This window comes from Mus caroli, unplaced genomic scaffold (assembly GCF_978045245.1).
Source record: "Mus caroli unplaced genomic scaffold, Mus_caroli_1 scaffold_19, whole genome shotgun sequence".
NCBI lineage: Eukaryota > Metazoa > Chordata > Mammalia > Rodentia > Muridae > Mus > Mus caroli.
The window spans coordinates 87,191,228-87,335,406 of record NW_028227274.1 but is presented as its reverse complement, the minus strand read 5'-3'; the positions used below and the strand labels follow the sequence as shown (position 1 = coordinate 87,335,406).

Genomic DNA, 144,179 nt, shown 5'->3' with positions numbered 1-144,179 from the left:
AAAATTAAAGGTGAAAGGACATGAGAAACAATACCTGAGGTGTTTATTCTGACTTCCATATGCATAAACACACACACACACACACACAACACACCTACACACAAACAAAATTGTATAGCTCCACCTGGGATTCTTTTTTCAAATAAAAATGATTATAATTTTTCAAATAAAATTTAAATTAAAGACAACAGAACTTACAGAAGAAATGTTCTCCATTAGCTATTGTCAAGGAATATTATAAATAAGACAAGCAGAGAATTCCATAGCCAGATCCCATCTTTGAAACTATATCCTATCTAGACCACCTTCATTAATACGGAAGTTAATAAACAAGTTTCAGGTCTGTCTGTTTCTCACTGTGAACCACTACCATGGTCTGCGTATACCATAGGATCTTTCCTGACACCCACGTCTATCCTTTCTCTCCATTTTACAGCCACATTATGCTTAATATAGACATATATCTGCCTATATACATCTGCAAGTATGCCCTGCCAACTTCTACACTAGACTACAATTCTCAGAGGCTAGTAATCTTGTACTTTTTTTCCCTTTGTAAAGCTGACTTCTAACAAATACTTGTTATGCTGTGTACCTAGTGCCTAATTTCTATGGAAAATTATCTATTTAAATAAAATTAAAATAGAATTACTTCCCACATACATTTAAAATAATGAAAGTAGAGTCTTCCTCGAGAAACTTCTTTGCTCTTATTATTAAGAACATTTTGTCAAGAGTATATCATTAGTTTCTGTCAAAAATGCATTAAATATAGGTTAAAATTCCATCAGAAAAAAATTTAAAATAAAGGTCTATTAGTAAAAGTTGTCTTACTTTACATTGTCTATGATATTGTAATGATTTATTTAACTATAAAGACTTCCTGTCTCCTAACACTCACAACATTATTGACTGTGTTGCTAAATAACCTTTGACTGTCAAAGGAGTACCTTGACAAATAAAATTTTCTACAGTGTATCATATAATGTTGGTGACTACATTAATGTAGTTTTGAAATGCTACCTTCTTAGGAATATAATTGCTACTAATACCACACATATTTGATAATTATTTTCCAAAAATTACTAATAAACAATGGAAATGCACTGAGAAGTAAATACACTAAATGCGATAACATAGATTTAAAATGTGCAGGGAAAAATAAGAGGAATTATGTCCTTACAAAACCTGTCTGACCCTGGTCATCTGATAAAAGAAATTCCAGAAGGATTTAATGAGTAGCCAAGAGTCACAGAAATAACACTGACCCACACTTTGGAAAATAGAATGTAGAAAAGCTTGAAGGGAGATACAGAAAGATATTAGGGTATATATTATCCAAAACTCTAACAATCAAAAAAATCATCCAGCCAAATAAAAACAGAGGTAATTCAGAGAGAAGATTATTGTACTTTCCACAAAATTGCACGGGTTGTTTTTCTTATGACAGACTGCTCGAAGAGAACAAATCAAATGACCAAATCGGAGTTTTTGAGAATGTCTGTTGCTTCAGCTCTGTGAATGAAGGTCTAAGGTTCTGGGTCTAGAGTACTTTCACAGAGGCAATGAATGAGCAGACATAGCATTTCTTTATGCCAGTTCCCCACAGCAGCTTAATTAGTTTCTAAGCAAGCCGGCTGCTGATATCATTGAACTCAAGTCTACACTTTAGCAGTTTAGAAAATGTCCCTTTATTAACAGTTTAATTATGTAAACAATCTATGGGTGTGCAGGGTTTCATATTCTATAGTAAGAGTTATACATTCTTATTTATTCCTTTGAGTCCTGATTTTCATTAGAAACAAGGAGATTTAAAGGGGAGAGAACAAGGGATTCCTTACCCATTGATTGAACTTTCCTTGTGTTCTGTCTGCACACTGGATTGTTAGGGCCTGAACACACACAGTTGTTACTTGTTTTCATGTCATGCTTTCCTCTCATGAACCCTTAGATGAAGAATTTCTGTTGTGGTTGCTATTTCTATCTGCAACCTGTGACCACAATCACAGCATAGAGTATGAGAATTAGGACAGGACTGATTCGGCCTCCAACTCAACTACTTCTAACCCTTTCTTGAAGAATCCCAAGGCAATACGTGGACATCGTTTTGTTTTTGAGCATTTGCCTAGCATTCATGGCACTTGGGATTCCAGTCCTATCATCCCATAAAAACTTATATCAAATGTTTCCTATTAATTTAAGTGCTTGCTTATCAGACCAAGACTGCTAAAAGTTTCTGGGTGTGCATGAATCAAATTCTCTCTGGCTTTGATTCTGGTGAGTTATCTACCAAAGGGAGTATCTATAGGCTTGGATATAAAAAATTAAAATAAACCTCTACTCTGTAAATAAGGCATCCCTTTGTACTATGAAAGTTAAGGGATGCAGTATAGGATATGTGAGCAAGCTGTGATTAATATAGTTTCATGGTGAAAATGGAGTTGCATGAAGGAGAAGTTAGACACCTACTCACTAATAACTATTATGACTAAGGACCATGAGTAAGTCAGAAGCTGCACAGGACATAATGGGAAACAGCCCCTGTTCTGTAGATTATAGTATAAAGGAGACACATCTAGTGCTGCCTTTATTAAAATAATTAACCTATTAAATAACCAATGAAGACATTAAACTAGTCAACAAAAAAAGTATTTTTATCTCAGGGGGGTAAAATTTCATGAACACGTGTAAGATGGCTTTATTTTCCCTGTTCTTTAATAGAGGGTAAAATGGGAAGCACAAAGTTTGAAGGTGCTCTTGACAGCTATTGAGAGATGTCACAAAAAAATGAGTAATGACAAGCAATGACCCAAAAAATAAAATGCTGATTGAAAAGGTGAAACAAATGTAGATATTTTTTTAAAATAGCATAGCCACCTTCAAAATAACTGGTGCCTTAATTGTACTTGTACCTGTTTCTATAGGTTTGTGTTCTTCACTTAATATTCCATGAAAATATGACACTATTAAGACTTCTCATGCATAAAAGAAAAATGCAAGTCATACTGTTCCTCAACAGTTTTACCACACATAAATCCTGATGGAATATAAAACAATTTATTATCTGTGTATATTTATATAAGTATATACAAATATACATATATTTATTAGTCATCAAGTTCTCTAGAGAAACAGAGCCAATACGATGGTGTGTGTGTGTGTGTGTGTGTGTGTGTGTGTGTGTGTGTGTGTGTGTGTGTGGAGAGAGAGAAAAAGACAGACAGACAAACAGAGAATTAATAGTTCTTCCTTAAAGTATTAACAAGTTGTGTCTCATCTGAAAAGCTGAGAGCACTGTAGTTTCTCAGTCCTTGAGGCTGGGTCCTCGTCATCTGGAATAGTCCCACGGAGCCTATCTCACACTGGATGGGTATTTGCTTAGTTCACAAGGATGGGTGCTTCAGCATTCCTACACTAGCACCACAATGTGAGAGGTTTTTGAAGATCCACTGACCGTCAGGGATGGAAACTTAGAAACTCTGTTATCCTCAAAGGAAGCAGCAACAACAGGGTATGAATCATCTCAGTGGGAAGTCCCATCAGCAAGGAAGGTCAGGTTAGCAAAAAGTGAAGTGGAGAATTGCCCTTCTACCATCCCCTCCTATCTGGGCTCTTATCAGAAGGTGCCAACTACACTCTACACTCAGGGGTTGACTCTCCCACATCAATTAAAACAATAAAGATCATTCTACAGGTGAGGTTCCCTACTCCAGTGATTCTTATTTGTGACAAGTTGACATTAAAATGAACCATTGCAATATGCAAATATACAATGCTTAATAACTATCAGTTAATAATTGTCACAGTTTCCTGAAAATATTGTTATTTATTTGAAGGATTACCTGAAATTTTTACAAAATAAGCCATAAGAGAAGCAGTTATAATCATCTGACATTGCAAACAAGTTTTCTTTATTATTAAAGAAAAATTTCTGACAACTTATATTAACCTATTTGACCTTGGAGAGTACATTTTTGATATTTATGCTTTAAACATTTAAATTAATAGTAAAGAGGATATCATGTATTATGTTTTACTGCTTAGTTCTTAAAATATTTTTAATTGAAATAGTATTATATCATCGTCCCTCTTCCCTTTCTCTCTCCAGGCCCTCCCAGCTATCTTCCATCAAACCCCTCCCATATCCCCATAATTGCTACACGATAGCTGATAGCCTCTTAGATTCAATAATTTTCCGTCTATTTTAAAGTTTTAAGCTGAAATTTATTCTGCTCTTTTAGAGGTCTTTCCTATCTGGGATCATTTAATCAGCAAGTTCAGTACAGTCTCATCTAAAGATAATTATTAGCTCTGTTTACAGTTCATGGGACAATTTTTGTCATTAATGGAATCCACACAGTTTAGAAATTAGTGTTATTAGGGTGCCTAAATTCTTTCTAGAAGGCAACTGAATATTCTTTCTATTTTTTTATGTTATACAGCACAACACTTAACAATGTTGGCATATTATATTTAATAATGTAAAAGGTCAAATATTCAATGTGAATGGTCTTTGAAATAGCTATACCAAATGCCACTTGAATTCCGGTATAGTAAATTAGCTTATCTCATATTTATTAGGCAGATATGACTATCTCCTTTAAAACACAAGAGCCAAGCACAAAAACAGTTAAGAAATAAATCTTGCAACTGCTTCCTTGACAAGAAGTTCTGGTCAAATATTCACATTTTAACTTACATTTATAACAACCAGGATGTAGTATAAATCTCATTTCTAATCATGAAAGTCTTATGACCATCAACCTTAATTATCTGTATTTTACAAGGCACACTAAGTAATGATAGATTCTACCAGAATATTTTTTTATATAAAATCTTTATGTTTAGGGATAAACATATTCACAAATTGGATTGGTGTTACAGCCTTATAAATTTCTAAAATGTAAACCCTAGCTGACCAGGTCCATTATGTATTCAATTTTGAATTCCTGTAATAAATTCCTATAAGTCCTATAATGTTTTATGCAAACTTGGTCAGAAGATGCCAGGGGACATATAAAGAGTACACTCCATCTCATTGCTAATTATGAAAATTGTTAAGCTCCATAGTTTATTGGCAGTATGTTGATATGGATCATTCTCTTACTCCTGGTCACAAACCACTATAATTTATAGAAATTTAGATATTATCTAGTAAGTAGCTCTTAAACACAGTCCTCAAATTAATCTCATCAACATACCTCCACACAGCTTGTGAGAAATACCAGTTCCTGCCCTGTAAACACCCTAGCCTACTGAATCAGGAATTCTAGAAGGAGAACTAGAAAACCTGCATTTATTTATTTTTATTTGTGTTTGAATGTGTGGAGGGGGTGCATACATGCACTTGGGCAAACACTTCATGGTACATGTCAGTGAACCTTGGGTCTTGACTCTTGTCTTTTATTTTGCTTGAGACAGAGTTGCTTTGTTATTATTATTGTTTCCCACATCACTCCCTAGACTGTATCCTCCAGTTTCTAGAGATTCTCCTCTCTACTCTTCCTCTATACCTGCCATAGGTGCACTGGGATGATGGATAGATAAATATGACCAACCCAGTTTTTACATGAGGTCCTGAGACTCAAACTGAGATCTTCATGTCTATGTAACATAGACCATACCCATTGAACCATTTCTCCTTCCCAGAAGCCCATATTTTTAAAATTCTGGATGATTCTACTGTGTGTCTGAATTACAGACAACTCAGCCTTATGTTTTCCAGTTCTGTGGATGACATTAACAAAATTATAGAACATCAAAGTCAAAAGGAATCTCAGATTTCCTGGCTTTCCAAAGAAAGGTGATTCATATTTTTAATTTTTTATGAAGTCAATTTAGTCAAATTCAACACCCATGATAACGGAAGGAGAAATGAACTGCCCCATCCTACCCTATTTTATGCCACCAGAACAAAGATTCAAATGCAGTAAGTTATAGAATGGAACATACCAAGGAAAGTGTGACAAAGGTTTTGGCAGCTCTTGAAAAAGAGAGGAGGGAGGTGGGCTGGTAGCCCAAGCCTGAGAAGTATGGCTGAAGAAGTGAAAATACAAGGGAGTTAGATGCTTCAGCGAGCCTGGCTGAGAATGAACAAGGAGAACTTTATATCACCCCCAAGTACTGCACAATATTACTTGCTTCAACAGACTTGTATCCCTTGTGTCATCTGAAACTCCAACAGAGAAAACAAAATAAGAAGCAATGATATATGACAGAGAGACCTGCTACAAACTGTGGTAAAGCAATTAACTGGAACTGCAAATAAAGCATGACACACCTGCAGTGTTGTTACGCTTAGTGCTATGCAATCATTCTGTATACAAGTTCATGCTTAACAAAGAGCATGGCTGCAGGAATAAACAATTTAAATACAAGAGAGCAAAATGACAGGTGATAGAATGCCTGATACTAACTATGTTCTTCTTTATAAATGTTTCTTAGGTTAAACTCCAAATTAAATATTTATTATTCTCCAGTTGATTCTAAAGTTGAAATTTCAAAGATTACATAGACCATAGAAAGTCGGTTGATAGTAGATACTAGAATATGACAGATGATAGACAGATGATAGACTGATGATAAAAGATAGATGAAAGATGATAGATAATATATAGAGATAGATAATGATGATAGATAGATGATAGACAATAAATAGAGATAGATGATAGATGATAGGTAGATAGATAGATAGATAGATAGATAGATAGATAGATAGATAGATAGATAGAACGAACACAGAAGAGCATAATAGTCACTATTTGAATAATATTTTGTTTTGCTTTGTTTGATTGGTTGATAAAGTTATATGAAATAATTACAGTTCTAGTTTTGCATTTTATGTTTAAAATATTCTAAGGTTTAGTGAAATTCATACTAATTTGTATGGAAATAAATATATTTTGCTGAATATAAACTGTTATGACTTAAGAGAAAGGAGAGCAGTCAAATACACAGGTCCAGAGAAACATCTTCATTCAACCCCTATATTGCTATATCTTTTAAAACATTAAAGCAGGCTCATTAATCTATTAGGAAACTTTCCCCAACCCAATTGCTCTCAATTTGTACAATGTCACATTACAGACAAGAAATGCCTGAGGCTTTACCAGGCTCATTTCCAAACTTCCTGATCCTCTGAACCCTGGAAGCATAGCAGATGGTCCTGCATTCCCCTCTGCCAATAGGATCCAATCTTTAATATCTCCTGGGTGATGTGTTTATCTGTCTTCTAAATAACAGGAACTACACATGATGAACTTCTAAGTTTTCTATACGCAAACTAATAAATTAACTACAGGAACTTTAAACAGATTTTCGGTGAGAGACACTTTGTGAAGAGAAAGGATATATTTTATATTGTGCTAATGAACTTCAGTAACTAACATGCATAGAACATTTACAAGGGTAAATGTTGTGTGGAAAGTGGCCTTAGCCCTCATCTGTGATATTATCATTGGAGTTTTGATATTATAATACAATTATATCATTTATTTCCCCCTTCCCTTTCCTTCCTCCAAAAGCCTCATTTACCCTTCATTGGTCTCTTTCAAATTTATGATTTCTGAGATGGGTCAGTGGGTAAAGGCACTTGACCCAATGTCTGATGACCAGAGTTCTATCCCTGAAAACTTCATGGTAGAAGAATAGGACTGACTCCAGCAAATTTTGCTCAGACCTCCACAAGTGCTTTGTGACACTTTTCTTCACCTTTGCATAGGAGACAAGCAGGTCATAGAAAAAAAGAAACCAACCATACATCTCAGTAGTCATATTTGGAGGTTATAACTTCAAAAGAAAATATTGAGAAGGGCACAATTCAATCCAGAGCAGTCTCCTGACAGTTGACTTCATACCAGGATCCCACATACTAGATGCAAAATAAGCATTCTTTAGTCAGTTCACTGCCTACACTGGCATCTCAAAAGAAATCACAACTTTCCCCTTCAACTTGCAAAAATAAAACTTCAGTGAAATTCAGAAAAACTCTTGGGAACTCAGAAAAATAAAAAACAATACATAGGTCACCTGCCACTATGAATGTCCAAACTGAAGACTTTCCTTGACTTCAGGATCCAAGAATTCCAAGAGCCTCAAAACCACCTGAATCCTGATGCTCATAAAGACAGGAGTATCATTCGCCCTGGGCAGGGTTGTATTGCATCTGTGGTGGTCCCAGAACTCTATAATTTGTTTATCCTTTACAGATGAAATTTTACTGTATCCAGAGATATCTCTAGAACGTGGTATGCTCTATAATGGATTCGAAGATGCAGGCCAAGTAGAAGATAGGTCTGAAGAGACTTATTGCACTGAGCTCACATAAGTGTGGGAGTGGGTACTATGTAGACAATTGTCAGGTTAACATATGAGATACTATAGCAAAGTTGAGTTGCTATCCATTGGCAGAATATCTTCTTCCCAAGACTATTCAATGTTGCTCTTGGGTCATTTCAGCTAATGAAATCACAGGCATTCAGACTGTAGCACACAATCTCTAAATTATGACTTCCATCATCTATTAAAAAAAATCTTCAGAGCAATGGCCCTTTTGGTGTTTGACCAATAACTGGGGTCTATAATCTGTATTGTTCATATAACAAAGAACCATCCCTACTACATGTAATGTTTCATTATGTGGTCAAGGTCTACCAGGCAACAAGGAGAGCACTGGTACCATCTTGAAACCAGCATGTTAAAGGACCCCTGGCTACTAGCTAGGGAAGAAAAAAAAAAGGAAGAACCAAAGATAGCCATGGGCAGCTAGTATAACCTCTCAGAGTTAAATAGGTGCCAATGGGCACACCAGCATAATCTGCACAATTGTCATCTGGCTTTATCTTGCAAAGTTTTCAGTTAAATAATAAGTATAAAAATATAACAAGAGTCAGATTTTTACATGCATATAAATGACTTTTTATTTTATGTTATTATCATCACTGATAGCAAAGACACTTATTTAAAACAAAATGTGCTTGAGTATTAGGTAGCATCATTTTCTAGCACTGAGATTTTGTGGAAAGCTCTATGTGTATGGGAGGGGGTGGCATGTGCAGAATCAGAGATATGTGGTCTCTCTCTCTCTCTGTGTACAAGGGCTACCCTATATGTGTGGAGGTTAGAGGACCACAGATCCTTCCGTTCTACATTGTTTGAGACAAAGTCTATTTGTTGTTCACCACAGCATATGGTGCTTCTGGGGATGTACTTGAATTTACCTCTTATCTTAGTACATGAGCAATAGAATTACAAACACCTGCCACTGTGTCTGTTTTTTTACATGGGTTCTTGGGATTCAAACTTGTTCATCAAGGGCTCTATCTGTGAAATCATTTCTCCAACCTGTATCTGTGTTTAATAATTGTTGTAACAACACTAATAATATCAGGGTTAGGATTAGGGTTAGGGTTACCATTTTCCTGCCACATCTTTTGTATGCACATGTAATATCTAGCAGGCACAGAGTTCTATACCACAACTCTAGAACTTAGTTCATTTTCATACTGAAATGCAAGGATAGCAGGAAGTTTTAGAAATGTTAAATACTGCAGGTCATCACTTCTTTAGCAAATCGCTGGTTCTCTTTTTGTATAAACCAGAATAGTCTTCTACTACATAAATTCATTACACACACACACACACTTTCATTTTCACTATACATTCAATGGAAATTTAGGTATTCCTTTACTTTAGTATTGTGAATAATAAATCAGGCCACTCTTAAGAACTAACTAGTTTACTGTACTAATGTCTACATGGAAACCACCCCAAATCCCTGGGACCTGAATGAGCAAACTTATAAGCTTTCAAGCTGCTGCTACACAGATCTGTAAATTTATAGACTTTATTTCTCCTGCATAGATTTATATATTTATATAGATTTTATGTGAATCTTTTCAGAATAGTAATGTTGGGAATCAAGAGGCAGAATGCCTAGAAATAACAGATCATTTTTAAAAATCAACTTAATGTACTGTGTGAACAGTATTTGAAACCCATTATTACTAAACAAAATAGTGAAATTATTCAAATATTTCTAAATATCAGAATGACAGAAATATAAGTCACATAAGCATATCATCATTTTTTTTTGCATAGATAAAACCAAGGTTTGCCATGCTGTGGAAATCACACACAGTATTTAGTGATGGTCTAGAATCAGGAAGTAAGGCAGGAGATTGAACATTATGAGTCAGAAAGAAGTGACTCTCTACTTGCTGCCCCAGCCCTCTTCATCCACTTATTCAGGTGGCCACATTTATCTGCTTTTCATGGAACATTCTAAAACACTGCACCTCCAGAGCATTCATTGTCTGTGTCCTTTCAGTTCAACTTTCTGTAGCATTGCACAGAAAGAAAATTATCTCAACAATAAGTCTCTGATAGGAGATCTATTCAGCAATGAGCTGTCCTTTAAATGTTAACCATCCCAGCTTGTAGGCTACTTACCCTCCAATTACTTTATTTTCCACCTTTCAAAGGGCTTTATTGTAATAGAGCAATTGTATCTTTAAGAAACTGAGGGAAGCTGCAGATTTCTGAGAACAATTTATCAAATTCAGAATGAAAACGTGCTTCACTCTTTTTAACAATGGTTCTAACAGGATAAAATCTTGGGTCTAAAAACCATAGGAATCATTCACTTTCTCTGCTTTGTGTTTCTACTAAAGTAAATGTTTCTTTCTTCCCTGTGAAAAATCAAATGAGCTCCCTGATTTTTTCTTGTTTCATCTTTTCATTGACAGCATGCAATTTTTTTTAAAACCATCTAAAGAACAGATATTCTCTCCAACAAAACAATATCAGCAACACCAACAAAATCTATTTGCTCTATAAGAGAATAATTTGAACAACTCTTCTGAGGTACTGAGTTGTCTGTATTGGAAATTACTTGAAATTAATAATCTATTTCAATCCTGTATACTTAGGTGATAAGGATTCAACTTACCTTGTTTTATTTTTGTTTTTTTTTTTTTTTGTCCATATTCATTCATTGTATCTTGTATCATGGAGTTATTTATTTCTCTGTATGAAACCACCCAATATGTCACTGCTCTATAAATTACCTCATTGTGGTACTTATTTCAGATATAGAGAGTACTTAAGTGCAACCTTACACAGCCTTACTAAATGGTAAATGTAAAATATACCAGTTTTGAAAGTGCTTCCTTTAGAGTTAAAAATCATAAATAGTGTGATTTATTATTGTCAATGAAAATCTCTGAGATTATGCATTTACATATGATGTTGAAAATAAACTTCCCACCATTTCATGGCTGCTAGTAGAGCATCTGAGACATGTAGAGTAAAGACATCTAGCTTTTCATTAGCTATTTACGACTAGCAGTATTGTTACTAACCACTGCATCAGCATCTTTGATGGTTTTCAGAGCTCTGTTTCTTACCAGTAGCTGACATAAGAAGTGGTCAGGTGGCCTGTACACGAAGTGAAATATGTTACAGATATGTAACCCAAGTTTGGGGCATCTCTATATTTTTATATATAGCTTCATACGAGTCTCCAGGAGACATTGTTTTTCTTGTACTGTAAGAACCAAATCTAAATCTTTGAGTTCTACAAATACCTTTGAAAAGATGAATGAGAAACAAATGTCTCTGCTCATAAAACATACAGAGATACAAAAGACCCACAGAGCTGCCTGTGAGCAAGCTACAACAGCATAGGTCTTGTTTTCTCATTTTCTCACCAAATAAATTTCAATTTGCAATTTTTAAAATACTTTAAATTGCTAGCATTGCTGCAGACTTCATTATAAGAAGCGTCAAACAATCATATACTTTCTCATATTGTTATCAGAGTTGTTAGGGCCAAAGCCTGTGCCCTGTTAGCTCTAGCAGACTAGGCTTAGGCACCTATCCCCAATAGGCCAATATAAAAGAGATGGGTAATGATGAAAAGTGAAGAAAGGAAATTTATTCAATTTGACCACGTTTGAAAAATGAATGTCTAAAGAGGTCCAGTGATATCCACTCTGGTCCATGTTTGGGGGCTTAACTAAGGTTTAGATTTAAATAGAGGCCAGGAGGTGTGCACAGCTAAACAGACTTGGTCAAGGTATTGTCTTGCCTATCACTGCCCCATCATTGTGTAGACTCAAGTCTACCCTGCACAGTGGTCAGAAAAGTTGAGTTCTTCCTCTGGCTGACATCAGGTTTCATCCTGTCTTTTCCTTTTCCAGAGTGAATTTACTAGGTGTCTTGGCTAGTTTTATGTCACCCTGACACAAGCTAGAGGAAAGGAACCTCAGCTGATAAAATGTATCCATGAGATTGGGTAAGCCTGTAATGCATATTCTTGATTAATGATTGATATGGAAAGGCCCAGATTACTGTTGGCATTGCCACTCTTGGACTGCTGGTACAGGGTTCTATAAGAAATTAACCTGGGCAAGACATAAGGAGCAAGCTAATAAGCAGGATGCTTTCATGGTATCTGCATCAGTTTCTGCCTCTAGTTTTCTACTTTTGAGTTCCCTTATTGGTAGAGTTTGGCATGAGAGTTGAAAGAAACTCATGCCTTCCCAAGATGCTTCTTGTCATGGTGTTTTACAATAGCAAAAGAAACTTAAGACACTAGAGAAATTTTAATTCCTTGAATACCACTGTTTCTATAGTCTGATAGCCAAAGAAAGAACAAGTGTCTCTTTAGAATATCTTCACTTCTGTTTTGACTGCTACAATATTTATACCTATAATGCATATTAGACAATCCCATTTAGCTTTGTGTTATGGTTTAAATTTTCATTTAAAATAAGGTTGTTATTCTCCCATTAGTCAGGACCAGGTCACATCATCTAATTGCTTTGATTCAACATGTAATTTTTATGATCAAGGGTATACAAAGCAAGATGTGTACCTGCTTCAATCCCTGCATGTGCCGTTCTTCTGTGCACACAAGACGGAGCTGTCACATGCATTTTTCATGGTTTTAGTCATTAATATTTATTGAGTGCCATGTGCCTTGCATTTTAGAAGGCCGAAAAGACACAAAGATAAATAAACTTCCTCTTCACCAGCTTAAAGGAGAAGCTACATGAGAAATAAAAGATAAAATGAGGTTTGTACCAGATGCTAAAAGAATATAGGAAGGTGTGAGTGGATTCTCACTCAGGCTAGAAAGCCAGGCTTCCTAGATGATTTTGTTCTACATTCAATCTTAGCCAAAAGATGGAGAAACTATGTTCATACATACATACACACACATATACATATGTATGCATTTACTCATGTGTATGTGTGCATATGCATGGGTGTGTATGTGTGTGAGAGAAAAGAGAGAAACAGAGAAACAGAGAGAGAGAGGGAAAGAGAGAGAGAAACAGAGAGAGAAAGAGAGAGAGAGAGAGAGAGAGAGAACAGAATGTTTATTTAGGTCAAAGGATGAAATTTGTGGAGGTTTTCTCCTTTCATCATCAATGTTCAAAGGACCAAACCAAGATTGTCAGTTACTTAGTTACTGTTCTATTGTTGTGCTTCAGTGAAACACCACAAACAAGAGCAACTTTAGGAGAAAAGGGTTTATTTGGCTTAAGCTTCTACATCACTATTCATCATTAAAGGAAGTCAAGGAGAATTCAGAAAACAGAGCAGGAACATGAAGGCAGGAGCTGATAGATCCATGGACATGTGCTGCTTACTGGCTTGCTTGACCTGATTTCTTATACAATGCAGATCCAACACTCATGGATGGCCCCATCTACATTGGGATGGGCTCTCTTACATCAATCACTAATTAATTAATAAATGCCCTACAAGTCACTCTATAGCCTGATTTTATGGAAACATTTTCTCAGTTGAAGCTCTCTCCTCTCAGATAACTCTATTTTGTGTAAAGTTGACATACTACTAGCCAGCACATCAGTCTTGACAACAAGCACCTTCACCTAATGGGCCATTTTGTCAGCCCTTTATTTTGTTTTCTGAGATCGAGTCTCTCTAAGTGAACCAGGTAGGCCTTCAGTCCCTTCTTCTAAATGAATTCCTGAAGGAAGTAAGCTTGGTGAGAACTAAAGTTCAGATGACTGTAAGACAGAAACTGGAAAAAGACAGGGTACAAGCCTGACAAATACAGATGCAGATGCATGCAGCCGAACATTGGAGTGAGAACAGGGAACCCAATGGAGAATTTAGGTCAAGGACTGAAGGAGCTGAAGGGATTTGAAAACTCATAGGAAGAACAGCAATATCAACCAACCAGACACCTCCCCCACTAAAGCTCCTTGGAACTAAACCACCAACTAAAGAGTACACATGTGGGAATCCATGGCTCCAACTGGATATGTAGCAGAGAATTGCCTTATCTGGCATCATCATTGGGAGAGGAGCCCATTTGTCCTGTGGAGGCTTGATGACCCAGAGTAGGGGAATGATAGAGCACTAAGGCAAGAGTGGTTGGGCCAGTGGGGAAGCAACCTCAGAGAGGCAAGGTGGAGGGAATAGAGGGTCTGTAGAGGGGAAACTTGGAAGGGTGATAACATATGAAATGTAAATATATAAACAATAAAAATGAAAATAAAAAGAGTAAGCACATTTAAATTTATAAAGATCCCTTAGTTGATACATACATAATATATACATATACATATATATCACACACACATATAAAATATACACACACATATATACATAACACAACACATACCCATACACATATATACATACACCCACATATAAATACATGCACATATATAGACCTATACACACAACATCTCTATACATATACACATATACAGACATATGTATACATATACACAGAACACACACACAAAACACACACACACATATATATATATATATATATACACACACACACATGTACATACACAACACACACACATACACTTTATACATGTTCAGAAAAATCATGACAAAATTGGTTAAAGATAACAATTTTCTTAGAAAAGAGCCCAGACAGAATTAATGTAAATCATTAGTTCCACAGCAAATACAATATTATACAATATTTTATCATAGATTTTGCTGGAAAAGTAGAATTTATGGGTAAAAATTTTGTAACCCCCAAAGTTACAAAATTATGTTTCTGACTGTATTAAGAACCTTAAATACTATGTGAGGAAGATTTAATTCTCCCAAAACAAATACAGGAGTAGAAGTTACTTTGGCAAAAATATATTGGATATGTGGTCAGCTTGATAAGAAAAACAATTGAGGAATGGATACAGAAAATGTGGTACATTTACACAATGGAGTACTACTCAGCTATTAGAAAGAATGAATTTATGAAATTCCTAGGCAAATGGATGGACCTGGAGGGCATCATCCTGAATGAGGTAACCCAATCACAAAAGAACTCACATGATATATACTCACCGATAAGTGGATATTAGCCCAGAAACTTACAATACCCAAGATACAAGATACAATTTGTAAAACACATGAAACTCAAGAAGAATGAAGACCAAAGTGTAGACACTTTGCCCCTTCTTAGAATTGGGAACAAAACAGCTATGGAAGGAGTTACAGAGACAAAGTTTGGAGCTGAGATGAAAGAATGGACCATCTAGAGACTGCCATACCCAGGGATCCATCCTATAATCAGCCTCCAAACGCTGACACCATTGCATACACTAGCAAGATTTTGCTGAAAGGACCCTGATATAGCTGTCTCTTGTGAGACTAGGCCGGGGCCTAGCAAACACAGAAGTGTATGCTCACAGTCAGCTATTGGATGGATCACAGGGCCCCCAATGGAGGAGCTAGAGAAAGTACCCAAGGAGCTAAAGGGGTCTGCAACCCTATAGGTGGAACAACAATATGAACTAACCAGTACCCCCCACAGCTCATGTCTCTAGCTGCATATGTATCAGAAGATGGCCTAGTTGGCCATCATTGAAAAGAGAGGCTCATTGGTCTTGTAAATTTTATATGCCTCAGTACAGGGGAATGCCAGGGCTAAAAAGTGGGAGGGGGTAGGGGAGTTGGGGGGAGGGTATGGAGGACTTTTGGGATAGCATTGGAAGTGTGAATGAAGAAAATACCTAATTAAAAAAAACAGAAACAAAAAAACAAAAACAAAAAACAAAAACAAAAAACAAAAAAAGGAAAACAATTGGGTTCCTTAAATATTAGAATGAGCCAGATAATAAAATCAAGATAGAGACAACATGAAAGAAGTGTATGGATCAAGGAGATGTTAAGGAGGTAGACACCACAGGATTCAATGGCTGACAGCATGACAAGAGATGATGACAAGACCAGGAGACAGATGTCCCCCAGGCATGGGATAGAAGCTACAGGGTTAATGTATGAATTATAACCCACATCAGTGAGTGCAGAAGAAAAGGCACACAATGGAGAATAGTGATGGATACATCTGTGATATACACTTTCTTGGTAATTGCCAAGCTCTTGTTGGGCCATGCATTACTATCCCATTGATAAATGCCAAACGAAGCATGAAGATTCCCTTCATTTCAGAAACCAGGCTTACTAGTGATGTGTTTGTGTGTCAAGTTGACAAGGGGTCAATTGTACTGGCTAGTTTTGTGTCAACTTGACACAGCTGGAGTTATCACAGAGAAAGGAGCTTCAGTTGTGGAAATGCCTCCATGAGATCCAGCTGTAAGGCATTTTCTCAATTAGTGATCAAGGGGGAAAGGCCCCTTGTGGGTGGTGCCATCTCTGGGCTGGTAGACTTGGGTTCTATAAGAGAGCAGGCTGAGCAAGCCAGGGGAGGCAAGCCAGTAAAGAACATCCCTCCATGGCCTCTGCATCAGCTCCTGCTTCCTGACCTGCTTGAGTTCCAGTCCTGACTTCTTTGGTGATGAACAGCAGCATGGAAGTGTAAGCCAAATAAACCCTTTCCTCCCCAACTTGCTTCTTGGTCATGATGTTTGTGCAGGAATAGAAACCCTGACTAAGACTTCTTCGCCAGTAGGTAATAAATGAATAATATGGCTGTATGGGCTCCAACTGATAAGCTTGCCCAGTTTCCCACAGCATCTTTGCATCTTTTCTGTGTTCCTTAGAGAAAATTTTATCCAAAGCAAATCAGATACAAGAAAATAATGAAATATATCAGGTTTGGCTTTATCTACTGGTTTGTGTATGTAACCTCAGTCATCACAATTATTGAGGCACATAAGCTAAAGATATAGTTATAACAACAGGAAGCAAAATCAAATTATGGCATCTCAAATTATGTTCTGTGTCATTTTTCTGTATTTGCAATAGAGTTTCTATTAAAGTTCTTAAAAAAAATAGTGTTTTACCATCCTTATTTTATTGCTAATCCAACTTGGAACAAGTATACATGCTCTGTCAAACATTCAGAACAATACAGATGACCCATTAATTCTGATGTGTGTGTGTGTGTGTGTGTATATATATATATATATATATATATATATATATATATATATGTATGTATGTTTTTGAGACAGGTTATCATGTAGCCCAGATAGGCCATGAACTTACTGTATCATACCCATATCTGCTCTCAAGACTGCAATTACCAGTATCACTATGTATCACAATGGTTAATTAATTGATTGTGTTCTAATATATAATTTTGACTTATAAAGTTTAAAAATATATTTAAAACCCTTATGGATAGGACTCCTAGAATTATGGAATGGAAATAAAAATATAAAGAGTTCTTAGGAGGAGACATTTATATTAAAGTAGTATACAAATAATTCAGATTATTCTACAAACATTTTAGATTATGGTGTAGTTTACCTAAAAATAGCTAACATCTCTACTATGTAACTTTAACTCTAAGATATATTTTCAAAATCATGTTAATTTTTCTGGTGCTTGCTCAATGTAATTGTACTTTGTGACAGACACATGCACACACTCAAACTGACAAATAGTATATTTTTAAAATACAATGGTTATGTTAAATATTTTCAAAGTTTTGTTTTGTGATTATCACAGTATTTCCCAAATCTCAGAAAAAAATCAATCTAATAAGTTATTAAAATGTATGTCCTAACCAAGCTTCTACTCTGATAATTATTTTAATAATCATAAACTTCTAGAACCAGTGAGGTGAGTAGTCCAGGCTCAGTGTGTTACGCAAATTTTGCAGCAGGGCTTGTAAATTGTACTTAAAATCTTTAGAACTTTGTTTTCAGTCTGAGACAGAATAAAAATGTGCTGCATTGTTTGAAAATCTGAACTATTATTTGAAAAACAGCATCCTGATACTGCATTTACAATGGCGTTTTGGAAATCCATCCCTGTAAAAATTTGACATTTGACAGTTCTGGGGATAGTATTGCTGTCATAAATCAAATCTAAGCAGATATTGCATGAGATGTCTCTATCTCAGAAAAAGATGTTTATCTGCCTAATTTAAGATAAAGATTGTAGCAAACAGCATTTCTCATTACTTATTCTCATTACTTATTAATTACAGTTTTGAGAATCATTAACTAATATGAATTTTCTTGTTCTTAATTTGCATGGCTTTAATGTGATATTTCAGTAAATGCATTAAACAACCAAATATAGTGTTCAGGTCTCTATCTGAAATTGGTATATTTATAATTGTATATAATTCCTTCATTGTCAAAACTGCTAACATGCTCACAAATGAGAGCCAGTATAAAACCTAAACTTAATTTTTACTGTATTCAAGTTTTATAAACAATCCTTTGAAAATGATGATAGTATAAACTTTTGAAACCACTTTAATTTTTTGTTGTAATTTATTTGATTTTCCTTTGGTTCATCAACACCAATGGATTTTTATTGTGTTCTATACTCACGTTGTTTCAAATTAAAATATACCTTTTTAACATTCATCATTTTATTGGCTACCATAGACTGGTATAAAGCCTGCAATTATTCAAATGGATTATTTGTCTGCTAATAGTGAAGAGTTAAGCTAGCTTTCATGAAGCAATCACAGTTGTAGAAAATTAATATCCTGGTAGGTAATTATAAGAATTAGAATACAAGACAAATTAATTCCAAGCAACAGGAATAAATGGATGTTACATCAACCAGAAAATTTGTAAAACTATTTTTGTTATAAAAAATGTTATGAAATGACTATTAAAATTAATTCTATTTTTTAAAAATAGAGCATCTTTAGCAGTAATAAAACTACATTATATTGATTTGTCAGTATCTTAATGTTTTTAAATTGCCAGTCTAATTATGAACTTAGTGTTACATAAAACTATTATGCGCTTAAATATTTTATAAAATGTTTAAAGATATAAATAAAGAATATTCATTACCTGTGAGACGAATATCATAACTTCAAAGATAACAGCAACTTTAATAATATCAATAAATATTATATATCTATGTTTGTACATTAAAGACATGAAAAAAGAAAGAAAGGAGATGATACTGTTACAATTTTAAACTAGAGTGGTAAAATTTAACTATAATTCTGTTAGGTTTGGAAGTAAAGGTTAAACAAATTAAAAACCCATAACCAATTCTGGCAATAAAAATAGAATGTGAAACCAGATTCTAACATTATAAAAACGGTATTCAAGTAAATAAACAACTGAAGTTTAGGAAAAGGAAAGGGATGGAAGAGAGAGTAATTCTCAAAAATATTAAAAACACTATGAGCTGTATCTGTGACCAGTCTCACAAGACATAATCACTGGTGGAATAGGCCGTGCCTATCATATTAGTAACCAACCACTTTCTGCTTCAATCTATGGTGCACTCCACAAAGCATACTCCATATCTGGCACCATTATTGGGACCAAGAACTTGTAAACAGACAAATTCCCAGCCCTAATAAAGAACCTATTACTAACACTCAGCTAAATGAGTTTAGTATTAAACCAACCCCTAATAACAACATTTTACTCACTGATCAGTTTAGCCCTCAATCAGAGAAGTTTCTTTTTTGCCATCGATGGTAATTTACACAGAGACCTACAGCTGGTTAACATGTAGAGAATAAGAAACTGCAGAATACTCATCCCTAATGGAACATCTATAAATACTTTCTCTCACCAAGATCCAAGAACCACTGTGGAAAATGAAAGAGAGGGATTGTAAGAGCCATAGGCAGTGGAAAATAAGTGCTGTTTTCTGTACACAGCAGGGCATTCGTATATAGGAGCTCACAGCAGTTGCATAAGAATACACAACTGTGCAGTCTCAGGCCCCACAAAATCCCAACATGAGGAAGGAAGACAGGCACAAAGTTCTCCCCCTATCTAAGGAGCTGTTGGCAGTTAGTAGCTTCTGAGAGAAGGAGAATCAGTCTTTTTAAGGAGTGAAACTCCTAATGGGTTGACCATCTTCAAATTAAAGCCACACAGTCAAGCATATATGGGCTGCACAAACTATACTTAATGGGTTTAAAAAAAAAACGAAAAAGAGCCAGTATACTTACTGTCTGTGCTCTTTGTGTATTAGCATATGGTAATTAGCTATTAGACTGCACAGCATGTTAGCTTACAACATATTCTATTTAAGGAACTATTATGAACACTATCACAATTCTGAGAAACCTGAAGGGCTGGGTAGTGAGGAAACATTGGAAACACTCAAACCAAGTAGTCTTTCAAGCTCATGTCACTGAATACTACACAATATGACATATTGAATATAGAGCATTAACTGAGGTAAATCTCTCATCAGTTCAAGAGATAAAGAGAGAAAACAAATTTATGCAAATATTGGGAAAAGGTAAAGGAAGTTCTTTAATATTCTTGTAGAGAGGAGAACATATTTTATTGGTTATTTTACTTACTTACATTTCAAATGTTGTCCCCCTTCCAGTTTCCCCTCCCAAAACCCTCTCTCCTATACCCCCTCCCCCTGACTCTATGAGGGTGCTTGCACACCCACTCACTCCTCCTGCCTCAGCATCTCAGCATCCCACTGTACTGGGGCATTAAGCATCCACAGGACCAAAGGTCTCCCCTCCCATTGATGACAAATAAGGTAATCCTCTGCTACATATGCAGCTGGAACTATGAGTCCCTTCATGTGTACTCTTTGGTGGTTTAGTCCCTGGGAGCTCTGGGTAGTCTGGTTGGTTGATTTTGTTGTTCTTCCCATGGGGTTGCAAACCCCTTCAGCTCCTTCAGTCCTTTCTCTGACTCCTCCATTGGGGTCCCTATGTTCAGTCTGATGGTTGGCTGCGAGTATCCAAACCTGTATTGGTCAGGCTCTCAGAGGGCCTCTCATGGGACAGCGATACCAGACTCCTGTCCAAAACCTAGGAAACTTAAAAACAGACCTGACTTTTTTTTGTAATCTAGCTTTAGGAACTTTGTGTGACAAAAGAAAATTAACAAAACATCAATGATGGAACTACCGAAATGGTTTAGCAGTTATGAGCACTTGGTGTTCTTCCAAGGGCCCTGAAGTCAGTTCTAACATACAAACTGAGTGACTCATAAGGACCTGTAACTCCAACCTCTGGGGATCTGAATCCTCTCTGTCCTCCATAACACTCTCACACACATAGATACTCATACAGACACACACACAGAGACACACACATACACACAAATTTAAATATTTAAAAGAAAAAACTCTAAATACCATTGAGATATATGTAAGTTCTTGTACTTGAACTTTAGAAAAGTACTTTCCTATCCTGGGAGAAAGGGTGTAAATTAGTGAGAGGCATTTTGATACTTTAGGTTTAAAAAGCTTATAACCTAAGAAGCCGAAGAGTGTTTCGGTTGGTTGGTTGGCTTTATTTGGTTGGTTGGTGGGTTGGTTGGTTGGTTGGTTGGTTGATTTGTTAGTTGGTTTTAGTTCTCTGAGACAGGGTTTCACTATATAGCCTTGGATATCCTGGAGCTCACTCTATAGACCAGGCTGCCTTTGGACTCAGAAATCCACCTCACTCTGCACAGATTTATTAGGAATTAGATTGTTTGATTAAGAGGGAAATCCCTCAAGCTAGGATCTGTAAGCTGGAGACTCAGAGAAAGCAGTAACATAATTCATAAAAAAATCTGAAAGTTTGAGAATCAAGAGTTCTATATCCAAAACTAGAAAAGATGGGCACGTCAACTTAAAAAGAGAAGTTACGCTGACACCATTGCATACACTAGCAAGATTTTGCTGAAAGGACCCAGATATAGCTGTCTCTTGTGAGACTATGCCGGGGCCTAGCAAACACAGAAGTGGATGCTCACAGTCAGCTATTGGATGGATCACAGGGCTCCCAATAGAGAAGCTAGAGAAAGTACCCAAGGAGCTGAAGGGATCTGCAACCCTATAGTTGGAACAACATGATGAACTAACCAGTACCCCGGAGTTCTTGTCTCTAGCTGCATATGTATCGAAAGATGGCCTAGTCGGCCATCACTGGAAAGAGAGGCCCATTGGACTTGCAAACTTTATATGCCCCAATACAGGGGAACGCCAGGGCCAAAAGAATGGGAATGGGTGGATAGGGAATTGGGGGAGGGTATGGGGCACTTTTGGGATAGCATTGGAAATGTAATTGAGGAAAATACATAATAAAAAAATATTAAAAATTAAAAAAAAATAAAAAATACCAAATTAAAAAAAAGTGTAATATCTTTGTTGATAAATACTGAAATTCAGAAATAAAAAAAAAAGAGAAGTTACCTTTATCCTTCCATTTGCAGTATACAGATAAACTGGATGAGGTCTGGTCACATTGATGAAAGAGCTTATTTATTTAACCTACTGACTACTTTACAAAGCACCTCCAAAGATATTTGGGAAATCATTATTTTACCAGCAGGCTACGTTGTTCATCAATCCTGTCTGGATGACACATGATACATAATCTCTTCCTCTCAAGTTGGTTAGTTTTGTGTTTGTTTGTTTGGTTGGTTGGTTTGTAATTAGAATAATATCACCATGAAATTTGTACTCAATGAGCAGAAGTTTTCATAATTTTCTTTTTAACCATTCTTTATATAGATTAAGCCAATTATCATTTTCCCCAATGGATCAAATTATGCTGAACCTGATCCTTGATTAAACCCCAAAGTTTACTTAAGGTCATAAAGCTACACCATCAAATTTCCACAAGAAACTCAGAAACTCTCTAAGAATGCTAGTTTAAATTTCAACTGTTAAAAATTGAATAAAATTCAAATACAGTTTGTAGGAGAAATCTTGGCAATGCATGTTGGCATTTCAATGCATAATTAATCCCTGATGGTTAATTATTGAGATGTAATAGATCTGTGGCTGGCTAACTCTAATGTGGTTTCAACTTTCACCTACTTTAAAATTAACATTCAAGTATTAAACACAGCATAAAACCCTCCTCTGCCAACAAGATACATTGGTGAGTTCACTCAGCCAACCTAGCCCATTATTCTACTATTTCCTCTCCTATCCAGGTGCATGAGTACAGCCTGCCTACTCTTTTCGCAGCTAGTGTCTAGAAGGTACTTGTTAAAGATCTTTCCCAACTATTCAGCCTAAGCTTTTATTAATGCTTTTATTCTACGTTTTCTTCCTCACCAGGAAACTTCCTCGATTAATTTATTGTAATACTAACTTTTGTCTTATTATTTGAAGAAACAACACCCTTTTAGCTCCTCCAGATTCTGAAAAGTCATTTAAGCACAGGACTACTAAATGTCTTTATCAGGGTCATTTCCTCTTACCAGCTATTGTCCAAGAGTTTTGTTTGGGGAATCTGTTTGGCTTTTATGAAGAGTTTCCATTAGAATCTACATTATAAAGAAAATTGGTTAGTAAAAATAGAAAACCAGATGCCAGCCAGGTTGAGGGAGTTTAGCTATATGTGCTGATAACACACTTCTTAATTACTGGGAGAAGAAAATATTGTGTCTGTCTTCTTGTACCCTCTTCTTCTTGCCATCTCTATGTAAGAATCCTTGCACCCAGCACTCCAGTTTGGCTGCTGTTTTCTACTACATTTGCATTCTTTCCACTTCATCGACAGTATGGGCATTTGGGGATGGAGCAGGGAAGTTTCCCTTGAAACTAAGCATTCATTATGCTTTTATTGTTATGTGATGTTCTTCAGTTCCCTGAATAATTTTGTTAGTATAAATAAATGCACTAAATGACTATACACAGTTCTAGAGTGAAACTCTGAAGCTTAGGTTCAGTAGATGCACATAAAATTACCATGTCAGAGTGGGAACATATGGAACATGTGAACAAAATATCATTTCTACTGAAACAGACATGACTACAGCTAGGGTGGAAATACAAAATTTAAGAAGATTTTTAAAACAGACTTATTGCTGTTAACGTATTTGCAGCTTTTAATTTGTAGCATTGTGCACATGCTGTGTGAATGCATTCACCATATCTGTCTGTATGTCCAAGTGTAGAAAAACTGACAGAACATTTCACTAGACTCCTTGTCAGCAGGATGAACAAATGTATTCTACTGAGTTTTTAATTTAAGCCTCACAGTTTATTTTTGTTGTTTTTGCTTTCATCATCACTGCCTAAGGGCATGGTTCCAGTGAATGCTGAAAGGGGCTTAATTATTTTTCTCTCTTTGTTCACATTTATTGTTTTCTTGATCAAACAGCCTTCACGTATTCAGTTCTGATTGAGGTATCTTATTTTGCTGATTAGCATTAAACAGCATAATTTATGAACTGTCTGAAGTAAATGAATAGTTGAAGTAAAAGAAAGTCATAAATTAATTTCCAATTAAACCAGAAATGATTTACAGAGGAGGTGAAAAAATATACTGATGACCTTGAAAGAGAATAACATAAAAACATCATGGAAAGAAGCAGCATATTAAGGTGGTAAGGGAATGCAGGAGCTGAGCAGGGAATGATGAGCTTGTGAGCCCACTCTGCTCAGAAAAGAAATTAGGCACACACCTACAGTTTTTGCTAACAACCTTATGTGTTGATTTGTTTAATTTCCATTATACCTACAGAGAATATGATTTCCCAACATGGGATGATGAGACCACAAAAGTACAGCAAAGTCCAATTTGTTTCTGAAGCTCATTGTAGTGGTGAGATTCACTGTTCACACTCTGAAGGGATAGCGGTTTGGGGTGCTGAAGTGATATGTATGGTTTTATCACCCACCTGACCTCTGGTTCTACTCAACAAAGGTAGAGCAAACCATTCACTTGCTGTTTGTAGTTTGCTGTCCTTGCCTGACTATATTTCTTAGGGAAGCTGATCACGTCTATAAAGTCAGAGCCCCCATTTCTAAGACTCTTTCCTGGAGACTTTTGGAGTAGAAGGGTGGTAAATGTTCTTTGTATTATCTTCCAGGAGACCCAAGTTCTGTTCCAAGAACTCATAACAAGAAAATTAAAAACTGTCTGTAACTTTGTATTATCTTCCTTTTATGCTCAATATTGTAGAATTAAAATAAAAACACGATGTTTATAAGAAAAATCTTTGTTTTCAACTTAATCCTTCACTTTCAGGCCACAAATAATAAGATTTAAAGATATGTCTCACCTCTCTCTTCAGATATTTTTATATTTTAATAACAGTTGCATAAAATCAAATCCAAAAGAGTATTTTTTGAAGAATACTTAATTTTTAATTACATGCATATGTGTAGTGTGTGGGTGCACATGAGTGCAGTTGCCCATGAAGGCCTGAAGTACCTCACCAAGTCCTTTGCAACTGAAGTTACAGGCAGTTGTTAAATTTTTTTGGCATGAACTCTGGAGTCCCTTGGAAGAGCAGTACCACAACCTTAACCACAGAGCATCTCTCTAGACATAAGAGCACGTTCTTAATACTTCCAGCTGGTATATGTTAATAAACACAATGTTCCTAGTTAAAAGAATCATGAATTCTCATTAATAAATGGTAAGATAAAGGGACAGAAAGTACACACACAGACACACACACACACACACACACACACACACATCAGTAGTTTTTAACTGCATCAGTTTGTCATCAATATCATGCCAAGATGCTACCCCCTTACAGGCCTTTACTAACTGCTCTAGCTAACATTTAGGACACACTGTTATCTCAGATGTCTTCCTATGTGTTTTTTAGTTTGCACATACAGCCAACAGACAGTTTGATCTTCCCCCTAGGACAGTGAAACCCATGGAGACTACTATGGAATCACAGCCTTTTATTAGATGACAACATTTGGCACAAGCTAGCTCACTGACTTAACATTTAAAACCACAATACATGCTAAATAAAACAAAAAATTCAAGCTGAGTGCCTCTATTATCATCATCTGATTTCAGATCAATAAACCAAAAATCTCATAGCAAAACAATATCCCTTAAAGTTAACTACAAAAACCAAAATGAGAAGCAGCATGTATACATGGTGTGTCCACTTCTGAGATCCCGATTTTTAGAATTCCCTTAATTTCTATGCACTCCTTTAATTTATCTTTTCCAAAGCCCCTCTCTAACATCACCTTAGCATTGCCTTTATTGACCACCCCCCCCCAGTCTCTGACTTCTCCCTCCTTTTCCTGTTTCTCTGCTTCATTTTCATGCTTTTATATCATCAGAGTCCTCATGAAAAAGCAGAAATATTCCATTGAAATTTTTAAATAATTTAATGAAGAGACTGCATATAGACCAGTAGAAAAGCCATGGTAGCTAATGAGAAGTAAGAGAGAGATGCACAAGAGCAGAAGTAATGACATACCTCTTCCAAAGCACGAAGACACTAAGTGGGGAAAATGGGAGTAAAGAACTGTTCAGGTATCCACATTTAACTTTCAGACTGTTATAGTAACTACTGATGTATATTAACTTTGTGTATCACACCACAGCATAGATTCAGCTGTAGGGCCCTGGTCATCAAGAGAATCAGGCCAATGACAAAGTTAAAACAATTTCTTGCTAGAAAGCAAGATTTGTCTCTCATGTTTTTTTTTTAATTATTTTAACATTTAAGCAGTTCTACCAGTTTTAATTAGCCTTTAATTACACAATTCCTATGGGTTTTCTCTCTTGGATCTCAAGCTTTCTTCATGGCAAGGATATTTTTGGAGTTGTCAAGCATGTGGCAACAAAACTGGCTTTGAGCCTATGACATTGCAAAGGACAGAGCAACTGATGGGTATGACAGTGGAAGTCCCATGTTTCAGTGTTAGCAGATAGTGTTCTCTGGATTCCACACCCAGGAGATCAGCTAAAACACAAATCAAATTAAATTTATTTCATCCCTTGAGTACAGTATAAACTCTGAAGGGGAAGTGCATAGTATCAATTTTTCTTCTGTCTCTCTAAGCCTTTCCATCAGGTACAAACCATCCTCAAGCACAAAGAATAATCACTGGTTATAAAAAGTGGTGAGACAATGGCTGGAAAATCTTTCTAAAGCTTTAATATGTGCACTTCTTTCTACACATTGTAAACATCTTGGCAAATGTTAAGCAATCACTGTGCTTCGGTTCGCATTAGATGATTTTCTATCACAAGTTATCAGCAAAACAGTTAAAATCATGGGAAGAATTCTCTTGGGTTATATTTTGTATAATATTCAACCAGTAAAGCATTTTAGTGACAATTGAAGCATATCACCTTGGTGAACCCATATATGCAATCAATTATAGGGGAATTCACAAAGTTCCTGGGGAAACCAGAACCCCTAACTTATTGTAAAATATTCTTTGATAATTGGCTGTTACTGACTAGGGTAAAATTCAGTTTGCCTATTCACAAATGCTCTAAAGAAAGCATTTCATGGCATTAGAGTTGCAGAAAGTGAGTGTAACAGAAAAGAAAGAAATTATTAAGCTTTCCATCAGAAGTAGCTTTACAGAGAAAGGATTTTCTGCCTTATTTCAAAGGCTGAGGACAGGAAAGTTGAGAGTCCTAAAAATTAGCCTAGCTCTATAGATGTTCAGAATCCTAGAGAAGATATTAGTGGGGTGGGGAAAATACTCTGAATATGTTTTTACATCATCAAGGTCAAGAAATCAGGCCTGATGTGGTGCTTGGACAGTAATCAAAGCTAACTGGGAAGCTGAGGGAGGATCAGATATTCAGCATCTGCCTTGATAGCTTACTGAGACTCTGTCTCAAAATAAAAAGTAAAAGGATAGGGGGATTGGCTATCATGTGGTTGACCCTGGGTTCAGTTCCCAGTGTTGGGTAAAAGAAGTGTCAGGATACCAAACTCTAGACTCTTGCCCACTTCCTTACAAATTCGGTTTTGAGGGTTTGAAGTCTTTTGTTAGATCTATTTTCTCTCTTTGCTAAGATGTCCTTTTGTTTCTTCTGAATGTTTTTCTTAGTAAAGTTTTCCTTTCCTCTTCTTCAGGTCATGGGTTTGGTTCATCAAAGATGTCCAGGGCACAGACATTTCCCAGCTATGCTCCAGAACAGAGTGAAGAGGCTCAGCCACCGTTGTCACGGTCCAGCAGCTATGGATTCAGCTATAGCTCCAGCCTCATTCAATGACACACCGAGGCCACCACTGACCAGCAAGACAGTCTGTCTTGGACCTGCCATGGGGTCATTTCGTCCCATGCTTCCTGGAAGACCAATTGCAGTACAATTTAACATTGGTAGGGCCTAGTCCCAACTAGAAGGTTAAACACTGAAGTTCTGCTTCCTTGATTCAGTGGTTAAGTCCTTTATTTATTGAATTTCTATGGGGGAAATCTATGTTTTACCCAAAAAAAAAAATAGAATCCAATAATATGAACACTCATCTAAATGAGAAAAATTCTTTGTGTCTGACATTAGCAGAAGTTTTGGTACTGGGAAATTTTTCCACTCCAGTTTGAGCCTGGCTGTCACTAACATTTGTCCTAAGGTTAGGTGCTTTTGTTTAGACATATGGCCTGTGTTTAGACATATGATGACCTACTGCAAGCCCTGTGGCTTTTTCAGTTTTGGCAGAAAGAAGTCAAGTGAGCTCTACAGATGGCATCTTTACTCTCTATGTAAAAATATCCAGTGTTAATAATGGGGTGCAAAGTTAGAATATTCCATTAAGAAGGGCCCTGTAGCTTGAGTGTGTGTGTCTGTCTGTGTGTGTGTGTGTGTGTGTAAGTATAGCCACGGATATTGCTATATCAACCTACAGATAAGTATATATCATCAGTGCTGAGGGTGATAGGATATGCTCTCTTAAATTATTGAAAACTAATTTGTTGCGTTCAAATTGATTGTTATGTTGAATATATTGATGTTAGAATTTTTTTTTAAAAAAAAGCCCCCCTACTAGCAGCAGTATTTCTGTAGTCCACTCTGATCCTATAAGGAGTATGTGTGGAAACTCAAGAGGAAAGTGTTTTGGAAGCAGGATAACAAGCCTAGCTGTCCTGTATGTTGGTTGTCATATTGTATGTCTAGTTAGTGTTGCCTTGTTATTGATTGTTTCTTCCCTTGGCCATCCATCAGAAGTACTTGAGGAATCGGTGTAATCTCCAACTCCAAATGGAGACTCCAAAATGTTGGAGAAAGACATAAAACTGATCTTAAAGTAAACTCAGCCATCATGTAGTCAAGAGAGGAGAACAAATGTTACACAAAAATAGATGTTAGGATTTTAAATTTCACAGACGAATTTCACAAAGGCCATCATCATTGGGGCTTGGCATTCACTGTGGAATCAGAACTTACTTGGCTTTAATTTTTTCTTGTATTGAACTTACTTGGCTGGGATGAAAGGAGAAAATGTTTCACTTGTAAATTTTTTAGCTCTAAAATATGACAAACTACCAAGTTTGAGGGAAAATAGGAAATTCCACTCAAAGAGGAAAAGTCTGGCTAATTCAGGTCAAAATAGAAATGTTTGCTGGGTAAAAATATAAATTACTATGCCTGACTCACCTGATGTCATGTGCCTAAACCAGATATCTATCAAGGAGTCCAGATCATATTTAAAGAACAAACAAACAAACAAACAAAAAAACCATGATCAGGCAAGAGGAAAACCTGATTTTTTTTCCATATTAGCAAATGTTCTATCAAAGTTAGTCTGTTAAAAGGAATCTTTCTCTGATCCCCATCAGGATTTCCTTCATCCTTATCCATAGGTGAAGAGCAAACTGACAACTCATTTCAGTGAATTACTACTGAGTAAAGTGTTTATGCATCCTTCCTTGATAAATGTGCACTTACTGCAACTACCTACACTCCCCAAATAACTCAGATAGGTATGAAAACCCTATAAAGACTAATCATAAGAGTTAATGTGGCTGTGAAAAATAATTACCTTAAGTCTTCAGGGATAAAAAGAAAATTGCCCAAACTCTGCACTGTGGATTTTGCTGACACAGCAGAAGAGCAAATGACTGGGTCCTACTGAGGACAGAGGATACAGCCATCCCTGGAATCCCACTTTTCAGGGTTAATGCCTCTGAGTTTCTTTAACACATGGCATCCACTGTAGAAATGCCATTAGTAAATACACCAGAGCAACTCTGAGCTGAGACTGTTCTAGCACGGTTCCTAGTGTGGCCATCAGAGAGAGCCTCTTGCTGGCTCACTGAGTCGAGCTGTTGCTTAGACACCACAAGTTTCTACAAGGAACTTATGGGGAAAGGCCCTGAGGGGGTCTTGATTCACATCTCAGCTTTATCAATGTGCCAGAAGCACAGATAGCAAGTCCAGTAGGATTCTGCTAATTATGAGTCTGCTCTTGTGTCTCTTTGGTGGGAGACAAGTACTCACATAAAGTAGCTTCACCATTTGGTTCTGATCATTCACAATGGGTTTCATTGAGAAGGAACCAAAAGTCACACATAAGTTTAGGCCAGTAATTTTTTTCCTGAAGATAGTGTCAGAAAAGAGTGTATGAGAGACATACCTCCTTAGTCTTTTAACCAATCTCATCATACTGAGAATAATACTGTAAAATATTTCATGATAAACTTTTGGAGCTTTATTCTAGCATACTCCTCCAAGTATACTTAAAATTTTCAGCTAAGTCAAAACTACTCAGAAAAGCAGTAGGAGAATTTATAGTAGCCTAATATGCTTGACATGAGGCAGTGATTATTGTAATAAAAGAAACAAACAGATGAACCTATATAAACCAAAGATGAGAAGATACTTGTGGCAGTCTCCCGTAGCCTCATAAAACCCATTCCACCATAATTGCTAGAATGGCTGTGGGTGTGTGTTAGCTCACCTGAACCTGTAGGTTCTTGACTTAAGATGCCTCTATACTTTCTCATTTTGAGGGAGAGACTACTATGCACCAAAGACATCTTTACGCTCCTTCTGAGTGTACCTCAGTTGGGCTTCCACTCAGATTTATACAGAGCTATGAAGATGGTTACCATATCAATATCAAGTTGATGGAGACAAATGATGAAAGAGGCTGATGTGCATGAGAAAGTCTCCTCTCAAAGTCTGGAGGTATACATGTTTTCACATAAATATTTGATGAGGGAGGTTGGGGTTTTTTTTTGTACTATAGTGGTAAATTAATATACATGCAATCTGTGACACATAACATTGCATCAAATATGCAGAAAAGTGTAAATGAACTTGGACCACTGTTTTACTGTTCTGGTGGGGTGGGGATTTGGGACAAAAATCACATCTTTTGCTAAGTGATTGAACAACAACAAAAAAATTTTTTTGCACTCAGAGCTAATTTACTCAGACCAGTTGGAAATAGTTTTGAATCAGTAGCTTTTGGCCACTGCCAGAATTTGAATTTAACAAAATTTAAATAGATATCTAGAGCAAGCCTTTTGCTGGTTCAGAATGAAGCCATTGTTTCATACATTAGGGAAGATGCTGTTTGATAGTGCATGTAAAATGAAAAGAAGCATATTCATTGGAACTAAACCTTTCCTCATTCTAGTATCTAGACAATTAGTTCCAGTGTGCAATTCTTCTGCTTTCACTGGGAAATTTTGTTTGAAAATCATTCATCCTTCTTATAAAATTACCAGCCATTCATATATCTCATCTAACATAGAATCCATGGGGTGATCAATATCTACACACTGTTAGTTGTAGATTTTACAATCCAATTTATTGCATGTGGTATCCTTATAGTGGATATTAAAAATACATCATAAAGGTTAATGTCTAACTCTCATTTTTTGGCCAAGATCTCACAAAATTATGTTTTGAGAAAGCATGTATAATTTACTTCTTTGATAATCGGAATCACATACAAAATAATCATTAGTGCTACAGTGAAAGCAAACTAAGGTAATTACATTATCATTATTTTTTTTTTAAAAATGTATTCCTGTCTTGACTATTTTAATATAGCACAATAAGTGGGCAGTATACATTCAGTGGTCCTGAGGTTTAGGCCTTTACTACTTAATATTTCACAAAGTACAAATGTAATGTTAATGACTGCTCCAAATGAAAATTATATATATATATATATATATATATATATATATATATATATATATTCTCCTAATTTATTAATGTGTCTATTCATATAATGCAATTACTTCCTTTTACAGTCATTAGTTATATAATCTTTGGATTACCACCTTCTCAAAAATAGACCCCCCAAAGGGTGTTTTTAAGTATGTAATCTTGGTTTTAAAATTAAGTAATATGCTACACAAATAAATTTCTAGCCTAGGTTATAAAATCTATGGAAATTACCCATGAAAAAAGGTAGAATCAATGGAAAATGATTAGTCTGTAGGATAATTTGAGCTAAATGATAAAGAATCCATTGACACAGACAGCATGACTCTTGGACCCTACTCTTCCAAGATTTAGAATTTCTTCTGTGTGGTAGATTTTGCCTTCTTTAGTCTAGTACTATTTGCAGGTGAAAAACAATCATATTATGTCTTAACATTTGCATAGAAAACACATTACCAACAAATGTGCTTCTTTTAGTTTGCGGAAAAAAATTAACACAAAGGAAGGTATATAAACTGCAATTTTGTAATGCCAGAATTGCTTTTTGTGGGCAACTTCTTTTGGAATTTTGCCATGGTTTGTGTTATCAGTGAAAAGGACTACTTGGTCAGTATACACAGAGAAACAGAAATCCCCACATTTATGTCCTCTAAATGAATTAGAAGGGTCACCTGCCTTTTTGTGTGTGGACAGCTATGAACCCATTCTTTCTTACTCAAGAGTGTGAACCTTGAAGTATTTCTACAGTTATTCTCAGAGAAGAAGGCTTAAATAGTTTTATCAATTTTGTGCAAAAATCTTGAGATGCCAGACACATTTTTAAGATGGGATTAAACCATGGCAGCAATAGAAAGGTCAAACAGAGTGAAAGATTCCTTTTATGTTTCCCTGGGGGGAGGGGTACCTGAAACCTGAGGGCTTTGTAATTTGTTCAGAGGCAATAAATGCTGGGAAGTTTTTTCTCCTGCTCTCCATGAATGTTCCCTGGCTCCACCCATCTCTCAGCAGGAAGTGGTGGGAAATGAGAAATAGCTTATGGCTCAGAATATCTAAGCCCTTGTACCTTGAAATGCCCCCCTTTCATTCTTACATAATTTTTTTTGGTCTTAGATTCATCACCAACATACCCCAAAAAGCTTTTCTGTGAGCAACTCGTTCCGTTGATTGCTATAAACATTTTCATTTATAAATTGTCAAACAGTGCTTTATTACCTCAAATAATAAGCAACCTAAAACTTAAGGCAGTGTTTTTCTTGTTTGTTGTGTGTCTGTTTTTACCATTTTTCTTTTTGCCCACTAACAACTTATATGATAACCATGATTATTATTATTTTAGGGAACTTTATCACTTCAGAAGACATTATGGCACCATTGTCAATAACTTTTATCACAACAGCATTAGATAGCTGATGACATTGGGGTTATATTCTTTCATGGAAACTACAGTTTCCACTCTTAAAAAATATTAAAGGTTAGAATTTTATATTCAAATATCATATTCATCATATTTTTCTTTATGAATTTAAGTGGGCACTATTTAAATTATTTGAAATTTAGATGAATAAGAAAAAAGTTTAAAAATCATCTTTTAGTTGTATATTTCAGATACTTTCCTCAAGGTTAAGTATTATGATTTTGTAAATATTTGTAAAGGAAAAAACTTCTTGTAAGAGAACTATCCCCTGTAGGAATTTCACATATACAGTAAGCTTTATTTTAATGTATTTAATTTTCTCTGACATCATCCCTAATCTGAAATCCTCATGTTGATTAATACAAATAACTTACAAATGTATCACTCACACAATGGTTTTAGACTAAGCATATAAAATCAATCCTCTCTGTAAACAGAACTGTGTATTACTGGAGTAAACTACCTAGCTGTAAGCAGGGGTGCAGAAGTTGAAATCCAAACACTGTTTGAAGTCACTCAAAATGCCCGTAGTCTCAAAAGAATCAAGTATTTGAATTTTATAAACAAAAATTCTGTGAAAAAGAAAGATATGATTTAATTTTAAGCCACTGCAGGATTTCTCTCAGAAGAACCATCTTGAGGAAAACACATCTCACAGACCACAGGGTATGTGAGAAATGGACAGAATGAAGGCAACATGCAGAACAGTGATGTTTGCACTTCATAGCAATCAGAAGTGCACATAATTACTCGAGCTAGTAATCTGATCAGTCAAATCCCATTCCGCAAACTTATTGTATAGCTCAAGAAACAATGTTTGATGGAGAGAGAGAGAGAGAGAGATAGGTCTAATAGTGGATAGACAAGGAGACTAGGATTCCACACTCTGGAGATGAGCAAACATGACATAATTTACTTCTTTCCTTTTCTTAGACACTGTTACTTTAGCTGTCAGAGGCAGTACATGAACCACACCCACTCCTGGGCACAAAGACCAGTGTCACCTTCACTGCAGATGACAAAAAACATTGGTTCCCTTGCCTTCTCTCATGTGCCCCAACCAAGACACATGCTCACATTCACAGACTCACTCTTACCTTTGGTTTTTGATTCACTCTATTCTCAATGAAGTATCACTTGTCTTTTTAGAAACACAAATGTTATTTTAATATTGATCCCCTATAAATCTCAAAAATATACTAGATTATACATTATATGTTTGCTTCCTATAAATCTTTATTTAACTAATTTTATGTACTTTCCAAAGTGTTCTACTGTGCATTATAAAAGTATGGCATTTGTGGTTGTTCAAATATAATGATTATGATCATTTTGGTAAAATTCACCAGACATTGAGCTCTAAGAAATGAAATACCTATTACAAAATTGCTTCAGTTGGAGAACATATGACCTACCACATCTTATTATTTGTTATAATCTATTCCAAATAAATAATAGTCTGGGAACATCTGGACTTAAATACTATTTGAAACACAACTTCCAAATGAAATGCAAAGTAAAACATTGTCCATGGAAAGTAAATATGAATTTCTGACAGAGCATAAAATAATATTGAGACAATAATAAAATTAAGAAATTTAATTGTTTTAAAATCTGTGTGTGATTTTTACCCTTCAGTAAAAATGCATAGTTGTATTTCTTGCTCCTAAATTTTTCATTTTATATATACTTCAATCTTTAAAAGATATACATAATCTGTTGATGATGATTTCTTATAAGTCCAAGAAATTCACAAGTAGAATTACTACAAATAAGAACATGGTTGTACAACATTAAAACCTGCCTTGTCACTTTAAAAAGGGCAAAACAGCTAAAGTATTACTCTACACCACAACTCTGCATGAATGAAGTTTTGAGCTAATTCAATGACTTTACCCATAAGTTAGTTGACTTTCCTAGAACTGTAATAGTAAGTGATTTCCTTACATTTTTTTGTTATGTGATGAATGTAACTTTGTGATTTAACCAGAATTCTGACAATCATATCTTGCTAACCTATAAATGTTAACTTATTCCATCACTTATGAGCTTGCAATTTTCAAAATAAAGTGAAAGAGAGCCCTTTATAAATTGTAAGGTTACTGAGAATTTATTACACATTTCCGGTATTTCCCTAACATTATCATATTATAGTTTGAGTTTCCTTGGGTCAAATATGCTTGGAATGAATTGTAGAACATTAGTATTGATGATTTTATTAAAACCAATATGTTAACGTCTATTTTTAAGTGAAAAGACACACAGAAAGCATAAATGAGTTACACATTGTGATGTAATTAGATTTTGTGTTTTCTTCTGCCTTTGTATCCACCCATTAATGGTAATGAAAATTAGTTAAAATGCATATTTGGCAGCAAGATTTTACGTCAAAATTGAAATTTACTCAACTGTCCTGCAGTGATGTGGTCCATTTTCCGTTTGACAATTCTTCTCTGATACAGCAGTCTTTGTCATTTTAATGTAGATCTGTCTAGATAAACATTTGCTGAGCCTCTTTCTCAAAATTTGATGGTTAAATATCAACTGAGCCTTCTGGGTAGTTTACCAAATGATTTTTTTTAATGAATATTTCCCTTCCTTAAGAAAGCATACCCTTAAAAAAGAAAGGGTAAAATTTCTTAGTCCTGGAGAAAACAAACTGGATTGTAGACCCAGATCACACAGTCAGTAGGGTTAAAGTTCCCTTGATGGGGAGGTATAGCCACACAAACTTGTAAAATAAAAATAAAAATAACTAGGACCTTTTGATGCTATACAGTTTAGAAAAAAAATCTTCAAGAGTGGAGTGATAATGAAAATATTCTTTCTAAATAGTGAATGAAATAGATAATTCTGAATATCAATTTGAGCCATTGTCATAAGAAATTAATGATGTGAAATTGTGGTGTTTCTTTCCCTTTTGTCACAATTAAGATCATGCAGAATTTTTTGCTGGGAAAAGAATATTTATGAATAATGTAATGGTTTATATAAGCTTAGGGCTGACATCAAAGACAATATTTAATAAATACATGCCACAGGGCACAGCCCCAAAGCAATTACTCTGCTATTTTTGTAACATACAAACCAGCTATCTCTGTTTCCAAGTTACTCAAAAAATGTTAGACAAATTGATCTAATTTTGGTATCCATATGGTAACTTATTAAAATTAATGTTTGAGCAAGAACTGGCTAGAATATTTAACATTCATGGAAATGTGAATTGTTCTACTATTTAGGCATTTTAGGCTATCTGGCTGTTGATTGATACTGAATATGATCTCTAAGTCTAGTCAATCACTAAATGCTTAGTGAGTTCTTGCTACCTCCAACACACAAATAAAGGACATGCAATATCTTCTGATCTTTGTTCTTTCCTAGTTTTAATTCCTTTGGTGTGTGCCAATATTAGAGATCAGCTCTGATGGCAAAGTGGTACTTAGATCACAAAATGGCTAGAAATAAGGGAATAAAGAAAAGCCAGAGATATTATCATGAGCAGATTACTAAAAGTCAACTTTCTCAAAGCCATCTCTAAATGTGTTTATCTCCCTTTCTCATTTTTCCTCCTCCTTCTTATTTTTCTCTTCCTTTTCCTCCTCTTCCCTCTTCCTAACTATCCTCTTCTTCTTCTTCCAACTCCTCCACCTTTCTGCTCCTTACTTTCTTCTTTCCTCCTCCTTTTTCAGTTCCTTTCTTTCATCTTCTTTCACTTGATTTTCCTCTGCTTCCTCTCTTTCACAAAACATTGCTTTTTTCAGTCACAGATATTTGTCAGGAAACAAAATTAAGTATTAACACAAAATCATCTCTCACTATTGGAATTGTATTTTATTTCTAATTTTAGATCTTCAACTTATCCTCTGACAAGAATCATAAATGTGCTCATGAAGACCTTCCATCATCATCATCATCATCACTCTCTATATGTGTCAATTACAAATTCCTCTGAATACATGTAAATTCTAGTTTTAAGGTAATCAGTTGGGAAAAAGGTTGTTTCAAACTTCAATTTAAAAAGTCTCAATTGAGCTTTAGTAAATTTTATTTTACAAATGTGGGTGCCTTTGAATTTGGGGCACTGATGTTCAAACACAGATATTTACACCCAGCCATTGGACTGATGTCAAGTACTCCTATGGCTGAATTAGGGGAAGAATTGAAGAAGCTAAAGGAGAAGGTGGCCTCACAGGAATAGCAGTCTCAACTAACCCCAACCCCTGGGAACTCCCAGATTCTGAACCACCAACCAGGCATACAGTGGCTGGTTCTTGGCCCCTGGTACATATAGGAGAGGACTGCCTGGTCTGGCCTCAGTGAGAGAAGATAAGCCTAATCCTGGAGAGACTTGAGGGCCCAGGGAAGGAGGATAAGTGGTGAGAGGGATGAGGAGGGAGCACTCTCTTGGAGGCAAGAGGGAGGATGAATGCATGTGATGAGAGATTGTGGGAGGAGGGGCCGGGAGGGGAGGGGGGAATGGCTGAAATGTAAATAAATAAAATAATTTTAAAAATAAATAAATAAAATAAGATAAAATCTTAATTGAATCTTCTCACAGCTGGACTTGAAAAGCACAATGTGATGTCACTTTTCCAGAGCATATCACCTAGAAATCAGGAGGCAGGTAACTTACTCTGGTCTTATTCATTGGGTGTCCCTGGAGTACAGTTGGCCTTACACATTCCTTCTTTGTTCCAATATATATTAAGTGTTATTTGTGGGTACACTGCTACTTCTGAGCTTTGTAGTTCTTTTTAACAAATCTAATTACATTTCAGAGGGTGACTTATAGTATATTAAGGCCATTACCTAGAAATAGACTATTTCACTCACTCTAAGGAAATCACCTCAATTTCATGCTGTAATGGAAAAAACAATGTTACATTGAATTCATTCGGAAGGTTTTATTCAGCTTTCTTCCTTGGCTGTACTTCTCATATCTGACTTACTTCCCTCAACATTGGAGGGAGATGGTGTTTTAAATTCAAAATCTCATGGTCCTTTAAAAGGATTTTTCGGGAAATGTAACAGCAGTAAGATTTGTATATGTGTAGAATGTGAAAACAAGATGAATAATGTTGAATGCAAAAAAATGCCCATTGCTATTTTTGATATGTCCAGATATTAAGCTGTTTTTTGGTAGCTTTAAAATTCAGGTAAAATTAGTATTGCATTACATACAATATGGAATGTTCAGTTCATTTTTGAACCAAATATAACTCCATCGTTCATGTGACAGTGTCTTTCTTAACTCTCTAAGGGAAATATCAAAAGTCCTAGAGATGCCATACCCATAGAATTGTACTTTATGCTGCTTTCTGTGTTTATGAGTGAAGCAGGAATTGTAAGAAATACATTATAATTTCTAGTACACCAAAACACTACACAGTCTTAGATAGTTTAGGTCATTGCTATTGAGTAGTACACTAAAGATCATTCTTATCTGTTTGTATCCCTAGACAATATTTTCCCTCATGACATGTGATTATTACTCTGCAATTACTAATGATGCTTTCTCTTAACCTTAAAAAACAGAGTAATATGTGATGGGCAATTAAAGAACTTTGGTCTATTTGAATGTTGCTTCTGCTATGTAGGTTACAGCATTAAAAATAATTATTCAGCAGCTTGTTTATCAAGTTTTTGCAGTATACTTAGGCATGGTCATATACAGTGAAAAAGATCTCTGTCAAGTTTACAGACTTCTGTTCACATTTTAAGTTAAAATTATTTACATAAACATAAAAAGAGAGTTCTATTTACAAACAATTCACAGGGGCCACAAAAGTCCTCTACCTTCTTTCTGTTTCTTAAAAAAACTAATGTGTGTGTGCGCAAAATTATTGACCAAGCCTTTTTTGCCTCTTTTCAACTTAAAGTCTTCTATTTTTTGTTTATATTTTGGCAACTTTAAAGTTTTTTACATCAAAGCAAAACTAATGTTGAAAAACATTTTCTGACATTTAAATGCTGTTTCATTTTGACAGTTTAAACAAAAAGAGTTCTCAAAATTTGATGTCTCAGATTGATTCAGTGATGAATAAGTATGACTGACAGTTCATCTTCTCTAGTATTAGCAAATTGGGTAGACTTGACATATGATCTTTGTGTACATTGAGCCAAAATATTCCTGTAACCTTTTGCTTCTTTTGGATTTGGGAAGTTTTGTGAATCTTAAAGATTATTTAAGCATAATCAGGAAACCTGAAAGGTATGATTTAAATTGACCTTTAGATTTTCTTTCATATTTTATAGTTATTTTCTCATAATTTTATAGTTATTCTTTAAAAAGTATACGTTGAGTTAATATATACCCTACATCCTATGTCATTCACTGAAATGAGGTAAAGTGCATCATAGAATAAACAAAGTCAGACAAACAACATCAGGTCTTCCCAGTTGAACCATCATTAAGCTGTAACAAGGCAAGAAGTAAACACAGCTCAGTGGAAGAGAACTTACCTAACATACAAGTAACAAGAAAACAGTTCTAGGAATTTGCATCGAGTGTTTTCTTATTGTAGGCAAATGCCTGAGTTTGATCCTCATTACTGCACAGACTATTCAAGTATGTAGGCTAGTGTAATTCAAGTACTAAGGAGGCAGAGTCGGAAGGATCAGGTTCTCTTCATGAGAATCTGGAAATAATCCCTTCATAGCTCCAGCAATGGCTAAAAAGGACACCCAGTGAAAAGCAAGAGGAGAGCCTTCTAGGTAGCACAGGCATGTGGTCAGGAAACAACTTTATGAGACACACCCAGATCTTGCATTCACATCTTCAGATTCTGTATTCTGAAGCGAGGTGTCAGGCTCTGGAGGAAAGCAACTAGAAATGCTGCAGGCATGGTAGTTGGAGAAAGCATGGTGGAGGTAGCCAGGCAGTAATGTCTTATACCTCTGAGGACCTTGATAACTTTCTACACAGGCCCACGAAAAGCCTAATGCTTAAGTGTAAAATCATAGAACACTTCCCTTTCCCTACACCTCACCAATATATAAAGAAGTCTTCAAAATAACTAAGTTGTAGTTGAAAGAGAGAACTCCCAATCAGGGCAGTCTCCCTAAGGAGGAGAAATGACAACAGGTGCCTGAAGTCAATAAGGAAAGAAAATCAAATTTAGCAGCAACAATAAAATTCCAAGAGAAGTAAACAATTCAAATGTATTTAGCACCCACAGCTACAACAGACTTCAAACAATCCAATCCCTAGTTATATTTGGGATTAATCTACAAATCAGTAAACTGCTAACAACAACAACAACAAACAGTTTTTACAGAAGTGAAGACTGCATTTTATGGGATCTTCAAAACTTGACACAACTGATAAAAGAGTGAATGTGAATGTTAGTCATGCATATAAAGTTCCCAAAACTATGGAGGGAGACAGGACAGAACCTCAAAGGGCCAGGAGAATGAATGGAAATATGAGCTATGAGGACTGGGAGGTAGGGGGAACCTCTAGAAAGTCCCAGTGACCTGGGATGTGAGAGGCTCCCAGTACTGAATAGGGATGACCTTAGTCAAAATGCCCAATAGTGGGGAGATGGAACCTGAAGAGACTACCTCCAGTGGAAAAATGGGGTCATCAATCTACCTTCAAAAATTTTGAGCCAGACTTATTTCTGTCTAAAAGAAATTCAGGGACAAAAATGAAACAGAGATTGAAGGTAAGGCCATCCAGTGACCAGCCCAACTTGAGACCCATCTGACGGGCAGTCACCAACCCCTGACACTATTACTGATGCTATGTTGTATTTGCAGACAGGAACCTAACATGGCAGTCCTCTGAAAAGCTCTACCAGCAGCTGACTGAGGAAGATGCAGATCCTTACAGCCAACCATTGGACTAAGGTTGAGGACCCCTAAGGAAGAGTTAGGGGAAGGATTGAAGGAACTGAAGGTGATGGCAAACACATAGGAAGAACAACAGTGTCAACTAACCTCGACCCTCTGGGACCTCCTAGAGACTAAGCTACCAACCAAAGAGCATACATGGACTGGTCTGTGGCCACCGGCACATATGTAGCAGAGGACTGCTTTGTGTGGCCTCAGTGGGAGAGGATGTGCCTAATCATGTAAAGACATGATGCCCCAGGGAAGGGGGATGAGGGGTTGTGGGTGAGGTATGTGGGTGATGGGGTTCTGGGGTTAGGGGAGAGCACACTTTCAGAAGCAAAGAGGAGGGGAATAGGATAAAGAACTCTTGGATGGGAGACCAGGAAGGGGGACAACATTTGGAATGTGAATAAATGAAAACATTTTTTAAGTTCCCAAAATAAACCTAACCAGAAAAATAAACAAAAACAATATATCAAAAACAGTGAAATAATCTCACCCTGCGAAGCAAACATAATCTGTTGCTCCAAAGAAGAGAGAATAAAGAAAAAGACTCTTTGAAATAAAATTGTCTAAGAATTTTCCAAAATGACGAAAAGCTGCTAATAGAGAACCACTGAGTTCTTAGAACATTTAAATTCTATATAGAGAGAGGTTGAGGAAAATGGAAGGAAGGAGAGACACAGAAAGGAGTTCAGGGAGACCAAAACAAAGCAGAGCTAGACAGAGAAAATGAAGAAGAAAAAGAGAATAAAAGGGGGATAGAAAAAAGAAAAAGGGGTAATAATGAAAAGAAGGAACCTTGATAATCACCAGTAGATACAATAGAATTACCTAGAAATTTCCAGTTGAAACCAAAGAAAAGAATGAAGGGGGGAAGGATAAGATTTTAAAGAATCAAAGAACACACAAATACAATAGTAAAAAATAGTTGTGAGCATATATTAATACACTTACATAAATAAATCACTTTCTCTTGAGTGGTTAAAATGCCATTAAGAAAATAAAGATTGTTTCACTGTGTTTTAAAGGTGTTAATTATGTTTTGCTATAACAAAGTCTCTTTAAACACAAATGCACCAACTTCAATTTCAAGAACCATGGAAAAACATGGAATGGCAACATGATTCAAAACCAAGCTGAAATGCTTGTGCTAATTCCAAAAGAGGCCAACTTGAACCAGGAAGATTACCAGAGATGAAAGGAATATTTAATATGAGAGTCTTCCATTTTTTGACAAACCTCAGCAGTCCTAAAAGTACAGTACACTACAGACCACCAGAATGTTTCATGCAAAACTGATAAAATTGCAAGAAAATTTAGAGAAACTCACTTGACAACTGAAGACTTCAAGATCTCTGTCTGTCATTAAGGGCATGGGAGATCAAAAAGAGTACAGATGACTTGTGTAGCACTACCCATCAATGCTAACCTGTGAAGATTTATAAAATGCTACATCTAACAGCCTAATGCACAGTGTACCCAGAGCAAATGAAACATTTTTTAACATAGGCCATATTCTGAACCATGTAGCAGCACATTCAAAAGAATAAAATTATGCACATAATCATTTTCAATAAAGTAGAATTGAATTCTCAGTCTGAACTGGAACACAATAGAAAAATTTATATAAGGAGTCCTGGTGGGTCTAGGATAAAAGGGCATGTCTTAACATGATAAAAACAATATACAACAGGGCTACAGTATAATCATGTTAAGTGGAAAAAAATTTCAAAGCACTTCCACTAAAATCAAGTATTAGGCAAAGATGTCCACTGTCTCCACTCCACTTAATATAGTCAGTCTTAGCTAGAACAAAAGAGACAACAAATTAGAAAGGAAGAAGGCAAAGCATTCTTGTAGATGATAAGATACTACACATATAAACCTCAAAACACTCCACCAGAAAATACCTACAGTTGATAAACACATTCAGCAAAGTAGAAAGGTACAAAATTTAGTTGTCTTCCTTATGTAATAACGATAAACTTACTAAGAATGAAGTCCAGGAAATGCTCTCCTACACAATGGCCTCCAGACAGACAGACAGACAGACAAATGGATCTTGGACTAAATAAAATCAAAGAGTGTAAGACTTGTACAGTTAAGACATTAAGGCTCCAAAGAAACTGAAGAAGATTCCAAAAAATAGAAAGTACTACTGTGTTCATGGGTTGGTAGAATTAATATTGTGTAAATGGCCATTTCATCCAAAGCAGTCCCCATCAAAATTCCAACACAGTTCTTTGCAGAAATTGAGAAAAGTAACCCCAAAACACAAGTAAAGGTATCACTGTCCTAGACTTCAAGTTTGTACTACAGAGGTAAAATAATACAAACAGCATGGTACCGTCATAAAACTGACACATTGATTATTGAAATGGAACTGAGTGACACAGCACTCCTAGAGCTACCTGTTTTGTTTTGGTTTCTAGTGTTGTTTGTGTTGATGGTGATGGGGGAGGGAGGGTTGATGGTAATTTTTTTTTTCATTTTGGATTTGGTTTTTTATGGGTTGTTTTGTTTTGTTTTTACTAAAAAGTCAATCACAAGCATTGGAGAAAAGATATGACCTTCAACATGGATTGTTGCTCAAACTAGATAGCTTCATGTAGAAAGATGAAACTAGATCCTTTCCCTACCCTCCTCAAAAGTCAAATACAAATGGATCAAGCACTTAAACAAAGTTCAAATACTTTGAAGATGTCTAAAGAGAAAGTATGGGAAATACTTCAATGACAGGCATAGGAAGAAATTTCTGAAATTTCTTTACCAGGTGTAAAGACCAATAATTGACATAAGAGAGTTTGGGAAACTAGAAGGCTTCTGTGCAGCTTACAAGATGGAAACATCTTCACCAGTTATACATCTGACAGAGTATTGGTACCCAGGAAACACAAAAGACTCAAAGAAAGAGAGGGGGGAAACCATAAGGAAAATGAATCAACTCAATTAAAACTTGAAGTAACCCCATAGGAAAAACAACAATATCAATTAACTGGACCCCAGAGCTCTCAGAGACTAAACCACCAAAGAGTGCACATGGAGGGAATCATGGCTTCAACTATAATTGTAGCAGTGGATGGCATTATCTGGCATCAATAAGAGGGATGGACCTTGGTACCTTGGTCCTGTGGATACTAAATGCCCCAGCAAAGGGTGATGCTTGGGCAGTGATGCAGGAATGAATAGGTAGGTGGAGGAGCATCCTCATAGAAGCAAATGAGAGGGGAATAGGATAGGGGATTGTGGAGGGAGACTGAAAAGGGGGACAACAGTCAGTCATCAATAGGAGGAGAGGCCCTTGGTCCTGTGAAGGTTCTATGCCCTAGTTTAGGGTAATGCCAAGAAGCAGGAGTGGGTGGGTTGGTGAGCAGGGGGCAAGGTTAGGGGATAGGGGATTTTCATAGGGGAAACCAGGAAAAGGGATAGCATTTGAAATGTAAATAAAGAAAATATTTAATAAAAAAGTAATGTAAGTAAATAAAATAACCAATAATTAAAAAAAAAAACTGGAAGCATGGAACTAAAGTGTGAGTTTGCAAAAGAAGAAACACAAGTGACTGAGAAATATTTGTTTAAATCACTCAAAATGTTTAGCCTTCAGGGAAATGTAAGTTAGAACTTCTTAGAGATTTCCTCTTTCCCAAGTTAGAATTGCTAAGGTGTAAAAAGAGCAACAACAAAACAAATAATAACAAATAATGCCATGAATTGCTGAAAGGAGAAAGCTTACCCATTGTTGGTGGATGTGTCAACTAGTGCAGCCATATATGAATAAATATTATATATATATACCACAGGATCTGTACTATTCCAGGGTATATTCCCAAAGGACTTTCTACATATTTTTACTAAGATCCTGCCTCATCCATATTCAGCCTGCCAAGTTCACAATTGTCTGGAAATAGAAATACCCTAGATGTCTGAATGGATTGTGAAAATAGGTATACACACAATGAAATATTATTCAGCTCTAAAGAAAATTATATAATCTCAAATATACATAGAACTGGAAATAATTATTCCTAATTAAGTAATTCAGACCCAGGAAGACAAATACCACATTATCTGTTTTATATGTGGGTAGTAGCTTTGGACGTTTAGATATGTGTGTGTAAATTGGAGTAACCATAGGATGAGCAACCTAATGAGTGTCATTGTCAGCAGGAAGAATGACAGACTCAAGTGGTATAAAGAGGGAAGGGGAAAAATGGAACTGAAAAGGTTAAGTGAGGAGGATGACACAAGGAGAGGCTAGAGTAAAGAGTAGAGGGAATAAAAGCAATGTCCTTTGAAATTCCATGTGCCAACCTACCACAGAATCTTCCTCAAATACATACATTCACATATATACACACATATACATATGCTAACAATGCCTCTCCCAGACATCATAGGCTACCAAATAAAAGTCCATGTATGAGTTATCTCTTTTCCAGATGTTGATTAGTTGGTTTCTATAGACAACCCTCTACTTAAACAGTATAGGCTCCATCCATTTGCCTAAGAATTTCATAAACTCATTGTTTTTAATAGCTAAGTAGTACTTTCTTGTACAAATATACCACATTTTCTGTATCCATTACTCTGTGGAGGGACACTGGGTTCTTTCCAGCTTCGGGCTATTATAAATAAGACTACTATGAACATAGTGGAACATGTGTCCTTATTGCAAGTTGGAACATCTTTTGGGTATATGCCTAGGAGAGGTATTGCTGGATTTTATGTTAGTACTATGTCCAATTTTCTGAGGAACCACCAGAACTTAGAATACTCAAGATACAATTTGCAAAACACATGAAAATCAAGAAGAAGGAAGATCAAAATGTAGATACATCATTCCTCCTTAGAATGGGGAACAAAATACCCATGGAAGGAGTTACAAAGACAAAGTTTGGAGCTGAGACAGAAGAAAGGACCATCCAGAGACTGTCCCACTTGGATATCCATCCCATAAACAGCCACCAAACCCAGACACTATTGCATATCCCAGCAAGATTTTGCTGACAGGACCCTAATATAGCTGTCTCTTGTGAGGCTATGCCAGTGTCTGGCAAATACAGAAGTGGATGCTCATAGTCACCTATTGGATGGAACACAGGACTCCCAATGGAGGAGCTAGAGAAAGTACCCAAGGAGTTAAAGGGGTCTGCAACTCTATAGGAGGAACAACAATATGAATTAACCAGTAGCCCCTGAGCTCGTGTCTCTAGCTGCATATGTAGCAAAAGATGGCCTAGTTGGCCATCATTGGGAGGAGAGGCCCTTGGTCTTGTGAAGATTATATGCCCAAGTACAGGGGAATGCCAGGGCCAAGAAGCAGGAGTGGGTGAGTTGGGAATCAAGACAGGGGGAGGGTATAGGGGACTTTCGGGATAGCATTTGAAATGTAAATGAAGAAAATATCTCATTAAAAATAAAACAGTATAGGCTCTTGTCACAGTACATGAAGAAATCAAACTGGTGCCAACCCAAAAACATTATCCCTGCTGGCTAGCTTTCATAGTGCTAGAATATGCTATGCATGCAACTTTCAGAGAAAGAATCAACAGTATTAACCAGCTATGAATCCAAATAGTTTTTTATTGGATTTAAATCATGCTCCACAAGGTAAAACACATTCCTGGTACCATTAACTGGCTGAAAACTCAAGGCTGGCTAGAGCATAGGCCCCCCCAGGAGAATGAATAATATTCTTTGGCTGCATGAACTTCCCCTAAAGTTTCCATCATTATACACATGAAACAGTGTATTTGTCAAGCCTCAAGAAAACTTCTTTTTGCAGGAAATCTAAATTAATACAGAGATCTACAGCTGGTCAGTCTGGAGTACTCATTTCTAAATGGTATATTTATATCACATTCTCTTCCCAATACTCTGGGACCATGGATGGTGGAAACATTATGAAAGCAAGAGATAGTGGATATTTACAGGGAAAATATTTGCCAGGAATGACAGAACCCTTGTACACATAAATTCACAGTAGCTGTGATAATATGACCTATAAAGGATCAAACGTGCTAAAATCCCAGCATGGATGGGTAATGGGTTCATGAAGTCCCACCCTTTGTTGAGTAGCTATTAGCAATTGATAGATGATGATAGAGGAAGAGCCAGTTTTCTTCAAAGATGCAGGTTCTTAGAGGCTATCAACACTTCAGAAGATGTTCCTCCACCCAGACACACATAGTCAACGTTAAGAGATATCAGAGAGGGTTTACATAAAGAGCACATAAACTATGGTGGTAAATGTGGGGAAAAGAACAGGGAGGAATAGAAGAGGATGGATTCATGATTGATTTGTTCAAAACACTCTATAATTATTTATCAAATTCTTAACCAATAGAAAATAATGCACAAACGTATCAGCAATATGGTAATTGTGAATAGTTAAAAAAAAAAAAAGAAAGCTTAAAGAGTGAAATGCAAGTATGCCGTATGCTTCATTATACTGAAGAGTTTTCTCAAGTGCTATATTTTAACATGTGGATGTTTTGTTTACATAAATGTCTGTGTACTACATGCATGCTCATGGATTCCCTGAAACTGGAGTTACAGATGATTGTGAGCCACTACGTGGGTTCTTAGAATCAAACCTGTGTCCTTTGAAAGAACAGCCAGTGCTCTTAATGATGAGCCATCTCTACAGCCTCAAGTGCTATATTTTAATATTAAATTTTAAATGTTATAAATTAAATCCAATAATGTGGATAAAGAATTAAAATCACACCCAGATGTAACTAACTCCAGGTATGTAAGCTGTTTTAACATTTAAAATAATTACAAATGTAATACTCCACATTAACAACATTTTAAAAGGTCATATGATTATGCATCAAAAATACACTTGACAAAATACAACATTCACTAATTATAAAAATCTTTTGTTGCATCCAAATAAAAGAAAATGTCCTCAAGATTATAAAAAAAATCTACAAACAGTTATAGTTAGCATTGGGCTTTGTGTTGAATGACTACATACTCTCTAAAATCAGGAATAAAGCAGAAATGAAATATCTTAGAACTTAGATTATAGGAATTCAAGACTGTTTCATTAAGGCAACAGAGAAAAAGCAATAAAGGCTTAAAAGTTAAAAACTAAATTATTCACACACAACTGTCTCTGTGAAATATATCAAAAATATATGAAAGAAAATTATTTGTACTTATGAATCAGACCAAGATTTTTAAAAAGAATGTAATCACAGAAATCCTGCATGTATTTGGCTGGATGTAATTTCTTCATTTGTTTGAGTGCTATGGTAAATAGAATTGATTTTTAAATTTCAGAATCTAATCATTTATACCTAAAATTTATAGGAAACCAGATGACTTTTTTACAATTGGTAAATGAATTAGCTTTGTATCTTTTTAGACATGTGAAAGGAAGCTTGGAATAGATATCCATGAAGCCATTGTCATTGGACAGCTATTTGCATGAGTGGTTTTGCAAGTAAAGCTATAATTGGTAAACAGAGAAGTCAGTCAGGGGACACTGGGCACATACCAGAAAAGGAAAAGCTGAAACTTTCTAGGCCTTTTAAATCAGCCTATCACCACAATGACTAAAATAACCTAAAGAGAATAGTGTTCAACATTTCACATTACTCTTATAAGAAATTTTTAAAAATCTGTCTCTTACAGGAATCAATATTCTCATCTTAATCAAGTTGACAGTAGCGTCTGGCACACACCTTATTTGCATCTGTATCTTCTAAATTCTCAATTACAATAATACTATTGTTTTGGCCTGATCATGAAGTTTTGTAAAACTCCAATAAAAGCATGTAAGAAATGGTTTTAAAATTATACAACATAATAAAAATATATACTTTGTCAATTACCAAAATTTATAAGAGCTAGCTATTATTAGCTTTTGAAAGGATAATGAAGAGATTTGCAAAATTATATTTTAATGATTAATTTTGTTATTTGGCAATTGTGTACATAAAATCAGTGTATTCTAAAAAAGAAAACCTACAAGACAAATATAATTCTCTGAAGCCTACTGAATCATTACATTTTTAATGAAAGAAAGGTAAAAGAAGATTAAAACTTGCTTCAGACTACTCTCATATGCTAACAAGAAAAATGGATCAAATAAGCTGCACTAAAGCCACTTTTCTTTATTAATTATTTTATTTATTTACCTTTCAAAGTGACAACTTTGAAACCCTTCCTGGTCCTCCTTCCAAGAACCCCTTACCCCATCTTCCCTCTACTTCCCCTCTAAGAGGGTGCTCCCCCACTCATCCACTCCCACCTCATCCCTCTAGCATCCTCTTTTTCGGGGATATCAAACCTCCACAAGACCAAGTACATCCCCTCCCACTGAGGCCAGGCAGTCCTCTGCTACATATGTAGCAGGGGCCATGGACCACCCCATGTATGTTCTTTGGTTGGGCTTACTCCCTGGGAGCTGTGAGAGATTCAGTTGGTTGATACGGTTCTTACTATGAGCTTCCAATCCCCTTCAGCTCCTTAAGTCCTTACTCTAAATCTTCCATAGGGGTCCCTGGGCTTAGACCAATGGTTATTTGTAAGTATCTGTATCTGTCTCAGTCAGGTGCTGGTAGAGCCTCTCAGAGGACAACCATGCAAGCACAATATGGCATCAACAATAGTGTAGGGGTTTGACACCTGTGCATGAAATGGATCCCAAGTTGGGGCAGTCTTTGGGTAGCCTTTCCTTCAGTCTCTGCTCCATTTTTTTCCTTGCATTTCCTTTAGACAGGAACAATTCTGGGTTAAAATTTTAACATGAGTTGGCAGCCCCACCCTGCAACTGGGGATCATGTCTACTGGAGGTGGTCTCTTCAGGTTCCATCTTCTCTCTGTTGTGTTATTCCCATTGAGTCCTAGGAACCTCTCATATCCCTGTTGTGTGGGAATTTCTAGTGGTTCCCCTGTCTCCTACCCCACACTGTTACATATTTCCATTCATTCTCCTGGCCTTCTGGGCTTCTCTCCTGTCTCACCTGATACCTGATCCTTTCCCCCTTTTCCCTCCCCCTTCCCTCTCCCATTCAAGTCCCTCCCTCCCTCTGCCTCCCATGATTACTTTGTCCCCCTTCTAAATGGGATTGAAGCATACAGTTGGTTCTTCTTGTTAAGATTCATATGAACAATAAATGGACAGAGAAAGAAATTAGAGAAACAATACCCTTCATTCACAATAGCCACAAATAATATAAAATATCTTGGACTAACTTTAGTCAGGCAGGTGAAAGACCTGTATGACAAGAACATCAAGTCTCTGAAGAAATAAGTTTATGTGTCTATTAGAAGACTGAAAGATCTCCTATGCTCTTGGATTGGTAGGTTTAGCAATGAAATGGCCATCTTACCAAAACCAATCTACAGATTCAATGCAATTTCCCCTCAAAATTCCAAAACAATTCCTTACAGACTTTGAAAGAGCAATTCTCACAATCATGAAAAAAAAAAAAAAACCCCACAGGATAGCTAAAAAAATTCTGTACAATAAAAGAACTACTAAAAAAAAAAAAAAAAAAAAAAGAACTACTGAAGGTATCACCATCACTGTTCACAAGCTGTACTACATAGCAATCGTAATAAAAACTGCATGGTACTGGTATAGAAATAGACAGGTTGATCAATGGAATTAAATCAAAGATCCTGAAAGAAACCCACATACCTGTGGATACTTGATTTTGACAAAGAAGTTAAAACCATAGTCAACTAATGCTGTTGGTCTAACTGGATAACTACATGCAAAAGAATGCTAATAGATCCCTTCACAAAACTCAAGTCCAAGTGAATCAAAGACCTCATCATAAAACCTGATACACTAAATCTAATAGAAGAGAAAGTAAAGGAATAACCTTGATCTCAATGACATAGGAGACCACTTCCTGAACAGAACACCAGTGGCTCAGTCAGTTAGATCAACATGTGATAAAAGGTACCTCATGAAACCAAAAACCATCTATAAGACCAAACACATTGTCAACAGAACAATAGGCAGCCTAAAGATTGGGAAAAATCCTCACCAACCAAAATTTATATCAAAAATTTATGACGAACTCAAGAAATTAGACACCAACAAACCAAATAACCCAATTAAAAATTGAGGAACAAAGCAGAACAGGAAACTCTCCAGAGACGATTCTCAAATGTCCAAGAAGCATTGGAATGTAAATAAATAAAATAATTTAATAAAGTTTTTTAAAAAAAGAAATATTCAATGTCCCTAATCATCAAGAAAATGCAAATAAAAGCAACCCTGGGATTCCATCTTATACTTGTGAGAATGACTAAGATTAAAAACTCAAGTAACAGCACATGCTGGTGAAGATGTGGAGCAAGAGGAGTACTCCTCCATTGCTGGTGTGATTACAAACTGGTTCAACCACTCTTGGAGATTAATCTGACGGTTTCTCAGAAGACAGGCAATAGTTCTACCTCAAGACACAGCTATACCATTCCTGGGCATATACCCAAAAGATTCTCCACTATACCACAGGGACATTTGCTCCACTATGTTCATAGAAACTTTATTTATAATAGCCAGAAGCTGGAAACAACCCAGATGTCCCTCAACCAAAGAAAGGATACAGAAAATGTAGTATGTCTATACAATGGAAAACAATTCAGCTATTTTTTTAAAGGCATCATGAATTTTGCAGGAAAAAGAATGCAACTTGAGAATAACATCCTGAGTGAGGTAACCCATAACCAGAGAGACATGTATGGTATATATTCACTTATAAGTAAATGTCAGCCATAAAATGCAGGACAACCATACTACAATCCACAAACACATAGAAATTGAGTAATAAAGAGTTCCCAAGAGAGGATGTGTAAATCTCACTCAGAAGATGAAACTAAATAGTCGTTGGAGGTAGACAGAGAGGGAAAACTGAGTAGAAGAAGCGGTAAGGAGAGGAAGGGAGATAGCAATCAGGTGTGGGGAGAGGGCTGGTAGTGGGAAGGGCATCTGTGGTGACAGAATGGAAGCCTGGGATGAAGGAAGGATACAGAGAGTCTATGGGGATAACTCTAGCTGAGATTTCTACTAGGGGGCAATATGGGAACTGATATAGCCACCTCCTGTAGCCAGGCAGGACTTCCAGAAAAGAGAGTGACCATCAATCCATCCACAAAACCCCAACCCAAAATTTGCTTTGCCTATAAGATGTGCAGGGATAAAGATGATTCAGAGACTTAAGGAACAGCCAACCAATAACCAACTTGAGAATAACCCAACTTGAGACCCATCCCATGTGAGAGAGCCAACTCTTGACACTATTAATGATACTCTGCTTTTCTTGTAGACAGGAACTTAGCATAACTGTCTCCCTAGAGGCTTCATCTAGTAGCAGATGAAAGCAGATGTCAAACATCTGGCACAGCTCAGGGAGTCATCTGCAAGAGATGGGGGTAGAACTGAGCAAGTCAGAGGGGTCAAGAACACTATAAGAAGATGTAGAGTCAACTAACCTAAGACCATTGGGGCTCACAAAGCATTGGCCACCAAGGGAGCGTGCAGGAGCTGGACCTAGGTCCTCTACACCTTTGTAGAAAATTTACAGCTTGGTCTTCATGTGGGTCCCCTAACAAGTAGAAAAGGCATGGGGATTGGAGGGGGTGACTGACTCGCTCTCTGATTCCTGTCATTGGATCCCCTCCCCGCTGCCTGAACTGCCTGATTGGGCCTCAGTAGGAGAGGATGTGCCTAGTCCTGCTGGAAATAGATGTCCCAAGGTGGGATGGTACCCAAGGGGGTTCCCCCTTCTCTGAGGGGAAGAGGCAATGGTGGAGGGAGGGATTTGTAAGGGTGAGATTAGAAAGAGATGGAGGAGCTGTGATCATGATTGAAAGTGAATAAAAATAAAGAAAAATATGAGAGAGAGAAACGGGATGTAGGCAAGTCTGTAGAACATTTTCTTAATTAGTGATGTGAGAGGGTCCAGGCCATCAAGGGTAGTGTCATCCCTGGGCAGGTGGTCCTGGGTTCTATAAGAAAGCAGGCTGAGCAAGAAGAACCATCCTTCTATGGTCTCTGCATCAGCTCTTGTTTTCAGGTTCTCACCCTGTTTGATTTCCTGTCCCGACTTTCTAGAGTGATTGACTGCAGGTCCTCCCCCAACTTGCTTTAGGTCATAGTGTTTCTTCATAACAATAGAAACCCAAACTAAAATAATCATGCTTTTACTCTGGTCTGCTGTGGAAACTTTGTACCTGAACTCCAGTGTATGACTATTGATGGGACAGCAGAAGAGTGGAATGAGGTAATGAGTAAGAACTGAGTTTGTTGCCCTCATGGAATGAAATGCAGAACATAGGACTGCTGTCATTCCATAGCTGTTTAAAATACACATATTTATAAAATGTCCAAACTATTGCTTTAAGATATAAAGTACAAAGTTTCTGTGTTCTTTGCTTCTGTCTACATGTTGATTTTTCTATTTATTTTTCCTAAAATTTTTTGGTAGCAAAAGAAAGCTAGTCATCATTGAGAGCTATGTTTTATTCATTGAGAACAATAGATTACAGTACACTGAGGGATAAGAGCTGTTCTATGCCTACAAATTCAGTCTCTGAAAATGGAAAATAAAATTGGAAACATTGTTCTAAATAAAATAGAGAATTTATAATTATAAGAGACAATAAGCAACAAATCAGAATCAGATAATTATTATCCATTGCCTCAAATAAAGCATTTTCTAATAGCATCTTACAACAATGTTAGTGCTTTGAACATAGAAAATTAAACTATGTAAACTGATCTCTAACTATAATGTGGGGTTTCCTAATTTAAAAGATTGTTATATTATTTAATAGACTTCTATATGTAAACTAATAAAACTTGCATGTTTAAAATCAAAAAGAACCTCTAGCTTTTATTTTACTTTATCTTTTTAAATTTATATTTAATGTATAGTATCTTGACAATTTGTTGAATATTTAAACTTTAAATTATATTCTGAACTGGAGTATAGCTCAGGAGCATAGCACTTGCCTGATATTTAAAATCCCTGAGTTCAATTTTCAGTATAGAAAAATGGGGGAAAAAGGAGAAAAATAGAGATTCATATTCTATTTTCTTAACATTAACATAAATGCATTTTAATGAAATTCAACATCAATCTGATAATAAAATAGTATATGCATAGTTATTGTAAGCATGTAAGAAACTCTTCTATTCCTAATCAGACCTAACTTTGATTTTTTACCTTAATGAAAATATTAAGATAATAACAATTAATCCAAGCATATTTTACTTAATGTTGCACTATATACTGGTATCCATTATCTGTGTAAAGCACCTCCAGAAAGCATCTGGCCTCCAAAGCAGCACCAAATATTAAAAAAATAATTAAAATAAAATAAAACATGGAAAACAAAATCATACTTCATTTCTGACATTTGTCCTTTAATTTTGGTTCAGTTTTGATCACTCTGTTGCCAGTTGGAGGGGTCACATTCCAGAAATCTTGTGAATTGTGTAGGACACACAGATTACAATTAAAGTGCTTTCTTGAGTAAAAATATCTAGAGAGACAGTTAACATCGTCTCTGCAGCATAACAGAGACATGGGGAGGTCAGAAGTTGTAGTAAGTATCCCTGATGAATACTAAATTCTGTGAGAAATTACATACAGAAAGGAAGGGTAGGCAGAGAAAATATTTTTGAAGGAGTGATTTTTTTTTCAAAACATTATATGAATTGCCAAAGAAACAGAGACTTGATGGACTTCGGTGACTCTTCATATAAATCACTGACCACCAGGTAGCTATATCTCCCTATCATGCAATTATAAAAGCGTTCCCTTTCACCAACTTAGCCACTGCAAACTTGGCATCCTAGAAAGTATTATTACTACTAAACATACTAGAAAGTATTATTTTGACTGTCTTTAACATTTATTGAAAAGTAGTTTATTTCATGAACAATACTAAGTTGTTTAACCATGCCAACTGTCATAGGTAGCCACGTGATCTCTGATGTTTCCAAATGTTGGCTATTTTCTGATTAATTGTCGTTCAACTTCAGTTCACTGGCATATTTAGAGAAACAGTTCACAAATTGAGACATAAAAATCTTCAAGTAATCAGTCAAAATCTGAGTTAATTAACCATTCTTATTTAAGCACAACTAAGAAAAAAGTCATTTTATTTATTACATTCTGAATATCTATAATTGGCAAAATAATTGGCCTATTCATTATGCATGGATCTAAGGTTAAAAATATGAAATATCCACCAGCTACCTTAAAACTATGGATTACATTTTAGAATATATGTAACAGCACTAGCATTCAAAGATTATGATAATTTAAAATTTTTTAGAGATTAGAAATGGGTCTTTTAGATACTAAATCTATTCTATATTATAATGATCCCCATAGTTTTGAGATAACTATAGTTTTATTTAGTTTTATAAATACTCGTTTTTTTTTTTCTCTATCTAAAATGGAGACAACATCAGGTGCATTCTATCAATTCCAGCAGAGTCAGGAGAGATGACCCTGATCAAACTCTGAAGCATAGATTTTTCTCTTATATATCACTATTCCTCTTCACCCCCTCCCAAACACTCTGCTCTCAGATTCCTACATTAATGTGTTCTACTACTTAAAACCATCAATCTCTTTTCATGTGCTAATTTTTTTTAAGATTTTATTTATTTATTATATGTAAGTACACTGTAGCTGTCTTCAGACACTCCAGAAGAGGGCGCCAGATCTCGTTACGGATGGTTGTTAGCCACCATGTGGTTGCTGGGATTTGAACTCTGGACCTTTGGAAGAGCAGTTGGGTGCTCTTACCCACTGAGCCATATCACCAGCCCCTTCATGTGCTAATTTTGCAAAAAAAAATTAACTCACAAGTTTATATATTAAAATAATTCTCAAAATAGAAAAAAAAACATAAATAAAAAATTATTTATTACTGGACCATCTCACTGTATAGAAGGCCAGTCCTGAATGGGATGCAAGAATTCTCTATAGAATTAGAGATGAATTTATTTGAAACTAGGAAGAGAAGAAATAATTACACAACTACCTCATTCCTAGCCATTCCTTTACTCTTTTGAATTATGCTGATGCTACAGCATATTCACTTGTTATCTGGTTAACGAGTAATGTCTTTGCAGTCAAAAGTTTTTAGTAATAACTCAACTTCTAGGTTCCTTTCATCCTCCTTTTTAGAAATACTCAGAATTTCCAAGTAATACTTTAGTCCTGATCTTGAACCTATAGCTAACTTAAGTCATCTAATCCTTTATGATAATGCTACCTTCTTGCTAATAAGTGAATAATGAACTTTTTTATTGTGTTTAACCAGTAATCTTTCTATCAAGTGTCCTTGGCAGCCATCATGGGAGCATCTGAGAGAAACAGCATGAGAGTTGGACCAGTAGTATGTAAGTAGAACTAACACTGTAGGAAGACTCCAGAAACAAGCTTATGCTCACAATTAATTTCAAGTAGAGCAAGAAAGCCATGTGGTCCTTAATCCTCTCTAGACTGTTCTGTTACATAATGGTAGAAGGTTCCTTGAACACATGAACATTAGATTTGGGTTTTGTAATGAATCTCTATTAAGTATGTTTCCAGGTAATAAAGTACTTCTATATATGAGATGAAATAAATTCAATCAATTTTTTATCAATGTAGATCCTAGTGGTGAGGAAAGCATGGGTAAAATTCCATGCCATAGAAGTCATCACTAATGTGTTCAGGCCAAAAGAGCAGCTTAGAGTCTTGGTTTGGGTCTTCGAGAGAAAGTTGGATAGTTTACATAAATGTCCTCTTTTTCATCATCTGTAGACTGGATGGGAGAAGTAGGACTTCTGCAGTTGGTGGCTACCTACAAAATAAATAGCAAAACACTGAATGACTCACTGAATTTCAGCATCCAATGAAAGTATTCTATAGAACCCTCTAAATACACTAGTATAGGTCAAATTTCCATTACAGATAATTTGGTAAAACATTAACCTTATTATACAAAACTTATTTCTAAAACACATTTTAGAAATTACAATCTTAATTTACATGAACGGAATAGGTGGTAAGTAAATTTAAGGCAGATTATCAGGTTCAGTCTTATGCTGATTACTTCTTCAAAAATAAGATGTCCTCTACCTGTGCAATGTCTAATATATTTCCCCAATGGCTGTGGAGAATTTCTGGTAGCTACCAGAAACTGGAAGGAAAGTGTAAGACCAGATTTACCCAAGAAATAGATATCCTTCTCATGTTTCCGTTTGTTTGTTTGTTTGTTTGTTTGTTTGTTTAAACTCTCGGTCATGGAAAAAATTGATGTCTGGTGTTATAAATTACCAAGTTTGTAGAATGTGTTATAGAAGCACACATGATGCAGATTTTGGTAATGTGCAATGCTCACTACAATTATAACAGTGTAATTGTTACTATTTTCCTCACAATCATCCCACCTCAGCTTTCCAAGAACTAGCAAAATAGTCATGTATTTTTATACTGATATATTTTCAAAATCTTGGCCTCAAAAAAATTTTAACAATAAAAAGATAACTATTTCACCAGCTACTTGGTACTTGAATCACAAGCAATAGCATGACAAGGAAAACATACACAACTGAATATAAAAGAGCTCTTATGGGAGAGGTTTTTTGTTTTTTTGGGGGGGGGTTGGTGTTTGTTTTTGTTAAGATTTACTTATTTTATATATGTGAGTACACTGTTGCTGTCTTCAGACACACCAGTAGAGAGCATCGGATCCCATTACAGATGGTTATAAGCCACCTTACGGTTGCTGGTAATTGAACTGAGGACCTCTGGTAGAGCAGTCAGTGCTCTTAACCACTGAGCAATCTCTCCAGCCCCCTGACAGGCTATTTTAAACAAATAGGAACAATGATAATCAACTTACCTTACTCTGTTTATCCCTGGGCTCTTTAAGTGGAATTCTCACCTGTCTCCGTCTCTTCCTGGAATACAAATTTAGGACAGAATATTAAGACTTTACACTCAAGCACTGGTTATCTGTACTGTTTCAATTCCTTGTTGTGAATAAGTGGTTGTGGCTAGATATAGTTGTTTTATGTTTTATGTGTACATCTTCCACAGTGATGTTTGACTGCCAACTTGACTAGATTTAAAGTCATCATGGAAACTTATTTCTGGGTGTGATTTTTGTTTCCAGAAATTTTTACCTGAAGAAAGAAGATTCGTGCTATATATGGCATCACCATCCTATGGGCCAGGGTCAAAGGCTCAATAACAAGAAGAAAATACATCAGGAATCTTTTCCCTCTGGTTCCTGACTGGATACATGACCAGATGACTCATACTCTTGCTCCCATGATTTCTTTGTCATGGCAGACAGTACTTCCCAACTGTGGCCTAAAATAAGTCTATTCTCCCTTAAGGCTGCCTTCCAGGTGTTTTTTCACAGTGATGAAAAGAACATACTTAGCTACTCTCATGTGCTCATAGAAGGAAAAGACAGCTACACAGCTCTACAGGCAGAATGCAATAGCAATTAATTACAGTGGTTTTACAAGATACTATATAGTGAACTAATGTCAAAACGATCTATAGCTTTTGGACTGCTGGACTTCTTTAAAAGACTAGCACTCTATTGTATTGGATGACAATAATAATTGACTTAAGTTTCATTTAAAAATCTCTAGGTCTTACTATAAATTACCTGGTTTATTATTTTATTTAAAGTACATCAAAGCTCTAATAGATTAGAAAATTGCTCAGAGGTGAATAGGATCTTGCAAGGCATCTCATGGGTTAGTAATGGTGTTGGAATTAAAGCCACAGCCCGCCCATCTGAATCTAAGGCTTCTCCATTCTGAGTCAGCTGTATAAGCAGACCATCCAGAGCCATACTGTATAACACACCCATCTAAGTAAACCAACGTTCTGGGTAAAATTTCAAAAGAATAAATATAAAAGAAACAAAAATGATACTATAATTGAATTGTAGAAAATAACTACAGCCAAGAATATTGAAAGAGCTGTTATGGGGATATCAGGTCTGTCTCACTGTCATCTCCCTACAAACAAGATTCTAGCTGCACTACAGCAGAAATAGATTGAGTATAAGAAGTGAGTTCTGTTGTGTTTGTGTGTCCTTGTTGTTTTGTTTAAATCTACAATTACAACTCCACTTTAGCAGTCATGAAAGTAAGATATTCTTTCTACAGAGGAAAGAATATCCATAATGGCTATTGACTATAATGTGTATTTCCAATCGCTTGGAAGTAGCCCGGCTACCTCAGCACAATCTTAACTCCTTATACACATCTATTTGATTTTTTTTTATTTAAGAAATTAGCACTCTACGTATTTACTTATTCTATGTGGAAATATATGACACACAAGTACATACATGATTTTTCTTAAGTTTATATAAGTAAGTAATTCTTACTTATTCTTTAAGAAAATTTGTGGTAAGGTTACTATTGCTTCTTTCAAACATGAAGAAACAAAGATATGAATCTATACCTTTGACCAGTTGTTAAATTGTCATTCTTAAGATAAGTGTGTGTGTGTATGTGCATGTCTGCATGTATCTGTGTATGTCTCTCCGTGTGTGTGTGTGTGTGTGTGTGTGTGTGTGTACTTAAATAACACTAAAGCAAACAATGTAGTGTGAATAAAATAGAATTTGATTCAGATCGCAAAGCTTTCTTTATGCAACTTGTACTGTGATATTTGCTAGACAAGTGATCAGTATTTCATGATTAGTCCTCTTATCTTTACACTACAGTTAGATCATATACCAAAGCTTGTTGTGTGTTGAACAGTTGTCCTGGTTTGCCTAATTGTAAAGTATTTCTCAATAGTGGACATTTTCAGTGCTGAAAAGAGAAGAGTTTCCAGCATATAAAGACACATATTTGTTAAAAACATCATATGCACATTTGTACCAAATGTTCAAATAAGCAATGTTTTTCAACCTAAATTTTAAATTTTATCTAAAAGACGTCCAAAACAAGAATAAATGTTGTCTCCTTTCATACTGACCAGCACTCTGTACTTCTCCTGTCCTGTAACTCACTATTATCATCCTTCTCATCTCTACATGGAACAGCACAAACCTGACACAGAGGAATTGCTTCCAAGGACATCAGAATAACAGGTGACTAGGTGCCAAGAGTAAAGTCTAAATTTACTTTGGCTTCTGTTCAACTCAGCACATCTGAAGCTGCAGCATTATTCTAAATGGTAAGACGTAGGGCTGTGGGTCACTGTTATAAACCTTGGGTCAGCTTTCAAAGCATTTCCATTTGAAGTAACAACCCAAACAGCCCCAGTGACAAGGTAGAAAGAGAGAGTGCACTTTCTTTTGTGCTTTTCACCTACTATTATGCAGCCAAGCTCCCTAATCTTTTTATAACATTTAACCAAGGGTTGTCATGTACTCTCTGGTTCAATTTAGTTGTTCGTGTAAAAGTAATGCATTTTTCTGACACAAAACTTATCACGTCCAACATCTGTGATCCTCCAGAGGTCTCTTCTGACACTCACTATTACATCTCTGCTGCCTGTCCCTGTGATATCACTGCCGTGATAAAGAATTTTTTGTAATACTAACACTTGGGGGTCTTTTCCTAACTTGGTATTTTCTGCTCAGGAAAAAAATTAAGACCACCATTATGGGAGAAAAGGTAAGACTTCCCTGTGTTCTAATGTACCCGGGCAGACACCTATTGAATATGCACTGTTTAGATATATTAGTGCAATCAAACACTAAAAATGAAAAGTACAAACCCTGCCATTGTGATTATCATAGATTTACAGAAAGGGATAACAATCGCAAGGAAAATTAAAATATAAAGCAGGATACAAGGGATGACAGATGAAGAGGACAAGATTATTCCATTATTATGCTGAATGAAGTACAAGGACTGAGGTCAAATTAGAGAAACTGTATTTTGGTAGCAAAATTCTTCACTTTTGATAAATGAGTTGGATGTGTTAAAAAATATAATAGTTTTAGTTTTAATGAATGTAATCAGGATTAGGGGTAGTAGTAACATAGAAAATATAAATGAAGATTATACTGAGGTCAGGAAACAAGGCATTGATGAGTTGTAAGATTACATATACTGGTGTCTTTGGAAGATAATATAAGCATCAATCAGGAGAATGGCATCACCAATCCTCCTTCAAAAGAAGAAATAGGTAAAAATCGGTAGGTTAGAGGGAGAAAGTGGGTCTGAGAGCAATGTAGGGAAGTGAAAAATGTTTAACATCAGGTGACAATAAAAGAATCAGGGAGGGTTCATGGATAATATATAGAGACAGGTCATATAAACCTGCTTGAGAACCATAATAATAAGCCATGGTTTTGTGTGTGTGTGTGTGTGTGTGTGTGACGTTAATATTCTCAGCAAGGGAAGAATAAAATTTTATTTATTCATTTGTCAAAAAAAATCATATGCCTGTGTCTTTCCAGAAATGCAAAACTCTAATGTTCAAAAGTGGTCCCTTTCTCCCTTGAGCAGGTAACTCTCCATCTGGAACATAGTATAAGATGTTATCGAATAAAATTAAAGTCCAGGGACTAAACCACCAACCAGAGTATACATGGATGGGTCCATGGCTCAACGACATATGTAGCAGAGGATGGCCTTGTCTGGCATCAATGGAAGGGGAGGCCCTTGGTCCTGTGGAGGCTTGTTGCCCAGTGTAAGAGGATGCTAGAGGGATGAGGTGAGAGTAGTTGGGTGAGTTGGAGAGCATCCTCTTAGAGGCAAAGGGGAAGAGTTGGAGGAGGGGGGTTTGAGGAGGTGAGACCGGGAAGGGGTAAATATTTGAAATGTAAATAAATAAAATAACTGAGTATGAGATATACTAGACAGATCAGTAGTGCTCATGGGAGTGCTAGAAGGGAAAGAAAGGGCCTGAAACCTCTCTCTCAGGCCACCCCTTCAGGTCCTATCTAAGTTACTTTATTTAATATCAATGGGTGGCTTGTTTCAGAAAATATCAAACCATCTTAGACTGTTGTTATTCTGGTAATATGTAAGCTTCCTTGACTCTTGTTCATTGCATTGCAATGTTTTTAAAAAGAAGATGACTGAATAAAACATTAATCTCTTCTTCCTCTTTTTCCCTCTCTATGTTGCCCTTTCCAGCCCCTCCCACACCCCACACACTAACAAAAGCTTCTCAACTTACAGCTATTCCCATGGAGGAGGCAGAAGGGAAGATGGATGTAGAACAGAGAAATTTGCATGAATGTAAGGGCACACTGCCAACTCTTAAGTGAGTGACTCCAGCTTTGGTCTATAAAAGTACTCCAGTTGTCCCCCCCCCTTTTTTCCCTTTTTGAAAAGCAGTAATTACCTATGTACATAACTGTGCACTCACACATGAATCTCAAGTTGCTTCATAAGTTGTTGGTTTGTTATAGAAAATTATAAATATCAGAATCATTCAAGATAAATAAGACTCAGCAGAACTTGCCTTACTTACCTGTTATATAAAATGAAAATGATGATAATTATGATGACAAGTAACAGTGAAACTAACCCTCCAACAATGGGAAGGATAAAATGTTTATTGGCTCCACCTAGAAGAAAAAAGTTGTAGTATGAATTATGAATTTAATAAATTCCCACCAAAGAAAGAAGGGGAAATGAAGAAAGGATCCATTAATCATGGCAGGATAGGAATCAAACTCAAAGAATCTAAGAACAATTGGATAGGTTAAGTGGGGACAGTTTTCCTTGAAAGCCTCCTTAATTCTTATGACCACTAAGATTTTTATTGCTTCCTTGATTAATTTGGGTTCACCATCAAGAACAAGAATATGGGGCTGAAAAGATGATTCATTGGTTACTCTTCTTACACAGGTCCCCAGAATCTATACACTGGCTCAAAATTGCCTGTAACGCAACTGCTGAGAACCTGACACCTCTGGCTTCCAAAAGCACTTCCACTCACACCCACATACACAATACAGATAAAAGTAATAAAAATAAATCTTTAAGCCGGGCGTGGTGGCGCACGCCTTTAATCCCAGCACTCGGGAGGCAGAGGCAGGCGGATTTCTGAGTTCGAGGCCAGCCTGGTCTACAAAGTGAGTTCCAGGACAGCCAGGGCTACACAGAGAAACCCTGTCTCAAAAAAACAAAACAAAACAAAAAAAAATAAAAATAAATAAAATCTTTAAAAACAATAATGTTAATAGCACCTGCCATACCAATACAAGGACCTGACTTCTATCCACATGAAAAAAGTCTACTGTGGTGTAACACTCTATATTCCACTTCAGAAGTAAGGAGGACCCTGGGCTGAATTGGCACGCCCTAAGCCAGGGAGAGGCCCAATCTCCAAAAGCAAGATGAACATCTCCTCCGACGAACAGCACTTAAGGCACCTCCGCAGGTGGAATTTCTCAACTTTTATTGAATTTCAGTGGTTGCATTTAAAGAAGAAAATGTGAGGAATTCCATTTTAAGATAGACCCAGAATTGTTGAGTTAAGATTACATTTTTGTTTCATTCAAATATGTGACTTTGAACTTTTTATCCAAGATCTGAATTATAAATCCTAGTTTCAAATGTTACAGTCTGAACTATGTTTACATGATCAACCTCTTCCAATAAATCTGACCATTAGAGTCGGGTCCATGTCTTCAGTGTCGAAATGCCAACAATCTCACTGTGTGCTGGGTAATTGGTAAAAAGAGGGAACAGACAAACTCATATTTTATATCTGATTTAGTGGAACTTACTTTACTTCGAAGAGCCCTAAATGTTTTAAAGTCAGCATGAAACAAGCATTTTCCTTCCAGAAATGAGTGTAGATAAGTGAAGCTTCTGTCATGCATGGACCAGTACAGCCAGAGCTACTTCTGCTCTCCCTCCCTGCCCTGACTTCTTTACGAAGCTGCTATGGGAATGGTCAGAGTACTGCAAGCATTCACCTCCCTGAAACCTGTGAGGATGGGATAGAAAAACAGAAAGCACACAGGATGCTTTGAGGAGTTAATCAATAGTTCATAACATTCACTTTTCCCCTTAAGTTCTGCTAATAGATCTGTGGTTGAATAATGCCAGCCCTCAAGCCCTTCTCCTAAAGAAAGAATTATTGTCTGTTCTCAGTGGTCCCTTTTCTGATGGCTTTTTTTTTTCATGTATCCCAATGCTGTATTGATTCATAGGAGGACAAATCTGTCTTGAACTATGAAGCCATTATTTTTTACTCCTATCACAAAGAATAAGTGCAGTTAAAACAATTTAAATCAAGTCAGTGGAATTTATAAATGAATAATTTTTCTCTAGGCCTGCAATCCTCCAGGGTAAGTTTCTGTCAATGCCAAGTATTTATGACTGAGTTATAAACTTTTGAAGAAGACTCATGAAAGAAATGCCACTAGATCTTTCCTGCCGAGGGAGGCAAGAAGCAGATCCATCAGCACTGCCCACTGTTTGTCCTCATTAGAGATAGGGGTTGGGGGTTGTTATGGTTTGTATGTGCTCAGCCCAGGGAGTGGCTCATCCTAGCTGCCTATAAGGCAGTATTCTGCTACCAGCAATCAGATCAAGATGTAGAACTCTTAGCTTCTCCTGTACCATCCCTGCGTAGATGCTGCCATGTTCCCCCCTTGATGATAAAGGACTGAACCTCTGAACCTAAACCAGTCCCAATTAAATGTTGTCCTTATAAAAAGTTGCCTTGGTCATGGTGTCTGTTCACAGCAATAAAACCCTAACTAAGACAGGGGTGAAGGCACCAAATAATGTAGAACCTAGGTAATGAGCCAAGTACAATGGGTCATGCTTTTGATTCCAGAACTCAGAAGTTAGATACAGTATTATCAAGAGTTTAAGTATAGCTTGTGCTACATAGCAAACTCCTGGGCTACATGAGACCATTTTACAAACCAACAACTAACAAACCTAAATTGCTAGATCAGAACATGTGAGGAAGTGGGTGTCCAGTAAATGTATCTTTTCATGGATCATTAAAAAAATAAGCACAAATGTTAGACCTTACTCTGTGAACAGATGGAATATACATGCAGTGAGCTTGAATGAAGTAGGGCGGACTCACAGATTCAGCAATATCAAGATAACCAACTTTCAACTATTGGCATGTGACAAAAAAAATCTAATCTAAAGTTAAACCAGCAAATTAAAAGCATAGACATTGAGGACAGTTACGGAACTTGGCCCTGGCTTCTGCTTGGTTTCATTTGACTTGATAAAGGACAGTTAATCTTTTACTTTTGTAAGTAGCAAAATGATAATAGAATCAATACCAAGTATACCTTTGGTATTCAAATAAATCATATATAGAGGTACTTTATAACACTATATAATGTTATTAAACTGTACAAATTATACATACATTTAGATTTTAACCCTATCCAAATTAAGATTAACTAAATAAGCCATTTCTATTCATGCTGTAATGTAACATTGAAGTAGTCCTATATCACAGGTACTGCTTGCTTCTGTAACTAGAGTCACCCTTCTAGATAAAGGTAAAGGCTGTATTGATCTTTATGCATAAGAGCATTCCAGACCACTGGAACATGGTAAACCAAAATTGATAAAACTTGCATCAAGTGGATACTGGTATTTTAATATCACTCCAGGTTTCCAGAGGCTACCTGTCTACATAAATTAGTTTTATAATCTTTACCTTATAAACAATTTCTTGTTTCACATGAAGAAAATCCTAGGGAAAAAATAGCATTCTGAGACTTAACGAGCAATGGCACTAACCTATAATCTAGTGACTGTTGTGTCCCAAGGGTGCTTTAAATTGGTATCTTTGGTGGTCTGAATGAGAATAGCCCCTAAAGGCTTGTGTGTTTGAATACTTGCTCTCCAACCAGTGGAATAGTTTGGGAAGGATTAAATGGTATGGCTTTGTTGGAGGAAGTATGTCACTAGGGGTGAGATTTGAAATTACAAAAGCCCATACCATTCCCAGTTAGCTCTCTGTCTCTCTCTGTGTGTCTCTCTGTGTGTGTGTGTGTCTTTGTCTATCTCTATCACTGTCTTTCTCTCTCTCTCTGTCTTTCTCTCTCTCTACCTCATGATTGTTGCATCAGCATATAAGCTTGCAGCTGTTGCTCAGTGCCATGCTAATTCTTTAAACCTAACGGTTTCACATTTAAAGAACCTAGAAGGAAACTATCAAATTTGTTGATTTGATAAATGAATACTAGAACACTAGAAATAAAAGTAAACAGAGGTTACAGTTGGTTAGTCTTGTTCTTCAAACAGAGGTAAATGTTAATAATTTAGGATGATGATTTGTTTTAACTATATCTACTCTAAGTCAGGCACCCAGGCACAAAATTCGGGAATCTGTGACTTTTCACTAATATAAGTGAATATTCTATTTGGACTCAGTGGGTTATATTTTTTAAAAAAATAGATGATTTGAAGTTGAGAGTGAAAATGAAAGAAGACAACAGGTGAAGGTGGGAAGGGGGAGTGAATATGTCAAAATACACTGTGAATGCAGAACATTTTTAAGGACTATTTTTTTTAATTTATTTTTTTATTAGGTATTTTCCTCGTTTACATTTTCAATGATATCCCAACAGTCCCCCATACCCATCCCCTGAATTCCCTACCCACCCACTCCCCCTTTTTGTCCCTGGGGTTCCCCTGTACTGGGGAATATAAAGTTTGCAAGTCCAATGGGCCTCTCTTTGCAGTGATGGCCGACTAGGCCATCTTTTGATACATATGCAGCTAGAGACAAGAGCTCAAGGGTACTGGTTAGTTCATATTGTTGTTCCACCTATAGGGTTGCAGTTCCCTTTAGCTCCTTGGGTAATTTCTCTAGCTCCTCCATTGGGGGTCGTGTGATCCATCCAATAGCTGACTGTGATCATCCACTTCTGTGTTTGCTAGGCCCCGGCATGGTCTCACAAGAGACAGCTATATCTGGGTCCTTTCAGCAAAATCTTGCTAGTGTATGCAATGGTGTCAGCGTTTGGAAGCTGATTATGGGATGGATCCCTGCATATGGCAATCACTAGACGGTCCATCCTTTCGTCACAGTTCCAAATTTTGTCTCTGTAACTCCTTCCATGGGTGTTTTGTTCCCATTTCTAAGAAGGGGCAAAGTGTCCACACTTTGCTCTTCGTTCTTCTTGAATTTCATGTGTTTAGCAAATTGTATCTTAGATGCTGGTGAGGATGTGGAGAAAGAGGAACACTCCTCCATTGTTGGTGGGATTGCAAGCTTGTACAACCACTCTGGAAATCAGTCTGGCGGTTCCTCAGAAAATTGGACATAGTACTACTGGCGGATCCCGCAATACCTCTCCTGGGCATATATCCAGAAGATGTCCCAAACGGTAAGAAGGACACATGTTCCACTATGTTCATAGCAGCCTTATTTATAATAGCCAGAAGCTGGAAAGAACCCAGATGTCCCTCAACAGAGGAATGGATACAGAAAATGTGGTATATTTACACAATGGAGTGCTACTCAGCTATTAAAAAAATGAATTTATGAAATTCCTAGGCAAATGGATGAACCTGGAGAGCATTATCCTGAGTGAGGTAACCCAATCCCAAAGGAACTCGCACAATATGTACTCACAGATAAGTGGATATTAGCCCAGAAACTTAGGACTATTTTTAATAAATAATCTAAGGCTGGATTCCATAAAATTGACCTTAAAAAGTCAATGCCCCTCAAGAAGAATGCTTGAGGCTAATGACAATCCTTCTGCTGTTTTTTTCCTCACTCCCTACTTTCTTAGAGGGATAGGAAACATAAGTTCTGTCTCTTTGAATATGACACTATGGAAATCTCTTTTAAAACTAAATGAACTCTTTAACCTGCTTTGTGTTTGAGAAATATCCTTCTCCAGAACCAGAAAGCCACAGCTCTGATATGTCATCACCAAGGACAACATAACATGGAGCAGGTTCTATTACCCAAACATTTCTCTCCAATGTAAAACTACCTCCTGCTATAAAGATTATGTTTGTGTTTCTTTTGGATAAAGACAATTAACTAAAATGGATGGCCTCCACAAATGTCAAATGAATATGGCATATTCTGTATGATATATGTAACAAATGGTACTGTCAAGTTCATTTACTTAAAAACTGGTTATGATTTGCCTTTAAATTATGTTTATAATAAATCCTAATTGTCTACACTAAAGAAATAATATTTCTTACTTTGCAATCTTTTAGTAGATCACCTGAGATTCACAGAACACTAAATTCATGTTCACAAAAATATAAATATAATTATTTAGTTTCTCTTCTACTTTGGGAGAAGTTTTCTGGGCAGAGACTTTTTTTTAATTACATTTGCCCCAGAAAATCGCTTCTATTACTGTTGTTTGACCAGGTGTGACTTTGTATCATGGTGTTCCTACGTAAATAGCCAACATGTGCTAGTGTAAAAAATAAGCTTCTGTTGCTTCTTTGGGGTATTTTGAAAGTTATCCCTTCACTGACCAACAATGAGGGGAAGAAGATCTCTGATTGTGAACTACTGCTGTAATCCAACTGTCCAAAGTCATTTCGATCTGGTGTATAAGACAATGAGAAGAACAGAATATGAGAAGAGAAAAAATAATTTTAAGTGGGATAAAGAAATTTGCTTCAATAGTTTCTATATATACCTAAATAGTTGCCCTAGAAAGTAGGTTTAGCCATGGGATAAGCATCTAGTAGGAAATCAGATGGAGGCCATGAGTGCACTGGTTTTTGTTTGTTTGGTTGGTTGGTTGGTTGGGGTTTTTTGTTTGTTTGGGTTTTTTTTTGGGGGGGTGTTTGTTTGTTTGTTTGTTTGTTTTTGCGATGGCCCAAAGTCATGTGCAGGCTAAGATATTACCAGGTCTCTATATCATAAACTAGAATTGTCCTATACCCAGATACTACTCTTAAAATTCTAGTGTCTGGATCTTTTTCAAGTGGCTATAGCACAATACCAGAGGTTAGGTGAAAATAATCAGTCATTCATTTGATTGTTGTTTGTCATGCCTGTAATGGTTTCACTCAAGACACTGAAGCAAGAATATTGTCACACATTTCAGGCCAGTTTGGACTACATGTTGATTTCTAGACAAAGTGAGTACCTGTCTGCTCACCGCTACCATCATCAAATCAAGAACAACAGACAGCAGAAAACTGCTGCAACATCACATGGTAGACAGTGGAAAGACAAGAGAAGGTGAGAGTAAAAGAGAAGTAAATGTGCTGAACTCATCAGGAATACCACCCTCACAGCCACTAAAGCATTATTGTGATAATGGCATTTATCAGTTGATGATGACAGAGCCTTCATGGCCCAGTTAAAGCTCCCACATTAACACTGTTTCATTGGATACAATTAAATCACACAATCCACTAATCTCTTTTGAATGTAGAATTAATTTTATTAGCAGTCAGCATCCCACTTCTGGATTCTCACACCTGCTCTGATGGGGCTAATTTCCTAAAACTGTGTATGGAACCAGTCTTGAATGACTCGAGCAACTAATGCAAAAGCCCTTGGAAAAGGGAATATAGTAGGTGAAGAACTCATCCACACAGGACCTGAGCCTGAGGGTGGTAACCAGACAATCGGCAACACCCAATGCTGGAATAAAACAGTGAGAGATCAGACCCCACTTGTGAGTTTTCACTTTCTTCACATATAGGTTCAGTATGGAATCTAAATATCTAAAAGAAGGAAACCAGAGATCTATGACTTCACTGAAATCCCTTCTGATGTAAGCAGCAAGACTTTTTATTCTGCATTGAGCAGAATGAGGAACTGTGGCTAAGAACAGGAACCCCGAAGCTAGGTTGCCTGCCTCTACAGCCTAGCTCATATATGCATTAACTAAGAAGCTTTGAAAAATCCAGTTAAACCCACCACACTTCACATGCTTCTCATCTGTAAAGTAGAGATGAGATAAAACTGCTTTGAGGGGTAAATGAGCAATACTGCATACATCCTTAGGCCAGCAAGCAGCACATAGAGAAACATGACCTATGTGTCTCAAAAACGTAACAACACACAGCCACGTGCATTCAAGATTCTAGCAAGAAGAAGGATTAATCAGCTTTGCACTACATGACAAATACCAAGATCTATCAACTTAGAAAAATGAGGTTTTATTTTACAGTTTCCAATCCATGATCAAGTTGACTCATTGCTCTGCAGACTGCAGCAAGGAGTCTTATGGGAAAACCACTCATGGGGTAAGAGAACCACTCACCTCCTTTATAGAACAAGGTACCCAGAATAACAACAACCTATTCAAGGGCACACCTCAGTGACCTGAAGATCCCTCTCTCACTGTGCCCCATCTCTTAAATATCCTACCACTCCTCACTGGTACCATCAAGGGACCAAATCTTTGGGACAGTCAAGATGCACGCTAAACAATGCCACTAAATAAGATGAACATATAAATGTTCTGTTTAGTTATGTTTGTCAAGATATGAAATAGGTCCCAAGTTATGGGTTAAATATCTATCACATGAGATCTATTTTAAGCAAGTATCTGAAAATAACTTCTCATGCTTTTAAAGCATAAAGCAAATATAAAGAACAATGTTAGTGTATAAAACCTGTAGATTTATACTCTAGACACAGGCACATCCAGCTTTTTGGCATTGTGACATGATGCTGTCATCTATAAACTTCACACTCAGGAGTTACAGAACTAGGTTAGAAAAGAAATTGCAAGCAAACCTCATAATGTTTAAGTGATTTATGATTTTCTATTGGGATGCGCTTGCAGATATCCTGGCTGTAGGTAACAGTTGGACATGCCTGTTAGAATTTGATTACCCACCCATTTTTCATCTTTTAAAAGTCCAATGATTGTTGATTGCATGATTAGATTTCAAAAATGATGCCTCTCACTTTGAAGTCAGAGGGAGAAAACAGTAATCAACAGCTAAACACAGTAAATTGTTTTCATAAAGCTATTTGAGATTTGGCATATATGCCTGTGTTAAGTACAGATGTAAAACTGCCTACACCATGACATATTTATTAACTGTTTTCCATATAGGAGGTCAATAATCGCTTTGCTCTTCTTCACAAATATTCATATATATATTTATTCCTAAACATTCACACAGATAAGAATGAAGAATTAGTGGTAATTTTTCAAATAAGACATGAAAATTGATGACATTAATATCAAAACAATTATACTTCGTGAACCTGTATTTTTCAATAACTGTAAACCTGTCTTTTATACTGTCCAGTATTGAGGAACTTTTGCATATCATGACTCTTGAGCATCTTTAATGTGTAGCCACAGGAAGTACCCCAGTCTTTGCTAATGTCCTCTTCTCTTAGCACCTATTCTTTCTTGCATTCATGCATAGAATTATAATTAGCTTTTTCCTCCTTTTGCTCACTTTCAATATGACTAAAGCCATTTTAAGCTCTGTGAGCTCAAATAAAAGCATTTATATTGCACTTTATACTTGTGCATGAGAAAGTCAGTTTCTATTAGCTAATAAAATAAAATGCTGTGCCATTCTGAAACATTATAGCACCATGGCTACTTTTGAGTACCAACAAAAGTATGCTAAATGCATTCTGGAATGAAGTATGCTAAATGCATTCTGGAAATAAATCATAAAGAGGTCAGTAGACTGCTAAATATTTATTTTACACTTTACAGATGTTGAAAACGAAAAAATATATATCTCTATTGGGTCAATACCTATTAAGGATTCTTGGATCACTTCAATGTAAATTATAACTTTAAGGCGCAAATTGGGCGTTGAAGATGTATCTTTGGGAGTGATAGATTCATGCTTGTTCTTCATGTGCTGATCTTTTAGATAAATAGCCCTCTAAAAAGCCATTATACTGCCTTTGAATATTTGTCAAAATGCAAATCAGTATGATTTAAATACTTCACATAAATATTCATCTGAGTAATTAAATTGGAATACTCAAACCTGGAATTTCTGTTAAGAATCAAATACTGCTAATCTTATACTCATTTCTAAAACTGATAATTGATTATCTGTCTTCAGAAAAACTTTACTTATTAATATATACCATGTGCTGCTAATAATTCCTGGGGCCTTTTAGGATGAAATTTGTATGTAGGGACAAAACAGTTAAAATGGTTAATTTAGAGTCAAGGTATTAGGAGGTTTTGTTGTTGGTGGTGGTGGTTGTTTTTTTCCATCATTGGGACAATGCATGGGTTTTAAGGGGCAAAGCTAAGTACTCATGTTTGAATTTTACCTATCTGAATTCCAAGGAACAAGAAAGGTTTGATTTTTTTAATAAGAATTGAAGGCTATAAGATGGCTCAGTGAGCAAAGGTGCTTGTAACCAACCTTGATAACCTGAGTTTCAATCCCAGAAAAATACATGGTAAAAACAGAGTTATTTTCCAGTGGTCGTTCTCTGACTTACACACACACACACACACACACACACACACACACACACACACACACACACAAACACTCACACACTCAAACACACACATACAAACTCAGTCACATGCACACATTCTCACATTTACACAATCACACACACATAAAGGAAGAGTAAATAAATAGATAAATTTTTTTTAATGTTTTAAAAAATTGATACTAACTCTGGGAGCAAAGAATAACCAAATAGCAATTCCTAAGATCAGCTGCTTTTTTTCTGTTTTTCAGATTTCTGTTGTATGTGATATTAGTGTGACATTATTATTCAATCCAATATTAAAGAATGGAATGTATAAAATGAATGCAAGCAAATATTCTCTTAGCTTACTTTGTACTTTGGGGGAATCTATATCTGTCTATATGGGACATTGGAAAGAAATTATCTCACTACCTGTGCATTATCTTACTAAAAGGAAAACAATACTTTGATGTGGGAAGAGATAGCTGTAAGGAGAAGGAGCTATGATGTAATAGGCAGAGGCTGAGTACTCAACTCACTTGTGATGTTGGTAACTGTGTACCCAGTGCTGCAACTGGGTACCCAGCAGCCAACCAGAATTCTTAAAATGAAATTAAACTGAGATGGAAACTGTATCTGATTTGCTTCAGGGGAAACTATTTTAACTTGTGAGCAAAATCACTAGGACTTGGGGATTCCAGTCGAGTGGTGCTAGCATTTAAAAGAAATGTCATGTATGTAAAAATTCCATTGCTGAGGCTCAACAAACTGCCATGGAAACAGACTGATCTATGCAGACCTTCTTAGAACATCTAGTCAAAATCCACAAGAGTGAAAAATAAGATTGTAAATGAACCAAATTCTAAAGTACAATTATTAATGACCTAGAACTCTTGAAGAATACAGATTAGCTCATTGAAGAGCAGCTGAACTCTAGAAACTAAAAGCAAATAAATAAATAAAATTAATGTATCCTTCTTTGGAGCTGGAATGCTTAGCAAAGTGTTTGTCTTACAAGCATGAGCACCTGAATTAGACGGACACCTGTACACATGTATGTGTGCTCATGAACATGGGCACACACATACAAACAAAGTCTCCTTCCATAGTCTCCTTCCTTCCATACTACCATAGTTCAACTCAAGAGTAGTCAATAAGCTTGTAATCATGGACAAGGGATATTAAGATTGCTAGACCTACTCTTGTTTCCTGCCAATCATGAGACTTGTTAATGAAACATGCAAGTACCATTTGGGTGGAGGAGTGGTAACTCTGGCATTGTGAGTTCCTGACAAATTCTCCTGAGACCTAATTTCTAACTCCACATTCTCTAATTCTACTGCCTCAACATTAGGCCCTATTTGCATCTTAAAAAGCAAAATAATACAAGTTTAAAAAGGAAATAGACCTTTCTGGCAGTTGCAGATGCAAACCAAAGTTCATAAAAATTTCCTCTGCAAACATTTCAGAAGTTCCATTTCTTTCATTGGCAATATCTAAACCTCAAATGAGAGCTTTAACATGTGAAAAGTGTCTTGAAATAAACTTTGAAGAAAGTGTAAAACTTAGATGGATATTATGACTTCTAAGATGGAAATACTGATACAGTCAATGCTCAATAAATGTTCCTGAGCATATTCTAAAAGAATACTTGTCTTACTTTCACCATATATGTAAGAATATCTAAATGGATGATGTAATAAATTTTCTAATTAAAATTATTTATTATAAGCATGATGTGAGAACACTATAATTTTTAAAGTAATTTTTCATATTTCTACTGTCCTAAAATATGTTTATTGTATACATATTTGATAAAGTAAATACATTTATAATATTCTTTAATTCCTTTTTGCTAGAATATTTAATACTTCTTAATAAAAATAGCATTTATTTGTATTAAACATTATTTTAATGGCAAAGGAATAGATAAATAAATCTATGTATATAATAAGCAAAGGAGTAGATAAATAAACATATGTATTTAATATTGCCACAAACTTTCAATGGGGTTAATTTCTTTCTACTTTAATGGAAAGTACAACCAAAGATGACAAGGGTATTTGTTAGAAATCTGGACCACACAAACAAATACAGTTACTACATCACTGAATCATAGTAATTTTAAGTAATAAAAGTTTGAGACAGCCAAATGTATATGGTTTGAAAATATGGAAGGAGATTGGGATAATGTAGACAGAACATAAAGACAGAAAGAGCTGACTAAACTCTATGGGAATGGGGGTAAATTGTAAAAGATGGTGTCCATGGAAAGGAGAAACTAAAATGGTATGAGAGCCAAGGAAGGGAGCCTAAAACAGAAGTTGGGATTCTTTCTCTGCTAGCACTCTTCTCTTCTTGTTGAGGCCACATCAGTGCTCATTTGGAACATGTGGCTCACCAATAATCCCAGAAGGTGATAGTGTCACATCTTCTTCTCCAGAAACATCTAAAGTAGGATTAGTGCCAATGCTTCTTCAACTCTCTAAACATATGATGACTACTTCAAACTCTATGACAAAAACATTGCTATAATACCCAAATAAGCAAGCCACAAAGGAAGATGACTAAAAGCCAATGTCTCTAATGAAGATAAAGATAGATGAAAATTTCAGTAAAACACTAGCAAATTTAATAATTTATTTAATATAGAACATAAACAAGATTATATATCACAATCAAATGTGATATGAGAACATTTCAATGTATGAACATCAATCAATCTACCACTATATATGTATATATATATATGAACATATCAATAGACATAGAAAAGGCAATTGATAAAAGTTAATGTCTTTTCATGCTTTACAAATCCCTCTCAGCATGTTAAGCATAGAAGGAATGTAATAAAGGCCATTTAAGAAAAGCCATAGGTAACATCAGACCCTCATAGTAAGGAACTAAAAACATTTCCTTTTACAACCAAGAACAAAAAATATGCCATTCTCCCGTAGGGAAGGGGGAGGTCTGGTGGAGCACCCTCTCAGAAGCAACAGGGAGGAGGAATGGGATGAGGAACTATGGGAGGGATGACTGAGAGGGGCAACAACTAGGATGTAAATAAATGAAATAATTTTTAAGAAATGCCATTCTTACCACTGAACTCAAGCTTATTCTAGAAGCCCTCACCATAGCAGGCAGGTGTGAGAGATCCAAATATGAAAAGATTAAAAAAAAGTTTAAACATGACAATATCACACATACATAATACCCTAAGGACTGTGCTTAACCATACACACAAATACACCTTGTACTGGCTATTTTTGTGTCAACTTGACACAGCTGGAGTTATCACAGAGAAAGGAGCTTCAGTTGAGGAAATGCCTCCATGAGATCCAACTGTAAGGCATTTTCTCAATTAGTGATCAAGGGGGAAAGGCCCCTTGTGGGGGGACCATACCTGGGCTGGTAGTCTTGGGTTTTATAAGAGAGCAGGCTGAGCAAGCCAGGGGAGGCAAGCCAGTAAAGAACATCCCTCCATGGCCTCTGTATCAGCTCCTGCTCCCTGACCTGTCTGAGTTCCAGTCCTGACTTCCTTTGGTGATGAACAGCAGCATGGAAGTGTAAGCCGAATAAACCTTTTCCTCCCCAACTTGCTTCTTGGTCATGATGTTTGTGCAGGAATAGAAACCCTGACTAAGACACACAACTGCTAAACTTAATAAATGATTTTTTAAAGTTGCAATGTATACAATACACAAAGAATAGCCACATTTCTCTATGCAGAATGATACAAAAAATAAATTAAGAAAATAATATAATTCATTCGCAGTCAAAACAAGAACAATACACAAAGATGATGCACAATTTTCTATACATCATCGTACAAAAATACATTTAAAAATAGTATCACTCATAAGATTAAAAAAGGAAATGAAGACTGGAATAAATGTAAGCTAAGGGGAAAGACATATACACAGAAAAATATGAACCTATTTCTCCGAGAATGCTATTTCACCATTCTTGCTCAAGAGGCAGAAGTAACTTTCCTTGACTATAATTGAAGATCCAGAATCGATCAGAGTGACGTTTCATTTAACCTGCCTCACTCTATACTAATTCATGGATCAGACTGTCTAGACCAACTTAGTCATCTGATTAGAATCTTCTAAATGCATTCCCCCACTATCGGCTACAAATTTCACTTTGCCAAACATGACCTATTTTCCCCTCATACCTCAGCTCTACTTATGAATATTAATTACCCCCTATGAAACTTGGTTCCATCAAGAGGCCTCATTATAAAAGATTGGACTACGATTGTAGCAAGGCCATCAACCACCACCAACAAACAGTTCTTTTCAGTCTTGTCCCTGTACTTTCCAGTGAGCTTATTTTTATTTATTTATTTTATCTTCATTCTTTTTATGTTAAACAGGTGCAGTTTAAATGATAACAGTCGATGCATCATATCTTGCTAATATTAAAAGAACGTCACAATTTTTTTTGGTTGGGATCTGAAATGTTTTCTTATGACTAATTAAAATCTGAAGGGTATTAGAGATCAAGTATAACTGCAGTTCTTGGCTACAAGCACACCTTTCATTCTGTCACTAGCTTCTGGCATTGAGGTTCAAAATCAGTACTATCAATCTGTAACTATTTCCAAACACTTCCAAGAGTACACACAAACAGCACAAAGCTTCATATTTTCAGCAACGAATTTGGTAGCAAATAACTCACGTTTCTGCCTCCTTCATCCTTTACTTAAAATATATCAAGAAAACACACACACACACATTTGCTGGTAATTAGACAATTAGTTAAAATTACTTAGGTGATCTTTCATTGACTCCTGTCTGAAGACAAATGTAAGTAGGCAGAAGTCATGGAAAAACCCATAAATGCATTTTGCATTTTGTGCTTGTGTGTGTGTGTGTGTGTGTGTGTGTGTGTCTCTGTGTGTGTGTGTGTGTGTGTGTGTGTGTGTGTATGTGTGTGTGAGTGAAAACTTGAGACCCCCTAGAAATCTCATTTGGATTCATGTGACATTGTCCTGGAAAAGAAATGGATAGGGACTAAAAGAGGATTGTAGCAGTTTATAAAACGTGTGTCAAAATCATCTTTACCCTGACAGTTGAGATGAATTAAATCCTCCTCACATCTTATACCTGTCTCCCTGCTTCAATCTCTACATTGATTTTTTTTACCAAATAGCCTCAGGACTTGAGATAATAAAATCACACCAGAGAAAACACAAATCATCCTCCTTGCTTGCTGTCTAGTAGCTTTAGATTTTATCTTTACTTACAATAATTGAAAAAAAAAGAATTAAGTCAAAACATACAACCAATAGTTGTCATCTCCGATCAATTATAATATTTGTATATGGCTATACAATCTAGTTGTTATGCTTTTAATCTGTCAATTAGATGTCAAAAAACTATTTTGCAACTGTTCAAGGCTTCTGGACACTAACAATACCTGCTGTTACACTGTCAGTTCCAGCTGATGGCAGATTTTGACATTGTTTATAATTTATGTACATAGAAATTGTTTTGAAAAAAGTCATGTTGGGCATATGAAGGACATTTTCAGTAATTTATAAAAGTTAAACAACAACATATTTTTAAACCCGTTCCCCTTGCTTACTCTACCCTGTGAGAATTATTATCATGTTCTCAGCATTTACTAGATAAGACCTTATTTCACACATATTTGAAAATGGCTCTATAGCATATTTCTATTTAAAGTATTGTCTTATCAAAAGGTTAATATCTGCTTTTTATTCTCTTTTTTTTTTCCTGTGCAGATCCAAAATAACTTCTGTGATGCATAAATTTTTTTTTGGCAAGAAGTATTTCCTCTTTGTGCCTACAGTAATAGTCAACATGTAGGATGTTAATTTGTCTCCCCAATACTAAAATACTCTATCAAGAAATCATTCTTCAGTACTAAATGTTAAAGCCAATGTGTATCTGTCCTTCAGCTCCTGTTATTATTGAGACAAACAGAAGGGTTGATATAATCATGATCATGGCTAACACATGAAAGCCTGCTCTCCTGCAGTAACTACTGTCCTCTTTACACAGAAACAGGGGCTGCTGTTACACAGACTCTTCCCCTATTTATTCCAGTGCAAAAGGAAAGACCAGTCTGAAATATGAGCAGAAACTGTGAGTAACAGCTGCAGGCTGAAAGGAATGCCTCTAAACCTTTAAGTACTGCCAAGGTAAGTTAATTTAGTGAAACTAAGGAAGAGGGCAAGAAGTAAAGAAGGGGGTAGGGAGGAAGGGAAGGAGGGAGGGAGGGAGGGAGGGAGGGAGGGAGGGAGGGAGGGAGGGAGGGAGGGAGGGAAAGGGGAGGGGAGGGAAGGAAAGTTAGTGGGTATTAAGCCAGGGAAGGTCTGGGGAAGGAAAGGAGGGACAGGGACAGATGGAAGAATGGGGAAAAGAGGGAAAAAATAAGAGAAAGCAGGTGAGAAGGAAAGAAAGGATTGAGAGAGGAAGGGAAGGAAGGGGTAGAACAAATAAAAATAGAAAAGCAGGAGAGAGAAGAAAGGAGTGAGGAAGGAAAGAAAGGCAGAGAGGAAGAAAAGAAAGAGGAAAGGAGAAAGTGAGGAATATTAGGGAGAGGAACAATAAATTGAAGTAAAGTTTCTATCACTGGAACAAATAATGCTTTGCTCCTGGTCAGTGAGAAAGTTGCCCAGAGGCAGAACCAGGAAAGCCCAGGATTACCTCCTCCCTCAGTGGTAGAACAGCTATATACACCTTACTCTTTATCTTTGTGTTTTCACTTCCACAGACAGAAAAATATCTATTATTGATATCATCCATGAGGAGGTACAACTCTTGGTTACATTGATGTTTACACAATTATACTTCATTATAACAGAGGAGACAAATAATGGATACAAAAGGAAAGCAACCTCATAGAAGAGCATTGCTCTATGCTATGGAGGTCAGCTTTGTAAACCTCAAGGTCAGCTGTCTTCTGTTCCTGATGGATACAAGGCTTCCATCTAGCAAACTAGTAATGACACACTGTCAAATGTCTACAGAAGCTCTGTCCTCTTGAGACTTAGAAATCATTATTGCAGTCTTCTATTAGTTCTGGGGACCCACAGGCAATGTAATATCCAGGCATCTCCTTCAAATCCACAAATAATTTGGAGTGGAGAATTAGGTAATGAATATATACACTGGTAATATCCTCTGTGTGCGTGTATGCAATCATGTTCATGTGTGTATGTGTGTGTACACATGTGTGAATTTTAGTTTGTAAATGTTTCAGGTAAAAAAAACAAACAAAAACAAAATAGTGAAATTTTTGTCTTCAGCAATTGCCTCAGTGGATAAAGTACTTGCCACACAAGTGTGAGCATTGCTATCACACACTAAAACACAGAGTATAATAAGGTTACCCAGCAATGGTTGAAGCAGAAACAAATAGATCCTGGGGCAGACCACCCCCACAGTCTATTCAAAACTGTGAGATTTGGGTTCAGCTACAGACCCTGTCTCAAACAAAATGGTAGAGAGCAGTAGAGAAAGTTTCCAGATTTCAATATTCACCTACTCATGTGTATATACAGGGTGCACAAACACTTGCGCATGAGTAAACACACACACACACACTAAATAAAAATAAAATGAAATATCTACATTAGTAAATCTATAATGGTTGATTTACTTACTAAATAAAGAAATACAACGTCCTAAAATTTAATAATGTTCAACATACTTAATTCAACCAATAAAAATATTTATAAAATTATATATGGCTCTTCCGGTCAGAAAAGCACCGGGGCAGCTGGGGCGCAGGGTGGGCTGACACTCGCCAGCTACCCACAACACCCGCCACAGGATCTTAAGACTTCTGGTGAGTGGAGCACAGTTTCTGCTCCAATCCAATTGCGCGCAGGACCTGAGACTGCATTAGTTAGGGAAGCAGAAACCGGCCTGAGTAGGGCCACAGGCCACTTCCGGCCGGATCAGCTCCGGGGTTGATGGAGCGCAGGGTTGCCTGACACCCGCCAGCTACCCACGACACCCGCCGCAGGATTTTGAGACTGCTGGTGAGTGGAACACAGCTTCTGCTCCAATCTTTAAACAGTGACAACGATAACAACTAACCCCAGAGATTACCAGATGGCGAAAGGTAAATGTAATAATCTTACTAACAGAAACCAAGACCACTCACCATCATCAGAACCCAGCACCCCCACTTCGCCCAGTCCAGGGCACCCCAACACACCGGAAAAGCTAAACAGGGATCTAAAAGCATATCTCCTGATGATGGTAAAGGACTTCAAGAAGGACTTTAATAACACACTTAAAGAAATACAGGAGAACACTGCTAAACAGGTAGAAGACATTAAAGAGGAAGCACAAAAATCCCTTAAAGAATTGCAGGAGAACACTGCTAAAGAGTTACAAATCCTTAAAGAAAAACAGGATAACATAATCAAACAGGGAGAAGTCCTTACAGAAAAACAGGAAAACACATCCAAACAGATGATGGAAATGAACAAAACCATACTAGACCTAAAAAGGGAAGTAGACACAATAAAGAAAACCCAAAATGAGGCAACACTGGAGATAGAAACCCTAGGAAAGAAATCTGGAACCATAGATACGAGCATCAGCAACAGAATACAAGAGATGGAAGAGAGAATCTCAGGTGCAGAAGATTCCATAGAGAACATCGGCACAACAATCAAGGAAAATGTAAAATGCAAAAAGATCGTAACTCAAAACATCCAAGAAATACAGGACACAATGAGAAGACCAAACCTACGGATAATAGGAGTGGATGAGAATGAAGATTTTCAAATCAAAGGACCAGCAAACATCTTCAACAAAATTATAGAAGAAAACTTCCCAAATCTAAAGAAAGAGATGCCCATGAACATACAAGAAGCCTACAGAACTCCAAATAGACTGGACCAGAAAAGAAATACCTCCCGACACATAATAATCAGAACAACAAATGCTCTAAATAAAGATAGAATACTAAAAGCAGTAAGAGAAAAAGGCCAAGTAACATATAAAGGCAAGCCTATCAGAATTACACCAGATTTTTCACCAGAGACTATGAAAGCCAGAAGATCCTGGACGGATGTTATACAGACACTAAAAGAACACAAATTACAGCCCAGGCTACTATACCCAGCCAAACTCTCAATTAACATAGATGGAGAAACCAAAGTATTCCACGACAAAACCAAATTTACACATTATCTCTCCACGAATCCAGCCCTTCAAAGGATAATAACAGAAAAAAAAACAATACAAGGACAGGAACCACGCCCTAGAAACAACAAGAAGGTAATCCCTCAACAAACCTAAAAGAAGACAGCCACAAGAACAAAATGCCAACTTTAACAACAAAAATAACAGGAAACAACAATTACTTTTCCTTAATATCTCTTAATATCAATGGACTCAACTCCCCGATAAAAAGACATAGACTAACAAACTGGCTACACAAACAAGACCCAACATTTTGCTGCTTACAGGAACTCATCTCAGAGAAAAGGATAGACACTACCTCAGAATGAAAGGCTGGAAAACAATTTTCCAAGCAAATGGCATGAAGAAACAAGCTGGAGTAGCCATTCTAATATCTGATAAGATTGACTTCCAACCCAAAGTCATTAAAAAAGACAGGGAGGGACACTTCATACTCATCAAAGGTAAAATCCTCCAAGAGGAACTATCAATCCTGAATATCTATGCTCCAAATACAAAGGCAGCCACATTCATTAAAGAAACTTTAGTAAATCTCAAAGCACACATTGCACCTCATACAATAAGAGTGGGAGACTTCAACACACCACTTTCACCAATGGACAGATCATGGAAACAGAAACTAAACAGGGACACAGAGAAACTAAGAGAAATTATGAATCAAATGGATCTGGCAGATATCTACAGAACATTCTATCCTAAAACAAAAGGATATACCTTCTTCTCAGCACCTCATGGTACCTTCTCCAAAATTGACCACATAATTGGTCACAAAACAGGCCTCAACAGATACAAAAATATTGAAATTGTCCCATGCATCCTATCAGATCACCATGGACTAAGGCTGATCTTCAATAACAAAATAAATAATAGAAAGCCAACCTTCACGTGGAAACTGAACAACACTCTTCTCAATGATACCTTGGTCAAGGAAGGAATAAAGAAAGAAATTAAGGACTTTTTAGAGTTCAATGAAAATGAAGCCACAACATACCCAAACTTATGGGACGCAATGAAAGCATTTCTAAGAGGAAAACTCATAGCTCTGAGTGCCTCCAAAAGGAAACTAGAGAGAGCACACATTAGCAGCATGACAACACACCTAAAAGCACTAGAACAAAAGGAAGCAAATTCACCCAAGAGGAGTAGATGGCAGGAAATAATCAAACTCAGGGGTGAAATCAACCAAGTGGAAACAAGAAAAACTATTCAAAGAATCAACCAATCAAGGAGCTGGTTCTTTGAGAAAATCAACAAGATAGATAAACCCTTAGCCAGACTCACTAGAGGGCACAGGGAAAGCATCCTAATTAACAAAATCAGAAATGAAAAAGGAGACATAACAACAGATCCTGAAGACATCCAAAACACCATCAGATCCTTCTACCAAAGGCTATACTCAACAAAACTGGAGAACCTGGATGAAATGGAGAAGTTCCTAGACAGATACCAAGTACCAAAGTTGAATCAAGATCAGGTTAATGATCTAAACAGCCCTATATCCCCCAAAGAAATAGAAGCAGTCATTAATAGTCTCCCAACTAAAAAAAGCCCAGGACCAGATGGGTTTAGTGCAGAGTTCTATCAGACCTTCAAAGAAGATCTAATCCCAGTTCTTCACAAACTATTCCACAAAATAGAAACAGAAGGTACTCTACCCAACTCATTCTATGAAGCCACAATTACTCTGATACCTAAACCACAAAAAGACCCAACAAAGATAGAAAACTTCAGACCAATATCCCTTATGAATATTGATGCAAAAATCCTCAATAAAGTTCTTGCTAACCGAATCCAAGAACACATCAAAACAATCATCCATCATGACCAAGTAGGTTTCATCCCAGGGATGCAGGGATGGTTCAATATATGGAAATCCATCAACGTAATCCAGTATATAAACAAACTCAAAGACAAAAACCACATGGTCATATCGTTAGATGCAGAAAAAGCATTTGACAAGATCCAACACCCATTCATGATAAAAGTCTTGGAAAGATCAGGAATTCAAGGCCCATACCTAAACATGATAAAAGCAATCTACAGCAAACCAGTAGCCAACATCAAAGTAAATGGTGAGAAGCTTGAAGCAATCCCTCTAAAATCAGGGACTAGACAAGGCTGTCCACTTTCTCCATACCTATTCAACATTGTACTGGAAGTCCTAGCCAGAGCAATTTGACAACAAAAGGAGATCAAAGGGATACAAATTGGAAAAGAGGAAGTCAAAATATCACTTTTTGCAGATGATATGATGGTATATATAAGTGACCCTAAAAATTCCACCAGAGAACTCCTAAGCCTGATAAACAGCTTCGGTGAAGTAGCTGGATATAAAATTAACTCAAACAAATCAATGGCCTTTCTCTACACAAAGAATAAACAGGCTGAGAAAGAATTTAGGGAAACAACACCCTTCTCAATAGTCACAAATAATATAAAATATCTCGGCGTGACTCTAACTAAGGAAGTGAAAGATCTGTATAATAAAAACTTCAAGTCTCTGAAGAAAGAAATTATAGAAGATCTCAGAAGATGGAAAGATCTCCCATGCTCATGGATTGGCAGGATCAACATTGTAAAAATGGCTATCTTGCCAAAAGCAATCTACAGATTCAATGCAATCCCCATCAAAATTCCAAATCAATTCTTCAACGAATTAGAAAGCGCAATCTGCAAATTCATCTGGAATAACAAAAAACCTAGGATAGCAAAAACTCTTCTCAAGGATAAAAGAACCTCTGGTGGAATCACCATGCCGGACCTAAAGCTCTACTACAGAGCAATTGTGATAAAAACTGCATGGTACTGGTATAGTGACAGACAAATAGACCAATGGAATAGAATTGAAGACCCAGAAATGAACCCACACACCTATGGTCACTTGATCTTCGACAAGGGATCTAAAAACATCCAGTGGAAGAAAGACAGCATTTTCAACAAATGGTGCTGGCACAACTGGTTGTTAACATGTAGAAGAATGCGAATCGATCCATTCCTATGTCCTTGTACTAAGGTCAAGTCTAAGTGGATCAAGGAACTTCACATAAAACCAGAGACACTGAAACTTATAGAGGAGAAAGTGGGGAAAAGCCTTGAAGATATGGGCACAGGGGAAAAATTCCTGAATAGAACAGTAATGGCTTGTGCTGTAAGATCGAGAATTGACAAGTGGGACCTCATGAAACTACAAAGCTTCTGCAAGGCTAAAGACACCATCAATAAGACAAAAAAACCACCAACAGATTGGGAAAGGATCTTCACCTATCCTAAATCAGATAAGGGACTAATATCCAATATATATAAAGAACTCAAGAAGGTGGACTCCAGAAAGTCAAATAACCCCATTAAAAAATGGGGCTCAGAACTGAACAAAGAATTCTCACCGGAGGAATACCGAATGGCAGAGAAACACCTGAAAAAATGTTCAACATCCTTAATCATCAGGGAAATGCAAATCAAAACAACCCTGAGATTCCACCTCACACCAGTCAGAATGGCTAAGATCAAAAATTCAGGTGACAGCAGATGCTGGCGAGGATGTGGAGAAAGAGGAACACTCCTCCATTGTTGGTGGGATTGCAAGCTTGTACAACCACTCTGGAAATCAGTCTGGTGGTTCCTCAGAAAATTGGTCATAGTACTACCGGAGGACCCAGCAATACCTCTCCTGGGCATATATCCAGAAGATGTCCCAACCGGTAAAAAGGACACATGCTCCACTATGTTCATAGCAGCCCTATTTATAATAGCCAGAAGCTGGAAAGAACCCAGATGTCCCTCAACAGAGGATTGGATACAGAAATTATGGTACATTTACACAATGGAGTACTACTCAGCTATTAAAAAGAATGAATTTATGAAATTCCTAGCCAAATGGATGGACCTGGAGGGCATCATCTTGAGTGAAATAACACAATCACAAAAGAACTCACACAATATGTATTCACTGATAATTGGATATTAGCCCAAAACTTAGGATACCCAAGATATAAGATACAATTTGCTAAACGCATGAAACTCAAGAAGAATGAAGACCAAAGTGTGGACACTGTGCACCTTCTTAGAATTGGGAACAAAACACCCAGGGAAGGAGTTACAGAGACAAAGTTCGTAGCTGTGATGAAAGGATGGACCATTTAGAGACTGCCGTATCCAGGGATCCATCCCATAATCAGCTTCTAAACGCTGACACCATTGCATACACTAGCAAGATTTTGCTGAAAGGACCCAAATATAGCTGTCTCTTGTGAGAAGATGCCGGGGCCTAGCAAACACAGGAGTGGATGTTCACAGTCAGCTATTGGATGTATCACAGGGCTCCCAATGGAGAAGCTAGAGAAAGTACCCAAGGAGCTAAAGGGATCTGCAACCCTATTGTTGGAACAACATGATGTACTAACCAGAACCCCGGAGCTCTTGTCTCTAGCTGCATATGTATCGAAAGATGGCCTAGTCGGCCATCAATGGAAAGAGAGGCCCATTGGACTTGCAAACTTTATATGCCCCAATATAGGGGAATGCCAGGGCCAAAAGAATGGGAATGGGTGGGTAGGGAAGTGGGGGGCGCTATGGGGGACTTTTGGGATAGCATTGGAAATGTAATTGAGGAAAATATGTAATAAAAATATTAAAAATAAAAAAAAATCAAAAAAAAAATAAATAAAATTATATATGTACAAATGACTATTAGGTAAAATATTTTTGGAGTATGGATAAGGATAAATCATACTAAAGACCTTTTTAAACAGACATATAGAAATCTACTACTCTAGAAGCTTCATATATAAACATTAATTATATTGATACAAAACAGGTGTGTTGCAAATAAAAAGAATGGAGACCAACTCACAGTCATTGGGTTTGTATGTTTTTGTTTGTTTGTTTCTCTGTTTTTGATACTAGAAACATATCCTGTCACTCACCATCAGTTATGATCAGCCTTATGACAAAGGATTTGTTTTTTCCTGAAATGGCCTCTGAGCGGCATCTGTAAAGTCCTGAGTCAGCGGCCATGGCATTTGGAATGATGAGGATGCTCTTCATGCTCCCCTGGCTACAGTTGCTCCTTGTTTGTCTTAGGTACTTTGAAGTGTATCTTGTCTCTTGAGATAGGTTACAGGAAGCTAAGATGTCTACCTGATGGGGCTGGACTTTTTCCCATATGACTTGTTGCACTGACCCAGTCCTTTGAAGCTGGCAACTGAGTGTGACATCTTGTCCAGGTTCTGCAGACAGGTAGCTATCCGAGGGTGCTGCTATCTCAAAACTATCTGGAAAAAAAAAAAGAAGCAGATACTTAAGCAGGTGGTCAGATGTTCACACAGAGGGGAAAGCTACTCAGAAAGCCACCTGAACTGATTGGTGATGTTACCTACTGCAGATATTCCAAGAGTAAGTGGTATCTTCATTTTTGCAATTTTGTAAGGGCTTGCAGACAGAAAAAGGAAACAATATTTGACACATATCCTTTGAGCGTTATTTTGTTAACCAGATAACTAGAAACATAACTGAAACCCAGGGTACTTTATTAGCAGTGATTACACCAGGTCTGAATTTAGAAGACTGAACCAGTAACTCCAATTTTCAGATTATGAGACAATAAACTAAGATTTGGGTGGCTATGAAAAGATACTACATCATTTTTCATTTAACTTCATTGAATTGTACAGGACTATCTGGTGCATAGGTGAAGACTCACATGTAGTATAAATTTCTAGTGCCAAAAATACTCTCCCAAATTTCTACCTTCAAAGCAATAGGAAAATATAATAGATCTTCTCCCCTTGTGATATCTCACAAGTGGAGACCTTATACTGTCAGAGGTTCCAATAGCCTGTGCAGCAAATGCTCTAATATTCTTATGTCTAAAATTGCACTCCATGTTAACCTCTAGTGCTATGAACATGATAGAATAAATGTAACGAATGTGAACAAAATCATTTAGCGGCCTTCCATCATTTTTGGTTCTGAGACCAGAAATCTTGTGAACTTAATGTAGTACTAAAACTCATATTATTACTTCTCAGATCAGGAAACGCAGAGCCATAAAATGTAAACTAAATACCAGCCTCATTCATCTTTATTGACACAAATCAAGGACGATGATTTGTTATTCAATAAGAAAAGAAGGCTGAGTAGCCATTATATCACAAAGCTTTTGGGCAGCTAAGAGAAAAAAGTAGAAGAGCTACTTATTTGTATCAGATATGCTCAAAGGTGTTGAGGAACCAGTGCTTGGGTTTGTAAAACAATAATCAATAGGAAAAGGAAGACTGGGAGGGGAGTGGGACAGGAAGAGGGAGAAATGGAGGGAGGGCAATGAAAAATGAGAAATGGCACATTTGAAAAGGAATAAAAGTCTAAAGTACAATAATATGTTCTCTTCATATTTGATTAGGACCTTATATCTCCTCCCACCAAACACTAGCTGCAACAGTGGTTTCTGAAATGAAAATCTTGCAACAGAAAAGCCACAGCTCTCTAGTGTTTCAGTGTGTGACCATGAGAGTGTTTAGCAGAAGTAACACTTTGCCCACATAAGAGGCATACAGAAAATGTTTCATCTCTAAGCTATAAACCAACATAACAGAATGGGGGGGAGGGGAGAAACTGCACAAGTAGAAAATAATAAGAAATCTCCTATAAAGAACAGAAGGGAGAAACTAACATTAAGATGAGAGAAAGTTACTAGAGAAGAAACTGGGAAATGGAAGGAAAATGCTAAATAAGATACTAGCTGTTTGTAATAAAACATCTTCTGTTTATTTGCAAGGGGCTGTGGCCTTCAGGAACAGACAGGTTAAAGCCCTGGCTACAGGTTTCAGTGTTTGTCTTCAGGACTCACATTCACTACTGCTTTTCTTCACTCACTCTGAATGGTTCTCTACTCTCTCTCTCATCTCATAAGCTGTCTTCAGGTTGTTCTCACCCTGACCTCCTCTTAAGAACAGCATCACTGGAAAGAGAGGCCCATTGGACACGCAAACTTTATATGCCCCAGTACAGGGGAATGCCAGGGACAAAAAAAATGAGAATGGGTGGGTAGGGAAGCAGGAGAGGGCATGGGGGACTTTTGGGATAGCATTGGAAATATAATTGAGGAAAATACGTAATAAAAAAAATATTAAAAAAAAAAAGAACAGCTCCATGTACCTACTTGTCAATTCAGGCGTAAAGTGCTGGGTTCCACTTAGGAAAATTACCTACATTTATATGAAGGACAAATTCTTGAAGCACTGAGGAAAATCTCTACCCATGAACATCCAGACCTAAATGATGGAATGAGTTTTAGAGGCAGACATTCCCCTCTTCCCCAAACAGATCCTGGTCAAGCTTCATGCTGATGGGAGTTGACTGTTTGGTCTGAGATGAAAACTAAGTCCCACTTGAACACTTCTGGATGCAATGCTCATCCAAGTGGAAGGTTGTCCAAAGTGACACTAAAAATGACAGCCAAGAAGACCTGACATAAACAAGAGGGCCCACCATCCTGACACACTACAAAGTCAAAGGTGAATAGATTTAAATCAGGGACAAAACTGTCATAGTTCATGGGGGAGGTGGAATCTGATTTAAATTGAATCCCAAAATAAAAATAACAATAATAGTAGAAACACACTGATATCATACTGATAATTCATCTATGTACTAATTTATAAAATGAACATAAAATACTGCTGTCTGTGTAACTTTGGTTGATATTCTTCACTTTACAAGTGACTATTCTATCAAAATTATAGACCATCAATTTAATTTAATCATTAATTTGTGTTTTATTTTCTTTTCCAAGTATTGCCCCACCTCTAGAAAACAAATTATTGGTGGGTAAACTTATACTTCATGTTCACCTCACATCCCCAGGCACTGACTGTCATCATCAGTATCTCTACAGGCCTATAACTTAGTCTCCAGTTGGGCAGGTCTTCAACATCACCCAAAGACATTATGGTGTGTTTCTTGCAAAATGGTACATTCCCTCCATCGGGAGGCCCAGGAGGCCTGGGGTTATAAAAGCAGTGAACAACTACATCAGCAGAGAGCTCTGGTGTTAGTGCTTGCATGAGCTGTCAGGGTATTTGGGTGCTGAGGTACTCTTTGAGTGATGAGGCTTCCTTTGAGTCATCCCTATTCCTGTAAATGACCCCTCACTCATATTCAGTTAATCACCTAAATAAAATATCATTGTTTCACCATGTTTGATGTAGGTCCATCATGAGAGTCCTATCTGGGGTGAGTAGGTATGTATGTATGTCGTATCTATAACCCATCGACATCACAGAGTTCTGGGTCTCTTCACACCAACTTCTCCAGTCAAACCTTTGTGCAGGCCTACTCTGCCTCGGGGCCCCAAGATCCACCCTTGTCAGAAATGAAAGAGGACAATCAATATTATTTTTAATAGAAAATCCATTTGCATTCAAAATTGTAGTCAGAATAATATGCTATTGTGTTGTAAAGCACCCAAGTCGCTGAAGGGGACTGCAAGCCTATATGTGGAACAACAATATGAATTAACCAATACCCCCAGAGCTCGTATCTCTAGCTGCATATGGAGCAGAAGATAGCCTAGTCGGCCATCACTGGGAAGAGAGGCCCCTTGGTATTACAAACTTTATATGCCCCAGTACAGGGGAATGCTAGGGCCAAGAAGCAGGAGTGGGTGGGTAGGGGAGCAGGGCAGGGGGGGGGGTTATAGGGAACTTTCAGGATAGCATTTGAAATGTATATAAAGAAAATATCTAATAAAAAATAGAAATAAATATATTTAAAATAACATTTTATGCCAAAATAAATAGTGTTCTACACAAAGATAAGATACATCCAAAAATTCATGAGAAGACAGTTATGTTTCTAAGAAATAATAGCTCTGCCAGAACAACTATGCTTTACTCTAAACAAGAATTTTACAAAGCTATAAAGAACTGAGAAATGTGTTAAATGACACTTTGGTAAGGTAGTGCATTGGACTACCCAAACTCAAACTTATGGCAACAATATCAAAATAGTTAATAAATATAATAAATAAATAAATAAATAAATAAATAAATAAATAAATAAATAAGAAGAGGAGCTTACACATTTCGAAAGACAAAATATCTCTAACATGGAATTAAAAGCCGAATATTGATACAACTGGAGACATGTAAAATAAATAAAATTTATTAAGAGTATGAGAAGTATTAAACAGTAATATTGTGGCCATTCTTGGTAGTTAGGTAAGCTTAAAAATGACACATAGGAATTTATCTTACTGTTGTTTCTGAAATGACTAAGATAATGTCATGCTTTTCTGACTCCATCTTGTGTTTGCTTAGACAGTTCTCGATGCTATACCCTTCTTCCCATAGCAGTCATGTCTGCCTGGGCAACACATTTGAGATTTTCATGTTTTTAACCAAGGTCCAAATGTATTAACCCAAATAATTAAAGTAAACTAAAATAACTAGGAAAAATATAAGTTAAATAAACTTTGGCATACTATGTCTAAAATAATTACTATTCTCTACCAGAAATGAACATTTCAAGGTTAGTCTGAACCTCATCTAACTTTGGTGTAAAGTATGTGCTTTGTAGTTTTTGTCTTTAAAAACTTTGTACCCCTGCGATTGGATGCCGAGAGATTTTTCAGAGACACATGCCCACTCTTAGTCTGGTCATTAATAAAAAGGACTTAAAACTTCTAATTGGTTTAATCAATGCACTTGCCAATAACTATCCTACATGGCTCATTTTGTTTCTAATGAAGTTTTCTTTTTTTTTTTTTTTTTAAACTTTTTTTATTTATTTATTTTTTTAATATTTTTATTACATATTTTCCTCAATTACGTTTCCAATGCTATCCCAAAAGTCCCCCATAGCGCCCCCCACTTCCCTACCCACCCATTCCCATTCTTTTGGCCCTGGCATTCCCCTATATTGGGGCATATAAAGTTTGCAGGTCCAATGGGCCTCTCTTTCCATTGATGGCTGACTAGGCCATCTTTCCATACATATGCAGCTAGAGACAAGAGCTCCGGGGTTCTAGTTAGAACATCATGTTGTTCCAACAATAGGGTTGCAGATCCCTTTAGCTCCTTGGGTACTTTCTCTAGCTTCTCCATTGGGAGCCCTGTGATACATCCAATAGCTGACTGTGAACATCCACTCCTGTGTTTGCTAGGCCCCAGCATTGTCTCACAAGAGACAGCTATATTTGGGTCCTTTCAGCAAAATCTTGCTAGTGTATGCAATGGTGTCAGCGTTTAGAAGTTGATTATGGGATGGATCCCTGGATACGGCAGTCTCTAAATGGTCCATCCTTTCATCACAGCTACGAACTTTGTCTCTGTAACTCCTTCCCTGGGTGTTTTGTTCCCAATTCTAAGAAGGTGCACAGTGTCCACACTTTGGTCTTCATTCTTCTTGAGTTTCATGCGTTTAGCAAATTGTATCTTAAATCTTGGGTATCCTAAGTTTTGGGCTAATATCCACTTATCAGTGAATACATATTGTGTGAGTTCTTTTGTGATTGTGTTACTTCACTCAAGATGATGCCCTCCAGGTCCATCCATTTGGCTAGGAATTTCATAAATTCATTCTTTTTAATAGCTGAGTAGTACTCCATTGTGTAAATGTACCATAATTTCTGTATCCATTCCTCTGTTGAGGGACATCTGGATTCTTTCCAGCTTCTGGCTATTATAAATAGGGCTGCTAAATTATCTGGTCTAGACCAAATTATTTGTTTAGAAAGCCAGATAACGAAGTTAAAGGGAAACACTTGGTTTGTAAGGCCTGTAACATATACCCAGGCTCTAATCAGGCAAGAAAATAATGAGGTTGTTTCTCAAACGGGAGCCTTCTAACTTCCTAAAACACTGAGCTTGTAGCTGACAGAATGCAAGTCAAACAAATTTCACTTTATTCTTAGGACCATGTATTTTACATGCCAGAATATTTCCACTTGTAACAGTCCCCTTATTTTCCAACCTCTGCTTCTAACTGAACCCCTTCCACTCATCTCTGAGTGGAAAATTCTGCCTCCTGAGAGCCAGTTTGGACCCTGTAAGATACTATCCAATGGCCCAATTGCTATTTATTCTTCCCCATTCATTGAAATTTCTGGAAGGTCCCTGTGTTCTCATGTTTCATGAATACTCCATGCTAACTAGCCTCCATTTCCACCATTCTACTAATACTTCAAATGTCACCTGTGTCCTTGGCCCTAAACATTAGAGGTCTAGCCTTCTGTAAATTCCCACTCTACCTACCTAGCATCTATGTCTTATTGCTTCCCTTCTTTACTCTCTGACCTTCCTCCTATCTCCTGCAGAATTTGCTCCTCTTTCTCAACTATTCCTCTCTGACTGTCCACCCTTGTTTCTCTACCACCTCTTGTGCACATGAGGTGAAAAACAGCTCACATTTGCTCAGATGTCTCCATACGTTTTCAAAGCACAAGACAATAACTTGTTCTTCAGATGTTTAAAATAGACTAACTGTTAAACAGCCCAAAATTGCCCCAAGCCATCTGTAGTAGCTATTATTATGCCAGCTAATTAGAAATGTTAACACTAGTGTCTTTGTGTATTCCCAACCCTGCCTAGTCCGTGAAGATGCACAGTGGTACTCTTTTCTAAAAACCAAACATTGACTGCACGATGACTAAGGAAGTGCCCTACAGTGACCTGAGATATAGTTCTCTGAGACATGCAGACACAATAAATACACTCACTAATTTCCAATTATAAGTAGGGCACAGGAAGTAGAAATGAGGGTCCAGAAAGGTGAAAAGAAATGTTTCTGAAATTCACAGAACAGGCAGTGTGGGAGGATGCAACGAGGGCAGAGGAAGGACGCCAGACCCCAAAGACTAAATTTCCCTCAAAGTAGCTTTACCTCCCTCACTCTTCCTGTGACAAAGGGCTGAAAAAAGTGAGTTGTGGCAGACCCCTAACTGAAGTTTAGCAACTTCAAGCAGAACAGGAACAAACAGGAACCTGTAACTTACAACCTGTCAGTATTCACAGAACTAGAGCAGGCCAACTCCCAACTGCTGCTGTAAAAACTTGTGTGTTCCTTTCAAATGTGGAAGATGACAAGTAGGTTGGACACCCTTTCCTTAAAATGCTCCAGTGTTCCACAATGACTAAGTTAGGGGGTGAGTTGAATGTGTTCCAACAAATCATATGGCAAAGTTCTTTTATTTTTGTTTTTGTTTTCCATTAATTTTTTCATTCAGTTTACATCCAGAGTGCAGCCTCCCTCTCTTCCCTGTCCCCTTTCACATAGCCTTTCCTCCACACCCCCATTCCCTTCTCCATGAGATGGGAGAACCACACACACCCCCATATCATCCCAGTCTGGCACATCAAGTCACTGCAGGACTAATTGAAGTTCTTACCTAGTCTTCACCAGCAAATAAAGTAGTTTAGAATGAAGGTCATTGTAGATGAAATTAGTTAAGATGAAGTCATTCTACAGTAGGTCAACGTTTATCCAGTATAACTGGTTTCTTTACATTATAAAGAGGGGGAACTCAGACACCAATATGCAGAGGGAGAATTCCACCCGTAGGATGAAGGCAGAGACTAGTGGAGTACCATAAGACAAGGAACAGCTGAGGTTTGGGGAAGGCTTGCCACAGCTGTGATAGGAACCTGCCTGCTGGCATTGGTACCACACAATTCCAGCTCTTCGTCCTGTTGGGCAAGCCACACAGACTGTATCACTTGTCACTGTTGCTGCATCAGTAACCCAGAACTACCTTTGGGCAATAGGAGCTTCACCAGCCTAGCCCGAAGCAGCCAGGATGTTGTTCAGAAGAGCAAAAGTCTTCATAGCTCCACCATGAAATATCATTTGCCTTCATCCATTTAAAGTGCAGGTGAAAGGTAAAGAAAACCAGCAAGATTTTAAAAACATGAGCTAAAATATTGCTTGACTGAAAAGCAGTGATAAAGTGAGTTACCATCAGAGATAAAACACAGCTTCGCAAAGCCTTCCCAAAGGCAGGACAGACAGGGACAGATGTCTAAATTTTAAAAAAGACATCAGCCTGAGATGATAAAGCAGGGGCTCCACCCAGAAATCACAAACAAGGGAAGATTTACAGTGGGTCCCAAATGGGCTGCAACTGTTCAAGCTCCAGACAGAAAAAACGCTTGCCAAGTGGCTTGGCAGATCTGATTCACATCACTTGGGATTCTAAGCAGTGATCCAGGTTGCAGGCCCAGCCCTAGATATCCGAGGTGCTCCTGAAGCAGCTTTCAGGAGTTCTTGAGTCTAGATAACCTTTGTGTGAGGGTAACCTGCACTCAGATTGTAATTGTAACTCCCAGTCTCTCACCATGCTACATGGAAGTGATACAATTTATTAAATCAGTAACACAAAATTTTTTTCGAGCACAAGAAGAAGTTCAACTCTTCAACAGTTCTACATTACTTTTTTCCAGCAAGGGAAAAAAAAAGAACTGAACAGGAGTTTTAAGTAGTGTATTATTTCGGAGGACTTTTAAAACAGAAAGATATTACAGTCCAAGAGCTTCCAGTTTTTCTACTAAAATGTTACCAAGAATCTCCCATATTTAGAAATCAAATGTTGACATTTTAACGGAAAAAAATGTATCAGGAGCTTAATTCTCTCTTTAATCATCTCCCAGGACAGAGCAGAAACAGAAATGCATTAAGCATTTTTATCTCATATACTTAAAAACATATGTGTGCAGGTCTAAACAAAATTTCAGCAGCATCAAATCCCTCCTCTCAGATTTCAGAGGAGGCTGAGGAGTGGGGAAGACAGAGGGGACAGATGATACCAAGAGAGCAAGGCCCCCTAATAAATTGAGCAAAGTCCATGTGAACTCACAGAGACTGAAGCAACAGTCACAGGGCCTGCACCAGGTCCTCTGCGTGGTAAATGGGCGGATCTTTGAGTCTTCAGTTGGGGCTTTTTGATTTTTTTCGTTGGCCTGGTTTGTCCAACTTTGATATGGTGGTTTTTCACTTTATCTCATCATGTTTTATTTTGTTGTGTTTTGTTTTTATCTCTTAGAAACCTGTTCTTTTCTAATGAGAGACAGAAAGGGAGTGGAGCCAAATGTGAAAGGAGGTAGGGAACAACTGGGAGGATTAAAAAGAGGCAAAATTGTATTCAGATTATATTGTATGAGAAAAGAATTATGGCTAATAAAAGGGAGAAACACATATGTGCAGATATGCCTACATGCATGTGTCCATGTGTGTAAAGAACAGAAGTAAACATCTGATGCCTTCATTGATCATCATACCTTTTTTAGATACAATTGCTAACTGAACACAGAGTTTGATGATTCAGCTAGACTGGATAGCCAACAAACCTCTCCATAGCTAGGATTACAGATACACATCTCATTTGGCCTTTAAACATGGCTTCCACACAAACACTTTACTGGCAAAACCATTTCTCCAGATGCCATTTGCAGTGAATTTTAAAGTAATGCAATAAGCAGTGAATAATTTCTTACTTATAAACCAGCATTAAATGCATGGCATATAGTAATATACTGAGTCTCTGCAGAGAAGCCACCTGACTGATAAATGGTAGAATCTGCCTCACCCTGGTAGGAGGGTGTGAAGCCACATTGAACCACAGAATCTGCTCTAGTTCCTATATCACAATGAAGGCTTGCAGAGATAGCTGAAGTTTTCTTATTTCCCTGCATGGAAGCTGAATTTCACAGAAACAAACAGGACCCAAGATAGCCTTAGATCCTAAATATCTTATTTTCTGATGCTTTAAATGCTACAATTAGAAATCAGCTTCTGTCCTTATCCTTATTAAAATGCATATAACAGTTTCGATTCCTGACAGGCAGGCACCAACACTGTGTGAAATTTCCCATTAGATTGTTTTTCAAGAAGTAAAGAAGCAAATTCCCACAAAGAGACCAGAACAGACTTAGTGTAGCAAAAGAGAGTGGCAAAGCCAGGAGTCAGCCTTGTTCCACTGATGTTACCATGGATGTGTGCATGGAAGTGGTCAACTGTGAGTGCACTGCGGGTACTCATGCAGGAGGAAGGGATAGAAGTAGCATGTGATAGAATCACTCTGTTCCTTCTTTGCCCCTTCCTTCTTTCTTTCCCTTTCCCTCCCTCCCACTTTTCTCCTTTCCTTTCCTTATTCTTTCCTCCATTCCTCCTTCCTTTGTCCCCCCCACCCACATTCATTAAGCAAAGAGAGAACACTAGAACCAGTTATCCTTAGGGATTTGCCATAGAGTCTTGAATATCTATAGGGACTCTTGAGTTCTGATATGTGTCTACCTACTGACAATGGGCTCATCAAGTCTCAGAAAGGTTCATAGATATTTTTGCTAGGAAAAAAAAAAAACTCTGCTTAAGGCTTCAGAATCAAAATATGCAATTTGCCCATGTTTAAGGCATTTACAGCAAGTAAATTTTCTTTCTTTTCCAAGTTTAATTTTCTTTCATTTTCCACATCTATCTGTTATACTGTTTCATTATCTAACATATTATATTCAATTTTATACTCCCATGTGATTTTCCAGGAATGCTAAGTGGCATTTCTGACTCATGACATTTGAGTAATTTGACAAAGAAGCAATTGATGTATTAAAAATCCAAAGAGAAGAAATAACACATGCACTTCCTCAAGATGAAATAAATATGTTTACATAGATATGGATTTATGTGCTTCAACTTCTATAGACACAAATGCTTTAATCAAACTTGACAATAAGGTTGATTTTAAAATCAAGATTTATGCACACTCATTTTAAGATTGAACCATTTTTATCAACATGACTCCTCTATTTAGTTTTTCTCTGAAATGGAAGGCCATTGCTTAAAAATTTTATGGGGAAAAATGTTCTATGAAATAAAATCATTTCCTCTTAGATAAGAAAATGAAAGTGCCTCTACTCAACTCATAATTGCGTATCTTCAGTGAGTGCCACCAACAGTATTCAAAGAAAACCCTGTTACAAATGACCCATACAACATTCCCCTGAATAATTGAAATTTGAGTTCATTTACTCAGCTATAGTTGATCATAATTAAAAGTGAGGATTTCTGGAGTGTTTTTACATTTGTATTCTATGAAGGGGGCAAAGGCAATGACAACTCTAATCCCAAACTTTGCATTTGTTAATAGTCAATAATATCTGAAAAATCAGAACTCTATATTGGGCAAAAAGTCCTATATCATCGGGCATCTCATTAATTTGGAAAATATACCAGGCTTGAAATGAACAGTCTGAAGACTATAAAATTGCTCCATGTACATCCCCATGGGATCCCTTCACCCTTGTCAGGGTCCCAAGCTTCTTATTCCTCTCTTCCATGGGTAGATTTCTCTGTTATAACTAACACCCAGAGACCCTATTTGCTCGTTTATGACAAGAGGGTAGGGACCTGCCTTTGACACCCTCAGGACTCTGTGATAGACAATGTTGAAGTTCATTTCCCTGAACCTTGTTCATGGGTCATTGGTCTGCATCCTTTGTCTGGATTCGCTGGAGGACTTTCCTAGAAATACTGTAATCTGACTGGTCACATCTATTGTCCTCTCTAGCACTGCTTCTGGAAGGATTCTGAAGGTGCATGTAGTACTGGGACTTTATGAAACTTGTTCAGCATTAGGATTACACCATCCTGTCTCCACAAGAGATAGCACAAGGCCTCCAAGCATCCTCATAGAGACATAGCTTGAGTAAATTAAAAACTTCCTCTTTGACTCAGTCAACCCCTAATAGCTTCCAAAGTCTGGCTAACCATCCTTCTCTTGAAGAAACTATTCTCAGGAGTTATGTAGTCAGAATCCTAGAGACTTTGTTTTCTTTTCGTACTTTTCTATAAATGTGTAAAACTAAATTACTGTGCTTGCAAGAGATAAACTGATACCCCCTTCTGTGTGCATCTTGCTTTTCTCAATGATGCTGGACTCAAGGAGTGACAAAAAATGTTTGTTTGTTGCTGGTTTCTCTATTGTAACTCAAATGTTTTCAAAGTAGATGGATCATGTATTGTACTTATTTTAATCTCAGAAGGAGCCTTACTTTAAATGTTACAGTTACATGATGGTCAAAAACAAAGTGCTAAGAACATTCACTTTATCTGGGGAGCTAAAAAACAATATCAGAGAAAGTTGAAAAGCAGGATAGATACAGTTTAGAAGCCTTTCGCCTTGTTTTCTATGGGACCATACAAATAGTTGCCCAAGTGGACTCTAAAATTCTAACTGTCCTTTGGTCCCCATGGATTCTTATACCATGAAGGTGAAGCCTGGGTTTGATTATATTCCATCTCTATTTAAAAGGCTCTGCATTCCCCCTTGTACCCAAGCTCAAAGAAGATTGTACACTTTCACTCTTGCCCTTGTCTAATGTCTCACTTCCTAGAATCTACAGTGGGCATTAGTTTTCCCCAAACCTGCATTCACTTTAATGTCCCTGCAGCCCTATATTCTTAAATGCTGTTTCCCTACTCTTTATACCACTTTCCAAAAGCACGGTTTAACTTTGATACTTTGCACCTGCTGTATTCTATCTGGTATCTTTCCTCCTCACTAGGAAGCTGTTGAGTCCTCAAAGGAACCATACCTGGGAAATGTGTAATCTTAATTCACTGCCAATCACATGAGTTTGCCTGATAAATTTTATGAAGAATAGGTCATAAATTATCTCTCAAAATGTTCTAAGTCTAATGTACAAAGTCTAAGTCTAATGTACAAAAAATATACACAAGTCCTACACAAATTGTGTTTTTTGTTTGTTTGTTTGTTTGTTTGTTTCCAGATTTACAAAAAGAACTACATCCAAGAGTTATTCTTCCTGGTACTATAAGCACACAGCAGCCAGGACTTTATAGTTTTGATACTGTTGTAATGAAAGGTTCCCAATACTGTTCAAGTGACAGTGTTTCTCAAAAACATTTAAAGGAAGAAATGGTGCAGTTGTTTAGTTCAAACTATAATGCAGCTAAATATCACAATATTGAAAATTAGAGTGAGCACAGATATTAAAGGAGGTAATTATAGTCATCAGATCTGCCCGGAAATGCAAGTAGTTAGGAAAGAAAATCCAGAAATCGGGGAAACAAAGAATATTCGTGTTGCATATATACTATAAAGGGCATTTAAAATGCAATTGTCAACTATAAAAATATATTTGTAATGGGAAATTAGGTAAGTAGTAGAACATATGGAAACAAATCTTTATCAGCATTCCATATGTACCCTTTCTTCATCACAGGGCTGCCTACACATTAACCCAGGAAACATAATTTTCACAAACATATGCATGTGAATATGGTTATCAAGCATTGTCTGAAACAGATAGTAGTGAAAATAATTTAAAAGACCAACAATACAATGAAATCAAATAGGTTATAAAAAATACTGAGGATATTTATCATATAAAATACAGGAAATATGTTCAATGATATCTACACTTAATACTTAAAATACAGGAAATATGTTCAATGATATCTACACTTAGTACTAACAGTCCAAACATACATATACCTATGAATAAGAATTAAATAGGAAATGGACGGTAAAATAGACGGAATTTTAAATTTTTAGTTTGTTTTTATACACACTCTTTTGTGTATATTCACATAAACAGAGAGAGAGAGAGAGAGAGACTCAGTGAATATGCTATTAAAGAAACTTTGCCCACCAAAGCAAATCTTTTAATCTTATGTTGGGATTATGTACTTGTTGCTCAACTGAATACCACAGACTTTGTTTCCTTGTGTTTGCTCAAACTGTCTCTCATATTTCACCATTTCAACATAAAATGGGAAGGCTATCTTAGAATCACAAGAGGCCCCGGCATCATCAAAGCAGTCATAAAGTAAGTGACTGGCTTCTTTTCTGTGGTGCTCATTCTGTCCATCCTGCTTGTTTGTTTATGTTAGTGTGCCTCTTCTTTTCTTAGTCCAGAAAAGGCTAAGTAGAATCCTTTACATTCTGAGACCAAGATTTAAGCTACAAATTCTTTTAAGTTTTTGAATACAAAATTACTCCCCACTTAAGGTGTCAACATGTCACCCCTCTTATCAAGGTTGCAGTTTTCACACTTGAATAAGGAACCTAATTCTCACAGAAAGTGTGATAACAATCTAACCTCTGGTTTGACCTAATTGTGGTCTTGCTTTCTTGAGCACCATGATGCAATGATTAAATATTCTGTTGCATTTTAACACAGCCATCCAATGAAGTACATATTATGACAGCATTTTATAGATTTTGAAACTCAGACAAGATGAGTAAGAACAGAGCAAGTCTCTGGCCTCATCATGTATAACAAAATCTGTTCTGATCCTTCTTTAATATAGATATCTCAGGTAGCACAAGGAACCAGTATCTGATGACTTTCTGCAGATGAATTGATTCATCCTTTCCTTGTAAATAGAATAAGTAATCCTAGGCCTATGTGTGGACTTATGAGTTATAAGTTAGGACTAAGAAAGTCTATGCTAATGAGAGAATTCCTGGAGCACCAAAGGAAATGCAGCATTCCCTCATACTGGCAATGAAATATACCCTGTACCTGATGAGACATCTTTTGTGTCCCTCTACTTCTGAAGGTTTAAAAGTAAGCAGAGGGAGAAAATATAGGTAGAGAATACTAAGAAGGTCTAAGACAGGAAAACATTTGAGAAAATTAGTGATAGAGTCTGAAAATAAAGCAATCCAATAAATGGGGAATTAAATTTTTCTAAAGGATTTGTTACTGGTTGCTCAGATCCCTAGGTTGGAGGATTTTGCTATTTAGGTTACTTATTTCTCATGATGAAAAAAAAAGCACTAGCTTCATCATAACTAGGGGAATTGATTGTAGAACATATCAGATGTTATTGTAATATTTTCATATGCATATAGTATAATCTGATCAAATTATGTCCCTACTTCTCTCTCTCATCCTTCGTCACGATTCCTCCTTCTATGTCCTTAATATTCTTTTATTTTCAAGATCCTTTTTCCTCTCTAAGCTCCACATATGCTAGAAAGTGCAACATAGTTTTCTTTTTGAGTCTGGCTTGTTTTCAAGAGCATGATAATCTCCAGTACAATCCATTTTCCTGAAAAATACATAACTTAATTCTTCTTTACAACTCTGTGTATGTGTGTGTGTGATGTTTTCTTTATGCATTCATCAGCTTATAGACAGCTAAATTTGTTATGAATAAAAAAACCAATTGGCTAGTTATGAACAAATCATATAGGTAAGTGTGTAAGTTAATGCAGCTACTATGTGAGTCAGTGTGGCAAGTCTTCTAACAGGTTTTGCTTTTTATGCCTCTAGTAATTATTTTTTAGAGTTAGGGGTAATTTTGAGAATTTCCACATATTATCATAACATCTATACCACTCCTACTTCCTTCTTCCTCCAACTGCTCCATTCTCCTCCAAAATTTATATATTCTTTAGTTATTATTGTCACATGCATATACGTGTACATATGTGTGTTTACTGTATAGGCACAAGTGTATGTATAATGTACTAAATCCATCTTTCTTTCCTCTGATGTTCACATATCCAAGACTGGGCACTTTGGATAATCTATGTGAGAGTATATCCTTGAGCACAATGGATTCTCCTCATCTCAGCAGCCTTTGACATCTTGTAGCTTTTCATCTAGGAGTGGGAGCATGTGGAATGGTCCCTGTCTGAACTGACATGTCAACTGGCATTGCCATTTTTCTTGTTTTATCCAAAAAAGCACATTGTTGAAAATTGATAAGTATATTTTTCTTGTCTATCATGCCTACAGAACATGGTCTATCAACAGGCATCCTGAGCCTCTGGCTCTTGGGATTTTGTTTTTCTTGTTGTTTTTGTTTTTGTTGTTGTTTACACAATTTTCTTTGAACCTTAGCTTTAAATGAATTATCTGGAGTTGGGTATCCCGCAGTTCTTATTCTCTGCATTTTGGCCAGTTGCAGATCTCTGCAACAGTCTCCATCTGTCACAAAAAAAAAGCTTCTTTGATGATGGGCGAGAGATACACTTAATTGTTGGTACAAAGATAAGTGTACAGAAGACAGAAACTATGTTGGTTTAGGAACCTGACAGTAGTAGATTCTCATCTTGGCTCTAAGATCTCTTTAGCCTACAAAGTTCACTAATTGTACAGTACCAGAAAGGTCTAAGTATCCCTTCTGTTCAGCCAGAAGTCCAATTAAACAGCTGCTGACTATACCCAAGGAAAAAATACCACCGTCTCACCATTTGGATCTCTTCTCAGTCCATTCTTTGTTGTGCTTCAGAGGCTTTTCAACTGAATGAAACTACTGAGCGAGCATTCCTTCCCTTAGCAGCTGGCACAGCACCTTCCAGTACTTCAGGAAGTCCCTGGGAACTCATCCCTCCAACTAGTTTCCAAGAAAGGAAGCAAAGGGGTATGGAGTCAGCAATAGGGGCCAAAGCTGCTTTATTTTTGGCAATTCTGTCTTTGACTGTTCACTCTTCCTTGGCTAAAAGCTCCTTACTTTGGGTAATTTTTCTCTTCCTTTAACTCTTTGCTATTCTAAGGCCAGAAGCCATTGGCTTCTGGTAATTACCTCCTGCTGGTAGCAGCAGGGTATTAAGAAATAAAAAAAAAAGTCTTAGGTACCTGCTTCTTTTCTCTCTGGCTCAAGGGCCCCTCACTGGCCAGGCAAGAAGAGGCTTGGAGTTCATTAACTCTTCATGAACCAGAGGAGAAGAAAAGAAAAGAAAAGAAAAGAAGAGGAGAAGAAGAGAAGAGAAGAGAAGAGAAGAGAAGAGAAGAGAAGAGAAGAGAAGAGAAGAGAAGAGAAGAGAGAAGAGAAAAGAAGAAAAGAGAAAAACAAAAAAGAAACAGACATGCATACTAAACTGTTTTAAAACAGGCCTGGCCTTCTCTATCATTTCTGGTGTTCTTCATGAGATTTCAAGAAACCATGCAAGTTGAGGGAAATCCAAGACTTCTGCTATAGACTTCCAAAATCTAGGAAACTCACAATGGGATCATTTCATCTTATCTTTATTTTCACATAATGAACTAAAAAGGAAGATTTAGTTTCACCCAAGAAATTTGTGTGTATATACTACTTCAGTAACAGAGAATATCTGACTCTCATATCCTACCTCTCTCTAAAATATTCCATGACACATGGGAAACAGCTATACGTATCACAGTGTGTCCCATGGTATGATAAGACCTTCATTGACACCCTGACAACCACCAAGCATTCATGCCATTGAGGATGTGAGGAAACAGTAGGCTCAGTTCAAGATCATCAGCATGAAACAAACTTGCCAGTGAATCCAATATGTTCATAGTCCAGACAAGGAGTATTTATTTATCTTCAGATTTTAAGCTAAACCTCTTAACAATAACTCCACTGAAGTGGTTCAGTAAGTTTCTAATTTTCTCAGTAAAGTTCTGGAGTTCATTCTTTGTCCTTTATATTGCTCTTTTATAAAAGCATTTCTTCTAATAGAAAATTTTAAATGGGAAAAGACATAATAGAGCAGTCATTTAGCCCTTCCTCTAGTTGAAAATGACAACCAAAACATCCCAGGTACAGTTAGCTGTCACCCTGCTGCTCACAATAAAACTGAAATGCCTATTCTTGTAAGGTAACTCCAATACCATCAAATGAGAAACTATTTTTAAGATGTGTTATGTTTTAGGTGAAATTTTATAACTCTTAAAGGAATAGCTATTAATAACGCAAATGGTACTTCCTCATATGAAACAAAGGTGATATGAGTAAAAGTTCACAAAATACTTTTGAACTACATTAGTATATTGTTACTTTTGTAGGAATTCTACCCAGTTTAAAACTAAAGGAAGATGTCAGTTTGAAGTATAAGATATTTCTAAGGAATTATTTATTTCATAAACAGCATTTGATGGCAATGGCATTCAAGCAATCAAGTCTTTATTGTGTGAGATCTCAGTAATCTATATGAGGGTAAACATATTTATTACTTCATATTCTTGTCATAATATTCACCTATTATTTTGAGATGATGTCTGTAGCTACCTTTTTTTCATTATATATGAGTTAAACACAGTTAAGGTAACCAATAAATGTTTAATACAAAAGACAATATTGCTTCTGATTTGGGAATTGTTATCACTTGCTTTAATTTCATAGGAAGATAAATGGAAATTACAAAGAAACATGTAGACATTTTAATAAATTACCCAAGTGCCTATATTTACTCTTACCCAATGATTTGAAGCTATCTGAAAATCCACAGATTTTTTTTTTTACTATCCTGTGGCTCTCCATTTGTAGGAATTCATTGAGGAACCATGTTGACATTATAAACACCAAAAGAAAAAATAAGCTTTAGAAAAGCAAACAGAACTGTTTCCAGATCAGTCAGAAAGAGCTCTGATGAATATGCCACCCATGAATCTGTATTTCCTTTTGCCACATGCTGCAGAAACTAGCTAGAATGGTTCCTTTTGAAATATTCAAAGGTAATGTTTCCACTCTCTCTGACTTTTTTTTATCACAGTATAAACTCTATCTCTAAATTGGTGTTGACTTTCCTTTTCCTTGCCCTGTTCACAGTTCCTTCCAAAGACTGCAATTTAATTTCCACCTCCATAATTTTAAATATTTTAAAGTCATCATTTTACACTCTCCATTTTCCTCCAAAATTGCCTTCAGTAATGGCTTCCTAACTCCATTATCTTGGAATTCCATTTATCACATTTATGGGTTTGCCTTTTAAAGCAAAACAAAACAAAAAGCTATAAAGTTTGGGAATCTGAGCCTAATCACAGGATGAGCCCCCGCCAGTAGCATCAATTACAAATCTACCCTAATGTGCTTCGATCAAGGTGAGGCTTATCACGGTGTGCTATTTCATTTCAGAGGCATATTGCTGTAGAGTAATAGGAGAACAAAGCATCTTTCCATTTCTATGCAATGGCCAGAATAATTTATTCACAGGCTTAAATTGGGCATATAAAAGATACATATAAATAAATCAGTGACAGCCTCAGCAAACAGAGAAAACTACCAAGATGGTGAGCTCTTAGTGAAAACCCACAAAGGGAAAAACTATGCTGAATATTACAGCAAGCTGTTAATTGGATGCAGTGGTACTTAAAAATTATAAAAGATAAAAATAAAACAAAAATGAACTAATCAAACTTAAGACTATTCCAAAGCTGGTTGAATATCTTATGTGATTCTGATGGTCTGCACACCTCCATATTTATTTCCTTTTCTTGAAATATATCTTGAACCCAGAAAATGAAATAGGTCTTCAAAAACAATTTATAAAAAAGGAAGAACAGTAGGCCTGCAGACTAATCTCTAATAAATAAACATTTTCCAGGAAGAGATGACTTAAAACATTTGTTGACTCAACAATATTGGTGAAGGATTTGATTTATAGAGTAATGTAAAAATAATGTTCTCTTAATGCTTAGACAAGAATTAAGCACAAAATAATATTTTCTGACGAGTCACTAGATTAGAGACTATAACTTCATCACCTAATGTGAAAATATGATTTATCACCTAAAATCTATACCCAGGAACAGTCACATATAACAGAAGTCAAGAGCTGTTCATACCTAATACCTGTTCCTAATGAGTATTCATTACATTTATTAAATTTGCTCTATAGCCTCCTGTACTTTGGAACATTCCTTCTAATGTCATCCATTATTATAAATGATATCCTCATATGTCAGCAGCCCAGTTCCGAGGTCAGCCTTCACCTCCATGCCAAATTTCTCATTTAACTCATCTCCAAATTCCATCACCCCTTCTGTGTACCTAGAAGCTTTCTATTTGCCTAATGCTCTGCCTTCTTGACTAAATTAGACTAATCATCAACTCTTAATTATCTGGTCCCTCAGTGATCATGCCACGATTCTCTCTATTCATGCCTCGCTCCCATCAATCCCTAATACAATCAAACCAATCCTGGAAAATAAACCTAGGCCTGTATTTTCCTATTTTACAAATCCAAAGTTGTTCTAGAGCACTTAGAAATAAATTTAAACTTTTTAGCATCACAATCAATCTTAATGGGAAAAAGAAAACATGAGTTCTCAGGGCTGGCCTTGCTACACCATTCACCTCTACCTTGGGGTTATACTAAGATTGTCTTAAAAATTACTCAGAATCTCTCTCTCTCTCTCTCTCTCTCTCTCTCTCTCTCTCTCTCTCTCTCTCTCTCTCTCTCTCTCTCACACACACACACACACACACACGAATACTCTTGTTTTACCTCTGGGCACCTACTTAGGGGTTCCTGTCCACAGCAATACTTTTCTTTCATCTCTAGCTGTGAAATCATGTGCTAGTTCTTCCATTGAGCTTCTCCAAACCCTGTTATCGAACAACCAATTCTTTAAGATTAGACTCCTTTTAACATATATTTATTTAATTCATGGTGATGTATGTGTTAAGACATGCCTCTCATAGAGTTGCTGGTGATTTTTTGCAAAGCAGAATATTGTACATACCTTCTTGTTCAATTTGCTTTATTAGAGTTAATGTTTCCAAACTGTTCCTTTCATCACCATGTATTCCAAAATTATAACTTTATCCTTAACTCTTTTTTTTTTTTTTTTTTGGTTTTTCGAGACAGGGTTTCTCTGTATAGCCCTGGCTGTCCTGGAACTCACTTTGTAGACCAGGCTGGCCTCGAACTCAGAAATCCGCCTGCCTCTGCCTCCCAAGTGCTGGGATTAAAGGCGTGCGCCACCACCGCCCGGCTTTATCCTTAACTCTTATACCACTTTATGGGGATCAACGTCATTGAAAAGTATCAAATGATTTGAAGTAACAGGGAAATGGTGGTGAAAGATATGAACACATCAACCCACTCAGAAGAGGGTTTGAATCTGAATTGTCCCCAACAAGCTCGTGATTGGGACTCTTGGTTCTCAAGGACTAATACAGTTAAAAATCATGAAACCTTTGGAAAATGGCACCTGGATAAAAAATAGATAACTGTTGAGGCTGGGGTAGAAGGTGCTTTAGAGGTGATACCTGCCCTACTTCTGGCCTGCTATCTTTTGCCTCCTGGTATATAGTCATGTTATGAACTCCATCACAGGTTCCCACTGCTATGAATAGAACCACACTGCCATGCTTTCCCTCAGCATGATGGTGTATTCCTGTGAGTTGAAACTAACCTTTCTTCCTGTAAGTTGTTTCAGCCAAACATGTTGGTCACAGTTATCATAAACTAAATAATATAGAAGTTAAGCATCAATAGCTTTCTGATACAAACCTTAAAACTGAATTGTGCTAAGACTCCTGGTCCAAAGCAATTTTAGATGAGATGTGCTCCATGTCTAGGCAAACTATATACCGACATAACTAGACATCCAAGACTGAACCTCAAATGACATAGCATTTAGTCATCAGTACTTCAAGTGAATGGAGCATTTATAGGTCTACTATACAAAGGTTTATAGGAAAAGACTTATGGATTTTAAATACAACTGCCCTGAATGAGCCTACAAAGAACCATTGCAACCACTAATTCAGTGTTTTAAAATGGGATTGGACTTGTAACTTATTGCAACTTTTATCTAGCATTCATGAAGCCCTTGGTTTAATCCCAGCACAACAAATATAAATAAATACATAATTATTTAGTAATGGACTGATTTATGACAGGGATTAAAGAAGATAAAAGGATGAAGTGGATAATAAGACAGATGTGGCCCCATGTCACAGGGCTAGAAACTACTAAGTAACCATAAAATTAAACAGAATTAACATATAAAGTGCTATGTGAGTATATAAAACGAAGCAATATAAGAGAAATTACCCTAAGCAGAAAATTGAGTATTGACTTGAAACAAAGTTAGAGACTATCATGCATCACCTGGACTTCAGAACTTTCCAGTATGAACAGGAAACTGGCTGGACAGACTGAGGTAGAGACATGGAGTATTGACCAATAAATATAATTTGAACTTCTCACATTGAATGTATGGGTATGATAGTGGTTCTTTTCAATGATTTTGTGCACAGATCTATATAGGAAGCAAGCAGAGAGACTAGAGATAATAAAACCCCTGCCTGAGTAATACACATATGAAGGAGAATTTAAAAGTAATATAGTTGCTCGAGGCTCTAGAAGACAAAGCTAAGAGGAAAAAAGAAAAAGTCAAATACAGGGAAACTTTAAAACTATATTCAGAAAATAGTTGGACAGCTGTGGCTTTCCCTGCTGGGTCTTGTAAGTGTTGGATATTATCTCGACTGAGTTGTTGATTCATTTTTTAAAGAATTAAACAAAATCTGACTATGACTTCTCTTATAATTATTCTCAAGGTGAGGAAGAACAATGAAAAACCTGGGCAATTCAGACATTCCATAAAGCTGTATAGGCTCTGTTCACAAACATAGGAGTAAAAAAATCTGATACACGACTGAAAAATGTGTCGTAAAATAATTCAAACGTGTCTTGAAACAGAAACTATTACATAATAGAAAACATTTTCATTTGCACCACAACACTTAAAGGATCATTGGGGAGGGAGATAAAAGCCTTCAAACAATAGCTACTATCAAAGAAAAAAAGAATTGAAAAGTACTTTTTTGAAGAGCTCAATGCAAGAAGATTATCTAAGTTTTAAGGATAAATAAATGCTGGAAGAGGACAAATATTATCTCTGTGTGAAATAAGTAACACTGGGCAGCATGTATTCTCATTTTTATTGTTCTTTGCTGAAGAATTCTGGGGATGATTTAATCTAACAGAACAAATTGCTTCTCAAGACCAATTCATACCATTAATAGTAATAAGTAGTTTATATAACATTTCCAGATGTTGATGGGTATTTTTTAAAGTAAATTTATTTCAAAATAGAGGTTATTACTTACTATAAGGTTATAAGGCACATAAACTTTCCGACTTCTATCTACTTTGTTTCTTGCTCTTTCCATAAACTCAACTGGGAAAAAAAACAAACCTGAAGATTATCTGCTTTATTTACTTCATGAAAGGCATCACAATTTTTTCTAATCATTCTGCAACAATATGTACCAGTGGTGTGTTTATTTTTCATATTTGTAACCTCTACTTCCCACTAAAAGTATATCCCCTACAGACTTGAAACTAAAAATGACACTTATGTTGTTTTAAAAGTAAAATCGCTCAACTCATTAAGTATTCTCACTGACTTCAGGGAGGAATTTGGAAATGCTTGGTGATGGGAACTAGAGCATCCCTAGGATGTTGTGAAGAGAGTTCAATGGGCAATTCAAGTGACAGCTTAGAAGTTCAGAACACTGTCAGGAACACAGAAGCTAAATTTGTTTACAAGGTTACTGATAGGAACAAAGACTTTACTGAAGAATGGACTGGTGCCACTCATTTTACAATCACACACACACACACACGTATCTGTATTTTGTCTGTTTCCTAAAATTTTGAATAAATCTGAATGCAAGAGTAATGTATTGATGAATTCAGTGGAGGAAACTTCAAGACACCACAACTATAATCTGGGGCATGGTTGCAGACAGCTACCATCAGTCATGATTATAATAAAAGCTATTAGCAAAAAGCAGAACAGAAAGATATGGGAAATGTCTGATTTAACCAGAAAAGAAGAATGTTTAATGTTTCTGGCAAAGAAACGTCAAGAAAGTGCTTCTGTTGCTTAGAATTAACACTCCACAGGATGATCCAAAAGTTTTACATTAGAGTATTAGAAGGGGCCTTTGAGGATGAGTCCCCACCCACTCATACAGACTCATTTGAAAAGCTTTTCTTTGAAAGTGAGGGTACCTGGAATTAAAGAGGCTACAGTGTACCCTGCTGGGAAAGGATGACCTATGGAATCGTCATCCTTTTTTTTTAGTTCAGTGATCCTGGTACTCAGAGACTGACACAGCCATGCTGAAAGGGTGCTCTGTTATTTCTCAAACTGGAAGAAAAAAAGCTTCACCATCCCTGTGGTTCTGTAGGCATGAAGAATGCAAGAGCTACAGAATTACAGAAGCTGGCACAAAGACATTTAAGGTAATCTTGGGAGGACAGGTAATGTGTAACTGGGCTAGATTTTCTGCAAGGAACTCTTGCAAAACACATATGTGAAGCTGTTAAGGTAAACCCTAAGGTTCCAGAAGTGAGCCATTTGATGATGAAAGCTGTAGGAACTGAGGGTCGTACCAAGTCATTACTCCATGTGCCCCAGGTGTCAGATGAGGAGCTACAGGATTTGCAGTTTAGCCTGCTGGGTTTTATGATTTCAATTTTGCATTTTAGCCTTTTTTCCTCCCTTTAGAAGTTGCCCCAGTACAGGGGAATGCCAGGGCCAAGAAGCAGGAGTGGATGGGGAGGGGAGCAGGGTAGAGGGAGGGTATAGGGAACTTTCGGGATAGCATTTGAAATGTATATAAAGAAAATATCTAATAAAAATTAATTAATTAATTAATAAAAAAGAAATTGCAATGTGTACCCTATGCCATTGTGTACTGGAAGTATGCATGCCCTCTTTACTTTGAACGGTCTTAAGTTAAGAGTTTGCCTTGTGTGAGAGAAATGACTTAATCTTTACACTTCTGAACAATTTCTTGTCTTTGTAAAGTCTTACAAAGACTATAGAAATCAAACTAAATGTACACAGAATTAATAGTTGACCACCAACCTGTTTGGGCAGTGAGAAATAGGCAGTCTTATGTTCTAAATATTGAACATCACCCTCAAAGTCATGGTTTAAATTATTGGTCCCCTGCTGCTATTAGTACCATGTTCAATGTCTTTGGAACATGTGCCTGGTAAATCTAGTTCCCTAGGGACAGGCTTTTGCAAGTTAGAGCCCAGCCCCTGGTTTTGACATGGCTCTCTGCTTCCTTATCGACAGTGATGTTAATGGCCTCCCTGTCATGTTCATTCTGGTACCATACTAGCATTATGATTACCACTCCTTCCTCACTGTGATGGACCAAATTTTCTAGACCACAAATTAAAAGAAGCATTTCCTCCCTTAAATGGGTTCTACCGGGTACCTTGGCCCCGGTAATGTGAAAGTAACCAATGAAGCTTGTTGCTGTCTTGGAATATAGTTGCTTTAATCTTTGTGCCGAGCCAAGGAAATTTTATAACCAAATTTTCCTATGGGAGGAAATTCCTTCCCAAACATAAATTTTATCTCAGCCCTCCCTGCTTGCAAACCTGAAATTCTGGAATCTCTATCATCACAGAGTTCGGCAAGCACAGTCTGCCACCAAACCTCTCTACTATATCTCTTTCCACACCTGCCTATAGTTTGTAATCACAGTTATTATACTTAAGCCCATCATGTGTTCATAATCCTCACTCACTTCATGCCCTCATGCAGACAATTCTTTCTGCTGAAATCTTGGAATTCTGTATACATCCTGATAATATCACATATGAACTTCTGAGGTACCTCCTCTGGACTCAAAGCGGTAGCTTCCACTAGAGCATTTCTGTCAGAATTTAGCATGTCCTGTTGATTGGCTCCAGATAAGCAACAGCTTTCTACTCAAAGGTGGGCACAGACATTACAACTCTCCTAGGGCCTGTCACTAATAGGCCAACAATCACAACTCCAGGAGTGAAGTGGACAAGACATAATGTGCCTGATGTAAACAGTGAAGAACCACTTCTATCATGATTATGTCTTTTTCATTATCTCTGGAAATGAACTTCAATGAGTTGTCTCCTCATTAGCCAAATGAAGTAACTATACATCAAATGACATTTTTATGTTCCAAACTGCATTTGATAAATGACATGTTATTGCCATGATAATCTTATTAGTCCTATTTTCCTAAATAGTTATTTCCTCCTGAGTTTTTGCTCTATTTTGGTTTTAGTCTGAATTCTGTTCTTCCTCTGAGGGTTTGTTTTTACTTTTTGAGAATGTTCTAGTTGGCTATATCTGGATAAACATACTTAAGGGACTACTAAGAGTCATCAATCATTTATTATCTATTATTACCAGTTCCCTCACACATAGGGAATCTCCCATGATAAATGCCCAGCTATCAGTTACTAAATGGTGCACTAAGGTATTCATTCTGGAAATAGAGGTACTGCAAATATATTGCAAAATTGTAATTTGTTCTAAATAAAAGAATATATTATTTTTATATTAGAATATATACCTAGTACAAGAAATTAAAAGTAATTTTAGCATTGAGAAGAAAGTCCTTGAGCATTCCCTGAACGTTTAAAAGTTAACCAGTGTCAATAGAATAATTAATGTTAGAGAACTACAGAGACATAGTTTAGAACTGCTGAATTTAATAGAAACCAGGAATTACTTTTTCACTAAACAAAGTGAAGAGAGCAAGATTCAAGACATAGATCAAGGACCCACAATAATGAGAATAAATGTCTAGTAGTATATCCCTTACATGCCTAACAGTTCCATTCCAGATAGTTTTAAAGTGGTAATATTCACACAAATTTATAAGAGCAGTTTTGAAGGGGACAATGGTTATATATATATATATATATATATATATATATATATATATAAAAGAAATATATATATTTTTTCTGGGATAGCATTGGAAAGAAAGGGTCACACTGCAGAAAGACAAGCCTAGAGGCTGGAGTATGGAAGGTATTGGGACTAAATAAAGGCGGATGAAATCTGAACAAGCTAGAACCTAGTACATTTCCTCAACACATGATTTTTCGAGTCTCTTGCCTCCAACAAAAAATTTCTAACTTCCATTCATAGACCCAACTATTCCAATGTTTTTCAACCTTACTGTTTCTTAATGAAGCTTCAACTACTCTATCTTAGAGTAATAGAAAGATCATAATTTGCCAACACAAACACCCAAGAATTAAATAACTGAAAGGATTTAAAAGAACCTTTGAAGCATGGGACAGCTCCAACAAAAATGACAAATCTAACTCAGAATGTGGAGGTGGAAGGAGATAGTTTATAAAAAATAAGATACAGTGTCACATACTGAGGACATCTTAACTTAGTTCTAAATAGCAACTGCTACAGAAGTCAGTATTTTATATGGTAGAAACCAGTCACCCATGTGATGTTATCAACATAGTGCAAATAACATAATAAAAAATAAATACTAGACAAAGCCTATCAGGTAGAAGAATTAAACACAAGAGATCAGTGGATACGTAAATTGTCCACATTCTGTCTTGAATCTCTCCTCTGAAAAATCTTTGTATACTCAGACTGCTCTTCTGACTGGTTACTTAATCCATGAGAATAAAAAGTGCATTGAGTTTTACATTGTGGTGTGAAATGGAAGAGACACATAAATTGTGTGCTTTGAAGCAAATGCCTCTTCAGATGACTAAAAACTATTCTGAATAGAAAGTCAAAGAATGTTCACTGGAAAGTTTTCATGGTTAACAAATGGAAAACATACTAAAATGCAAATGTTCTGGTTTTAAATATATATACATATAAATTCTGGTTTAAAGGGTAAAAATCCCAAAAGAAACCCCAAGAATACTGAAAAATGTGTTTGAAAGTCTAAGGGAAATATATTCTAACAGATCTAAAAGTTCTTATGCTTAATATAAAGCCTCTTATGGCTAAAATGCAAAGTCAAAGTGTCATAGTCAGATGAAGGTACAACCTAGAGAAAAGTGAAAAAGGACCATCCACTGGGGAAGAGTTACAGTGCCCAGAGGTACACATTGTAACAAGGCCAAAAGCATGCTTGTAAACACCTGCCAGCATCTCTAAAAGCAAATGCAGATAAAATTTCAAAACATCAAGGAAAGAGAATGAGTAAAACGGAGTCACAGACAATAAAAATTTTTCAGTGGATAAAGAGAGAGTGACATTGCAGGAGAAGCCCTTAGAGAATGAACCAATAGACAGCATGTTTTCTCCAAGAAATGATGAGCCTTTGATCTAACTGATATACTGAGAAAATTTGCCTCCCTGAGGATAGTAGCTCTACTCCCATTGAATTTGCTTTACAAATGCAACCAGCCAAACTGTCTGACACTATCTCACTTGTATTGGCAAACAGCCATCATGTTTCAGAACACTACCATGTTTTCACTGGGTACTAGTCTAAAGATGGATAATTCATTAAATTAAAATCTATTAGTCTAAGTACGGTCTTAAGTTAAGAGTTTGCCTTGTGTGAGAGAAATTACTTAATCTTTACACTTCTGAACAATTTCTTGTCTTTGTAAAGACTTACAAAGACTATAGAAATCAAACTAAATGTACACAGAATTAATAGTTGACCACCAACCTGTTTGGGCAGTGAGAAATAGGCAGTCTTATGTTCAGAAAACTAGGAAAAGGTTTTGATACTTATTGTGCAACCAAGTACAAACTACAATAAAAACTGAAGCATGGTCTTCTTAAGATGAAAGTGTCTACCTTGGGACTGGAAAGATTGTTCATCAGCTAAACACATTTGCTGTTCTTGCAGAGGACCCAGATTTCATTACCACTATCTACATGGCATCTGACAACACTCTGTAATTCCAGGCAAAACACTCATGTATATAAAATAAATAAATCTAAAGAAAATCAAAAAGAATATCTACCTCCCATTCTAGAATTTTTGGAAGAAACACCATATGGCAAAGAATGAAACAACATAACTCAAATTTTCAAACTCTTTTATATATTTTGTACTTACAGAGAAGCAAAGCCATATTCCCCTTTCCAAATTTTGTCCTTGATATTCTCTCTTAGTCTTGCTTTGCTATTATAGCTTGCAAACTATATTCTCTATCGTTTTTGCTATTCTATTGGGACTGAATGTCATTCGTAACTCATTTGTCCTTACCAATGCCTCTGACTTAGTTAATAGGTGCTTTCACTATTTGCTCTCATACAGGTACCCAGATCTCCATCTCCATTACCCTTCTTTTTTCCAAACTGTCAGTCTCAACAAACTTGTATTTCTAAAAATTGGCTCTTAATTATCCTCATTCGCTGCAATTTTGCTCTCATTTGAATTTACTTTCCATAAATGATCAATTAGATATTTCCCTTCTAATCAAACATCTTTGGCAAATGAGATATGATAAAATCCTCTGTCTCTACAGGAAAAGGTTTTTGGATTCCTGAACAGAACTCATAATAAAAAAGTTGCTATGTTCCATTTAATTGTGTATAAAATTAATGCTTTCCGAAATATACCTGCAGGATTAATGATGATGAATTTGTGTTGAAGTGTCATCTCCTTCTACTCTATTTCTATGTTTCTTTATTGAGCATGTCTTCTAAGTTTACATATTCCAAGTAATGGTGTACATAGAAGGAGCAGAGAAAAATTGATAGCATTTGCAAGCAACATAGGCAATATATTAGTCATTGTTCTCATTGCTGTGACCAAATGGAGGTTTATTTTGACTCATGGCTTGAGACCATATGGCAAAGAAAAGTATGGTAACAAGAGTGTGAGGTAGTTGGTCACATTGTATACATAGATATAAAGAAATGTCAAACGAAGATTAATACTCAGGGCACCATTTAATTCAGTACAAGTCCCCAAACTAGGATGGAACTAGCCACATTCCAGGTAGACAATCATCCTCAGTTAAACGTCTCTGGAGATGTTCCTACAGACACATTCAGAACTTTTTCCTACATGGTTTCAAATCCAATCAAGTTGACAATAAAGATTAATTATCACAGACAAAGGAAGTTTCTGAGGAGCTGTTATAACAAAGTACCACTGAAAGGGTGGCATAAACAACAGATGTTTCATTTTCAGATTTCTGAAAGTTAAAAATCCAAAATTAAGATTACGGTAACATTGGTTCTTTTTATGCCTCTTCTTTCTTTTGGCTTGCAGAATATTCTCCTTCCCATGTATTCATGGGGCTTTCCTGTTTGCACTCTAATAGGTTATTTGTAAAGATATTGGCTGTGATGGGTTTACCACATCAATGATTTTCCCCAATCCCTTCCAGTCATAATCTAGAACTTCTAGTGAAAGCACAACATAGCATTTCTTTACCCTTATGATTCATTTTGAACTAACATTTACATGGGCTCTATTAAGTATCCAGTTGTCTCTAAACAAAATGGATTCACTTTGCCTTTGTGTACAGCCTAGTTTTCATCTAGCAGGAAACCATTAACAATAGTCTGATTTTTCCTCAATCCCAGAAGTTCTTTACTTCCTTCTTGAGAAAACTCTAGTGACTTTTCATAGCTACAACTTCCCTGAGTATCCCCATTTCCTGTCTCTTTCTCCATCCTTCCAAAACACATGTATAGTGCCACCTCCCTTCTTCTAGCAACACCATCTCTTGTTCAGCACACCCACATCAAACAAGCATTGGATTAGACTGTAATCTAGATATTAGTCTGAGAATAAAAATCCAAATAGTTTTCCCTATTCCATATATCTGACCTAACATAGATCACAGCAGTCAATAAATATTTATGGAAAGAAAGCAAGGGGAAAACACAGGTAGAATTAAATACATAAAGAAGACTTCTTTATTGGGACAGAGGAAATTAGATTAAGTGATCTATAATAGAGACTGTATTGTGGGCCATGGCTTAAAGGCTGTGTCTGCTCTGTTTGAGTTGACAGGGCTTTCTTTCTCTCAGCTTCTTTACCTGACCCATCTTTCTGCTTTCTTAACCCAACCATCCCATATACTACTGCAAGATGTGGCCAACATGTGACTTCCACTTTATAAAAACTTTACTGGCTGCTAGGTAAAATCCAATATCTAGAATTTGTACTTCCCAATCTATCCTAAATCATGTGACAAAATGTGTTCTTTATAGTCAAACCCCTTTTTCCTGGCCAGTGATGTTTTATAGGATGTGTCTTCTGTATAGTACTTCTCTCCCCTATCATTCTTGTCTCCATTCATTTAAAATATACAAGATTCCCAGCTCATGGTTCCCATGAAACCAGAAGAAATTCTACTTATCTCTTATTTCCTCAAACCATTCTGAATGTTAATTAGCATAATCCCCCATGTAATATCTTTAACCTGCTGCTATTATTTCAACTCACAGATACAGGCGTTTCCTACATTGTAACTCACGGGAGAAGCTTTACTAACTTCTTAACACACACACACACACAAAGACATGTATACATATAATTTCCAATAAAATAGAACAGATTTGCATAAGTATTTACATTATTGTTATGATATGATCATTCATTCTACACATTCAATCAATTATAATTCTATACACAATAATCTCATTTAACAACAAGGTTATTATTTTTCCCTATGGTTTAATTCTTTAATTCTGCTATTTTAACAAAAATGTCATGGTCAGACTACATTAAAAATGAGAAGTCAAATACTGAGTCAGTTTAATGAAATGTAGTACTAGAGGTTGTACATATTTCCATCTATTTAAATTCTTAGTTTTATAAAACAATTCTAACATATGATACAAAAAGAATGTCTATTTATAAATATCATTTATTTAACTATCCATAACTATATATTTTAAAAGATAGTAGAGAAGAGACTGGGTAAACAGCAGAGTGCTTGCCTCACATACATGAGACCTGAATTTTGCTCCTCAGCACCACACACATAGAAACAGATAATGAAGGGTTACACTGAGAAATCTGATGTCATGAACTAATGGAACAAACTGTCTCATGGTAAGCACACTAGCATTACCAAGCCCTCTGTCAAAAATAATAATGGAATTCCTTGGATGTTTCTCACTAGAAAAATAGTGCGTGTTCAATTGTAGCATGCAGTTTGTAAAAATTTAATTAATTAATTAACTCTATCCATTCATAGAATTGATTGGAAGGATGATTAAATTTTTCCTGTAATCTGGGGTTCTGAGGTACTTTGGAAACACACGCAGTGGAACCTTCCTGGAATAGATGAGGGTGACCTTAGTGAGGACCCCTAATAGTGGACAAAACAGAGTCTGAACTGGTTATTTTTGTAACCAGGCAAAGCTTCAAATGATGGGATAGGTTTACATTCAATTGATTTGTTGGCTGAGATAGTGCCATGATCTATCCAGGCTGATGCTAGGATAGTCAGCCTCAGAAAACTGACAGTGGTGCTCCATTGCTGAGGACAACATCAACACAGCTCATTGAATGTAAAGAGGTTGAGCTAGTGACTACATAGAACCTTCATACCTACATTCAAGGCTCTTTGGCACAGGAAGGCACTATGCAAGTTATCAAAAGAGAAACCAGGGCACCAAGATAACCACAAAAACTTTGACCTATAATATATCCTTCCTACAATGTGTGCTGGGGCAATGGTGGTTTAGAACTTGTGAAAGTGACCAGACAATGTCAGGTTTAACTTGAAGTCCACACCATGAAAGAGTTCACACCCTACACTGTGTAGATGGCCTAGAACTGAAAACCAGATATCCCAAAGTCATAGGTAAAAGCAAACATGACTCCCCTACCCCCAACAAAAAAAATCAATGAAATGATTCTTAATAATATTCTGCTATACTCATGGATCAGTGCACTGTCCAGTCATCATCAGAGAGGCTTCCTCCAACAGCAGATGGGAATGGAGTGGGTGCAGAGACCCAAAACCAGAAATTATATGGAGAATATAAATATGAAATTTCCATTGGGTCCCTCTACTGGAAGCTTGAGCAAACCCACAGAAGATGGCAGGGAAAGATTGTAAGAGTCAGAGAGCATGGAGGTCACCAGGAGAGCATGGTCCACTAAATCAACTAAGCAGTGCTCATGTGGGCTCACAAAGATAAAAGCAGCAAGCACCAGGCCTGTACGGGTCTGCACCAAGTCCTTTGCATATATGTTATGGCTGTAAGCTTGGTGTTTTTGTGGGACTCCTAACAATGGGATGAGTATGTCTCTGACATATTTTCATGCTGTTGAGAATCTCTTCTTCCTATTGGATTGCCTTGTCCAGCCTCAGTATTAGGGCATTTGCCTTGTCTTATGTCTTGTTTTATCATCTTTGGTTGTTCTTGGAGTACTGATCCTTTCTGATGGGAAATGGAGGAAAAGTGGATCTGAGCAATAAGGTAGACGGGGAGAGCTGGGAGGAATGGATAGAGGGAAAACTGGTCATAATGCAGCATATAAAAGAAGAATCTATTTTCAATTTGAAAAGAAAATTGTGCAGAACACACATGCCCATGCACATATATTCACATGAACACTTTCACTAAGATATTTAAAACGTTAATATGGTTGAAGAATGAATTTCATTCTGCACCCAAGAAATAGCACAAGCTTGTATTGGGAACAGTCAACTGAAATGAGAATGTAAACTTCTGTAATTATCCTGATGATCAAGTTGAACATTTGAACACAGAGCTCATGCCTTTATTTTATTCTTATTGAACACTATCTTCACCCTTGCTGCATTCTGCAGGTATGGCACCCATATCTATTTCAAGTGTTAGTAAATATAAATTGGTACATTATCACTCTTTACCTAGACACCTTCCTATATCCCTCTTCTATTGAACATAAATTTTCCCCTTGACACCATCCTATGGGATGTGGTCTTTCCCTAGACATGATATTTCCTAAACATATATCTTATGGATGATGGACCTTTCCCATGATACCTTCCTATAGACCTTCATCTTATGAAACATGAGTATTTCTCTCTGGGAAGATTATGAAAAAGAGTAAGGTTTTAAAGATGTTAGTTGGCTAAATAGCTGAAGTCAGAAATTTTCTCACATTAAGATTTATTGGATTGTGCATAATCTCTCTAGGGAAGTGCCAGCAGTCCCATCAGTGGAGTTATTTAATTAAAACAATTCTAAAGTAAGTACATGAGATGTTGCCCCAGGGAGTCATTTTGCATTGATCCCAGAAGGATCGACTTGATGGTCTTAAAATTGTTAGCAGTTTTAAAACTTATTGTCTTCAGAAATATTTTCCCACCATTTTCATAAAGGAAGGGAAAGCTCATCCTATTTCTAATCACCACTACCTATAAAGTCAAACCAAAATAAAGGGCAACATCAAAAATACAATTTACAAATCAGGTTGTTTCCTAACAGTTTTAAATCAGATTGCTGCTGGCAGCATTACCTCAGAAACAGTTCACAGAAGATTCTCTTAAGCCAGCCCTGGACCCAAGAGTTATTTTCCCCACTTCCTTCAGTAATTATTTTTCTTGTTTTCATATTCAAAATTCAATGATTTTATTCTTTAAAATAAAATCCATGATTTTTGCCTCTAGTCAGTAGTGTGACTAGTCTATGAATAAATTTCTATGCACTAATTCTCTAGAGAATCAGGGTTAAGGTTAGCTCTCTGTAGCTTTTGACTTTTGATGAGAAAATTTTTAAGCAAGTGTAGACAGTCTTGGATTTCCCTGACCTGTGGGCTGAATATGTTCCATGGTGATGTTGACAGGTATCAAAGACTGAAGAGTACCCACTCTTCCTCATGCATGAGACTTTGTCTCCACCACATACCAGCACCCACACACCCCAACACTCCCAACACCTGCTCTACAGAGGAAATGTGTTCCAGGTTTTGTGGTTGGCTACCTCTTTCAGACTGGGAAAAGAGTAGCTATAGTAAGGACCAGAGGATGAAATATGGATTCACTCAACCTTTGAAAATTAAAAGAATACAGATAAAGATCTAAAAATTTTCCAGTAATCTTTGAAACAAGACTATATGGGAAGTTCTTTCTTGGTGGGCCACATACCAGCTTCAGGATGTCCTTTGACATTCACAATGCTCTTAGCCTTTCAAACTAAGTCTCTACCTTCATCACTTTGTGCCTGTCAGTACTACACAAGAGTCATTTTACACCTTTTCCTTCTTTGCTAATTCTGGATAAACAAAACAAAGTCTGATATAAAGGTATGCTGGTATATTAATATGGACTATACAGGCAGCCAAAAGCCACCTATTGAAATGAGCCAAGCTATGAATTGTAAACCAGGATAAACTACATGTAGAGCTAAGATACATGCTTTTCTGTCTTCAAAATCACTGAACATATTCTAGAATAGTTTAGGTTCTTAATAAGGATTTGGTAGATGAGTTAATGGATGAGTTCATTTTCCCATATCAGCAAGCCTATTTATGGAAACCAGATCTAGGACACTCTTCCCTTTCCACCTTTGAATCTTGACATCATACCAGACTAAAGGGGAAAACATAATATTGTTTCCACTTGATCTAGAGGTGCACAATATCTTTTAAAAGTATTCTACCATGGGATTCAACAGAATTGGTCCCAGTTCTGAAGCCCCAAATATTAAAGGGATTTCTGGGCATTGCTAACCAGCAATAAACATGCATAGACCATTTAGCTGTTGTGTCAACTGCTGGCACCTGGGCAGAGTGCTAGACTAGCAAGGTTGTAAGAAACAGACCATGCAAAGGAGTGTGGAAGACATGGATATCTTTGTCCCACCCAAAAAGAGTGTGAGCAGCAACTGTGTCCAACCTAACTGATCCCAGACCACTGATACATCTTTACTGCTTCATCCTTCCCTCCACACCTGCTTATTTCTCTCCTTTCCCCATTATTTCCATGTTTGAACACAAATGCCCTCATGCACTTCAATTTGATCCTTCTCCAAACTATAACCTTAGTCTTTTCTTCTACCCATTGATGCCTTGTTAGCTATCTTTTTCACACATGCTGGGTGATAGTAACTTCAAAGATAGTATATTCAATCCTGAAATGCTCTTCTGCTCTATCATATTAAATGATAGATGTTCGGAGGCTATGTTATAACTCAGGAGACCAGAAACACTTCCTTTCTTACAAGCAAAAACTGGTCTCCTAATTCTCTGTTATTTTAAACTAAAGCTAATATCTTCCAGTTCTTAGATCATAAAAATCTGGCTACACTCTTAAAGCTTCCTTCTCTCTAACATCCACATCAAGTAAGAGTGGAAATTTTGTGCTTGCCTTAAGTAGGAATCTTTGAACTGCTCAAAAACTGCAATTAAATATTTTCAACATTTTTCTAGATATTCAGCATGTTTGAAAGAAATGTTATAATACAGTCTGAGAATAGTAAATAAAATGTATATACATAACTATCACTATGATGATGATCCTGTCTCTGTGTTCTTCCTGATCATGTTTTAGAACTTGTTCTTGTAGCTTTATTTTTTCTTGTTGTTGTTTATATGTCAATCAGTTATGTTTTGCTCAATCTTTCATGCCTATACAATGTAAAGGACAGGAACCACACCCAAAGTCATCTTTGGTATGCTTACTTCCTCATTGTGATTTTGGTGAGATTCAGCTCTGTTAGTGAGCATAGTGACAAGTCCTCCCTTAGGAATGCAGTTTCCTACTGCATGGATGAGCCCTTCATATTTGCCTATTCTACTCTTGATGAACTTATTGGTGGCTTCCAAACATTGCTCCTGTCATCACTGTTGCTATAAACATGGCTGGAGAATTCTAATTCATATTGGCAAGCTCTAAAAATACCAAACAGAGCAGAATTATTGTACCATAGAATATGTGGTCCTTTAGCCAGCTAATGAATCATATTCCAAAAAGCTGTGAGATTCATCTCTGTCAGCAAGCATGTGATGGTTTCTCTGACTCTGTCTCTCACCCCTCTCTTTTTAAATTAGGCACCAGAAAGTGTTCTTTCCTGTAGTTGAGTATTCAAACATACTACAAGAGACACTCAATTGATTCATACAAAGTGGGTATCTAGTAAAAGTTGGGCAGGATATTGGAATGGGTAGCTTTCTAGCCATTGGGAGAGGGCTATTTAACTAGAAATATATTTGATTTAACTGACCAATAAGGCCAGAGATACAAGGTGAGCAATGTGTTCCTCAAGACTTCTACCACAAACTCTGCTATCAAAGAACTGTTTTGAAAGGTCACCACCTAAATCACATCTATTTTACCATGAATTGAGAAAATAATACAGCACCAATTTGTCTATTTAATTTTATCAGTAATTAAGAACCCCTAGTTTAAAGCTAATGAACATTTTAATGCCCTTTCCACTAATAGTATCACTTATCCAAAATAAGATCTTTAAGTAGCTCAATTCTCTGCTAAAAGTCAAAGGAAAAAAGGAGATAATAAGGCATAAAGGAGCTCTATAGATACATACGCAGTGGTCATATATCACCCTTTCAAGGCCAAGAAGCTCATGTCTCCCCACACATGACTTAACATCTAACTATGCTGCTATCCTTATAGGATTCATACAGGTTAGAGGCCTTGGAAAGGCCAGAAGACTTTACTAACCCCAACATTCCTGTATGGAGATATTGTGAAGGTTATGTTTATGTCCAAGTGTACAGTGGAAAGGGATAAAGAAATCTGTCTAAGGTACTGAAAGGAAGTTTTCTCAACCATAAAGAGTTAATAGTGAAGAAAAGAAGTCAGTATTTGTGACGAACATGTAGTGTTACTCTTTTCTGTCAAATTCGTACAATGTTATGCACATTAGGGTTTCTGATTTTTAAGTTTCTTTCTTTAATATTAAATGTATCAACTCACTCTTTATATTATAATTCTGACAATTTACTATGCACATTAGGATTTCTTATTTTTAAGGGTTTTTTCTTTTAATATTAAAAAATTTGACCCCCTCTTTATGTTATAATTCTGACAATTTACTAGGCACATTAGAATTTCTGCAGTTTTAAGTTCAGGTTTAGTATTAAATAGATCAATTCCATCATTATATTATATAAAATGCAGTACTTATAGATCTTGTTAAATTGCAAATAAAGCATAAAAGGAGATTTTTAGATATATTTTAAGATAAATGTTTAAATATAACAAATATATTTAATATCATATTATTCTGTTTTGAAAAAAACTACACTTCCAAAGATTTTGAGATTTGGAATGGTAGATTCTTAAAAATAAATCATTATTATTAATAACTTCATGGGTTGTTCTGTTACTTCAGGGAGAGGGAGTGAGCTACTAACACAGGTTTTACAGAAAATGATGGCTATAATACCCAGACTTTCTTTGATGTATCATACCTGATCCATGTGGCCATAGTAGAAAAGTCTAAGCATACTCACTGGTACACTTAACACACATAAATCATTATTCTCTTTCTGACACAATATCTATCAGTTTCTAAAGGAAGTATATGGGCTGAAAATGAACTCTGTCTTAAACTTTGTTCAGAATTTGCTAATAAAATCATAATAATTCATCCAGAAAAGATCCTAGATATTAAGGTGCTGAAACTAGTGCCAAATGATCAGCAAATAGGCATGATATCATGCATTGCTGAGACATGATTTAAAAGAAGGGATTGCCTCTGTAACTCTTCCATGGGTGTTTTGTTCCCTATTCTAAGAAGGGGCAAAGTGTCCACACTTTGGTTTTTGTTCTTCTTGAGTTTTATGTGTTTTTCTAATTGTATCTTGTATCTTGGGTATTCTAAGTTCCTGGGCTAATATCCACTTATCAGTGAGTATATATCATGTGACTTCTTTTGTGACTGGGTTACCTCACTCAAGATGATGCCCTCCAGGTCCATGCCTAGGAATTTCATAAATTCATTCTTTTTAATAGCTGAGTAGTACTCCATTGTGTAAATGTACCACATTTTCTGTATGCATTCCTCTGTTGAGGGACATCTGGGTTCTTTCCACCTTCTGGCTATCATAAATAAAGCTGCTATGAACATAGTGGAGCATGTGTCCTTCTTACCAGTAAAGGATGGACCATCTAGAGACTGCCATATCCGGGGATCCATCCCATAATCAGCTTCCAAATGCTGACACCATTGCACACACTAGCAAGATTTTGCTGAAAGGACCCAGATATAGCTGTCTCTTGTGAGACTATGCTGGGGCCTAGCAAACACAGAAGTGGATGCTCACAGTCAGCTATTGGATGGATCACAGGGCTCCCAATGGAGGAGCTAGAGAAAGTGCCCAAGGAGCTAAAGGGGTCTACAACCTTATAGGTGGAACAACAATATGAACTAACCAGTACCTCTGGAGCTCGTGTCTCTACCTGAATATGTATCAGAAGATGGCCTAGTCGGCCATCATTGGGAAGAGAGGCCCCTTGGTCTTGCAAACTTTATATGCCCTAGTACAGGAGAACGCCAGTACCAAGAATTGGGAGTGGGTGGGTAGGGGAGTGGTGGGGGAGGGTATAGGGGACTTTTGGGATAGCATTTGAAATGTAAATGAAGAAAATACCTAATTAAAATAAATAAATAAATAAAATGAAAAAAAAAGAAGGGATTGCTCTGAATCTACATGTTAACAACATTATTTCAATCTAACCTTATGTCATCATAAAAACTATGTAAATCTGCATTTCCTCCCACATCACTGAAACCTGGGAGATACTTGCACTCAGAAATGACAGCAATTAAGGAAAAAATGGGATGGTTTACGACATTATTCGTTGAAGAAAAATTAGATAAAAAATCTAACAATGGAATTGGGAAAAGAATACAATAACATTTTAAGCTTTTGGTTGGGTTTCTTAGAATTAAACATTGTCAGTAGACAAAAAGAAAATAAAGTTTTTCCTTACCTGACCAGACTACTTTTATCTTCTTTTCCCAAGGTCCATTTGGGAAAGCATGGAACAAGCAGGAGTAGGTGCCAATGTCTGCTTCTGAGGCATTGTAAAAGGAAAGGCTCATGTTGCGGAACCCTGCGGTTGAGTTTAGGAAGTGTACTCTATGGAGGTAGTTAGGCTCTATATGCATATTATGGTTAGGGTTGTAAACAGCTATGCTCACTGTCTTTGTGCCAATATTCTTGGTCCACTCCACCTGGGTTAAGTTATGCGTCAATGGATATACACATTCCAGAGTCATAGTCTCAGAAAGCCGGACTGTTGTGTCCCACAGTGTCTCTTCACACAGTGCTAAAATGTATATCAATCACATAAATTGATTAGATCCAATGATGACAAAACCAAATAAACAAAACTTATAAGACTTAACAAATAACATGATAAGCTCATGGTGAAGACTGACAATTTCAACTACAAAATTGCCTCTTGTAAGTTTTAGTATTTCTACACAAGTGAGAAACTGCCTAAGAGATCCTGCACATGTCACAAAAAAAAAAAAAAAAAAAAAAAAGCAAAAGCAAAACTTTTCTTTCCTTTTTTTTTCTTTCCAATTTTTTATTAGGTATTTTCTTCATTTACATTTCAAATGCTATCCCAAAAGTTCCCTATGCCCTCCCCAACCCTCCCCTACCCATCTACTCCCACTTCTTGGCCCTGGTGTTCCCTATAGCAAAACTTTTAAATGAAGACATAGGACTGGCTTTACCTTTGTGCATATGAAGAATAGCCAAAAGCCAAGTAAGATAAGCCATCTCTGGAAACGATTCAGGAGGTTGGACTGTATAAAAAAAAAAAATGTGTATGATGTTATAGTCACAGCTCAGCATGAAGTGCTGTTTCCTTCCTCTCAGATCTTATCAGCTTCATCTTTTTCTCTGAAGTATGAGCACAGGAAAGCAGTTTCAGCTTCAAAGAAAGCTTTGCTATCGTACAGGGATGGATAGGCCGCAGTTATTTTTCTCTGTCAGATAATCAGTTTACTTTAAACGATATAATTTTTGAGAAAGATTCTTTCATTTGACAAATGTTTACTGAGTGTGTCCTCTGTGCCAGACTTAGCTCTGTGCAACAAGAATATAAAAAAAATGCATCTTAAAAGTAAAATCCCATGCCATTTTGTTAGGAAGAGACTGATACAATGCTAAAGGTGTACTAGATATAGTGTGCTGAAGGTGGTTGGTACCTGAGAGGAAGTGAAGCAAAGCAGGACAGTCAAGATCTTTTGATATAGGCAAGTCCAGGATCTGCTCACTGAGAAAGTGAAATGGGGTGAATACTGGAGCTGATGGGAGGAGCCTGCATAGCAGACAACCACTCAGGTGTGGCCTTCCAGCTGCACCACACCTCTGGGTTAGATTTGAACAAAGATATTCAACAGAATGGACCTCCAACTACAAAATATTACGATCCAAAACACATATAATATACCATTATATGTGATGACTTTTCCAATTTTTTATTTTAAAATAAGCATAGAGTACTACTAAAAAACTAGATATTACAACCAGGTCTGCTTAGAGGCTACACCTTATTTTTATATAACTATGATACACTATCAAAGTGAAATTCATTTCTAAGATTTCTCCCTTCAATTATAAAAACAATTCAGGGTTGTGACAAGATGGGTTAGCCAATATCGATGCTTATTAAAAAAGCCTGATGATCTGAGTCTCCAGAACCTACATAAAGGTAAGAGGATAGAACTAACTTCACAAAGTTATGCTTGAACCAATACATGTACACAGTGGCACATGAAACCACACATACCAAACAAACACATACACACAATTATAATATGAATAACTAATATAAATAAAATAGCAATTCTAATTCTTAAAAATTTGTGAGGAATATGTCAATAAGACAATCAAAAATCAAACTTTTACCTTTATAAAAAGAAGAATTACATTTGGCCCCATTAGCAGTACCATGATACAATGTGCACATTATAAAGGAGGTTATTTCTTATTCTCAGCTGAAATTTCATGTTCTCTAAAAACATCTCCCTGTTTTATACTCATGCTGATACACATAATAATTGATTCACTCTGATAATCTTTTAAATGGACTCATCACATATGAAGTTCAAGAGGCAAAATTGTCTTTCACCTTTTTGTTTTATTCTTTAATCAATCCTTTTTTCCAAATACACTGAATCTAATAAAGAGAAAGGGGGAAAGAGCCTTGAACTCATTGGCACAGGGGGAAATTACCTAAACAGAATTCCAATAGCTCAGGCTCTAAGATCAAAACTTGATAAATGGGACCTCATGAAACTGGAAAGTTTCTGTAAGGCAAAGGAGGTAGTCCATAAGACAAATCAGCAACTTTCACCTTTTATTTTAACAATATGAATTATTCTATTAGACAATAAAAAAGGAAGTTGGTCAGTCTAATAAATTTTGGGGATATTTTATATAAAACAGGCGGAAATAATGATGTGTCCATATGGAGCATACTTAGGAATTGAAATAGGTACAGAGTATAGATGGGGTGATTGTTTAACCAGGAGGTATGCATGACCATAATAGAGAGGTATTTTACAGTCTAAGGGATCCCTGATCTAGTTAGAAAGACATTGAACACATATACAAATACTTATTTACAGAATGCCTTCAATGTTATGAAGAAAGAAGTTCATGAGGGTATCCAGAAGACCAAATATCCAGACTGGCAGTCTAGTAGGAGCCTTTTGTAGGGAGGATACCTGGAAGAAAGACCTGCCCCCCTGTGGGATGCAAACTCTAGAACCAGGAACACTAGCCCGGTGAGCACTGAAGTCAGGTCCAGGAATGAAAAACTTGAGCAGACAGGAAAGCAAGTGTACCATGCCAGTAGCTGGCAATTTTCAATGAAATTGTATCTGTGAGAAGTAGAGGGGAAATAAAGACAGGAAATGATGGGAGGTAACATTTTATAGATAGGTAGGGTAAGGTTCCGTTTGCTTTTGTAGACTCTGGATGATGGTTCTAAGTTAACAGAAGAGTAACTGTCACTAACTTGCCTTTTCATTACTCTTTGGAATTTGGCTTTCTTTGAGTATCCACTCCTTTTTCTATACCACAACATGAAGAATCTAAGCCACTCTATTGGCCAATCGGAGTAAATGGGAAAAAAAATCAAAGCCTGAGATGACCCAATCATAATGCAGGAAATTATTGGCATTCTATACCAGAAGGAACATTTTCTCTTTCCTCCTCTTCCTCACCTGATGCAGACAAGAAGGAATGTTGCATGGTCACTCCACTACCCTACATAACTATCTTGAAGATCAATCTGAGGAAAATTGCCAGAAGATGGATACAAACTCACATCTAGAATCATTGAACCCACTGAATCCATGAACTGTGGTGTCAGAGCATACAGTGAGATATATTACATTTTATAAAAAGTTCCTGTTACTTCTGTCCAGGTATATCTAAAGTGGTACATTTTCTTTCTGTCTATGTTGTAAAGATAAAAATGTGAATGAGCAAACACTGACATCCAACTTTTTGAACATCTTTACCATCATCTAAACAAAATAAAATGGCCACCTAGACTTGGATATTTTCCCTGCAGATGAGATGAACTAGCTGGCTTCCAAGACATGCTCTGTAATCTCAGAGACACAGCAATAATAGGCATCTTTATAATTCCATGTGATCTAGGATGCATCCAGTCAGGAAAATATACCCTGATTCTATAGATAGTATTTTCACTAAAATAAACAACTGGAGAAGTTTATAGATAATACAAATATAATAAAATAGATTAGGTGAGAAAATAACAAAAAGATAAACTTTGAAAAATGTCCATTCCTGTGTAAGCGTTAAAGGGTCCATCAGGAGAGATGCCCACTATCGAGAGATTTCTGGTTAAAGCTGGAACATTGAGAAGCTGAAGCTCATCTAGAGAAATCAGGAAAAGCCAAGGAATGAATCAATCAAGGGGAAAAGGAGGAAAGGACAAATACGGGAACTGATTATCTGAGAATTTAAATGACCACTAGTGAAAGATGCTTAAGAAACACCCAAAGATAACATCACACCCAGTGGGGGAAGTCTCTTAAAGATTAGGAGCAAGACAGATGTTTGCTTTCACTACTGCTATTCATATTGCTCTCTAGGCTTTACCCAGAACAAATAAGCAAAAAGAAATAAAAGATACCTACATAGCCAAGGAAGAAGTAATCCTGTACAATGATGACATGATTTTGTATATTAGCAGACATCTACTCAATACTGTTTAGATAACAAAGCAAAATTGCACAATAGAAAATGAACATATGAAAAGTTAGTGTATCTCTAAATACTAACAATCACATGAAAATAAATTCTAAATAATGATTTTATTTATAATTCAGAAAGTAAAACACATCTGAATAAATTTAACCAAGTAGATGAATCAAGAGTTTACATCGAAAATGACAAATGTTGCAAGTTTGTTTAAAAAGCCTACAAATGAAAAGGCATGCTTAAGAATGGATCTAGAAAGCTAGGCAATGATGGCCTATGCCTTTAGTCTCAGCACCTGGGAGGCAGAGGAAGGTGGATTTTTGAGTTCAAAGCCAGCCTGGTCTACAGAGTGAGTTCCAGGGCAGCCAGGGCTATACAGAGAAACCGTGTCTCAAAAAACAAACAAAAAAATGTATCTAGAATATATCAATGTTCATAAATGGAAATTTTACTAATGTTACAAAGACAATATTCTCAATTAAACCCATAGCCTTATCAGTCATTAGTAAAGTTTAAGTGGCATTGTATTGAAAATGGAAAATCTGATCATGAAATTCATACTGCACTGCAAGAGGTCCTGATCATCCAACATTTGCCTGAAGAGAAAAGACTGGGTGATTCCTATGCCCCATTTTAAAACTTAGCTCAAAGCTAATAATCTAAACCTTGATGTCGGGATAAGGACGGAAAGACAAATAAATGGTATGAAAGTGATAATTAAAAGCTAGCACTTGAGAGGTGGAATAGAAATATAGCGCAGTGGAAGCTTCCTAAAATATATAAAGCCAACCCTAATGAAGTTTTAAAATAATGAGAGAGATGAAGTCACAACTAGCCATATCACATCACCAAATGAAGCTTCTAGTATCAGGACTGGATTACATCTAATTGAGTTTTGAGCCAAAGGGGTTCAATGTATATCCTCAAAGAACTCAGGCAGTTGCCAAGATAATATGTTTCTCTTCACAAACAGACCAAGACCTTCATTGTTGAAGACGATACCCACAGAACCCATTAAACATGGAGTTTTCAAGCTGGTGCCTACAAAGAACTTTCATTCTCATCTTCCTGGTGTCTTTCGGTATGGGAAAATATGTAAGCTGTTCTGAAAACCCTAGTATAATGTAAAAACAACATCTCTAAATGGGATGTCTCCATTAAATCCCTCTCCTCAGAGCTCAGGGAACCCTGTGGAAGAGGAAACAGAAAGAGTGTAAGAATCAGAGATAACAGAGAACACCAAAAGAACAAGGCCTGATAAATCAACTGAGCAAACTTCATATGAACTCACAGAGAAGGAAACATTAAGCACGGGACCAACATGGGTCTGTACCAAATCCTATATATATATATATATATATATATATATATATATATATATATGTAGTAGCTTTCAGTTCAGTATTTTTATGGGACTCCTGAGTGTATGAACAAGTGTGTCTCTGATTCCTTTGCCTTCCCTTGGGTCCCTCTTTTTTTATTCTTATTGGATTGCCTTGTCTACCTTCACTGTGACAGTTTTTGTTTTGTCTTATTTTATTTTGTTATAAAAATTGAAAACTTACATCTATAGTGAATTGATGTTCAACACTGAATCAAGACATATCAGTGGGAAACAACACAGTATTCAAAGAATGGGCCTGGAACAACTAAATGGCCATGTGAAATTAAATTTGTAATTCTTGCCATACACAAGAACTGTATCAGATGAATTGACCTAAATGTAAGAGCTGCATGACCTTAAAGTTGACTAGGGATCATTAGATATGTCACAAAAAGGAAAAGATAAAAGGAAAAATAAATTTGGTCTCATTAAAATTAACACTATTGTGTATCAATACTGATGCCAAGAAGGTGAAAAGTCAGCCAATATAATGGAAGAAAACATTTGTGAATTAAATATATGACTTGAAAGTTATAAAATATGTAACCCAGCTGAGAAACGAGCAAAGTACTTCAAGAGACATTTCTTCAAAGAACATGCACAAATGGCCAACAAACACGATGAAAGGTACTCAGCATCATTAGTTATAAGGTAAGTTCGGATAAAACCACATGGAGAAATCACTTTATAGTCAGTTAAGCAGCTATCATAAAAAAGAGAAGATGGAATCATGCTGTGAATAAGCTAAAACCTTTGTGTATTACTAACAAAAATATGAAAGGTTGAAACTGCTGTGGAAAGTAGTTTTCAATTCTTCAAATAGGATCACAGGATGTAACAATTTCACTCCTAGAAATGTACCCCATGATTTTAAAACAGAAAATAAATACTCATTCACACATCATCGTTCATAGCAGCACTGTTCACAAGAATTAGACAGTGAAAACAACCTGAATATCCATCATAGGCATGGGGTAAACAAATTCAATATAATCATAGCAGGAGACATATTCTGTCACAATAAGAAATAGGCATTGATTCATGCCATTATATGAATGATTATAGAAAATAAATAAAACAGTGTAGGCACAAATGGCCTCAGAATGGGTAAATCTGTAAGATATACAAAGCACATTGCTGTTTGCAGAAGCTGGTAGAATAACAGAATGGGGAGTGACTAATTGATAAAGTTTTATTGGGGGATTATAAAAAATGGTTTTGAGTGGTTAAGAAGTGGTTATTGGGACTATAGAAATGGCTCACTGACTAATAGTAATGGTTACTCTTCCAGAGAACTCAAGTTCAAGCCCCAGCACCAATAGGAAGCCTTATTACACACAAAAAAAAAGTGAAGTGGTTATTGTAGAGCATTATGAATCTGTTAAACACAACTTAAACAGACACTTAAACATGCTTTGATTACTTTTATATGATTATAGATTCCATTATAGTAAAACAAATATTGGTAGTAATAATCAAGACTGCAACTGTACCTTTGTAATTCCAACTGCAGAAGCCAGTACTGTTTGCTGTTCATTGTGTATTTATTACTTGATTCCCCAATACCCTGAACTGTGGCTAACATTAAGCTTCCTTGAACATTGAAAGGACAGAGCCCAATGACATGCTGTGTCAGATGCTTGCAACAACAGTTAGAAATGAATAGTGTAAAAAAATCATAGTCCACATTGTAAATTAAGAATTTGAGAGATTAAAAATTAAATGTTTAGCTGGGCATGGTGGCACATGCCTTTAATCCCAGCACTCAGGAGGCAGAGGCAGGCAGATTCCTGAGTTTGAGGCCAGCCTGGTCTACAAAGTGAGTTCCAGGACAGCCAGGGCTATACAGAGGAGAAACCCTGTCTTGAAAAACAAAACAAAAAAATTTAAATGTTTGCAAGTTGAATGTGTGTGTGTGTGTGTGTGTGTGTGTGTGTGTGTGTGTGTGTGTGTGTATGTGTGTGTGTGTGTGTGTGTGTTCAGGAAAAGACAGGGATTAGGATCCAGTAGAGTGGTATAATATAGAAAAACAAATTAGATATGGTGACAGTGTATCAAACAAACCTAAATGGAATTAGGTGTGATGTGATTTTTCTCCACTCTGTGACTTAGAATTCTTACAACAGAATTGAAAGAAGTTTCCTCTTGCTAGGAGTAAACAAGTGCGTTTGTTGAAGCAATCTTGAAATTAAGTAATTGATTAGAATGTATAGTTCATTTCCAAGTCACTCAATGCTGGTTCATCAGATATTAGAGATCAGAGATCAGTTGCACTCACACTAAGAAATCTAAGCACACAGAGGTCACATATGAGTTTGGACAGGTACCTATGGACTGACTCAGAAATCTAAGCATACAGAGGTCATATATGAGTATGGAAAGGTACGTATGGACTGACAGTTGAAGACAAAAGTTTGGCTGTTACCACTTTGCTGGGGACAAGCCCTATCTATCAACATCTAACTAAAGACAAATAGAGATGGCTACTGAGCTATTTATGTGATGTTGGCAGTCATTTTTTGCATGATTTATGGAAGGGTTTGGCTTGAGAGTATTTTTTTCCTGAATAGAGCTGGCTGTACAAAGGAGCTGCTTTATCCTCAGAAAAACCATTAATCAATAGATTCCTGCATGCTTCCCGCTATTTTAACCATCACGGCACTACACATGAGCAGAGGTCTGTCTTCAGAGATCTCTCATATGGGTCTGGTGAACATCTTTAGTCACGTTCTTTCTAGCCACTAAGGCAGGCCCCTCTGCTTTTCCTTGATTTCACTGCATCTGAAATCTGATATACTTTGATTAATATGTGTTTCAGCCACTTCTGAACTCTGGAAGGAGTCTCATCTTTCTTCATTACTCTAATGGCATCTTTTCCTCCAAGATTCACTCTGGGACACCCTGTGATACCTCTCTACTCATTCAAACCACAGGAAAGCAGAGAACCACCAAGCACTGCTACTCTGAAAACTCATGACCACTATCAGGAAAAACACAAATATGAGATCTTCGTTTCAGTTCTTATTTCCAACTGAGAGGATGGGTGTATGATAGGACACCATAACTTCGCTGTTTTAGGCTCTCAGAACTCTAGGCAGAATCCATTGAAACACCATATCCTTGGCTTTTACTGCAGCACTAGGGAATCATCAACTGTGGAAGTTGTGGTCTCCTCTGCCTCATGGTCCCCTTAGAATTTCAACAAGTAATATTCCATTCAAGTCAGAATCCTTAGTTTGCATTCAGCAGTGATCATCTGCAGCAGCAGAGTTAGACCCTGTGACCCATGAACCAAATCAAGCCCACTATTTAATTTCTATAAATGTTAGCTGGATCACAGCCCTTCTCATCTGTTTAATTGTATGTGGCTATTTTTTGTGCTATAGTCTTCCACAGGAAACGTTTGCCAACCTTCTCTCTCATACTACAAAAATTCTTTAGATAGCAGACACTTGTTACGTTCACCTCACTCAACTTTTCTAAGAAGAGGGAGAGTAAGTGTGATAGATCAGGCACTTATAAAATCATGTTGGTTTTCTCATCTTAGGAATTTTATTATGATAAAACAACTTGTTTTTTTTCCTGAAGACATGGAGAAAAGTATTTAAATGGCACCATTTACCAAATCTATGCCCATCACTTAAATCACAGGCTTCCATGACATTCAAGCAATGACAGCTGTTTCCGTTAGTGTCCCTGCCCTGCATTATCTGCTTGTAACACAGGCTTATTGTGTGAAATGTCAGCTCAGCCACAGCCAATGTTTTCCTGGCATATACTGATTGTAGTACTTACTGGATTCCATAGACCTTTTTCATACAAGTATGTTTTCCATTTTCACCATGTTCCCTTACCTCCCTCCTTCCCACACTTTCTCTTTGCTCTCCTTCCCAAAAAGCACCTGGGCTCCTTCCCTAGACAGTACTGGTTTTAATTTCATGTCACATGTACAGACATGGATTTATAGTTTTACATAAAATGTGGAGTCCAATCTTTCTTTATAAGAAGGCTACTTACCTTGATGCTCTTTGGCTGTATCTCTCCTTGCAGATAAGTGGGTTGCTTAGAGCTTCCTAGCCTCTGGCAAGCACTGGGAGTTTGCCTATTTTGGGAACCAACTCTGGCCTGCAGAGTTGTGCTTCCACCACAGCCTCTTCCAGCAGCCACTGATAGCAAGCACTGTTTCATAAAGCAGTGTTTCCTGAAGTCAAGAAGTCTTCTGTGTCTAGAAGCAACTTTACGGTTTCATCTACTCATACTCATTGCGAAATCAGAGTTCCAAGCCCACATGCACTTTTCATACTCAATTCTAACTCCAAATTGAAACTAAATGTACTCTTTTAAAATTTAAAGTTCATTTCTTTCTTTTCATTTCCCTATTTCTTCCTGCCAATCAAAGAAATGTACCTTCAGAAGTATTTACAATTCAGGAAGCTTTATTATCTTAGGCCTTATCTAAACATGTTTCTAGTACTACCGGTTTCTCTCTCTCTCTCTCTCTCTCTCTCTCTCTCTCTCTCTCTCTCTCTCACACACACACACACACACACACACACACACAAATCTCATCTTTGTCATATAGTCTGTGACACTCCCCCATCCCCAGAGGTCTGAGTACATGGCTCAATTGGTGAGGGGATAACTCCACATACATGAGGATCTAAGTTCTATCTTCAGCACCTAAGTCAACAGCAGGGTGCAAAAATACACACCATCCAGAGACTGCCACACCTGAAGATTCATCCAATATACATACACCAAACCCAGACACTATTGGAGAGACCTGTGGCTCCAGCCGCTTACATAGCAGAGGATGGCCTTGTTGGGCATCAATGGGAGGAAAGACCCTTGGTCCTGTGAAGACTCGATTACCCAGTGTAGGGGAATGCCAGGGTGAGGAGGTGGGAGTGGGTGGATGGGTGGGGGACCACCCTCATAGAAGCAAAAGAGGAGGATAGGATAGGGGGGTTCTGGAGGGGAGACCAGAAAAAGGGGATACCATTTCAAATGTAAATAAATAAAATAGCCAATTAAAAAAAAACACAGAACAGTACAGAAAAATACAATCCAGTATTAATCGTTGAGAATGTCTGGCCAGTGAAGATTCTGGCTCAAAATGTAAGGAAGACCTCAGACATCAACCTGTAGCCTGTACACACACACTAACACACAAAGGAGTACAAATTGATATCGTCAAAGATCAGTCCCTATATATTAGGCAAAATCTTTTTGGCAACCTTGGCATGCATTTACTGAAGCACATAGCATACCCTTTTGTGATTACTTTTCTTATTCTAGTCTTAATTTTTTAATTAAAATATAATTACTCCTTCCTTTCTGTCCTACCTCCAACCTGTCCTATCCCCTCCCTCCCTTCTGTGCCCTCTATTTCCCTCTCAAATTGATGGCCTCCTTTTATCATTGCTATATATCAATATATAATTACAACTTGCTGAGTCCATTAAGAGTTACTTGTGTATACAAGATTTCAGGGCTGACCACTTTGTATAATAAATTAGGGGCTCATTCCTGGAAGAGTATAATTCTCCCTCCCTAATAAGTGATAAGCTGCCTGCTGTTTTTTTTGTCTAGAGATGAGACCCCATGATATTTACCCCTTCCATGTTAACATATCTAAAAATATTATTGTTCAGAAACTTTATAGGCAGCCATATTGTTGAGGTATCATTAGTCTACCTTCCCTGTCATGTCTAGGAAACACAATCTCACGGCAGACTTCCTGGTCCTCTGGCTCTTAAAATCTTTCCTCTCTCTCTTCTGTGATGTCCCCTGAGTCTTAGGTGCAGGAGTTGTGCTATAGATGTTTAATTGGAAGGAGAATCACCACAATCCATTAAGTTCTACATTATGACCTGTTGTGCTTTTTTACAGTGGCCACTCCTGTAAATAGAAGTTTTTCTGACTGGGAGTTAGATGTACCATCTGTATCTAAGAATAAATTTTAGAATGCAGTTAAGAATTATGATGGTCTAGTAAAGTGATGACTCTCTTTAAAAATCACTAGCCCTTGGCAGTTATCTAAGTTTCTAGAACCAGGCATTTTCCTCATATTGAGAGGGTCTGTAGTCTACTTAGACAGCTGTTGGATATCATTAAGATTAGAGTGCCACTGTTGGAACTTGAAGAATATATTCTAAGTCTTGGGAACACCAAAAGATAACAATTTTATCTGCTGTTTGATTAACAAAATTATCACATTCCCCTTCTTGGTCAAATCAACTTGAAAGATGTGGCTGATGCCTGAGGTCATCGTGGAAATACTAGGAAAGCAGGACTACACTTGGCAAAGGAGAAATCATTATAAGCCAATCAGCCTTATACATTAATCATAATTTGGGGTACAAGGCTAGCCTTGGCTGCTATGCTAACTGTATGTCTGAAAGCATGGAAATGGAGTAGCAGTGTGGTCCTCCATTACACACATGTGCGTCAGAGGAAGTTTTCTAATACAACCACCTGAATCTCATCAGTTCTTTAAATGCCTCACTGTCCTGGGGAAATAAAATTCACTCTAAAGCACTTTTACTTGAATTCACTTTTTCCAATTTCGTGTCTCACAAGTATTCTAATTCTAAGCTTCCGTTCAGATATAAATAATATTTCATATTTTAAAGACACATGACCTGTTAAAGTAGACCCTATGCATACAATAGTCATTTTCCTTGATTTCTCTTACTGCTCTTCCATCCATCAGGTTTCAGCTCAGACAACCTTCATAAAAGTTTCTCTTGACTGGAGAGAGATCTCGAAAATCAGGTTTCAGTATCTCTCCTGTGATCTTCTTGCAACCTTGGTATGCATTTACTGAAGCATATAGTATACCTTTTGTGATTGCTTTTCTTATTCTAGTCTAATAAATCCTTTCAAGGTGAGTGTAATGGTACAAGCCTGTGATCTCAGCACCTGGGAGTTAGGAGGAGGAGGAGGATCACTTGTTCAAGTCACATGCAGCTACATAGTGAGTTCAAGACCAGCCACAATGTATCACAATGTATTAATGAACAAATGAATAAGACATATTGTCTTGTCCATTGCTCTTTTCTCATCATCTGGCACCTGGGTTGGGGTGTAACCAACACTTGTTGAATTGGGATGAAACAATAACTTCAGCTTCTTGGGTTTTATAGTACATATCCACAAACTACTCATAATCTGTATTCCATCTTGTTTCTAGTAAATAGATGATCTTCTCCTGCAACTTTACATTCCCCCAATGAATAAGAAAAAAAAAATCATCATCAACAACAAAAAACACCCTATAACCCAAGTACACCGATTTTACATTATAAATCTTGTGTTATGTTAGACCAAATAATCCTCACAGTGGTTTATTGGGCTTTGAACTGAATCTCAGACATTGGCTAAAATAGTCATTGTCTACACACATGATTCAAAGTGTTTTAAAAATGATAGCCAGCTATAATAAAAACTATAACTCATATCTGTAGGGTATATAGTTTGTTTTTTCTACTCCCTATCTCATTCAATTTCAGATTTATAAGATTAATTTTTAACAAATTATTATATGTTTTGTACTCACTTATGTTTCCAAGCACGCACACACACACACCATTATTATCATCATCATTATCTTCATCATAACTCTCACGATAGCTGTAACCTATTGCAAGGTTATTGTTATTGTTGCCATAGACAGAACCAAGACAGGTGCTTTTTCTTGATGAAACTGTACTGGTTTTATGCATTGTGGGTAGTGCTGTTGGTGATGTATATAACCTTTACAAGGTGGAGCCTTGCTAGAGGAAATGTATCTCTGCTGGGGTGGGGTGGGAGGGCTCTTTGAACATTTATAGCCTTGTCCCACTTCCCATTCTCTCTGTGTGTCTGTGTGTGTGTCTTTGTCTCTCTGTCTCTGTATTTTTTCTGTCTCTATCTCTGTGTATGTGTTTCTCTCTGTGTCTATTGTCTGTTTCTGTCTCTCTGTCTGTGTGACTCTCCAGCACTGTCTCTGTCTATCTGTCTCTATCTCTCTGTCTCTGTCCTGTCTCTCTGCTCTCTCTCTCTCTCTCTCTCTCTCTCTCTCTCTCTCTCTCTCTTTCCCTGGATGTAATTGACCAGATTCCTAATGCTACCTCCCTGAGATTTTTGCTTCTGTTCTTTTGGAACTGAAAACTAAAATAAACCCCTTCTTTCCTAAGTTGCTGTTGGTCGTTATTTTTCTTCAAAGCAATAGGAATATAAGTAATAACCATTAATAACAGCTTTGTCAGCTGATTCTTGAAGAAATGCAGGGACAAAATGAAGCAGAAACTGAAGGAAAGGCAATCCAGTGACCAACCCAACTTGGGATGCATCCCACAGGCAGGCACCAAACCCTGACACTATTACTGGTGCTATGTTATACTTGCAGACAGGAGTGTAGCCTGGCTGTTCTTTGAGAGGCTCTACCAACAGCTGACTGAAACAGATGCAGATACAGACAAGCATTGAATTAAAATCAGGGACCTCTGGGAAGAATTGGAGGAAGGATTGAAGGAACTGAAGGGGTTGGCAATCCCATAAAAAGATCAAAAGTATCAACTAACCCAAATTCCTGGGAGCTCCTAGAGACTAAACCACTAAGCAAAGAGTATACACAGGCTGGTCCAAGACTCCCAGCACTTAGGTAGCAGCGGACTGCCTTGTCTGGCCTCTGTGGGAGAGGATGCACCTAATCCTGTAGAGACTTGATGCCCCAGGGTGTAAGGATAGCCAGGGGTGGAATCTGCCCTGTCAGAGACAAAGGGGTAGTGGCATGGGGGAGAAACTCTGCAAAGAGGGATCAGAAGGAGAACAATATTTGAGATGTAAATAAATAAAAAAATTAATTTAGAAAAGAATTTTAAAAGTTTGTAATACAAAAAGCTTAACAATTATCTTTATATGCATGTCAAAAGAATGCAAGGTACCCAATAATGAGGGTCCTAGAAATGTATAACCATTCTCCCCAACACAAAGCTATAAACTTTCAATCAGCAAATAGAAGAAATATATGACTGTCATGTGATCAGCAATCAATCAGGAAGCAAATTGAATCATCCTGAGACTGATGAAGCTGCTCCACTCTCAAAGTTCTCCCCAGAAAAATAAATGAAGACAACAAGACAGAAAAATCAGTCAAGCAGAATGAAGATCGGTCACCACTTATGGGAACAGATAACTCCAGTATTTCTGTGGACCCTTACAAAAGACATTTTTTATCATTTAAAACAAAGCAATGTTTTTTAGTGTTACTATCTGTTGACTAAAGTAGGAGACACAGTAAAAAAAAAAAAAAAATCATATCACAGGAAGCACCACATTATCTACATTTTGTCTCTTTCTTGTAAGTTTCCAGGGCACCAATATTGTTCTAACAAAGTGTAAAAGATGGAAAATAGTAAGGCGGGTCCACTCAGGAGTGCACAGTCCACAGAAGCAGCAGAGCAGCTAGGACAGGCTCTTACATGCACCAGAAGGTGGAGCTGATCCTCAGTCCTCTGTACACCTTCCCTGCCAGAGGAGAGCTTGCCTCCAGGAAGTGTCTGACCCTGGAACTTAGGTGAGATCACTATTTTCTCTCAGGTGACTTCCTCAGGCCAGTCCACTCAGGAGCACACAGGCTGCAGAAACAGCAGAGCAGCTGGGAAGGGTCCTACTGGCCTATATCTGCACCCAGGAGATGGGGCTATTCCATAGTCTTCTGTGTCTTGCTAGGAGAGAGCTGGTCTCCTTGGAGTGCTGACAAAGGCTTACAGACTCACAGGAGTAACAAGCTCCAGCCAGAGACAGCAAGAACATCTAACACCAATAATTACAAGATGGGAAACGGCAAATGCAAGAATCTTACCAATAGAAACCAAGAATACTTGGCATCATCAGAACCCAGGAATTCCACTACAGCAAATCCTGGATACGTCAACATCAGAAAAGCAAGATTCAGATTTAAAATCATATCTCATGATGCTGGTAGAGGATTTTAAGAAAGACATTAATAACTCTCTTAAAGAAATACAGGAAAACACAGTGAAACAGGTAGAAGCCCTTAAAGAGGAAACACAAAAATCCCTTAAAGAATTACAGGAAAACACAAGCAAACTAGTGAAGGAATTGAACAAAACCATCCAGGATCAAAAATGGAAGTAGAACCAATGAAGAAATCACAAAGGGAGACAACTCTGGAGATAAAAAACCTAGGAAAGAGATGAGGTGCCATAGATGCAAGCATCACCAACAGAATAAAAGAAATAGAAGAGAGAATCTAAGGACCAGAAGATACCATAGAAAACATTGACACAACAATCAAAGAAAATGCAAAAGGCAAAAAGATCCTAACCCGAAATATTAAGAAAATCCAGGACATAATGACAGGACAAAATCTAATGATAATAGATTTGAATAATAATAGAAGATTTGAATAATAATAGAATTTGAATGATAGAATAATATTTGAATAGATTTGAATAATAATAGAAGAGAGTGAAGATTCCCAACTTAAAGGGCCAGTAAATATTTTCAACCAAATGATAGAAGAAAACTTCCCTAACCTAAAGAAAGAGATGTCCATGAACATACAAGAAGCCTACAGAACACCAAATAGTTTGGAACAAAAAACGAAATTCTTCCTGTCACATAACAATCAAAACACCAAATAAACAAAACAAAGAAAAATATTAAAAGCAGTAAGGGAAAAAGGTCAACTAACATATAAAGGCAAACCTATTAGAATTATACCCAATTTCTCACCAGAGACTATGAGAGCCAGAAGACACTGGACAGATGTTATACAGACCCTAAGAGAACACAAATGCCAGCCCAGGCTACTATACCCAGCAAAAACTCTCAATAACCATAGATGGAGAAACCAAAGTATTCTATGACAAAACCAAATTTACACAATATCTTTCCACAAATCCAGCCCTACAAAGGATAACAGATGGAAAACATCAACACAAGGAGGGAAACTATACCCTAGAAAAAAGCAAGAAAGTAATCTTTCAACAAATCTAAAAGAAGATAGCCACATGAACAGAATCACAACTCTAACAGCAAAAAAACAAAAAACAAAAAACAAAACAGGAAGCAACAATTACTTTCCTTAACATCTCTTAATATTAATGGACTTCATTCCCCAATAAAAAGACATAGACTAACAGATTGGTTACATAAACAAGACCCAACATTTTGCTGCATTCAGGAAACCCACCTCACTGACAAAGACAGACACTATCTCAGAGTAAAAGGCTGGAAAACAATTTCCCAAGCAAATGGTCTGAAGAAACAAGCTGGAGTAGCCATCTAACATCGAATAAAATAGACTTTCAACCTAAAGTTATCAAAAAAGTCAAGGAGGGACACTTCATACTCATCAAAGGAACAATCTACCAAGATGAACTCTCAATACTGAAATTCATTCTCCAAATGCAAGAGCATCCACAATCACAAAAAAAAAAAAAAAAAACTTTACTAAAGCTCAAAGCACACATGGTACCTCACACAATAATAATGGGAGATTTCAACACCCCACTCTCATCAATGGACAGATCCTGGAAACAAAAACTAAACAGAGACACAGTGAAACTAACAGAAGTTATGAAACAAATGGATTTAACAGATATATGTATAGAACATTTTATCCTAAAACAAAAGGATATACCTTATTCTCAGCACCTCATGGTACCTTCTCCAAAATTGACTATATAATTGGTCAAAAAACAGGACTCAACAGATATAAAAATATTGACATAATCCAATGCATCCTATCAGATCACCATGGACTAAGGCTGATCTTCAATAACAACATAGATAATAGAAAGCCCTCATACACTTGAAAGCTAAACAACACTCTACTCAATGATAACTTGGTCAAGGAAGAAATAAAGAAAGAAATTAAGGACTTTTTAGAGTTTAATGAAAATGAAGCCAAAACATACCCAAACTTATGGGACCCAATGAAAGCGGTCCTAAGAGGAAAACTCATAGCTCTAAGTGCCTCCAAAAAAGAAAAGCTCTAGAACGAAAGGAAGCAAATTCACTGAAGAGGAGTGCATAGCAGGAAATAATCAAACTCAGGGCTGAAATTAACCAACGGGAA

The 144,179-nt window shown here is 36.7% G+C and overlaps 2 protein-coding genes across 2 annotated transcripts in view; one reads left to right on the top strand and one right to left on the bottom strand.

Annotated features, from left to right (window-relative positions):
- Positions 1-32,210, top strand: part of Dok6 (docking protein 6) — a 456,129-nt gene extending 423,919 nt beyond the window's left edge. Inside the window, exon 8 of the mRNA XM_021150966.2 lies at positions 28,194-32,210. Coding sequence (XP_021006625.1) covers positions 28,194-28,333 — 140 coding nt within the window. The 3' untranslated portion in view covers positions 28,334-32,210. The remainder of the gene's footprint in view (positions 1-28,193) is intronic.
- A 22,687-nt stretch (positions 32,211-54,897) lies between these two features.
- On the bottom strand, positions 54,898-136,422 carry Cd226 (CD226 molecule). Its single transcript, XM_021150993.3, has 7 exons — positions 136,103-136,422; positions 127,191-127,262; positions 126,437-126,775; positions 86,961-87,308; positions 62,945-63,041; positions 58,377-58,434; positions 54,898-57,332 (listed from the first exon to the last, which is right to left on the bottom strand). The coding sequence occupies exons 2-7, from the start codon at positions 127,234-127,236 to the stop codon at positions 57,219-57,221; spliced, it is 1,002 nt and encodes a 333-aa protein (XP_021006652.1). The 5' UTR covers positions 127,237-127,262; positions 136,103-136,422; the 3' UTR covers positions 54,898-57,218.
- Positions 136,423-144,179: the final 7,757 nt, after the last annotated feature.

Bases quoted from the DNA above. Each gene is read 5' to 3' on its own strand.
- Cd226 (XM_021150993.3), bottom strand. From the start codon at position 127,236: ATGGCTTATCTTACTTGGCTTTTGGCTATTCTTCATATGCACAAAG. The intron at 126,776-127,190 runs GTAAAGCCAGTC...TATACATTTTAG, and splicing joins TATTCTTCATATGCACAAAG to CACTGTGTGAAGAGACACTG. The intron at 57,333-58,376 runs GTAAGTTGATTA...TTTATTTTGTAG, and splicing joins CCAGGGATAAACAGAGTAAG to GTAGCCACCAACTGCAGAAG.